Source organism: Archocentrus centrarchus, chromosome 13, assembly GCF_007364275.1.
Source record: "Archocentrus centrarchus isolate MPI-CPG fArcCen1 chromosome 13, fArcCen1, whole genome shotgun sequence".
In the NCBI taxonomy this organism is placed as follows: Eukaryota; Metazoa; Chordata; class Actinopteri; order Cichliformes; family Cichlidae; genus Archocentrus; species Archocentrus centrarchus.
In genome coordinates, this window is record NC_044358.1 from 34,796,235 (window position 1) to 34,937,349 (window position 141,115).

At 40.6% G+C, this 141,115-nt stretch overlaps 1 protein-coding gene across 1 annotated transcript; it reads right to left on the reverse strand.

Moving 5' to 3' along the window:
• Positions 1-2,264: 2,264 nt before the first annotated feature.
• Positions 2,265-82,348, reverse strand: clmpb (CXADR like membrane protein b). Its single transcript, XM_030743905.1, has 7 exons — positions 81,899-82,348; positions 22,630-22,781; positions 15,808-16,012; positions 12,750-12,917; positions 11,293-11,415; positions 10,698-10,839; positions 2,265-8,266 (listed from the first exon to the last, which is right to left on the reverse strand). Exons 1-7 carry the CDS (start codon positions 81,945-81,947, stop codon positions 7,930-7,932), a joined length of 1,176 nt encoding a protein of 391 aa, XP_030599765.1. The 5' UTR covers positions 81,948-82,348; the 3' UTR covers positions 2,265-7,929.
• Between the last annotated feature and the right edge of the window lie 58,767 nt (positions 82,349-141,115).

A 141,115-nucleotide genomic window follows, 5' to 3' on the forward strand; every position in this document is an offset into this window, starting at 1 on the left:
AAAATGTGATCCTCTTTAATATGGATGCTGTGTTTTGAAAAGATGTAAATTTAGCAAGCACTCTGCAGCCAACTACTTAACAAACAGATGTCAGGGAACACACTGGTAATTGTATTATCCCTCACAGTTTGTTCCTGTGCCTTTACCAAGAGTGTTTACTCAGTTATGGGACTTCACCTTTTTTGTATGCATTTTCAAAGCAGAGACAAAGTCACCCTCCATCTCCTTAGCCAGGGGAGATGCATGCACTCCATCTTGGCAGCTCGACAGATCGTCAACATGAGAAGAACTTTTCAGAGGAAAGAGATGAATGTCAGTCAATAAGTGGCTGACAGGTCGATAGATATCACTGACCTTGTTGTCATGTTGAGAGGCAGAAGATGGTTGAGGAAGAAGCAGGAGAAGGAGTCCTCTTACAGATGCTGCCTCCTCAGTGAATGTGATGTTCACATTTGGATCGGCTTAGTTCGTGCAGAATGCACTATTTTCAATATCAAGAACTATAACAGTAAATTTATGTTTAAGAAATTAGTGCATTATGTCACTGATTATGGTGTTCTAAGATTAAACATTAATTCCAGTGCAAGTTGTTCTACAGGTCCATATATCAGGGCCCATCCTGCAGTACATAAGCACTAAGACTCACTGTGTGATACTTTTAGCACAATAACATTTTGCAAAGCCACACTATATGAACAAAAGTATTGGTCCACACCTCTTAATCTTTGAATTCAGGTGTCTTCAGTCCCATTGCTATTAGTGTATAAAATCAAGCACCTAGGTGTACAGTCTGCCTTTAAAAACACCTGTGAAAGAATGGGTCGTTATAAAGGGCATGCTGAATTCTAGTATGTTACTATGATAGGATGCCACCATAGCAACAAGTCTGTTCATGAAATATCTTTCCTTCTCGATGTTCCACAACCGAATGTAAGCAGTATGATTGCAAAAATGGAAGTGTTTAGGAACCACAGCAGCTCAGTCACAAAGTGGCAGACTACATAAAGTTACAGAACGGGGTCGCCGTGTCAAAGTCTCCAATGCTCTACTCACTCAATCACTGCAGAGCTCCAAAACTCCTTTGACATTAACATCAGCACAAGAGCTGTGCTCCAGGAGCTTCATGACACGGGTTTCCGTGGCTCCTTTAGGTGTACTGTAAAGTGCGAGTGGCACTTCACACATTTAAATGGACTCTTCAGCATTCACCTTTTTTCAAAAAAAAACAATGCACTGTTAACATTCACGTTTGCTTATTTGCTCATATTTTTCCCTTCAGCATTGATTTTTCTTACAAGTAAATCAGGGATGAAATGTTGCTGTCATTTATCAAATTATAGTTCCATCGGCCAAATCATGTGAAATGACTAATATGTGAATACATATTTATGGTACCTTACTCAGTAAAGAATATCAAACAAGTTTATATTTCACACTCAATCTCAACACCCCTGGCAAACCAAAATGAGCACAAAAAAAAGGAAAAAAAATCCATTAATAAGCAATGAAAAGGGCAGCATGGTAGCGCAGAGATTAGCGCTGTTGCCTCACAGCAAGAAGGTCCTGGGTTCAAATACACTGTCTGATCAGGCCCTCTCTATGTGGTTTCCATGTTCTCCCTGTGTCTGCATGGGTTCTCTCTGGGTACTCCGCCTTCCTCCCACAGTCCAAAGACATGCATGTTAGGTTAATTGGTGATTCTAAACTGTTGTGAATGGCTCTGTCTCGCTGTGTTAGTCCTGTGACATACTGGTGACCTGTCCAGGGTGTACCCCTCCTTTCGCCCTGTGGCAGCTGGGATGGGCACCGGGGCCCCCTGAACTGGATAAGCAGAAGAAAATGGATGGATGGAGCATGGAAAAGAGGGGAAAAATATAATGTTGTGAAAAAGTATTTGCCCCCTTTCTGATGTCTTTTTTCTTTCTTGTTCTTATTTTTCTTCTTATATTTGGAGAAAATACAAAATGCAGTTTGTAAATGATGATTTCATCTATTAAGGCAAAAAAAGCTATCCAAACCTACCAGACCTTATGTTAAAAAAAAGACAAAAAAAACAAAGACATCAGTCTGGAAAGAGTTGAAAAGCCATTTACTCAGGTTATCTTTGTCTAATATTAGAATTAGTTTGATGATCTAAAACATTTAAGTGCGACAAATATGCAGAAATGGAAGAAATTAAAAAGAAGGAGAAAATCCTTTTTCACAGCACTGTACCTTTTCAGTCTGCCTCATTAACAAGCCAAATCAAGATGCCAGACGACAAATTAAGTTGTCATTGAATATTTTATTTGCAAATGAAAGAGTAATAACTCAGAGATCGTAAAAATATACATTTTTTTTACTTGTGATATTTACATGGATTGTTTTCATCAAACGAACAAACCAAAAAAAAGAAAAAAAAAATTGTATACTGTTTTACAAAACCAAGAAGAAGCCACATTAGAAAAACAAATGACAGTAAAGAAAACAAAGGTGTCTTACATTTCCCTTTAGTAACGCCGTGATGAGCATGTCTCCCCTTGACACTGAAACAATGCAGTCAAGAGAAACAGCCAACCACACAGATCCCACACAGACCGATGATGAGCTTAGCGCACAAAAAAGTGTGAAATACATGGATTTGAATAAAAAAAAAAAACAACCTATGGAAGATAATAAAATAAAGCTTCATAAAATTTGTATGTGGATATATTTACAGGTTTTGATTTTTGTTTATTTTTTAAACCGATTACAGTTATGTTACATCAAAGCAAAGCATTCCCGTTCATCTGCTCAAATTCCTATATAACATGCAGGCATCTTTGCTTTCTTTCCCTCTCGAAGTTGAAGTAAGCCCCAACAGTCTCCTCTTGTAAAAAGTATTAATACATCACATTCCCATATGCTGACATACAGTACAAGGCCAAACCACAAAGTCTGAGCATCACTTTGCCCTGCTCAACAGTTTTAATCAGAACATAATTAACATTTAATTAGAACATAAAACATTGTGGCTACATGAGAGTCATACACCTATCATATAACGCAAGATAACCATTAATGATTTTACTGCACCTTTGAGTGATGATAATAAGACAGTATATAGTACTGATGGATACTGCACTAAAGGATGATAGTGGATGTGCTGCTGACACTCCGAGTTGTTTTAAGACTTTCCTCCTCCACTCTCCCGAACTGACATTGAAGCGCCTTAAAATTCATTTGTTGGAAAGAGCACAAGTTTGTCGGGCCACTAAGCTGCACACACGAGAGGAGAGATGCAACGCGAGGGCTCATAAACTGGGGAATCTGCCACCTGAGACTTGCAGATGCTGGAAAGCAAATCAAAAAGCTTGGAGGAATTTAACAGCTGGAAGACTCGCATCCCATCCTCCACCTCCACTGCTACTTTCATCAGTGGTGGAGGGAATTTCAATGACAAGAGCCTACAGTCCTGGCTGACTATCAATCCTGTTATACCACTCCTAATTCCCAGGACTACACTCGCAGATTCTCAAAAAAATAAGTCTTGAGGCATATGCCATCCAGATTGTTGAGATGCATAGCAGTGTCTGTCTTTCTAAGTGCAAGTGTGTGTGTTTTGTTACGCTAGCTGTTTTCGTATATATATGTGTGTGTGTGTGTGTGTGTGTGTCTGTGTGTGTGTGTGCGTCTGTGTATGTGAGCAGATGCCCTCTGGGTGGATGCACTGTTGTGTGTCCCTTTCTGTGCTGTATTTAGTATCCTGGTTCCATCAGTCAGCCGTAATACCTCCAGACATTCGATCCATCAAATTGATTCTGAAGGAGCAGAAAAAACAAGAAATGTGGTTTGGCTTCTGTTTGTGCAAACTGTGTAAGTGTTTGCAAGAACATGTGTGCCAGTGTGCATGTGCAACTGTGAATGTACATGAAAAACACACATATGTTCTTATGTGCGCCTGATTGTGGCATGTATGTCTGTGTGTGAGTGTGTGTACACACACACACACACACACACGCACAAAACCTTTCCCTGTTTGTGTTATATGTGCCTATGTGTGCACCTTGAGATGCCATCGGTCCACCCAGGGCCAAGTGCATTCTATGTCAAGAGACAGCAAGAGCAAGGAGGGAGTGCACAAGTGGCCTCCAGACCTGATGATAGTTATGAATTATGGACGTGCTTTGTCTCAAGACGCTACCCCCACAAGCAAAAACATGACTGCTGCCTGTGAAGCCAAGTTCAACTGGCATATAAGTCAGTGAAAACTAAAATAAACACTGCCAGTCTGCAGTCATATCAACTTGGATAGGAGTTGCTTTGCCTGGCTGGATCCTTCTCATTCAGTGAATGGCCAACATGGGAATGCGTGGGCGTGGCCCGAGGGCTTGTACCGAATTTACATGCATACACCCACACACTCACGCACATTCACATGCTTGCATGCACGCACACTCAGACGCGCGCGCACACACAGTAGCTTCCCTGGTCAAATATGAATTGCTGTCTGTAGTTAAATATAAAAGGCATTTTTTTTTCCTAAATTTACCTCAGACTAAGTCATGTGTGAAATCCCATGTGTGAAATCAAACCAAGTGTGCTTTTCAGACAGATGCTGGTTTTCTGAACATTTTAGGTTAAGCAATTAAACAAATTCATTTTACCAGAAAAAAAAAAAAAAACATTTGCGTGGAATTCAAATGAATGTTTTAAAAAACTGTATGCAGGGAGAAAAGAGCAATGCATTTTAAACCGGTAAAGGGACCTTCAGCTGTCGTTTGTCCTGAGAGGCAAAGGGGTCAAAAAACATGACTTTTGATATATCTTGTGCAAAGCCAGATTTCGTTGCCCAAACATGCGCCATCAGTCAACTATACATACTGTGCATATATATTTTCCTTTCATATTTTCCCCTTTGTTAAATTTTTGCTCATTTAACGGTTTTCCTCCTTCTTAGCTGAGCTCAGCAGTTTAAAAACATGCCCTCATAAAAATTGGAAATGCTGAACAGTGCCTTTCTGTTTTCTCGTGCCTGAGTTGAGAGTAATACAAAGAGTTTGATGCACTGTCCTCATGGAGATTTCCATCATGACTAGCAAATGTAACGCCACGGAGGCCCGGCATTGTATGGTCGATTTTAAGTATTGACAACTTTCCGAGCTAAAACGCTACATTGGAGCCCGCGCTAGGTAAGCTGACTACGTGTTGCTTCTTCACCGTCGTTACAGGTTGTGCCCCTTCGTCACGTAATGCTGTCCATTATCCCCACCTGTTCATTTATAAGAGGCGTGTGCAACATAACTTTCCTGAGGGCCATATTGAGTTAGATAAACTAAGTAAAGAGCCATATATTGGATGACTTGATTTAACATGGTTAATATTACTAACGTGAAAGAAAAATAACCTGAATGCTATATAGTGATTATATATCTTTTACATATTAATATAAATATCAGTAAATATTCATATGCATTGCATACATTCACATTGAGATTCCTTGGCAGAAGGCAGCATCTTATTGATTTTTTTTTTTTTATGGAGGTTTTTTTTTGTTTTCCTTCGTGGACCATATTAAGATGGTACTGGCTGTGTCTTATTTATTTATTTTTTTATTATCCATCAATTTCACTGCAGGGTTTGCCAAATTACTATAGCACGATTTTAAACCCAACTTATCCTAAATAGATGTTGTTGTACTTTGCCTGCTGTTGAAATGAGTTTGGAAATTTTTCGCATATCACACGTGTTGATATGTGGTCAGTGAGGAAGGTCAAAGGGTCACTAAAATAAAAGAAAAAGAATTACTGTCACAGGATTAATAAACTCTATACCTCTTATGGGAATCTGTCCAGTAGTTATGATGTAATATTTAAACCATGACATGAAGGGGGGGGGGGGGCTTCACATGTTCACACAGCATGTGTATAAAAACACACGGTCTAAATTCACTTTGGGTTTCTCTTTTGACTCTTTTATAAGGGGGAAATCTCCCCGCACATACCCTTATTTATTAAATTAAATGACATCATGTGCGTATACCTATCTGTATGTACAATATAAAACACGACTGATTACAGAATGTACAGTACATTGTCCCGTGGCATGGGATTGCTTTCTCACCAGGGATAATTTACTCTGCTTGGTGCTCCCTAGGCCGCGTGTGTTATTACTAGGGGCAAGTTTGTTTAGGTGTACCTCTCAGTATTTGCTGCTGTTGACCTTCAAAGCTAGATGTGAACAGAGACTTAACCACTGGTGTGCTGAAGATTAGGACAAAGAAAGAAACCATCAAAGGAAAGAGGGATTGCAAAGGCACACTAGGTAGGCTACTTGCCCTTTTTTTTTCAGCTACTTTCAATCAAACTGCACTGGGTACGTCTGAGGACACGACAAACGGGGGACTGGCTGATAAGCACAGTTCAACCAATGACCAAGCAGGACCTGGTGATTGAGCAAAACAACAACCAAGTGCCACACCACTGTTATGGATCCAATGAGAGTACTGACAATGAAAGCACACACACCCTGTACAATAGAAATCTCTAGAATCATACCCCCTGCTCCCTTCATTCAAATTGAACCTCGTGGTCAATTCTTTGTGCCTTAGCTTGGGTATTGATTCAGTACCTTACAGGAAGCTGAAAACAATGGGATCCACCATCTTTGTACAGCACACATTCATGGTGACAAATTTTGGTTTCAGTTCAGAAATGTAGCAGATAAACAAAAGAGTTAAAAAAGCAATAATAATAATAGTAATAATAATAATAACCCATCCTAGGGATTGTGGCACTTCTTAATATGAATGAATGGACACATGGCTGTCTGTCACTCTTTGCAACCTGTTCATAGAGAAGATACACAGAAAAGAAAAACAAGTCCAGCTGGTCTAATAGATGCTTATCCCCATATTTAAAGTATCACTACAAGCCTAATAAATACTATGTAATTATTCAGGGAGAATATTTGGTACCAGAAAAGTTGTCCATAGATGCACACAGGATGCGGTGGGGTGGGGTGATGCGGAGGGTGGGGGCTAATGACTGGGGGTAAGATTGATTTGACTTCACATCAGTGCTACATCCTTGTACCTGAAGTTTCCCCTGCTGATTGGTAAAGCAGATGAGCTGTTTGTGAGGCAGCTGAGTCAGTCTCAGAACTGCTATGGTTTCTCATGGGTTCCTCATGAAAGCACGAAAAGTCCGAGAGCACTGAGGCAGATGATGCACATGCCACGCACCGTGCTGTCCACACGGATGGGCACAGTCGGCCCAGGCCATGGGAAGCAAAGGGGGTTTTGTGGTTTCGGAGCAGGTGCTGGAAGCAGCGAGTCGGAGCTGCAGGGTGACATAAATCAGAGGACCACCCCACACCCCTTCCTCCAAGAGAGAGAGAGAAAAAAAAAAAAAACAGTTGCTGTCATACGCTTTCAGCTTTCATCCTCCTTTTTTTCCACTCTTGCAACCGATGCTCAACAGCAATGTGACTCCGTTGGTAACTGGCTCAGGGTTTACATTTACACTATTATCCAGACTGTTTTCCTCTTCTTTTTTTTCCTACCGTATGCCTAACCCTTGGATTTCATAAATAAATAAAAGCTCTACTTGGGGGGCTTCTTCCACCTCACTACACATGGTGCTTCCCTGTGCCTTCTGAAGCCAAAAGAAGGAACTCAAGAAAATAAGTTCTGCCTTTTAGCCATAAGACACAAACTCAGATCTCTGCTTTTTCTTTTGTTTTGTTGTTTTATGTAATTCAATAGGGGGCAAGCATGTCTTATTTTCCCTTTTTAAATATGCATTCATTAAAAGTACTTTTGGACTTATAGTATTGATTCTTTTATTTACATCCTTTTAACTAGTTGCATTTCTTTGTTTATGGAAGAGTCTTAGTCTTTGGGATGGGGCTGGTGGGCTTGGAAAGGGAAGGGACTCTCACATGGCTGTAAGAAGGGGCTGGCTTTCAGTCCTACACAGTCTGAAAGGCCTTGGTCTGGGCGGGCACCATGAGGGTTGGGGGTGTAGGCCCAGACATGTTCCTGGAGTTGAATTTGGGAGTGGTAGGGGGCTCAGGGGTTTTGGGGGGCACTACTGCAGTGTAGGCTGAAGGAGACTGGGGGAAGCCTGGAGGCTGTCCATTTTCCTTGAGAGCTGCTACAGCAGGTGGACGAGGGCGGTGACCACGCTGGGCACTGTTGTGCACCATGGACTGCGTGGAGGAAGCACCAGAGCGTGAGCTGCCAGAGCGGGATGAGGACAGGGAGTTGGGCTTTACTAGCTTGGCCTTGGGAGCCTCGGCATCCTCCCTGTGGTTAAAAAGACACAGAAAAGACAATGGTGACAAAAGTCTGTTTCATTTTTTATTTATTCAAATCAACTGTATCTGTGTTTGTCTTCTTATCTAAAAATAGATGAGGAGAAATGCACAAACACACAATAAACTGCAAAACAGTACACCACAGAGCCATTCCCTAATACTATTCTAAGGCCTGGGACACACGGGACTAGTATTATGTGGAGGGCTCATGTAATTCATGAGATTCCCCCCAGTCCCTAACTTTTGTGAAACACATTTGCATGAAATACTGAAATCTGTTGAAATCACTTAGTCCCCAGATACATCTGTTCAAGGAAAGAAAAAAGTTTTTGCTCAGAACACAATGAAAACTTTATAATTCTACTTTTGCCTTAGCTTTTAATGACGGGATTAAAAATATTCCAAAGCACTCAGAAGAATAGAAACTGCTGGACAAAAGTACCCTAAAAGAATTTGTCACTGACCCCATCATTAATCACCAACTTTTTGCTGTGATTGGTATTTGGATGGTACTTGAATTATAGAGGAACTTTACAGAAAGTTAGAAATAGAAACCTCTCATCTGTGCACTACTGGCAACACTGCAACTTCTCAGGCACACCAGAGAGGGTCCCATAGCTCTTGGAAGAAGAGAATAAAGTTTTTAAACAGTGGTGGTTGGTTCAAAAGCCATACTCATGAGATCTGCATCACTAGCTGGTGGTCTGGTATAGCACATCAGTGGAAAAACCCAGACTCTTAACATGTTATGAAAACAGAAAAAACACTTCATTACCCCTACATTATTTACTCATTGTGTCCCTCAGCTACGCTGGATTATTCATTGCTACATCAGTAAATATGCACCTACATCAACTCCACTCTGTCACAAAAAAGTTGCTTTTACAAGGTCCACAGAGTCCACCTGTGCATTCAGGTCTTAAAGCAAGGAATAAACACTATTGTGAGATCTCAGCTCCATGTGCACACAGGCACACACTGAAATACAAGGGTGGTTTGAAAAGAAAGCTCTTAAAAGATAATCGATGACAACTACCTTGTAGTTGTTTCCCGTTTTAGACACACACACACACGAGCACAAAAACACACAGGCAGCACGACAGGATGACATCAAGCACATCATGAGACTTGCTTAGCTGTAGCTTAAAAACCGTTTCAGTGGAACTGGTGCTTAAGAGGCAACACATGGAGGTTAACCTGCACCGCTCAACTTCAGTCTATCAAACCAACCTTGTGTTAAGCAGAACGGTCTTACACTCTTATTTCAGAAAAATGTCACAATAACTCTTTTGAATTTATCTATTTTTTTTTTTTCATTATACAAAATGTAGGAAAAAACTGTTACATGGAGATTTAAACATGCAGACTCACATTATATAAGCATTTAACTGAATTTTTAATAGAATATATATGTATATATGTCATAAAAATTGCAAGAGCTAGTCATGAATTAATGTGAGAGCATAATCCTGGGAAGTAGAAGCGCTGACCTGGCCCCAGTTGGCTGAGGTAGGCTTTCAGGACTTCCCCACTCCCAACTCATCATAACTGAACGGTCGATCACATTGAGACACAATGGAAACTCCTTTAGTGTCTTTACTTCCTGGGTCATTGGTCAGATTTTAGTGAAACTTGCACACAGTGATCACCTAATGGGCCTTCACCCAAACTGTGCTCAAAGTCACGCACCCATTTGTCACATTTGTCTCAGTGGATTTTAATTCTCATTAGTTTATGCAAGATAGCCAAACAGTGACAAGAAAACTCATCACTTTCTTTCTTTACTTGACACTCTGTAGTAGCCTGCGAACTGTGATGGATCGTGAGCCAGATGAGCTCGTACATCACTGATGTTCTGCTTTATAAACTGATGTCTCAAACAGACAGTGGGCAAAAGTACTCTGCTGGTGTCATAACTGTAACTGTAATCATGGTAACCAAGGAAATGTTGAAAAGCTTGTTGTAAATCAGTGAAATTTACTTTTTAATGTGCGATTTACATTGTTAAGGGTGTTCTTTTTAAGACCAGAACCATGACCTAGTAGTTTTAGTGCATCTATGTAACCAGTGTCTAAATGTAATCAGATAGGTTGCTGTGTGATATGAAGGGGGTACCTCTTACATTCAAGCACAAATCAAAGGGGCTCCTGATGAAGACTCCAGAGTAGCTATAGCTACCAAATGAATGTAATGGTGGCTTGCTGATTAAGGGTATAATGTATAAATACACAAAACAGTCATCAACATTCAAACACTGAGTAATTACAGCTGGCAACAAATGTTTGAGTTCAACAAAAAGCTAAGAAAACAACAGCCCCACAGAGCCCCACATGTAACAGCGACTGACACATGAACACACAGAAAACCTGCAAAATGGGGAAGAAAAGAAACAATCATGGAAGAAATGATGATTAATGAACCTGATCTCATTTGGGGTCTCCTCCTCCTCGTACTTCTTCTTCTCTTTCTTCCGGAAGACGAGCCAGATGATTAATATCACAATGAGGACACCGAGGGATATTCCCACCACTGCACCCGCAACCATCCCCACATCCCTCACGTCTGTGAATAAGAAAGGAGGAGGTTGCATATTATTCATAGTTTTCCCATGAACTCTTAAATTTACAAACGCTTATCCTCCATGCCCATTTATTGGAAAAACACTCCTTACACAGCATCTGGGTTCAGTTTAAGGCTTGAAAACTGTTCCTGCTGAACTGCTATATGTGCCATTTTCTCTACACATGACCATAACTGTCTTGGGCCTCTGAGGCAGTGTACTACTTTGAGAATGAAACATGGCATGGAGCAGGGGTGGTGACCAGTAGCTAGCAATTTAGGCTTAGTCCAGTTGAAGCACTGGAGGAGAATGAAGAGGGTGATGGAAAGGCAGGCAGGAGAATGAATGTGTTTCCAGCTGCTGTTTAAAATAATAAACATCAATCAGAGTGGCAGTTTGGTGTGAGGTGAATGCTGTTAGGTCAGCTCCATCGCCCTTTTCCTCCCCAAACTCACGCTGCATTGTGACCTCAATGGTGCAGTTTTCCTCTCCCACATCATTGCTTGCAGTGCACCTGTAGACACCTGTGCTGTCCATGGTGAGATTTCTCAGGGTCACAATCTCTGGGTTCTTCAGATCTGAAGAACAAAACAAAAGCAAACACCCCCCCCAATGAATTATTGTGTGTTTAGCATTTTCATGTCAATTGGATAAGCAGAACAAGATTGATGCATGGATGGATGGATGGATGGATGGCTGGATTATATTTGCAGCACATGAAAGACAACTGAAATGCATATCATGGCTGAAGAAAGCGAGAGGTGGAAGAACTCGGAGGCAGAGAGAAAGAAAGACATTGATGAAGTGTTTATCTCAGAGAGAGGCCCAGAGCGATGAAGCCCCACAGTACCATGGGATATTTAGTTGTCCCCACCAATAACAGCCATCTCAGACCTAAAAATAACAACTGCTGAAGCAGTGTATCATTGTCCATTGGAATCTAATTAGATTGAACAGGTGTTGTTTGGTGGATGTCATTAATTTGAAAGGTTTTTAGTTGGACATGTGCAATTACGGAAGCCACTTAAACACTGGAGGGAAAACAGGGATTGGCACCCTGGGGTTGTTTCTCCTGGTCTAGAGAATATGCAATAGAGGAAAGTGCCCTACTATTAGCTTTTCCGTTATAAACCACTCCTGTTACTATTTAGAAGCAGATATGCCTGGTTACGATTCAAGAGGAATGCCAGAATCCACACCATGTGAGTGAAGTATGCCTCAAGGCTACTATGGCGCCAATGCTTCTGTGGTACAGAATATACTCTGAGCTGCCAATCCAGCTCTGCATATTACATTTGATTTTCTTCACTTTACACGCAATCCAAGAAAACACTCACACTGACTTTGTGCATGTAGGTATTCACTTGAGCCAGGCTGACATTTCAATGTCACAGATATATTCATCAGATCACAGTATCAGTGCTTGTGTTTATATAAGTCATCCCAATAGAGTACAACTAGAAATCACAAGGCTGTGTTCTGTTTGATTTTCTGGAAAAAAAAAAAGTAGTACATATTATGTAGTCCTGGGTTTACTGCTCAAATTTGGGGAGAGTGGCAAGCTCAAGGATAATAGAGGCATGAAGAATCAATGGATTAACTGGGATGATCTGAGCCCATCTGAGTGCCCTTGACCAAAGTGTTGCAAGTGTTAATTATTCTACTGAAGCAGCTCAAGGAGCAGCAGTAGACAATATAGCTGGCACCGGCAAATTTAGGTGTCAGTGTTTGCAAATGTATGAATGCGAAGATGGGAGGAGGTGAAGGAAAGATGACGTGCTCAGCAAAACTCTTCCTTGGACAAGCAGCCCATGAAAATCACTAATATGGAAATGAATCTTCGTGGCATTCCTCTGCAGAGGGCTGGAATGGTGAATCAGCATGTAAGTGTAATGGCAATTATTTTTCTTACCTATCAGTGCCAGGTTTGGCAGTTTGCCCAGACTCTTGCCTTTGTCCAGCACTCGCTCCCACTTGTAGCTAATGGGGTCTGAACCATCGCTGGATTTACAGCTCAGCTTGACATCACTGCCCTCTAGAAGCTTGCCATCCATCCAGCACCTCGGCTTGGAGGGCTTGACTGTAAGAACACATAAGAATCAAAAATGTTCGAATCAATATTTGCAATAAACAAGAAAACCTCTTATTGTATTGGAGTCTGAGAGTGTTTAACAAATGTATTAAACCACCTCTCATAAAAACAAGAAAACATCAAATCTGTCAAAAACTTGTTTAAAACTGAAAATTAAACTGTTATTTATTAGGGAAACAACAAAAAAAAATTGGTAACACTGGACTTGACCGAGAAGTCAGCAATTAATTAGGCGTGACATTCAGCCACTAAAACGAATTTTTCCTGTTTAGAAATACAAGTAAATAATGGTAATTTTGCATCTTAATCAAAAAAATAAAAAATAATATGCAGAATATGTAGAAACATAAAATAATTATTCTGGTAATTGTAATGTAACTGTTAATTTAGGTCAGCTGTGGCATAAACCATTCGGTGGTGGTCTAATAATTTTGTTAAGCACTGTATATACAATAAAATAATGAAGTAAAAATAAATATGTTCACCCAAACGATTACCAAATCTTAGGAAATTAATGCTAATATTTTTAATGAGTGCATATTATGTAGTCATTTGTTTGCCAGAGACACACACAGCTATTCTGCAGAAAATTGTAACCTGTGGGAATTATGTGGACTTGGAAGAATATTTCCCATTTCAGTTATAAGAAGCTCAAACAAATACTCTACAGTTCATAAAATCAATCATTTTTTGATGGGTAGGCTGAGACTTTTTATTTTAAATGTTCACGAATACTGAATTACAGTTTGCAACAGATTTTCAGTTTGCATAGCTGAATAAAAAAAATCTATTGAAGTATTGAGTTATTTTATAATGTAAATCTGAGTGAAACTGTCCAGCACCTGTGTTTATGACCCTGGAATAAAACACTACATTAAATGAAATGCAAAGATATAAAATATAGATAATAATATAGCTCGTTAAGTTGCATAAAGTTGAAATATTTTACATACATTGTAAACTTTAATTCAATTGTTCTATCAGTATTTTTTTTATTGGTGCAGTTGTTCATGAGGCATATGTTCAATTACTTTGCCACCACAGTCATTTCTGGCAACATAAATAGAAGAAAAAGCAAAATCATCCCATGGAGAATGGATCGAGTCGACCCCAAGGCCGGCTGTGAATACTTATGGTAATATGTTCTCATGTCAAAGGTTTTGGTCATAGTCCATTAGCTAAAGGCATAATACAGTATAGCTAGAATCTGCTGAGGCCTGCTCTGTTGGATACATGCTGAAAGGCACTGCTACACTTTAAAAGCATGAAAATAGCACACTGTTTTCTCCCTCCCAAGTGGCATATTTTTAGATCGCTGGTGAGCTAAATTTAAATATCTGTTTTGTATTTTTGTCACGCTGACATATTTCCAATGCTGACTTTTGTGTTTGGTTTTGGCTGCTTGTCAGCAAAGTTACGGCAGCAGTAACTATGAAATGCTAACATGCAGTGAATTAATGGTAGCCAGTGCATAAAATCAGATAGCTTATGAGCATTTCTCCCTTTGTTTGTCTTTCTTTTCTCTACACCCTGCAGGGTGTATCCTGCTCACGCACTCAGTAAAGAATATAATGAGAGGAGCTGATCAGGGAGCATTGATGCATTCGTCTGTGCGTCTCTAAGATCCGTCAGGGTCTGTTAGGCCGAACCGCAGAAGGAGCAGTTGGAGTGCATAACCTCAGCTCATAACCCCAATACAAACAAACAGAACACATACACATTTAGAATCTTCACATGCAAATCCACACACTCATCCAGGCATGATTGTGCAAGCTTACACATAAGCACAACCACTGGAGGAGCTCACAAACTCTGGCACAAGCACACACACGCACATGCAAATACATACACTCGCACACTGTCTCATGCCAAGCCAGCTACCAGCTCAGCTGCCAAGCCATTATCTTGGCGTGGGGAGTGAGAGAAAAATGCAAATGTTCGTCTCTCTCAAAATCAAAAGTGTCACTGCGAAGCTGAGGGCAATTTGTAAAATTCGAGGCACTAACTCACTGAAATGTCTTTATGGAAGAGAGAGGGGAGTGAGAGCGAGAGGATTAACAGACTATTCCATTAGAAAACCAATAACCATGGGTTGAACTAATCTCCCATGATGTTTTAATAAATCGGCTGCTTTTTTGACATTGAGAACGATCTCACTCCTCCCGCCGGACTTTGTAGCTGGCTTTTGCAGTATAGCTGCTTCCCATTTTGCTGTCTGTCCTTCATAGTTGTTTAGTTATTTGTGATATGCAGGCAGAAACACATATTGCCACTGAGGTAGTATTGCTTAGCATTTCATAGCCATCTACATAACGGGTATATGAGCAAAACAACAACGTTGTTGTATAAAAACAGACTTTTCTGTATATGCAAGATCTAAGTGCAACTTACACAAATAATATCTTTACGTAGCTCATCTTATTTTTTCAGTGTCATTCTCAGCTACTTAATTGATGACATGATGTGCATCAGACTTAGAGAAAAGCCTCTTCTATTTCCTTATACACAAATACACACAAATACTTTAGAATCTAGCTTGATATTTGCCCATATAATGCAGTCTCTAACTCAATCAATCATTTCTGTGCTCTTCCAAACCTTCTTGCATGTTTCTGGTCTCACCTCATCAACAAACCAATCCAAACGAACCCAAACAGCACGAACAAAATCAAATCACACCGTCTGAATCAAATTGAATCATTAGATCAGTCAGCATGACAGAGGAAATGTGCCAGGCTAATGATCCAGTGATTAGGTCTGTGTGTGTAAAAAGCCGTGTGTGTGTGTGTATGTGTGTGTGTATGAGCATTTTCCACATACAAATGAGTTTCTTCATACAGTAACCCGACGGCATGTGAACGGATGTGTCTACACTTACCCAATACAATGAGGTTGACTTGGCTCCAGTGGTACTTTCCCCCCGTCTTGACTTTACAGTAGTACTCCCCCGAGTCCGTCAGCAGCAGATCACTGATCAGTAAGGAGGCGTCTCCACCCAGGTACTCCCCAGCAAAGGATAGACGGCTGGGCTCGCCATCTATGTTCTCATTGGTATACACCTTGCCCCCAAAGAAGGTAATAATCTAGATGTGGAGAAAAGAATAATCAAGGGTTTATTTGAACATTGTTTATTGTTTTTAGTTCAGACCTTAAGATCTAGGCAGAGACTGTTGTCTGAAATGAAATTCTTGTGCAAGTGAAAAACTTGAAAAGCAGACAGACTGATTCACAATTGCCCTGCTTCTACTTAACTTGATTCTCCCTTTTCTTTAAAATAATTCTCCAGTTTCTTCTTGGACCTGGTACTAACATTTTAACAGCTGGCGATGTCAGTGTTTAACTGATTCATGCAACGAATTCCCCAAATACGATTTTCATGTCTTAACAGCACATTTGGTTCACTTAATTCCTATGTCCCAGCTGTAATACCCTTGATATATTTTACTGGTAGACTGCCATTTACATTTAAAATAACATGGCTCTAATGGTGTTGCATGCTCAGCTAAGACAGATCCACGTAGCCCCTCTCTGGAGGCACAGTCTTGAGAAAAACAGAATACCAGCACTCATGGGTAACATTGTTAACAATCACTTTTTAATTAACACTTGGGAAATAATATTTTACAAATGAATGCATTTGTTGGAATGTCGGAATCCTGCCAGTGTTCATTTAGCTGATTATCTGTGAGTGCTGTTATCTCTTTATAGTCTTTCTACAAGTAAAACTGTCAAATCGACCAAGTCTATTCTGCCGCTCAGATAAAAGATTAAAGTAGCCACAGTGGCACTGATATGATGTCACCACAAAATAGACCACAAAACAAAACTTATGCCTCACAAACAACATAGCACATAGTATCACATAATCCATTTTCAAATGGAATATATGAATGAACTTTGTTGGATTAATGTCTTGCAAGAAGTTACTTTTACAACTTTTATTAAAAAAAAAAAAAAGAAAAAGCCAGTTCTGAGGCCATTATGGTCAGATTATGCCATTTATTCTCTTGGCATCTTAGCAGAGGCCAAGAGCGTAAACGGCCTGTTCTCCAAATACGTATCCAGGGTGGTGTGACACCACATCCTTGCACCTGCTCAGTCTCAGCTGCGGGTGGATTTTGATACGTAGCACCAACTGGCTGTTGAACCTAAGAGCAGACCACAGCCACCTCCCAGAACAAGAAGCAATCACAAATGCAGACTTCCAACAAAAGAGCTGGACAGTACCGGTACCTCGCATGATTCATGCCTATTAGCTTAAGAAGCTTACAGCACTCCAGAGTGCCTGGCAGCACAAATAAGTGGGGTGCTAACAACAGGTACTTATCCAGACTGGATGACACAGGGCAGGACAATCCTGATCGCGAAGGGTTTGTGCCACACAAAGGCACAAATCCGTTAAGCTTCCAACTGATTACCTGCCTCTCTACAACATGGAAGCTCCTCCCAGGTGTCATGGCAACCAAGATGAGTAGGCAGGAGTCAACACACGAGCAAAGCTCAGAGGGGCAATGGAAACAACAACAACATAGCACCAGCTGCTGGTTGATAGAGCAGTGCTCTAAGAGCAGGCAGATCAGCCTGAGCACAACCTGCACTGATTACAAGAAAGTCTACAACTCAGTACCCCCACATGGACGCTGGAGTGCTTGATGCTATATAAAGTTAACAAAACACTGACAACCTTCATCAGGAATTCATTGTGACTGTGGAAGACAACACCAAAGGACAACTCTAATGTTGTCTGCACTGACTGCAGGAAGTACTGTAGAAGCTCAATCTGTGTGTTAACTGGTGACAGGCCCTGCGACCCTTATGTGGGTCCATCCACCCAATGGATGATAGTCTATTTTTCCTCTATAATTTGTTTTTTTTTTTTCATTCTTTGAGTACAACTTTGTCTGCATCACAAAATGACTAAAACAAAAAATAAATATCAGATGACGTGTATCCACTGTACCAGGTAAGTACACAAAACCATGTTTGTGCTAGAGCCTGCAATTGACGCAATCTATTTTTTTCCTTTTTTCCTTTTATTTACCACAATGTTCATTGATGTTTGCAGAGACTGGGTCTTCAAAGGAATAAAAATGAGCTAATTTGAAGTTTCACTGTAGACATGTAGCATCCATAAACCTACATCTGAAAGCTTTCATTTTCTCTTCTCTGCCTCTTTACAGTTTGTCTTTGTTTATTTCAGTCCTTTCCTTGTGTGTCTTTTGCTCTCTCATGCTCTTGCTTCATCTGCGCACACACACACAAACAGAAACAAACACAGCTGTCACAGTGGCCTATTACTCAGGGCAAGTGAGAGCCTGCAGATGGGGACTGCTAAATGCTGGTGCCACAGTGCATCAGTGCCTAAGAAACAGGGGCACCTGCTGTGGTCACAGGTGACGACTGGCCATTTGCACACACACGTATATACCCAGACCTACCCACAAACTAGCCTTCTAAGCAAACATGTAATGCAAACAGAAATGCATTACTGTACCAAAGCCACAGACACAAAGTAACCGGGCACTGCCACCAAAAGTAAGAAGGGCATATTTTAAAGTACCTGACCTCAGGCACACAAATGTTGCCTTCATGAAATCTGAATATTAATTACTCACAGACATGTGAGTGTAAACCAAACCACATTTGTATGTGTATTTATGCTCCTGGTCATATCAGGGTGTCTGTTAGTTTACCGTGCTATTAAAGTGAGGGTCTTTGTTTATTTAGTAAAATACTATGTGCAGGTATTTAAGCTTCTTTGCCTTTTCTAGCTTTAAAGGTAACAAAAAGAAAACAAAACAGAATCAGAACGATGACCCTACTCAGTACATATCACAGAAATATTAGTAGATAGATTATTTGAAGTCTTGAGCCACCTCTCATTTCTTTGTATTTTGCCAGAAAAATGGGAAATAGGTGCATCAGTTTATTAAAACATGCAAACATACATAGAAATGCAGTATATATGGGAAAAACAAAGTTTGTACAATTCTAACAAGCTTTAAAATCAATATTTGGTATGGATATCTTTATTCTTCAACACAGCCTGAACTCTCTTAGGTGGCCTTCTTGCAATGTCTTTAAGTATTCTTCGGGAATAGTTCTCCAGGTTTCTTGAAGGACTTTCAAAGCTTTTCTCTGGATGGTGGCTGCCTGATTCAACACTGCTTCAATAATGTTGAGGTCCTGGCTGTGGAGCGGCAAATCCATGAATTGACTGGCCTTCCATTGTTTGTCTGTGTAGATTCTCAGTCATCCAGGTCATAGTAGTCTCTGGAGCTTGAAAAAGGGCGACTGGACTTCTTTTTGTTTCTTGAAGACGTTTCACCTCTCATCCGAAAGGCTTCTTCAGTTCTCAACCAAATGGTGGAGAGACCCAGGTATTTAAACCCCTGTGGGCGTAGTCCCCTGGAGGTGGTTATGACCCTCTATTGATCATGTGCTTGAACACATGTGCCCAGGTGTGAAGGGGGCGTGGGTCATATTTAATCAGTGGTTTCAGTTGAAACCAATTTAGGACTCCGCTCCATTGTTTCCTGTGGCCTATTGAGGTCACTGGAACAAAGACGTCTCAACCCCCATTCACACCTTTGTTCCAGTGACCTCAATAGGCCACAGGAAACAATGGAGCGGAGTCCTAAATTGGTTTCAACTGAAACCACTGATTAAATATGACCCACGCCCCCTTCACACCTGGGCACATGTGTTCACGCACATGATCAATAGAGGGTCATAACCACCTCCAGGGGACTACGCCCACAGGGGTTTAAATACCTGGGTCTCTCCACCATTTGGTTGAGAACTGAAGAAGCCTTTCGGATGAGAGGTGAAACGTCTTCAAGAAACAAAAAGAAGTCCAGTCGCCTTTTTCAAGCTCCAGAGACTTCCATTGTTTGTTTTTCTGTCCAGGTATGCTTTTACTGGATTATACATGTAAGTGTGTTTGGGATCATTGTCATGCTGAAAAACGAAGCTGTTACCAACCCCATGCTTTCCAGATGGTATTGCATGGTGGATCAAAATCTGCTGGTACTTTTCTGTGTTCATAAATTCCAGCAATTTTGACAAGATCCCAAACACCACTGGCTGAAATGCAGCTGCAAAGCACAACAGAGCCTCCAGCATGATTTACAGAGAGCTGTAGACACAATGGCAGTCTCTCCTGACATCCTCCGTACATGTTGATGACAATTTGAACACACACACACACACACACACACACACACACACACATATATATATATATATATATATATATATATATATATATATATATATATATATATATATATATATATATATATATCCCAATGATCTTTTATATAGTTAAAGGGTTAAAGATCATTAAAGATCATTGGGACAAGATTATACCAACAGTTTAAAAGTTAAATATTTAAGCCATTTGACTTTTAAACTGCTGCCCATAAATAATTTTATAATCAATGAAAATACACAGAGGAAAAAAAAAAGTAGACACAGACACTGTCATTTTACTCTAGTATTGATGAATATATTTATAACCTCTGTGGATGATAATTGTCCTTGTAATAATGCCAGTTCAATATGTTCAGTTTTATATGCTGAAGGGCAGCAATTATGCACTAGAAACAGCAACAACACACAATGCAAACTAACAAATGTGGCACTGTGGCAGGGGCAATATTCCAGGAAAGGAAGACAGTGAAATTAATAACTTCATCTTTAATGAGGATACTATTAACCACCTCTGGTCTTTGCTGAAAGTATCAAAGTATTTTTGAGTAACTTGCATAATTTAAGACCAGCACATTGGGAGAACAATGGGAGAGGGGCAGTTATTTTTCTTTTACAATTCATCTGACTAAATGGAGTTGAATTTTGTGCCCGTCTGTGTCTTTAACACATGTAGCCTGTACATTTGCTAACAGAGGCTAAATGTTGACAAGATGCTCTTTCCATCTCAACACGGCCTTCCAGCAGAACAAAAGAATGATTTATTCATTCAGCTACAGGCATAGTCTCTTTCCTAATCAAATTTTCAAACGTTTGATTTTAATTAATGGCGCCTTCAATGTTATCCTCCCGTTAAATATTCATCGCAATGTGGCAGCCCCAGTCTGAATCATCAAAGCGTAAGGCACCAGTTTTCTCCTTTCTTTCATTTCTAGCCCCGCCGTTTCCCCTCCACACTCTACTATTCGTTCCTTTCTCTGTGCCAACACAAGAGTGCATGAACAAATGGGCTCAGAAGAGAATGGAAATCTCTTCCTTCCAACAGAAAGCTAGTGAGATGTTTTGCTCTCCCTATCTTTCTCTCTCACTCTGTTATCAGATACTGTGCTCAATTTGGGTGAAAAAAAAAAGGCAATTTTTCAAAGACCAGTAAAATAATACCAGAATGTTATCAAAAGGATTTAAAACACAAAACCGAATTAGCCATTTAAAGATTTCAGTTATCCTTCTGGTTCAGGCTGAAAGACACTATGAAGCTAGAATTAGAATATATTACACATGCTGCTAACCACGATTTAAAAATACATACGCGGGGGACTATGTATAAAAAAGGCTGTATGTCCTTCATAGTTAATGTAATACTTTTGTTAAACTACTTGAATCAAAGCTGGAAGTCTGCACTTCAATCAATGTGGATGCGTACGCTGAAAATAAAAAAAGCTTCTGTAAAAATACAGTACAGTGTATTATTTTAAAATGAACAACACATTGCACTGTGGTAATTTTTTACAGACATTTTTCTGTTTTGAAAGTTACCATTTCCAGAAAATGCCCATAAATGTACAAAATAAAACAAAAAATAAAATAATGTAATAATGTACTCTAATGTCATTGCCCCCCAACTTTTGTACATAGTTGTTAGATTGCCTTTGTACCCACAGTGTATTATCATTGCTTCTACCTGACTGCTGATTTTGTCTTCTTATCTGACCTTTTGAGACCTTTTCCCCTCAGTGTTGCCTTCTCTGCTTACCTCTCTGACTGCCTGGTTGTATAAGAGCCCTGATGTGGTTATTAAACAGTGGATTTTGGACTTTATCTTGTTGTTTGGTTCAATTGTCAATTCTGAGTTCTTCTGGGGTACCTGGTTGTTGCAGCTGTAATCTCCAAGTGTCTCTATAATTACATATTTTACAAAGATAACAGGAATTTGTCAGCTTGAAAGTGCTGAAAACTTCATTGGGCCTGCTTTTCATTTCTAGTTGCTATCAGTGTTAGAAATATGAAATATGTCGGTGGACTTGTAGCACGCTTGTTCTTTGTGAATGCCACTAAAAATTGAAGTGCCTAAGTAATTTTGGGGATTGTGTTAATGTGCAACTATTATGGTTCCTGCTGGAAATCAAAGAGCATAAACGCAAATGGAGGAAAGCTAGAGGAACGATAAAATGTTTGTTTATGTGTGAAAAAGGGAAGGAGAAAGGAGAGAAAAAAAGAAGAAAAAATATGTGAGGTACTTAAAGTATATACCTGTACCTCACATGTTGTCATTCTCTTTTTATATATCAAATTCAGTAGTTGTGTTTTAGCCAAAATGTCACTGTCATTGTCATTTCATCCTGGCAAAGGTCAGTCTTGATGTTCCAATAACTTTGTAGCAACTACTAAATATTATCCAAGTCACGGCAGAGCAAGATTACAAGGAACCTTTACCCACTGATATGCTTGTAAACTGTATTAAATGCAGGAGAAAAAAAAGCTATCTTACCACTTTCTGTTTGGAGTTTGGTTTCTGCAGTAGCCACTCAATGTCCAGAGAGCTGGATGATGGGAACTGGTGGTGGCATGGCAAGGTGGCATTGTCCCCAACGACCTTCTTCATTTCTGTCTGTGCCCCCACTGACAGAAGGCTAATTAGAACTGAGGAAGAACAAGAGAGAGATAGGGAAAAAAAATTGAGAGAGAGGTAGAGACATGTCAGATGGGGCCACTAGCTTGATCCAAGCTTGAGGCAACAGACAGATGCTGTGGATAGGAAGTGAAACCACGATGATAGAGGAGACTGGGATAGAAAATGCATCCAGACACCAAAAAGAGAAAGAATGTATGGATTCAGGTTGCAGGGAATGAAGTTTGGTTCAGCAGGTGAATGAAAAGTATTATGATGAGCAAACACAGCTGCAGTTTTGGGAAATTACGGATAAGTAGAGTCCCGATACATCTGACACATGGACAGTTCTGCTGCCTCCCCCCCAAAAACTGAAGAGATACAATTGATGAGTCACTTGCATTGCAAAAAAAAAAAAAATCCCAAATCTTTCCCTGGCCATATTCCTATTAACAGTGAATGTCAGTGTGGAAACTATTTCGAGATTGGACAGACAAAGGAACATACGTACTAAAAACTCCCACAGTTGACTCAGTTAAGAGTGAGGGCTTCGGTAAAAGGTAGCAATTATTGTGAGTGTGTGCACAAGTGAGTGACTTTGGGCACTGGCCAGACTAGCAGGGCCTGTGTCTCAGTGGGGGAGCAGCAAGGCTAATTTATTGGAGGATGCTGGACAGCCTAGAGGGCTTGAGTGGAATTAGCCAGAGGCGTCACAGGGGATGCGGGGAAAGTGAAACTGTAGCTGGTGTTGGCGTGCGTGTGTGTGTGTGTGTGCGTGCGTGTGTGTTGGATTGTGTGTGTCTAGAAGCAGTGGTGCAATGGTGAGATATTTTTCTCTCTCCACCTGGTAGAAAGACTGCAGAGCTCTACTGTGCTTACACGCTCAGATGTGACATATATTTTTGGCTCTGCTATATTCATCTCAACTACCTGCTTTTAATTTAATTGCTGAATGAGCCAATAGCTCCAGGGGAATTTGCTTAAAATTAGTTATCCTGCCTAACAGATGCTCATTTGAAGTGAAATGTTCAGACTGTGTAAATATTGTTACAACTATTCATTATCATGCCCCCTAATAGAAACTTAATATAGCCCCCTGTTTGAAAAGAATAAATAAACATGGTGTGAGACACATATCTGAATGAAAGCTATGCACGTTGACAGGTGTTGTGTCTGTGCTGGAGTGATTCAATCCAGCGATACTGATTGACAGAATGCTTTTGTGTTTAGCAGACACATTCGGATGCCGTCAAATGTTCCACAGGACGCCACGTGAATGCATCAGCGCCTAGTGGGCGCCTGTCCACTTGTGGACTGGTTCACCCTCATAGGCACTAACATCCTATCCCATAAGTGATCTCTGGGCCAATGAAAATGTCAGTTCGGTGATGTGAAACCAGTGAGTCAGTGCTGATGCGGCACACAGAGACAAAGAGTAACCTCGCAGAAACTAATTCTGCTAAAACAGCTTCATCCATACTGCGATGACATCATCTGGTGGATTTCAGCAGCTCTTCAAGTTTTGATCAAGAGGTTGTACACATTGGCGGCAAAGTTAAAACCCCTGATGGCAGAGTGATTAACACTGATCATCGTGGAAGAATGCAGTAGTTCTCCAGAGAAACCATGGGCTCAGGCATTCACAGAGGCAGCACGAAGGGGGACAACACAATTTTAGGCTGGTGGTTTTAATGTTGTGGCTTGTGTATAGATTATTATTAATTTTATTTTTTGAAATGATCATTAATATGATTTTTCTGAAACGTATGCCGCTGTGTGTGTGTTATAATCTTAGCTTCTGTGTTCCATTTTCTGATGGCCAGAGGGGCATGTATATTAGTGGATGTGCGTTCCTCCCTTTGAAACTTTTGGACCTTCCTGTGTTTAGAACGTACAAGCTCCTGTTTAATCACATAAACCAAAGACACTGCTTGTTAGGTTAACTGGTGACTCTAAATTGGCATTTTGGTTATCCGCCACTTTGTTACCCCTTTGATCGACTGGTGACCTCTCCAGGGTGTACTTTGCCTTTTGCCCTATGTCAGTCAGGTTATGCTTCGACCCCCAGCTACCCTGAGTAGGAAAAGGAGTTAAAAAATGCATGGATGAGCGGATGGATAGCAGGTAACCGCCCAAGCCACATTTTATGCAGCCCTGAGCAGAATCACAAAGAGAGGGATAAAACCACAGTCAACACTACTTTTTCCTGCGATGGATACCTGCCAGTCGCTAAAGGGCTTCAGTTTGACACCGGGCTTGTTTTGTGATTCAGTTTGTTTTGCTCTGAGAAGCTGATGCTCTAGAGTGCCATCCAGTGGTAATGAAAGTTCCATACAGTATGAATCCTCAATATGTCTCTATTTTCTGAGTCCCCCACTATAAATTTGAGCTTTGGGCTACTCACTGTCAATTAAATTTAAAGTTTCCAATTGGCATTTGGAGAGGAAGAATGAGGGGGATGGAAAGTACTTTGTGGTCGTTTGAGTGCTTCTGTGTCCCTTTGGCAACCGAGGAGCGATAGGACAAATTGCTGAGGTCCTTCTGCTCTGCTGGCCCACCTGCCCAGTTCAAATCATTAGTCAGCAGAAAAGGATGGGCCACCTCACAGAGAAGCTTCTGCGCCCTAAAGGTATCCCCGTTCATGACTTTTTAATGCAGTGTTCACAGGGGTCATTCATCTTGTTGGCCTCCCTGCTGATATTGCCTTGAATGTCAGAAAAGAGAGTGAGGGCTTTGCAGCATTAGAGAACATTCAAGGAATATTCAGGAAGAGAGTTCAGACCATGTGTGAATGCACAGCTGGTTCGGCTTAATGGTGCAAGTTAATGCTTGATGGTGGTACAGGGTCTGCTGGGAGACCTGTGCCCACTCAGCTCCTCAGGCTAGCCTCTGTAATCAGTGATCCCACAGTCATCAGCAGCCCGGGGCTGAACCCGGCACTGTGTAGCTGGCCTGATAAGAGCTTTGTGTTTCCCTCCTCATCTCCCACCTCATTCTTAACTGCCCACTGCTTCAGCTGTAGGCTCTGTAAATGGAAGAGTTTCCCTGAAAGATAGATAGGGCCTATGTGTGTGAAGAATGAGTGGAATTGCCATCTTTTCCCACACAAAGTATTTTACTTTTCATTAGCTGTCTCTAAACTGACCTTCAAGAAAATGACCTGGGTCAGCTCACTAACTTTGACATTGCTGGCATTAAATATGTTCTTCATCATCCAACAGTGAGGTTTTCAGTTTCATGTATTGTATATACACTGTATTTCTCAGAAAAAAACAAAGCAAGAGCCAAATATTTTTTCCATCTGTGACAGAGAATATATTTCATTTTTAACAGAAAGAATTGGCAGACAAATCAGAGGGGGATGGGGGTTGTTTGGCCGGTATGCAGTCCACGCTACCCACTTTCCCATTTATTTATGGTCTCGCAGAGGGGCTTTTGTGCTGTGGAATGGATGACACAGTGCTCCCAAAATAAGCTTGCCTTGATGTGAGTTTGAGCTTGCATTTGGTTTGGCCTCATTCACCGTGTGCACAGCTGGGGTGGTTGGACTGCAAGACCCCATCATTTGTGTCAACATCAACACATCAACTATGAGACACACCGGAATTAATCTCGATGGCAGATTTGCACACACTATGGAAATTCTGTTTGGCTTTACTATGGGCTCACGACCTTGGGTTTCAATTTGCACTTAGGTGACCCAGAAACAATAAAAAAATATGAGCCATATTACCTTCAGCCTCAGTAACAGTCGTGGTCCCAGTAGCATGTATGCTTTCACGTGTCTTTATGAGATTCCACAGGGCCACGGAAAAGACCATCTAAATAAACATGGTCATCTTCAGGGGGAGATAAATGTGGTAAGGACTTGCGATATGGTTGCTTGTGCCATATCCCAAGGTATATCCTCCATCTCTCTCTCTCTCTCTCTCTCTCTCTCTCTCTATCATTGTGCCTTCTTGTTCCAGCTCTGTTTGGCTCAGCTTCATGCTCCCATTTGTGGCTATAGGTTCAGTCTTCACCCACAGAAAGAAAGGGAAGAAGACGATCATAATTAACAAAAGTGGGAGCTGAGAGAGAGAGAGAGAGAGAGAGAGAGAGAGAGAGTGCGAGACACATTTGACAAAGAGAGCGAGAGGCTTGGGTGAAATATGGAGGAACCAATTTCTATGAAAAGGCCCTAGGGGGAGTTGTGCTCCAGTAAATCCGCCTTACAGAGCCCTGCAATCTCATTATAGTGTAGCCAGTGAGACGGACAGACAGACAAACAAGACAGGCCTGTATCTTTTGCACTGCCCAAAGTCAAGCCCCATATCCCCTCAGTCAGCACATCAGCCTGGCTGGGGCCTTTGCCATGTCCAAAGCTTATGACCTCTGGTACTCAAACACAGCACATCCGAAAGGGGTGGGGGTGGGGGGGACAGTGACAGGACAGAGAAAAATGGGTTGAGGGAGGGGTGGAGGAATGGTGCAATGCTTTGATTTGAGCACTTATGGTAGACTAAATCACTGGTGTGGATGAAGGATTATGCCATCACAAAGGTGATTTTAGACACAGGTTAGCAGATCCACAAAAAAAAAAGAAAGACTGGAGGCACTGCTGTTTATCTTTTTCGACATTTTCCTGCTGTGTGCATTCATGTGTATTTTCTTCATGCTGCTGTATGGAATACATCCACAGACATCTACATTTCATGTAAATGCACAACTACCAGTGTATATAATGTGTCCTTTATGTGGGTACATACTCAGTGACAAAGGCACAGCCACCGCTGCCTATCCACATAACAGAGATGCAAGGGACAATCTTGTGCTGACAGTAAATTGGTGCCTCAGCATCAGTACCTATGATTTGGAATACAGCTCCTTTAGACATATACAAGTCCCATTTGAGTTACATTTACAGGCTCAGTGTAGCAGGCAAAAACAACAATCATCTCCCAGCCCTGCTAATCTCTTCCACAACTGTTTATCTTCTGTCAAATGCAGACTCATCACGGAAATACATTTAAATACCGGGGCAGGAGAAGGAGGAGAGTCTGGGTTATGAACTTCATCAGGCTTTATCCATTTAACTAGCAAACTCTCAAACAGGAAAGAGAAATCCCATTTATCCATCCATACGTGACACAGAGCTACTTTTTTTTAGCTGACTTGGGGGCATCCTGAGAAGAGCACAGAGCATGAGACAACAGAAACACACTCACAGGTCAGCATGTTTCAAAGGCTGTGTCTTCCCCCACCTAAAACACTCCTGTGTGACCTGAACTGGCTATTCAAATGCCAAACATATACAGTATACTGTAAATACTACCAGTGTGGCACAGCTCTAAATATGGGTCACATCTTGCCCTTTTTTTTCTTTCCTGATATTTCTGAGAATTGAGAAATGCCCAAAACATGTTTCAGCAGACAAGAGGGTGCCTCCAGTTATTAGAACAAATGCAAAACCTACAAAAAGAGCCACCCCACATGCTCTGTGAGAGAGTCCTTTACTCATCCAGACACAGCTCCCTCTTTTAGTTATATCCTCTTAAGGAGTAAGTCTCTTTAAATGTTCCAAGTTATCATGCCACATTAAAACATAGGTTTTGCATATGGCAAACTACAGTAGTCTCCTTGTAGTTTCAAGGTCCAACTCATGAATATATTCTGCGCCTGTGGAAATCAAATGGGCTGTTTGGTTTTCCCTGACTGGAGGCTTGCTCTTTGAAGGGATAAAATCCCATAATCCTTTTTGCCTCACACCCAGCAACCATTGCTACCCTCTGCTGACATTGAGGTTTTGTCAGTAACATTTTACAATAAGGTACATAGAGTCATTAACAAGGAACATGGAAGGAGCAAATAAGGCCAATTAGTAATTACTAACCATCAGTTCCAGAATAACACTTTGCTAAGGTATACTGAGAATTGTTACTAGAAGTATGTCAATCCTTCATTATTACCTTACAATTTATCATCATTTTGTGTTCACTTAAAGAAATCAGCACATCCATAAACCCTTGGTAACCCTTGGTACTGTAACATTACTTGGTATCTGACTTTTTAGTAACATTCATACTGAAAATCTGGTTCAAACTCAATGATTTTAGAGTTTGAACCAGATTTCTAGTACTGCAGTACTGCAGAGTTGAAGAATGTTACCATTTGCTTCTTGTGTTGTTGTGAGTGTTTCGTGTTCTCAGATCTCTTTGGTAAAATAGATTTTAATCTCAATGAGACTGCCCATTGAAAAATACATCAATAATCACAGCATCGCTGCATGAGCTTATACCACCACACTATGCAGTTACCATGCAACTGAATATTTAAACCTCTATAATTTGTAGCACTGTTAAATATGATGGCCACTTCATAAATGAGAAAACTGACGCTTTACAGAAAAACTTATAAAAATGAGGGCCATCCTGTTCCTGTTCATCTTTGATGAGTAGTTTCTAAGAAATCAGGCTTGAGCAGTAATGGGTGGGTTTAGGAGGAAATGAATAGAATAATTTGCACAATAATCCCTTGAAGCCGGAGAGGGAGGGCAAATGGGAAAAGAGAAGGAAGACCAAGGGGAAAAGAAAAAGGAGATGAAATACCACTGAGATCTGAATAATGTGGTAAATGCTCACCTTGTGATGCTGTTATTGCTTTCATTAGCATACCTTTCATGGCCTTGTCATTGAAAGGTATGCTGTCATGTCAAGAGATAGCAACGGTTTCCCGCTGATAGATCCCCAAAATAGATCCGAAATTAGTTTCACAACAGGCACTTTTAATTCCCCCAAAGTATTCTGCATTTTCCCTTAGCAAAATAAGGATGAAGAAAAGAAATGGGAAAAAGATAATTACATCATTCCCCAGGGGTCTTTGAGTGTCACTGAAACCTGCTTACACTGCTATACACACTGCGGCATCTGGTGGCACTACCTACACTCTCGGGTGTAGCTGCTCAACTGCGAAGTCTTCCGGTTTTCACTTAAAACAATCCAGAGAGCACGTGTAACCAATTTCCCGAGATACGAGAGCAGATTACATTTAATAGTGATATAACTGATAGAACAACTGTGGGCCTAAGATCAGAAGAACCTGGTTCGTGGAGCCAAGGAATAAAGCAGTAATAATGAGCCGAACACAGAGATGAAATTGAGTAGCAACTCTTATATTGTTACATAATAAAAATAAAATTTGCCATGGCTTACAATCAATTAACTGAAAACCCCAAAACAAAAAAAAGAAAATTGTGCACAAGTCCCACTAGGGATAAAAAAGGAAATTGTCCGTCTGAATCTCTTATGGGAAAGACAGCCCGTGTTGCAGGTGTACTGGGTATGCTGAGTCTATCTGAATGGTCTGTATGTGTATATGTGTGTACTTGACTCTTTCCTTCTCTGGATCTGGGTCTTTCTCCAAAGTCCTTTTAGCTCGCCATCGAATTGGATCGGAGTCTCGCTGGGTCCTCAAGACTGTTTTTCTTGTCCACTCGAAAAAACCTGACCGTTGCTCTGGATTTCAAACGGAGTTTGTTAGCTTCGGCGCATCCACAGCTCCCAACGCGAACGGCAACACCAGCTGCTGTAACTCGTCTCCCTTTGCCGAATCACTCTCTCCTGAACTCGCAGCAAGTAAGCTAATTGCTTCTGGCTTTCTCTTCACTTTATCAACCAAGATGTTCTCCCTTCAGCATGTAGCTACCTTCTCCATTTGCGCCTCGACTTCACCCTACGCTTCTGAGCGTGATTCCTGATTGGCTGCTGAACAGCGTAGGATCGCATACACTGAACGATGCATTCAAGTGCAGTAGGGCATTTGAAATTTAAGCATACACTCCTATTAATTCCATTTTCCTTTCATTAGTCAGTTTTGTCACCTGGGCTACACCCTCCCCTCCTGAACCTATGCACGTCCCTGTGCATGGTAGATGGTTAAATGATGATCACTCGGGGGGACAGAGAAGGGGTATGACCAGGTTCTTTACCATCACCTTCGATATCTTCCCAAGCTTTGGAGAGTCCTTGAAAGAATGACTTCACTGCAGTGATTAAGGGATTACCTAACTCCGGATAGTCGAGCCGTTTTGGTGGTTGACGGTCCCTCTCAGATCTCCTGACAAAATCATTCATATCTGTTTCCTTCTTTTCCTTCTCTTCATCCATCAGGACTGTCCCATCCTCCTCAGATTCTGCACTTTTACTGCCATTCTCCTCAGTACTCGCTGTTATCTTTGCTGGAACTAGAGGTTGCTCACCTTGGATGCTCGGGTATTCAACCTCAGGTAATTCTTCTTGAGTGAAGGCTGTCTTTTCTGCTTGTTCGGTGGATTTAGGTAAGCACTCAGTGTCACTCTGATAAGAGTTAGACTCAGTGAGTATCAGGGGACCATCTGAAGTACTGTTGGACATATCAGGTAAGTTTTGGTCAAGATCGGGTAGATTGTCAATATCAGGCGGGTTGTCAATATCAGGCAGGTTGTCAATATCAGAAATTCTCTTGGCATTCTGAGCGGTTTCTGGACTCTCGACAGGGTGAAGGCCTGGAGGTTCAGCACGCTGTGTATCTTGTACATTAGTCAACAATAGATCAGGTTCCACAGGACTTTCACAAACTGTGGGAACAGGAGACCCTGAATAAATTGGAATTAGTACATCATCTCCTTCATCTGAGGAGTTCTCCTCCTCTACAGCAGGATTAGCACGAGTTCCTGGCTTGCGGGGTACTGGGTTTTGGACAGGCGCACTGCTTTCCTCCATGGGCAGATACCCACATGGGAGTAGTAGATCTCTATGTAGCGTCCTTAAGGGACCATCCCTGTTCTCAGGCTTGACCATGTAAACTGGGAGGGTACCTGCTCTTCTCACCACTACATGCACAGTGGTTTCCCATTTGTCTGACAGCTTATGTTTACCCCGAATGCGGACATTTCTGACCAGCACTCGATCTCCAGCTTCCAAATCTGAGGCTGTTACACGTCTGTCGTACCTTGCTTTGTTCTTATGAGCTATTTTTGCAGCCTGGTCCATAGCTACCTGGTAGCTTTCTTTGAGACGTGACTTGAGGTTTCTCACATACTCGGAGTGAGATGAATGCTGACTCTCGTTTACTGGCAAGTTGAAGGCAAGGTCAACTGGCAGACGAGGTTGGCGGCCAAACATCAATTCATATGGGGTGAAACCAGTTACCTCATTCCTGGTGCAATTATAGGCATGGACAAGAGGTCTTACATGGTCACGCCAACAACACTTATCTTGATTTTGAAGAGTGCCCAACATGTCAAGCAGGGTGCGATTAAATCGCTCCACAGGGTTTCCTCTTGGGTGATATGGAGTTGTCCTAACCTTGTGGATACCGGCGACATGACAAAGTTCCTTGATTGTTCGGGACTCGAAATCTGGCCCCTGGTCACTATGTAGCTTTTCTGGGATACCATAGTGTACCATGAAATTTTCCCACAGACACTTTGCTACTGTGCGGGCCTTTTGGTTGGGTGTTGGGATGGCAACTGCAAATTTGGTGAAGTGATCTGTGATCACAAGTATATCCTTGGTTCCACTTTTGTCAGCTTCCAGGGACAAGAAATCCATGCAGAGGAGTTCAAGGGGTCTGGTTGTGCTAATATTCACCAAGGGTGCCGCTCTTTCAGGTTGTGCTTTCCTCCGCACGCACCTGCCACATGTCCTCACTTTCTTCTCTACATCCACAGCCATCCTTGGCCAATAGAACCTGGTCCTCACAAGATCCATGGTGCGGTCCACTCCCATATGACCCATGTGGTCATGTAGGCTGGTGAGGACTGTGTCTCGAAGCTCTGATGGAAGTACAAGCTGGTAAGTTATCTGAGACCCTACCTGGCGTCGTCTATACAGAACTTTGTTCATAAGCTCAAGACGGGGGAGTTCTCGGAGAAGGAGCGGGAGATCAGGAAGTTGATCCCGCAATGTGGGAGGTGGTGTGCTCCCATGCTCCATCTGGGAAATGACATGTTTTATGCATTCATCAGCCCTTTGCTTATCTGCCAGTTCGGTCTCAGACAGGTGGGGGATGGTTGGCAGGCCACCAAACCGTTCTTCCTGTCCATAGCTGTCGGGTACAGCACTAGGGGACATGGCAAGAGTCTCCACTAAAGCAACGCAGTCTGTCTTCCCCTCTTCCCCATCATCAGGACGGGCACTGTAGATGAGCTGCCTCTCACAAATTGCTCTCACAACTGACTGATCTACTGCATTGATGTTCTTTGGATCAGAGAGGTGATCTTGCGTGAACTGTTGAATGCGCTCTCTTTCTTTTTGAGACCTTAAATCATCTGCCAGTACCCCATGGGGTCTTCGAGATAACCCATCTGCATCTCCATTCTGTTTTCCTGGACGATAGAGGAGTTTGAATGAGAACGTGGATAGCGCTGATAGCCATCGATAACTGGTTGCATCAAGTTTTGCAGAGGTCAGGATGTAAGTCAGTGGATTGCTATCTGTTACAACAGTGAAGTGGTTGCCGTAAAGATAATCACTGAACTTCTCTGTCACCGACCACTTGAGTGCCAAAAATTCCAACTTGTGTGCTGGATATCGACTCTCACTTCGAGACAGCCCTCTGCTTGCATAGCCTATAACTCGAAGCTGGCCCTCTTGTTCCTGATATAACACCGCTCCCAGGCCAGTGGTGCTGGCATCGGTGTGCAATATATAAGGCTTCTGGGGGTCAGCAAAGGCTAATACAGGGGCGGTTGTAAGGCTCTGAATGACTGTCTCGAAAGCCTGCTGGCAACCTGGCGTCCAGCGACTTCCAAAGGGCTCTTTCGGGTTATGGTATTGGTCTCTTCTCTGTGTTATACCTACTGGTTTCCCCCTTGATTTCTTGTGGTAAGGTGGGTAACCAGAGGTCAAATTGTGGAGAGGTTTTACGATGCTAGAGTAACCCTTAACGAACCTCCTGTAGTACCCAGCAAAACCGAGGAAAGATTTTAGTTCTCGCAGGGTCTGGGGAACAGGCCATGATTTAAGGGCTGCTATCTTCTCAGGATCAGTCTGAACCCCATCTCTGGAGACTATATGGCCCAAGTATCTAACTGAGGTCTGAAAGAAGATGCATTTTTCTGGGGATAGCTTCAATCCGAACTCTTTGAGGCGAGTGAGCACCTTCATAAGTCTCTCCTCGTGCTCCTCAAGAGTTTTGGAGAATACTATCACGTCATCCAGGAATACCAGCACGTCCTTCAAATGCATGTCCCCCATGCACCTTTCCATCAATCTCTGGAAGGTGCTGGGAGCATTAGTTACACCCTGGGGCATCCTGTTGAACTCCCAGAATCCGAGGGGACATACAAAGGCTGTCTTTTGTCTGTCTGCTTCTTCGACCTCGATCTGATAGTATCCTGACTTTAGGTCGAGTACAGAGAACCACTGGGAACCACTGAGAGCTGAGAATGTGTCCTCCAGCTTTGGAAGGTTGTATGCGTCTTTTATAGTCTGGAGATTCAGACGTCTGTAGTCAATGCATAGCCGTACTTGGCCATTCTTCTTCCGTACTACCACTATGGGTGACGCAAAGGGTGACTCTGACTCTCTGATTACTCCTGCATCAAGGAGCTCTTGAATGTGCCTTCGGACAGCCTCAATGTCTTGAGGGTGTATTGGTCGGGCACGCAGTTTGAAAGGGGTTTCATCTGTGAGTTTTATGTGGTGTCTCACTTTATCTGTCTGGCCAAAGTCCAGATCATGCTGCGCAAAGACATCAGGCATGCTGTTGAGCTGCCGAGTGATGCGCTCTCTCCATTCAAGTGGGACTGGGGAGTCACCAAAATTGAAATGTAAGGTGGACTCTTGAGATGACTGAGTTTCTGGGGTTCTTTGGAGGGATTCTGATTGCTTGACTATGCAATGTTCTTTTAATAGGATGGTCTGATAAGTGCCAATCTCTGCAATAGTGCTTTTTGCAGGGATGACAATGTCATGGTCTGACTCATTGCTTATGACTACTGGCAACTTATGGGGCCGCAACCGAGGGAAGTCAACTAGACCAGCTCGGACCAGCAGCCCACCTGGCAAGGGGGATGATGATGGGTACTCAATAATAACGGATTTTTCACCTTGGAGGCCATTGGCCAGAGCAACACCCTCCACCACTACTGTTTTACCGGCTGGGATGACTTGAGGGCTCCTGCCTTGCATTCTCACCAACCCCTGCTGGTCATTACTTGCTTGTTTTCGTCTCAGCTCAATAAGTTTGAAAACTACTTTGTAGCCATATGGGAGAGAATGGCGACAGATTACATCAGTCCCTGAGTAAATGTCAAACAATACATCTAACGTGTTTGTGCCTATAATCATGAGGGACTGTGAGGTATCAGGCACAACTAAAGCGAGTGTGGTCACATCTATCGAATCCCCTAAGAAGTCTTTTGGAAAAGTTATGGTAAGCTCAACATAACCAAAATATGGCACCAACTGGCCATTTGCACCTTCCACTTCTAAGAGGTCGTGCAGGGGCTTAATCTCCTGGTCGGAGAGGTATTGCTTGTAAAATGACTCAGGTACAGTTGTAACTTGCGATCCTGAGTCAAGAAGACAGCTAACCTCTTCCCCTTTCACAATCACTTGAGCTGTACTCTTGGTACCAACCAACCGTTTGGGCATTTGGGAGGGTTGGTTCTGCTTTGAATGTGGTAGGCCAGAGCGTGGTTGAGCATTAAGCTCTTCCGCGGATGTAGTCGCCCCACAGCTCTTGACAGAGAGTTTGGATTCACTTGGCATGTCTGAGGGACATTGTTGACTCCCCTCAGTCCCTGTTTGTCCCACAACAGGAACTGTTAACCGTTTAAAGGTGAGGCAGCACCATTTTGTGACTCCCACTTGAGCTGTCTTTCTTTCAACTGCTTCTTCTTCTCTCCTACTAGGATAGGGTTGAGAGGGTCAGTGCAACGTGAGGCAATATGCCCATCTTCACCGCAGTTGAAGCAGTACCAGGGTTTGGGTTTGTATATCTGTTTCTTTTTAGTCTGCCTTTGTGCGTCTGCATCCCCCTCCTCTGGTCTTGACATTCTGCCCTGAGGTTTCCATGGAGATCCCTCATTTTTTTCTTTCTTCTGTGTCATGAATGTAGTTAACTGACTTTGTAAACTGGCCACCTGTTTCCTCAATTCCTCAATGGCATTGTTACTACCCTCATGTTTCTTTTCTGGTTCACAAGCATAGGCACCTTGGAGCTGCAACTGGGCTCTGTGTTTTGTGGTACCCATGTGTTTTTTCATACGACTACTTTTTGCTTGTTGTCGATCTTCTTCAGAGCGAATCAGTAGTAGGAGATCTGAAAACTGGGGGGGATCGGTTTTCTTTTGTTCAAGCTGCAAGGCACTCAGCAGAGCGTCATCCCAACAACCCCTGCAGAATTGTTTTAGGAGATGTTTGTCAACCTCTGTACAGGCAATTCCACCCCTCTTCGCAACGCGGCTTAATGCAGCCTGAAGTCGATGGAGGTAAGTGGATGGTTTCTCACCTGGATCTTGGAGAGTGTTCAAGAATCGGGCAAAAAGTTCCTCCCCATCTTCCACTGTGCCAAAGGCGGAGTCTAGGAGCTGCAGGTAGGCTGCGGGTGATGACTCAGGCCGTAAACCCCTTACTATATCCGCTGCTGGAGGAAGCAGGCTCTCAAGAATCTTTCTGGATATTTGCAAGGGAGGCATACTAGGATCACTTTGGAGTAGTTCAATGTGTGCGCGCCATGTGTCATAATCGGTTTCATTATTAGGTCGGGAAGTTTTCCCGGAGAAAGAGCGAAGCCTCACTTGGGATTGCATGGGTGGAACAACATCTTGACTCCGTACTATATGCTCAACCACGACCTTCTGGATGTCAGGTGGGTTCATATCAGTTAATGAAAGTGGCAGTGTCCTCCCTTTACTAGTGAGGGTGACATGGTCAGTGGCACCTTTGCTGCTTGGTGTGGCATTTAGGAAAATAGTGGGATCTTGTTGCTCTTTAATAGTGGGTGAAGATAGTGTGATGGTCTCAACATGTGTATGGGGAGAATCTTCGGCTACGGGTTGAATGGCTTCAACATCCTCCCCAATCTGGGACATTGTTTGCTTCAACACCTCACTATAGTCTTTGCCACTCAGCTTGGCTAGTTCTTTAAGTTCAGCTAAGTAAGTTTTTGTGACATTACTTCCAACCTGGGCAGCATATACGCTACTGAGTGCACTGATTTCGTACACAACAGTGAGGTCATCATGTGAGGTGTATTTATAAGGTAAGTGAGCCTCTAAACCTTCTATGGCTGAACCACTGGAATATTCAACGATCAGGTTTTGGTGGAACTTAGACAATGAATCATCAACAGAAAAGCATCTCTCAATCTTCCCATAATGTTTCAGAAAGTCGATCACCTGCTCATCTTGGCTGGCCACCTTAGTGACTCCGCTGATAATAACTGCGTTTGGAATTTTGACGCCAGACTTCTGTATGAAATCCATACTGATCACGTCTCAGTATTGCTGCTAAATTCAAATGGCTCCTGGCTGGCTCGCCACTTATGTAACCAATTTCCCGAGATACGAGAGCAGATTACATTTAATAGTGATATAACTGATAGAACAACTGTGGGCCTAAGATCAGAAGAACCTGGTTCGTGGAGCCAAGGAATAAAGCAGTAATAATGAGCCGAACACAGAGATGAAATTGAGTAGCAACTCTTATATTGTTACATAATAAAAATAAAATTTGCCATGGCTTACAATCAATTAACTGAAAACCCCAAAACAAAAAAAAGAAAATTGTGCACAAGTCCCACTAGGGATAAAAAAGGAAATTGTCCGTCTGAATCTCTTATGGGAAAGACAGCCCGTGTTGCAGGTGTACTGGGTATGCTGAGTCTATCTGAATGGTCTGTATGTGTATATGTGTGTACTTGACTCTTTCCTTCTCTGGATCTGGGTCTTTCTCCAAAGTCCTTTTAGCTCGCCATCGAATTGGATCGGAGTCTCGCTGGGTCCTCAAGACTGTTTTTCTTGTCCACTCGAAAAAACCTGACCGTTGCTCTGGATTTCAAACGGAGTTTGTTAGCTTCGGCGCATCCACAGCTCCCAACGCGAACGGCAACACCAGCTGCTGTAACTCGTCTCCCTTTGCCGAATCACTCTCTCCTGAACTCGCAGCAAGTAAGCTAATTGCTTCTGGCTTTCTCTTCACTTTATCAACCAAGATGTTCTCCCTTCAGCATGTAGCTACCTTCTCCATTTGCGCCTCGACTTCACCCTACGCTTCTGAGCGTGATTCCTGATTGGCTGCTGAACAGCGTAGGATCGCATACACTGAACGATGCATTCAAGTGCAGTAGGGCATTTGAAATTTAAGCATACACTCCTATTAATTCCATTTTCCTTTCATTAGTCAGTTTTGTCACCTGGGCTACACACGAGCTTCTTGTTTTCTGAAATCTGAAGTTTCCAGTGCAACATTTTCTTCATTTTCATCCCGAACACCAACGGCTGCTTTTCTGCTTGCTTTTACCGTCCATACATTTTCTACTTTGTCTTTTTTTTTACATGAGAAGATAAACACATATTTTACACGTACTGTATAATCAAAGTTAAAGAGAACACTGAAACTCGACACACTGTTGCAAAAGTCTGACTAATTCTTTCCACATTTCTGTGGCTTTTGTAAGAAGAAAAAAAAAGTGACCAAGTGGAAAGACTGACATGCAGAAGACTCGTACATCAAAACTGTTATTGGCTGGAAGTTCTTCTTTCTTCTTCTTGTTGTTTTTGTTTTTATGAAAAAACCAATTCATCATTTTGGAAAGGACTCTCCACATTCAAAATGTTAATTACAGCAATGCATCTTATTGACTGACTTGTAGAATAATCTACAAAAACCTGGGTGGGATAAAACCATTTACAGGGTTACATTAAGCACACACACACACACACACACACACACACACACACACACACACACACACACACACACACACACACACACACACACACACACACACACACACACACACACACACTTAAAGTCTTCACATTGAACTAAGTCCAAATGTGACAGGGTCTGTTTTGTGCCAGATAACATGCTTCAGTTAAATGGGGCTTGGATGGTGACCTGTCTGTGCAACAACAGACCCTCCCAACATCTGGCAAAGACTAAACAAACCAGCATGTGTGGACATTCACTTTATTCTGCATGAGTGTCTCCTTATATGAGACTGGAGAAAAGCATTGCAGCAAAGAAGAGAGGGAGTTAACGTCTTACAGAAACATATCACCAAGGTGACTGAAGCTGTGTATGGGTATGTGCGAATGTGTGTAAAGGGCACATCTTCCCTACAGCACATGCACGCTGCCTTGAATAAACCTGCTGTCCCCCACTGAGGAAACACATTTTAATGGAGGAGAGTGAGTCCTTTTACATACAGTATAAACTCACCAAAAAAAGAATAAGAAAATACTCTGAAATGAATCTCTCTGCTGTTGCCAAGGATATTTTCCTGGAACTCATTTTCTCTCGCATATGTCTGCGACTGAACAGAAAACAATTGCTTGGTTTCAGAGTGGTAAGTCAGCTATTTGGGATATCAAAAGAAAACAACTGCAAATCCAGTTAGAAAAATTATATTTGTCTCGCAAGAAATCAGATTTGGTTTCACTCTTGCAAACAAAACTTTCTTTCCATTTCTGCACTGAACAGTTCTTCTTATTTCCTCTCTATTCAACAAACTTTCATCTCAGGGCTGAGCCATCCCTTGATCTCAGTGGCATTAAGGATTTTTGTTGGTAGGAGTTTGAGAATAGGAGTGAAAAATATACATCACAGAGCTCTCTAGTGTACGTACAATCACTACAGAATAGACAACTCAGTTGAAGGCTGTTCTTTGCTGACTTCAAGCTCTGTTTGACCCTGCATGCCTGACAGATGGTGCAGTCAGAAACAAGATGAGCTGTATTCATTAAAACACTGTAGAAGACAGGTTCTCCTGCTGCTGATCAACTTAAAGCTTTCCTGTTGAGCATTCAAATGGTATGATATCACCAGCTAAGCACTGCTGGAGTTAGGACAGATGGACTAGTTATGATACAGCCATAAAGCCCGCAGTGCACATATAAACAGCTCCTACAGCTTTTGCTGGCACATCAGGTGACTGCGGGAGCTGTTCTCTGTTCACAAAATGTTCCTCAATTTCCCCAGTTATTTATGTGGTCTAATCTCAATTTGTGGCTGGCAAGCATGTGAATGAACTCCTCTCATATTGTTGGAGTGGCTGGACATGGGCACTGACCTCAGTGGATCAATACTTAATAAGCTTTTGTGCTGCCAAGTCCATTTTGCTGCAATCTGCAATTTTTTTTTATGTCCATTAGGTTGAAAATAGAGCTGACTAGGTGCATGGCCACAAGAAGCGGAGTACATCGTGGTCGCCCAAATGATGGATGCTTCACAATAGTGTGAGACCGATGAAAACTTCAAATACTATCTACCTCATGCACTATAAACTACTGCACCCCTGGCTTTTATTAAATGCAATTCAATACCCCAGCGGTGTTTCAAAGAAGCATTTAACAACTTGTGGGAAGATAATAAAAGCCACAGTGGGCTATATGGTTAGGTTTGCTGGCACGTGACGAACAAGGGGAATAAGGAGAAAACAAGCCTGGAGCTAGTGCTATATTTGGAGCAGCACTAAAGTTTCGCTTTAGAGGCAATATAAGATAGTTCCAATCTGGACATGTAAGTACTACATTTTGGGACCTCATGATCGGGAGTGTGTGTGTGGGGATTCTGGATGCTTCCCTTATTCTTCTCCACCTCCTCTTCCTTGCCTTTCTGCACACACACAGATTTACTTCCATTATTTAGGTCATTGTGATTATTTGTCAGTGTCTGAAGTCCAAGTTCACCTGGGGTTCGATGGCAGAGCCTCCCTCAGCTAATTTACTTCGCTGGATTCACGGGAGAATAGGAACTGTGCACAACAGAGCAGCTCCCATGTTGTACATTTCATCGGCTAATTGAAAACAGACGGGACGCTAACTCCCCCTCTCCATCCGCCCAGCACTAGCGCGCTGCGTCATTGACATATTAGCGCTGTCGCCGGTCCTATGGTATGCATCTGACACATCATTTTTACTTGATTGGTTAAGTGGAAAATAACAAAGCAGGGGACAGCTTCTACACAAATGAAAGGATGATACCAGCCATGCTGTAGCTGGTGCTGCAAAGGACAAAGAGGTAAGCTATCCATCCAAGTCACTGACTAGGAAGGACACGTCAATGGCTGCAATTTCCCCAGAGGTGAGCAGATGCCATGCCTGTTTTGGCAGCTGTATGCTGAAAGGTGTTGACTGGTGGGGTAGCTGACAGAGCCAGAGTGGTGGCTGTATGATGGCCAGGGAGGTCAACAGGGGCTGCAAGGCTTCCAGGAAAGGCCTCACTTAGGCTCATTTAGAAGAACTAATGGACCAACCTACCATCTGTCCTTATGATTAGCTAAGCCCGTTCATGCAGGACGCTAAACGTATTCACCTGCTACAAAGACATACACACACATGTACACACAAATACGCCTACACTGTATATCTATGAGCAACTGAACTGACACAAAGCACACATATGTAGTCTGTTATTTGGTTAAATTTAAAAGTATGTGGAATGCATCTGCATGTAAGAATAATTGTCTTCAGTGGTTTTTTTCGAGTAAAGATTGTGTAAGTCTCAGTCTGGCTCTTAACAGTGATACAGAAACACACACACATGCACACACGCACGCACGCAGTCCTCCAAACAAATATGCTTGCCCTTTGTGCTGCTCAGCACTACTCCCCACCATGTCTCGAAAAGGAATGCCCACGCGGCCACATACGAGGGTGGAGAGAAGATTGAAACCAGATGAATTGAGCTTGGGTACAGCCTGCTCAACAGAGTCATATTTCACTCCCCAAAGCCTGATTAAAACAAGGTGCAGCGCTGGCCGGTGCAGCTTTATTTCTGGATAGGAGAAGGACATTTGCTTGCAGAAACCTTGGGATAGGAAGAAACGTGGGCCGAAGGTCACACCTAAGGTCTCTGATATTGGCTCACAATATCTCAGTAGGGGCTTTCTTGAATAAGCACGGCCAGTTCCTAAACTTCTTCAGATAAAATAAATCCAGAGTCTTTCTTTAAAGATGCATCTGATATGCCTTAAGGGTATTAACACACAACGGATACTGTTGTGTATTAAGTTAGATGCCCAAAATAGGCCACTTGATTAGAATTGTACAGCAAGGGTCATTAACATATCACAAAAGTTAGTTGATGTACAATCCAGTATGCATAACAAACAAATAAAGCCATCATGCTAAATAGACACCTTTTTTTGCTAATATTATTCCAAAATATGAAATCATATTAGAAGTTTAGAAACAATGATATACCTCTTTTTATGTACAATAGCAAAGCCTTTGTTTTGGAAGCTAGATTGAATGATGCCCCCCCCCCCCCCCCCCCCCCCCCAAGATTCTGTGTAATTCTGTGTTTTTATAAAGTATCATTTGAGGCATAAAGGAACAATAGATTTAAAGTCTAGTGTGCATGGTACCAAAACCTCCTGAATACTTACAAGATATGACTGCATTTCCAAGATCTCTGAGGCATAATGTTCATGTTTGTGTCCACAGACATTACAGTCAGTGTTGAGCAATGTTGCATTCTCTGGATGAAAATTCACTTGGAAAGAGGAAAAACAGCCAAACATGCCACATGTTGTTTCCTACTGCCTTTAACAGTTAGCCTGCACACCCAGTGAGTATGCCTTGACAGTCGTGGAGGTCATGTTATTGCACATGTGTTTGGATGGAGAAACAGGGTGTCATTTGCATTCTTTCTGGGTAAATGTGGAGAGCATGACGGTGACAGAATGTGACGGCAAGGAAGTCTGGGTTCCATAGGTATGTATCTGTTTTGTATGTGACACTTACATGTGAGTGTGACTGACTGATTAGCAGCCTGTTTTTGTTGGCCGTCTGCAGCCGCCTCTGCTCAGATAGTGAGGCTGAGTGTGAGAATTTTGTACTCTTTTCCAACGCTGGAAAAGCCTTCCCATGCAGCTGGTCGGCCACACTCACGACTCATTGCCAAACACACTCCCCTCTATCCCCCTGACATTTTAGCTATGTTACTGCTGAGAGAGTTGTGGCTCGCCTCCCTGCCGCCTGCCTGCGCACATGAGTAAATAAAGCCCAGCTCATTTCATTTAGCCATAACGTTTAATCTACATTTACTTGGTCAATGAGAGGTTAATCTCATTACCTTGTGCTAAATGGCATGCTTGGGCATCCTCAGACAAAACGAAGGTTAGACACGAGTTAATTAAAAGAGCAATTAAAAGTAGACAGTAAGTCTCCCTGAATGGCGGTAATATGTTAGTTTCCGTGACACCAGTGCAGTGACGTTAAAAAAAGACTATTCTAATCTCGTCTGTTGCTAATAACAAATCACTTGGTTACTAACAAAGGAGACTAGTAATAGTGCAACAACAGGAAAAAAAATGCTTGCGATTATGTGGTTGAACATGTGCTTCAAACTAACCTTTAGTACCGGCTGTGGTTTACCTACGGTGAGTGGGCTTATTAAAAGTAATCCTCACCACAGCACCCACACACCTATTAAAAATGTTAATCAACTCCAACAGGTTCTTAAAAACTTGACATGCAATTAGTTGAGACTGAATTGCAAAAGGTTTAAATGCCTGTAATTTATTAGGGTAATGCTCTCCAGGAACACCCTGCTGCAATCTGCCTGAAGTCCTTTCAAAATAAAAGATAAAACTAAGAGATTGTGAAGAAAAATTGAGCCCGTTTAGATCATGAATCATATATATATATATATATATATATATATATATATATATATATATATATATATTCTCCCATAAAGTCATTTACATGAACTTTAACCTTTCACTATAATTGTATTATATCATATTTTTAAACATAAAAACTAAATCTAGAAGTCATAAAAGTGAGCCTCTGTTCAGTAATCTATGTAAAACTATTGCATCTAAAAATGTAAACTCCCTCTCTATTTACTAGCAAAAAATATAATAAAGTGTGACCTGATTACCCAAAAGCTACCTCTTAAGAGTCTAATTAAATTATAAACAATTAATTTATATTTTACCCCGTACTGCAATAGCCTATAAACAGCTTCATACAACTGCAAACCATGACACAGGCTTTACATCATGGAGATTTACGTCATCTTGAAATGTGTAATCTTAGTTTAAGAACGCTCCTTCCACGTCATCTCTGTGATTTCCATTAGATGCTGTTCAGTGTTCCTGTCCTGTTAGCATAACTTAAAGTAGGGGAGATGGGGAAATAGCCTGCTAGCTGCCTGCCCTGCGGGTACTACTACCGGCTCCAGCCTTCCTCCAGATGAATCATAAACAAGTCCCTTGGCCTCCGTGACTTAATCCCCTGTGACATCGCCACAGGGAGATGGAAAAAGAGGGAGCGTAAGGAAAAGAAAACACGTCCTGTGCACAAATTTTAAGTGAATTAAACATTAGGATGAATGTGTATGAGGTGTATCTGAGGATATGTCATTGAGGTGAGGTGGTAATTTAACAGATGATAGAATCAGGCTCTGGGGGTGGGGTAAGTGGTGGTGGTTGTTGTTGTTGTGTCTGTGTGTGTGTGTGTGTGTGTGTGTGTGTGTTTGGCGGGGCAAGGACGCTCTGTAATTTTTACTTTATAGAAGCTATAGAAGTCATATCAGGCTTTACCTTCGGGTCCCTCACCCTCTGTTTTTTCTACCATGTTGGTATTGTGCAAATTCATGTCCCACAGTCTCTCATTTGGCCACACAGCTTAAGCTTGGGTAGTCTACAGAGTGTGGCAGCTAAAGCTATAATCAACATCATGCTCCTTTTAGGCATGAGAAAGCATACCCAGGAGGAAGCAATAAATGGATTTATTTTAGGAACCAGAATGTAGAATCTTAGATTGGGCCAGACATGCTAAGTGCTTTGTCCCTTATGCATCAGCCCTTGGGCAGTATTTCCTGCCTAATTAAAAAAAGAACAAGGTGCAGGAGGAAAAGGATGTAGGCAGTGTGCTTTAACAGAAGTGGGAGGGAGCATCTCGGTCTGGTCGTGTATTTTTCTTCTCTAAAAGTTTGGGATATGATTCTCACTTTGCCGGCACTCTGCAGGTTGTGCTGACGTAAGGAGCTTTTGTCTCGAGATTAATGAAAGACGTTTGGCTCTCTGACATTTTGGATCCCACACAAAGGTTAAAAACAGCCTCTGACCAGCGAAAGGTTGAGAGTGTTCTCCTCACACAGGGAAGCAAGTTTTTCATCCTACATTTTCTCTCACATTTTCACATAACAAATACGTTTAAAAAAAAAGTGAAGCTCAGCTGTATTTCAAACAAACTGCATTATCCCCGTGTCTCTCTTGTACTGACAAATTAGATGTCAGTCTGCAAAATGTTAACAAAAAATGTAGTTTGTCTGCCAAGTGTGTGCTTTTGTGTCCATGTGTTACATATTCCAGCAGGGTGAGAACCTGCTGCATGTCTATGACAGGAGAAACCGTCATTAACAGTGCTGGAAATTTGAATAGGTAAGCTGGCAGAGCTATTATTATCTTGAAGCATGATTCACGCTCAGGTGGAAATTACAGCTCCCATCTGTCTGTCTGTGTGGTCAGGTCCCTGACATTTATGTTACAGAAACTTAAAGCCACAGGTTTGAACTTTTAGCCATCCCAGAAGAGCCTGGATGGCTCCAACCTCAAAATCCTCTGGAGGAACTGTTCAGATAAACTCTTATCCTTATCTATTGTGGTGAAACTGCTCAACTGCTCATACTTGACAATGGTTGCGATTAGCATAGAAACTTCATGCATGATTAAGTAAAAAAGGAGGAGGGTAACCTGGCACTGCTTCAGGTTAAAAAAGATAAAGACTGACCCACTGTACAGTATGTGTTTTCATGCACCAGAGGAATTGTACCACTGGCCACACAGCATCACTTTAGTTGTGCTGTGGGTTACGTGGCAAAGATGTCTCAAAACCCAGTTCCCCATCCCTGTGCATCTGGCTGCACATGGGAAATGGAGAAGGATGGCAGCCTTAACGGAGACGATGGCACCATCACCAGCTCCACTGCCCCATCCCCCATCATCATCATCTATTCATCTTATCTCTCAGCATTGCTATATATCAAATGGCATGATGAACACATGCACACAGTCAGTTAATGCTGTAGAAACACACTTTTTTCCCTGTGTGACGCCTGCTCAGTGGAGAGTACATAACGCCTGAGCCATGCATGGCTGGACCAAAGCCAGAACGATGAAAACATTCATCCCTGAGTCCACAACAAGAAACTGTCCAGACGTCTTAGCTTTTCTCTTATGCCACATGCTGGCGCAGTACACCCCTAACTACTAATTCTATCAGAAGACTTAGCAGAGTCTTTGCAAACTCACCACAGGTCAGACCAACGTAATGTCTGTTTCCAAAATAAATCACAAAGCACCAGAAGAAGAACCAAACAGGAGCCTGAGCTACAATGCTGACCCTGAGATCCTGACAGATTCTAGCTTAAACAAAGAGACATGATAAGTAGAATATGTTGTATTACAATATAATAAAAGGAAACTTAATTAGCACCCTGAACCAAAACATTTGTATTGGGAAAGCTCCTATACTGCACTGGAAAACAATGCTGAATTCAATTATCTAAAAAAAAGTGCAATTTTAAGACTAAATATGAGGGGGGAAAAAAATACTTCACAAAAAATGCCTTCTGCAGTGCAGATCCATTTGGAGTAAACATGTGTTTATTTATCCCAATGTAGCCAATCAGGAACATTTTATCTCCCGTTATCCTTGGTGGATTACGTACTAATCTGTTTGCTGAAGGGAAAAAAGAAAGAGAGGGAGTGAAAATGGCTTTTCTCTATCATCTTCTCCACGTTAATATTTCTATTAGGGGTGCCTCGCAATGATGCGATGTGACACTTGTGGCTCTGCATGAGGAGCAAAGCTAATAGGGGACAGAGAGAGAGAGGGAGAGAGAGAGAGGGAGAGCGAGAGAGAGGATTTTACTCCACCTGAGATGTGGCACCACTGTTAGTTCGGGTGCACGCAGTACATCTATGCATAATGCGTGTCTTAAAAGCATTTGTTATGTGCATACACTGTGAGCACATCTGAGCGAGATCTACTTATTATTAATGCAGATGTTCATTTGGGTTAAGATCTGTGCAGAGCCGTACGCTGATTTGGGCTCATTGTGGACGAGTGATGGGATGGAAAGAGGAACACTCCTGGAAGGTTTAATGAACACAATGGTTTAGCCTGAGGTTCGTGTTCAGGAACAAACACAAATGTCCTCTTCTGGAGAATGCAAATTGAATTACAAATTTGAGGAGGCGTATACAAAATCGTGTTATGGCACTTATGTCCATACTGCTTAGGTCATGGATACCTGGCAGTTCATTAGCACATCAGGCCTTAGCACACTCACGTGAGAGAATAATGCTGCCCTCAGCAATGTGCTGCTGACTCCATAGTTTGACTGTCAAGCCTGAGTGTCCTTTATACCTCTAATGCCTTGCTCCTGCCCCTCACTAATGCAAGGGAGGAGGAGTGGGAATAACAGCCATAAGCTGAACACAGCTGGGGGACTCCCTTTCTTTAGCCAATCCAATCTGAATAACTAATGTATTCTTGTCGGCACAGTAACAATATGCATAGACATGTGAAGGTCTACATGTACTGTATGAGCAGCATGCATAAATATGCTTAAATGTTAAACACATGCACCACAAATGCATAAAAGCATAAAACATGCTAGTGTTCTCATTAAGAAAGGTGGTTTAGATGCTGATCATGAGTAGAAGGAGGCCATGTCCCTGCCACCCAATTCCCAAACTACCCTGTACAGTATACTTAGGCCATTTTAACTGCTAAAAGCAAAGAGAAAAATGCCTAATGACATTTGAAAAGCTGCTCATAGAGTTCCCACTGGCAATTTCCCTGCAGAGTAATACATTTTTTTTCACTAAAGAATGCAATAGATTAAAGATAAAGAGTGAATGCCTGCTCTGTACTCGTCTGTTTCCTAATGTCACTGGGTTTTGGCAGGAATTAGCTTTAATGTCACTCTGTTTCCAACACCTGAATGTCACCGATTTTTAATTGGCCAGCTTGTGAAATGGTAGTGTTACTTATGTCTAGAAGCCATGGATGGACCATAAGTGACTATGGCTTCATTGCATTCTGAAAATTTCCACTTACAGCACAGCGCGCACTGTGCCAAATAGTTGTCTGAACACGTGCCATTGCAAATGAGCTGAGCCCCATTTTAAATGGACGGCTCCACTGCTGCATTATTTCAGTAGTACCAGGAATTCTGCACGGTAGAGTTGAAAAGAAGAATAAAGTGAAAGTTTACCTTTTGGTTTTGCAAACATATTTTTTGTGTATTATCACCGCATATAAGAGCATTCTGCCGGGACACTAACACGTGAAGGTGTTTTATAACCCTCCCACTCAATGTAAGTGGTACAATACAAATAACAATGTATGGGGAAAAATATTAACTGCATTGCGTAATGCACTTCATTTTAATACAGAAAAAAAAGTATCAGTCTGTAGAAGCAAATGCAGTACCCTAGGATTTACCCTGAGAGTAAAATATTCAAAGGTCAGAGGTTAAACCAGTCACAGCTGCTCAAAAGTCCTTTGCCTATGGGCTCCTGGGACACATAGAGACTAATCAGATACATATATTCACTCTATGCCTGTCTATTTCTCTCTTGCAAACACACACAAACACACACAGGCATCAATGTCTTTACATTACAAAATTATTGGATGAAACCCACAGCATTTAGTATCGCAACACAGTCTGAACGCTCTGCCATGCCTTTTCTTCTGTTTGACAACTGTGACAGTCGTATGTGACAGGTGTCACTTATGCCAGGCTGATGGCCGAACAATAGCCCCTTGAGCACAGTAAAACCTGAAGCACAAAACACCTAAATGAGTTCCTAGAGTATCATTATTCAAGGTTAGCAGCAGGAAGAGATCTGGCTCATGTGTTTTGAGGGGATGGGTCAGACTTCTTTAAACGAAAAGTCAATTTTCATGATTGTACCTACTGGATTGTTAATGTGTTTAAGGCAGGGGTTGCAGTGTGCTCTCACCGTTTCTTTTATCTTCACAATAAGCTGCCTGTGAATGTAAAACCTCTGTGAATTCCCCGTGCCCCCCTTTAGCTGACTGGAAAACCCATGACACGCAATAGGCCCATCACTGACAAGTACCTAATGATCCCTCTGGCTCAGGCAAACAGTCAAGTTTCCAAACCCCATCTGTATTTCACCGGCCACCCCAAGGAAAATACAATTCCACTGTCAGTGGTTAGAGTTTTGAAATGCAACAGGAATCTAAGGAAAGAGCCAAATGGGAATGAGTTGTGCAAAAGTTAGTGGAATTAAAAAAAACAAAAAACACATGAGGTTTCCACATTCAGGAAACAAAATGAGTTTCTGTAAACAGAACAAAGTGCCTCACAGGAAGCACTTGGAATCAAATAAACATGTCAAGAAAAATACAAAATATTAAAAGAAATAAAAACTGTTGCTATGGTGCTTGTATTTGTAGCTTTGTTTGTATTTCTGTGGAAGTGCTCCCTTTGATTCCAGCGGTCACTGAATTCCTGCCAGCAAAGGTTATTTTACTGTATCCGCTTTCTGTGACTTTACATGGTAATCAGGTAAGTCTGGGGATAAGAATAGCCAGCCCACCAAGACACAGAATGCAGTAAGAAGCACTGAGCTGGACACACTCACATAGTGCGCACAAATGAACAAATATAGGAAAAGGCTAGTAAAAATACAAAAAGATGTCTGTTTCTGTCTCTCTCTCACACTCACAAATGCACACTCATGCTGGCTGACCCTTTGCGTCTACGACCAACAGTGCAGACATTCCTCATTCTGGCTCAGCCTGCGCTTTGTTTGGATTAGCTGAGAGGGAGCAGATCCCTTTTGGTCTCTGTGGCTACACGGCACACGTCAGCCTGCTGCTGGGGTGCACTCGCACAAAAACACACATTCACATGACAAGACATGTACTCAAGTAGTTGCATGCACATGTAGATTCAAATCTGAAAACTCATCCACATGCACATGAGCTGACAGCGGTAAGTAAATTTACTCAAACACGCATTTACAAACACACACTCGCGCACGCACACACTCACGCAGACACACGATACTGGCCAGTCATCTGGCCTTATACAGGCATCGTGGCGACCCATTGCCTTTCATGGGAGCTGACTTCCTGACATCCTGTCCGCAGGCTCTGTGTTCTCTGCAGCCCGACTAGTTCGCAGCAGGAGAGGAGGGGGGCGATGGAGGGATGAGAGAAAACAGAGAGAAAGATGGAGGAAAAAATGCAGATGACTAGCAGAGCCGACGGAAAATGGATGAGATGGACGAGGCAGAAAGCAAGGTACATGAAAAGCAGTGAGAATAGGAATGGGACACAGACAGAGGCAGGGAAAAATAAATTTTAAAAAAGGAACACACAACAGGAGACAGACGGGATGAAGTGCGCTCTCACAGTGTTTAGGTTATAGGTGTTTGGCAGCAGTTTTTTTCCCCTCACAAAGCCTCTGTTCTCAGACTCCAAAACACCTGAGAGACTCCAGCAAGATCCAAGCTGAGTCGAGGCGGCTGGTCTGTCAGCGCAGTCTGTAGAAGAGTTCTCTGTGTGTCATCAGCTTCTCAGCAGCTAAAGTTAATTTCACACTAAGTCCTGTCTTCATTATGAATGGAGTCATCCTTGCACGGAAGAGTACCACTGGCTGACATGTAACATAAAATATCTTGGCACTTATTTTGCATATCAGGCTAATGCAATGTAAGAAAATTTAATTTTACACACGTTCGTTGTGGGGAAAAGATGAAAAGTAGTGGTGCAACCATGCAAAACGTAAAGACTGCTCAGAGTAGTGGTGACATAGAACATGATGGAGCTTACCTGAGAAGGAAAATTTTATATATATATATATATATATATATATATATATATATATATATATATATATATATATATATATATATATATATATATAATGAAAAATGAAAAATTTTTAAATCTTTTTGTAGGATTTGGGCTCTGCTCAGTGCTGTTGAATCTGATGCTAATGGTTCAGGACTGATGACCTTTTCAATGTCTGGACCATGCAGCGGACTTTGTATTTGACACTTGACAGAACATACATTGGCTTTGTCACTGGAATCATTATTATGGCTATTATTGTGACTATTTTCCTGTTTAAACACTTAGCAGTGTTCTTGGCCTTCCAAAGTATTTTATATATGAGTGTGAGGCCAAAATATGATAACACAGATGAGGCAAGCAATGCTGATTACTTTGTAACATCTGCACATGTCAGAGCTCTGGGATGCATTAGTAAATGAACAGTCAGTTCACATTGTCAGTTTTGTTGGTTACTGACAAATGGACTGTATAAAGACCTGGAGTAAAGGGAAAAAAAAATACCATATGTCTGGGGAGGATCTCTGAAATGCCAAAACTTGTGGAGTGGCACTGGTTGGCACTTGTAAAACCCTACCAACAGTTGCAGGTAAAGCAGGGACAAATCATGAACTGGTGTTAAGACGCTGAAACAAATCTGATCTCCGGCTTGCTACTTAAAGAACTTAAAGGATTTGCTGCTTAAGTCCTGTTGCCAGATACCACAGGCTTCACAGGTCTTGTAAAGTTCAGGCCTCACAGAGACTGAGCTGTTTTGGTGGAACACGAAACACAACAGAATATTTGGCAGGAATTGTTTGTATTGTCTTTTCTTGGTATCTTGAATAAAAAATGCCACAGCAAGTTTAGCTTGAAAATTTCTTGACTTTCCAACTAAACCTGCCCCAAAAACTGATTCTTATGATGCAGATGCAGCATTTTTTTTTAAATCTATCAATCTGGTCTCTGTGGAAATGCTGGTATTAAACAATTATTAAACGTCTAATTTCTTATTTCAACAATTTTCTGCATGTTGTGAAAGTAGAACTTCAGATGCATTATGATAATAAATAAACTCCCCTCTAGGGTTAAACTAAAAATACAAAAAATTCAAGCGCAGTACCAACAACCAGAAAAATGCTTCATACCATTAAAATTAAAAAAAAAAAGGGTAGTGCTGTGCTTCTCGGGGGGTACACCACAAAACAAGCTCAACACAGCCAGGCTTTCTTTGACTTAGCTGGCTCGACAGATGCTAAAACCCCAGATGGAGATAACGGGTATCACGATGGTAGTCATCCACTTTCTCGGGCTTTCTGTTTCAGTCTCTGAGCACGCTCAAATAAAAAGGGGTGTTTCGTGGGTCACATGACTCTTCTTCTGCATAAACTCATCCCTGTCAGATGATTATGATAAAATGTAAATGAAAAATCTATAAAGAACATAAAAAATATAACAGTAAAATGCTACATTGTTACGATGAAGACAATAGATCAGTGCTGCGAAAACTTGTTAATCTGGTGTTTTAGCGCACAGACCTGTAAAAGAAACATTTTAATTACATTTACTTATTTTATGACCGAGTGTGCTTTCAATGCTGCTGTTTATTTCTAAGGTTACGGCTTCACGTTAGAGTAACCAGTGAGTGACTTTAAGCTTGCGCAGCTCACTAACAGATTAACCTTGGTTTACCCAAACCCCTCTGGTGACTTGGCATTCTCACCATTCTCGTTTTACTGTTAGCTATAGCCACTAGCAATACCTTAATGCTAACAGCTAATGTGTCTATTGTTTAGTTTCTAATATAAATGTGTGTACTGGCCAGGTTAACATTTGCAATAACTGGTTAATACGTAAATGTCATTGAAACAGGAGCCTCACTGAACTCTAGAAATTCCTCATAAAGTGCTGCTCCTTATTGTGAACACCAACACCAGCTGATGTGCTCAGCTGCTACTCTAGACAGTATAAAGCATGGACCCACCTTTCAAATCAGAAACATGAAGCAAAAGTGCCTTAAATCTGCATTCTATCTGAAAACCTCCAGATTTCAATAGCTGTAGCTGGAAAAAGACTTCCAGAACTTCCAGAATTGACCTCGGTAAACACTTTCCTAATGAGTTTATGGGCTCAGTCACACATTTTGGGTCATACTGAACAAAAAACTAATGGCCGTTATTGATGGGAGGAGCTGTGTGCATGTCCTGCCTATTTTTAGTATTGATTTGTACCTGAGAATTAATTTTTTGGACAACCCTACTCTCCTCATGGAAGCAAAAGACTTGTGGTTAAGCCTCCTTTATTCTTTAATATTCATTAAGAATTAAATTATCTGTAAGCAAATGGGTTAAGGAAGTGGTGTCATGTATGGCGTCCTGTCACGCATGCTGAAGGAAAAGCAGAACCTACTAAATACAAGAATTCTGTACATTCACGTATGAAAGGTAAACGTTTTTTATGAGGTTTGTCTAAAAAAAAAAAAAAAATACAGAAAAAAACAACATTTAGAATTTAGGCTTTTCTGCTTTGCAGTGATAAATCTACAATTATTAGTACCGGCTGTGTCTTAAACAGAACTATAATTTTGGTCCCACTTATGCACAAGATGCAAATATCACAGCATCACTTCTTTGCTGTTCTATTACAAACACTGTATGGTTCCATATCCCTACCTTTTTGCCCCAACAGAATGCTTGAACTGACTGAACCTTAACTTTAGTCTCCAGCACAACTCTGGGGACTCATAACTGACTCATTATAAATGAATGAGACAGGTCAAGGCCACAGTACATATGCACAGCACGACAGGCAAAGTGTAATGGAAGCATTTCTTTTTTTTTTTTTTTTGCCAAGTTACAGGAAATTCACAGTCAAGAATATTGATTTTGGGTTAAACCACAGGGATGTGATTAAAAGCAGCGCATGAACAGCTGGGTGGGTATTTATTCCATTTTGGAAAGACTCCACTCTGTGTGCTCACCCTGAGGAAGGAAAAGCAAAACAGAATCTAGGGTAGTGGCCAAAGTAATGCATATGTACAATGTATGACAGAGAGGCAACTGGTTTTGGGATGACATCCTGTGGCGGAGGTAAGTCAGCAGATAATTTCACACATACAACCTTTTAAAGACAAGCCGTCCATCAATTTAGTAGTGTAACCTGAACATCTGCCAATATCCTCATCTGCCGCTGCCATTAGCTAATACATTCCAATAATTCAGTCATAATTCAAGGCAACAGAACGACCATTATAAAAGCACCCCTGTCTTTAAGTTTCAGGTCATTTTAGTGTGTGCTGGTGGTATACTACATCGCTGGCCAAGCCTTCTAGGAAAATAATGCATGTTCCCATCAGTCATGCTACACTGCAGTACACCGCAACCCCCTCCGCTTCCATGCACCCTCGACCCAATCCATCATTCCCGAGTTAGGTGGCCTCAAGACACCGTCTAGGATCGCTCTCTAAAGGAATGGTGAAAAACAAAAGGGGAAAAGTCAAAAAGGGAGCAAAACAAAAAGACAGAAAGACAAGAGCACAGACGGCATTGAAAGGAGACAGAGCCAGATAGTTTTACTTAGGGTGTGGTGTAAGGCAGACTGCAGGAGGCCATTCCCTAACTGCTTCTTTTTGCGGCCGCTGCTGTGAAACTGCATTTTATGGCTTCCTTGAGATGGAGCTGAAGCAGAGTTTTCCTTTAATTTTCTTCAGGCTTTTCCTTGCTTTAGTCCCTCCTTGGTCCCATTTTGTGCTATTTCCCGAAGAGCTAAATTCACGGCTTGCTGTGACGTCTCCTATTTTGCTGCTGTAGTGCATCGCTTGCTTTCTTGTTTTTTTTTCCCCCCTTTTCTGTGCTCAGTCTCATTTCTTGTTTTATCCTAGCCATCATCTGACACTGTGTTTTTGCATCTCTAGCTTCCCTCTCTTTTTTTGCTTTCTCTTTAGTTCCATTATTAAAACACTATCTCCTGCTCTCTTTTTTTGCTCTTTCAGCTTTTTTTTTTTATCTATCCCCTATTTCCCCTGCACTCTTCTACTGTCTCATTAGCTGACAGCTACAGAGGTACTCCAGTGAGAGGGCCAGATGAAACCCAGAGAGTACTGTGACCTTTGTTTCACATTGGGGCCACTATCAGTGACCATCAACTGCAATGTCTTCTAAGGTGTACACTCACATGCACATGCACGCATGTGCAAACACATCCACTATGTCCTAATAGGCCTCACAAAACACACAAAATCTCGAGCACCCAGACAAAGCACATTCATAGAGCACATCCTGGTGTGTCATGGTCTGAGTGTCTCTCAGCTGGCTTCAGCCTTCAACTAGCTGTTCACCAAGGCTAAAGAGGTGACACACACCCAGCAGAAGGAAATGGCAGCCCCTCCCATTTCTTATTTCTTATATGATCCATTGCATGGCTGAGGGTGGAGGAGGCTATAGGAGCATCCTGAGACCAGAGTCCTTGAGGCATACGCACACGTAAAGAGAGAACAGCACACACAGACACACAAATACACACTCTCACGGGCCTGTAAATAATGTCTATCAACTTGTGTTTTAATCAGCTTCAGGGACGCATGGGTGCTCCATCAGTGTAGTGGTGAGGTGGGTGAAGCATGTCTGCTGACCTGTAAGGTCAGGGAGCACGCACTCTAGTTGACCCCTCAGGCATGATAGTGGCAAGTTAGTAAAATGCTGCACCATAGACTCGAGATGAAACCTAGGCCAGGAAGACTAACAACCTTGAGAACAGACATCTGTCACATGAATGTGGACGGCGGGCACAGGCTTTAATCATTCTCTTCTTTAATTATTGTCTCCACTCGAGGAATTGATGGCAGTCAAAGTACTGTTTGTTAAACCTTAGATACCTGTTATGTAGTTGATCCTGCCCTCTAAGATGAAAGAAACAATCAGCATTAGGTGGGAAACTCAGCTGAGATGATTGCCGGATGTCAATTAAGCAAGGAGCGAGAAGAGCTGCACTCAAGACACCAAGTGCTGATTGCCTTGATTAGCTTCCCTCTTTACACACCCTGAATATAGAAACGTTTTATTCTATAAGGGCAATATTATCAGCGTGTTTCTGTATTTTTTCTTTAGGGTGACAAAGACGCTATGACGAATAAATCATCATTTTGAAAAAGAAAAACAGAGTGTAGAGTGGTAAGAAATGGAAAAAGAAACTAAGCGGTTCGTCAAATGACATCATGAGAAAGCCTCGTGACTTTTGATTGAGACTGGCGATGATGCAGAGGAGAAAGAGGGTTGGGACTAAGAGTAGTTTGCACACAAACATACTGTGCCAAGGAGAAAGCTGCCTTTTACTGTGCCAAGCTTTTTCACATTTTGCTGCATGCTGCAAGGACCAGCTGGGCCATATTATTTGCATGTCCACAAACATCTGGCACTCAACCCAACCAATTGATCCCAGCCCATCAGTGACTGAGAAGCCGAATTTCTCCAGGCCCCTAGCCTCTCATTTGATGTATCTAAGCAGCTTTTGCTAGCTTCTTTGAGGTTAAACACTGACTGGCTTTTTCCTCTTCAGCCCATTTTAACATACCAGCTGAGTGACTAAACCTTATAGCCCCAGTTAGCTTGAAAGATTGTATTTATGAAATGAACCTAAAGCATCACAACTTATTTCAGAGCTTAAATGATCACCTTGAACTAAGTTGAACTTTTCAGTACTATGTTGTAGCTTAACAATTCAACATTTATCTCAAGAGATTACCTATGTACAGTAAAACAGAATGAAGTTTACTAAGAGCGAGTGATTAATAGCAATGGGATATACAGTACAGTAGCTTTGGGAAAAATGATACACAAAATGACATAGACTGCATGCCTAGGGATTTACACTATCATGAAGAGATTCTCATTTCATCTTGGACTGTTAGCAGTTTTATTTGTAATTTGCAAGTTAGCAACTATGCAGAAGAAGGGGAGCCAAGAACCTCTTGCTTTCAGATAACTAACCAGGAACTTAACTATGCAAAGCTTGAACTGGTACACCCCCAGGACCACATGTGGCTTCCTTTCTGCTCTGTGCTGAAGCTAAAGACACAATTCATAACTGTTGGATCAGTTAGAGAAATGACATTTCATAAACTGCTTTTGTACAGATTCAGGAAGGGGAACTGATTCCTCTAGGGACAGGTGTCCAACCACATGAAACGCAATAACCCTCAGCCTCTAATGCTTCTCTTTAGTGGCTTTCTGCAAGATAAAACAGCTTTTCTCTCTCAATAAATCTTCTTACATTGATTAGCCACAACATTAAAACCACTGACACCTTACATTGTTCTGCATACATTGTTGCAGACCCAGCACACTGCCCCATCGTAAGGCTCCTCTGGACCGGCAGCCTCGCCAAATAGAACAAAAAGTGCATTTTGTGTAGCATAAAAACTACTTTTAAAGCATCTTCTGAAACCTGACAAATAGCCCATGGTGCTGATCCCAAAGACACAGCCCTAGCCTACAACCAACAACTTGTGCACGACACCACGTCTGCGCCCACGCCCCAGTGGATCACTACTGGACACAAGAGGAAAAACACAACATTATGCAGCTGGTTTAAAGTTGCGACAGATTAGTGACTCTTAGAGTTTGTTACACTTCTCTGTTTGCAAGCCACGGTAATGTTGTGAGACATGCCAGTGATGCAATGGCTTTTGTAATCTGAGCTTTTGTAAATGGAATCTTGACTGATAAAGCTGCACATGCAGCTGCTCAAATGCACCAGATTTATCCGTTCTGGGGCACCTAATAGTCTCAAACACCCCTCCCTCAACATAAACAAATTCTAGTCAGCTCTGTCTATGACCAGCACGGCAGCGTTAGGGGTGCCAAGTTGAGTTTCAGAGTAATGGGGGAGGTGTCTCTCTTGCTCAAATGGATCATTGCACTCCAACTCACAGGGTGAGGCATGAGATAATTTGTAGGGACAGGCAGAGTCTCAAAGTAGACAGTGATTTAGTTGTTTAGCCACAGACGTAGACAGATGCACTCCAACTTGCCTGATGGGAAAGAGTTAAAAATCTGTCACAACACTACCAAATGGAAAGAAATTCAGAGGGTCTAGTGTATCAGCTAATGGCACTCTTTAAAAAGCCAAACTCTTAGTCATCACTGATTAAAGTACCTGTGATCATTAACCAGCAGCAGGATTCAAGAAAGTACATATTAGACAGACCAAGAGAGGTCAGCCGGGCTGTTAAACAAGCTAATTAACATAAACTCTTAACAGCTCATAAGGATGTGCGGAGAGATAAGGTTTAGCGCTTTAACCATTAAGGCCCTCTATCATTAGTGTGTTGGACTTCCTACTTCCCTGTGCTGCAGCTTCGAAACTGCCACCAAGAGCTCCATCTGGCAAGAGCTATGAGAACAAGAGTGATAAGAATCGGCTCCCACACTGGCCACTACCGACCCTGCTTCATCATTACAAACAGTCACTGGGAAAACAATAAAGTAAATGGGCTGAGAGCATGCTGTCTTGAGTACATAGTTTTTCTCTAATGAAATGCTCCGCAATAATTAATTAATTAAGTGTTAATCATAGTCGATGCACCCATGAGATTTTTAGTGAAACCACTGAGGTGAAGCTCCACCTTTCCTGCTATCATCCAGAGTCAGAGTTAATTAAATATTTAGATTGGTGCAACTCTGACATTTTAGTGTTGATTATTCTCTCTGGTCTTTGGTCCAAATGAGCCTAAATCAGCCAGAGTTCAAAAGGTACGCTTAAGCAAGCTCGCTTTGGAAAAATGAAGCAGATACACAAAAACTCTGGGTGGCGCGCTACAGAGACGAAAAATAGAAGTAGAATACTTTAGAGTTGTTTTTCTTTCGGTCTACCTCTGGAGGAAAAGCTACAGCGCATTAACAATCAGAGACGGCACAGCAAGAACAAACATGGACATTATATGAACTGGAGAAAAACAAAGAAGATAAAAGTTTCTTTTGTATGTGAGCTTTTGCAGATTTCACACTAAGATTCTGGCCTTCCCCACAATGAGTCCAAGTTAAACACACCTCATGCATCCTGCTGCATAATACTTACAGTCTGGAGCCAAGGGAAAAAGATTTAAATAAATGGGAAAAACTAGCGTATCTAGTTTCTGTCCAGTTATTCCACCAAAGTCTTCTATTAAAAGGTGGTTCCTAAGGCTCTCAAAGTAACTCAGACATTATACTTAAATTCTGGCTCTCCCAGAGCTTCATTTTGATTTGGTTTTTTTTTGGTTGTTGTTGTTATTGTTTTATGGATTTGAAAGAGATTAACACTATTGTTTATGGAACATACGGCTCACATTTTATATGTGATGCAGAAAGGCCCCACAGCAAAAAGAGCTCTTCTTGTGTGACCCTGATTTGCACCAATTTCTCCTCATTTCTTCACCTAAAAGCATTTTTGTTATGTAAACATAATTGTTCAGTGTAGGAATAAGACGTTTATGTGAAAGGACGAGCACTTTATGATTCAAATCTTTGGGGGGGGGGGAATGTGGGTGTTTTTGAAGGGAAGACTCTTAGGATCCAGAGCCTATGAAAGCACCAGTGTTATTTAAAATGCAGCACGCCCGTCACCAAAAAATAATAGGGTCTGTGTTTGAAATGCCTATTATGGTGTTTGTTCTGGCTACGGAGAGATCTCATTCTGGCTCAGTCACACCTTAATTTGCAAAGCTGTGGGGGTGATAGACTGAAGGGTTGACGAAGAACACACACACACACATAAAGAAACGATTGTAAGCTTGACTCAGTTAGTGACGGACGGGCTCCAGGTGGTTTTGATTGTGCATTAGGTCTGCTTATTATGACTGACTGAGACTTTCACAATAGGATCTGCTAAAAACTCTTAAACACCTTGGTTTTTCTAACTTGCTGTCTGTTTGTCTCGCCCACATTCACTCTCTTTTTTTCCTTTCATTCTGCCTTTCCCTCTGTTTTTCTTTCTCCTTTCTTTGTCTTTTTTTCTTGCCTCTCCTGCCTCATGTTTGTGATAGACTGTGTGACAGAAATCTGAAACCCATCTCAAACTCCCAGCAGGCTTAATAATTTCTGCCCATTTTAATGTGCATGCTGCAGTTCTGGTTGGGTTTGGGCATTAAATGTTACAATTACAGGGAGCCGCTGTTATTAATGCATCTTTAATTTGCATAATTCAACTTATCACAGTATGTATATTACTGCAGAATGAGTCAGATTTATTAGAAGACAAATTTCCTTTTGTGTTGGTATAAAGTATGAAAATATAATGCATAATGTTTCAATTTTTTTGCTCTTACATCCACTGTACTGATTTACTACAGCAGCTGTTTGGTGGATGAACTTATTTTATCAGCACATTTTCAGTGGTTGGCTTTCTAATGTATGGTCAGAAGGTGTCCATTCTAGCTTCTTCAGCTTCTTCCATAAGGTGCATCATTTTTTTTTTTTTGAAAAAGAGCAATAGTTCTCTAGGCTTTCTGAAGGTCTTCCAAAGTTTTTCTTTCGACATAAGCAAAGAACCAATTTTAAGTTGTATCTTTAGGCACTTTACTAAAAAAAGCAAAAACACATCATTTTTTCCAATTTCTTTTGTCAAACCTATGAAAAAACAGCCATATGCAAAAGTACTGCTGAACAGTATTTTTACACCAACAAACCAACTCCTAGAGAGCTTGCTGACGACCTCGCATATCTCCTAATGTTGTGGATTGTGTCCTTAAAACATCTGAGGGAACTGGTCAAGTCATGTCATTAAAAAATAGGGAAATATTCCAGCAAAGGCCTGACACAGGACCTGAGAGATGCATCTGGCCCTTCAGATGCATCTACTGTTCATTGAAGCTTCATCAGAAATGGTCTCAGTGGAAGGGTGGCTGTCAAGAAGCCATTCTTAAGGAGGGCAAACATGGAGACAATGCTGAGGTGGGCCAAATTACACAAAAACTGAACTGAAAGTCAGCGACAACAGGATAATAATTAATCCAAATTTGAAAGCTTGGGTTCAAATCATTCTCACTGTGCACCAAGGAGGTCAGGAGAAAGGTACAACAGTGAGTGCCTGGAGAGATCTGTAAAACACGGTGGAGGATCTATCATTGCTGCATTTCAACTGGAGTTCTTGGAGATCTTGTCCAAACTGATGGCATTATGAACACAAAGTTCCATTAGATCTTAACCCATCATGCAATATCATCTGGAAAGCATTTGACTGGCAATGGCTTCATTTCTCAGCATAACAATGATCCCAAATACACTACCAGTGCAGTAAAAGCATACCTGGATAGAAAACCCACACAGCGGAACACTATCAGTCATGGATTGTCCTCCCCAGAGCCCAAAACTCAACATTTTTGAAGTAGTGTGGAATCATCCTGACAGAGAATGGAACAAAAGGCAGCCAAGATCCAAAGAAGACCTTTGAATGTCCTTCAAGAAGCCTGAAGAAATATTCCTGAAGACTACTTAAAGAAATGACAAGAAATCGTGCCACAGAGAGTTAAGGATTTGTTGAAAAATAAAGATGATCATAACAAATACTGACTTTCAAGCTCATTAGTCTTATATGAGCTCTATTTTTGCCTTATTTACTTCTTTCCATGTATTTTTACACATGCGTCAATAAATGACTGCACCTATTTCCCATTTTCCTAGCGAAATATAAAGAAATGAGAGATGGCTCAAGACTTCTACACAGCACTGTAAATTTGCCCTGAATCTCCTTTAATATCATCTCCTTGTGCAGCCAGACACTGCTCCCTTCATGTTTGGAATTTTCTGTGTCAAAGAGACCCAACCTTTATGTCAAGGATCATTACTGGTGACTAGAGTTGATCTCCAGAGGCCAGACAGTGTTCAGTAAAAAAAAAAAAAAACCCTCAGTGTTGAAGCCTGAAGCAGCACACTGAAAAATCACATTGAAAAAGTGGGAGTTTTTGGCCCTACTCACTATAATTAGCTTCTGCAATTCCATCCTCTTTCAACACCAACCCAAAATTAAGGGTTGGTGTTTTGACACATTGGGAGATGCGCAATTGCAAGTGGATTTGTAAGTTGCATTACAGGAACAGTGAGAGTGGTGCATTACTGAACAAGGAGATGACCTTGAAGGTCAAGTGCTTGCTCATAGTAGAACATCTGATAGGGCTTTTTTCCCCCCTCTAATTCTGTTTGGTCTTTACCTTACAAAATAAAGTCTCTTGAGGTGATTGTTGTGTATTTGCTGACTTGAATTTAGTCAGCTGAGTTAAATATCTCATACTTAACCATAATTCATCAATCATCTCTACTTACATAATCAAATAATCAAAGCAGAGGTGTAGACTAAAATTTTCTTCTCATTACTTCTGTGACATGTAGAGATACACGCTATATGTCCATCTCTGGTGTAAAAATATATGAAGTCATTTCCAGTGTTTGAGTGCCTACAATTAATAGGAGCTCTCGTTCCATGAGACAGATGATAGGCCAGAAGAGAGTGATCAGATTGGAAGCTAATGGTGATACTAATGTACTAAAAATCACACACACTGATAAATCAATAATCAAATATTCATAAATGCAGACTTACATGATAAAAGCGCGTAATGTATGAAACATTAGCGGCAACATGCAAATACTGGAATAGGGGACATCTGCTGACCTGTGTGTTGAGCTTATAGGCAGAGTTAGTTAAAAACAATAATCCACACATATTCCCTCACCGGCACACGGATGCATTTTAATCACCTTATTTGCATTCTCTGAAGTCAGATATACTTTTGCTCAGGATTTATTACAGGTCCACTGCTGACTGCAAAGGATACAAAGAGCTTTGCCCCTAAAACACACACACTTTTACTCAATTATGCACACCTACTTGTTCTTGCGCAAATCTCTATAGTATAATATCTGTGGAGCATCTGGCCCTGCACGGTGCAGTAGTAAATAACCCATCCCCTTGAAGGGAGGGACCTGCTAATGAAGTCAACTGTATGCCACTGCACTGCGTAACTCAGAGGCTTGCTGGCTGCATGGCGGGACTCCTACACACCAGGGCACTGTGCTTTGCTTCACTACTGCCTCATACTGCAGTGTGACATAGATTGATTCAAGAATATGAGAGATCATGCTGCTTTTAACTTGTGTGCTCTCCTCTCAATTTCACTCTTGCCCCTCATATGGTAGAGATAGCTTTGAATGCTGTGATTAGAAATAGGCTGATAGAACTGTGAATCAGAATGGGACTGCAGATGATGTAGGCAGATAAAAGAATCCTCTCCAGTGTAGGGGCCCTCCTCCTTAATGCGTGCCACGCTATCATCTTGATGTCTTTGTGCTGGAACATTGTTCCCTAGTTTGGAAAATGAGGTAAATCGGATTCAGAAAACAAGTGGATTAATTTAATCACCCCTCGGCTTTGACAATGACCTTCGCTTCTGAGGCATAATAAGGATTAGTTAGAAGTGGAAGGACATATGCCATGCAGAAGAAAAAGATTATAGTTCTCCCATGACAGAATGATTGAAACGTGCTATTCCTTCATGGTGAGAGACTGTGATAAGAGGCCATGGAGCAATGCATCACAAGACTGGGATTTGCAATATTCAGAACAAAACTGTGTGTGATATTTGTACCCTGCACTGTAAAAATACATTCAGTGTAACTTTCTCAGACAGAGATCAGCTTTTAGTGTATTGAAATGTACATAAACACATTGAAGCAAGAAGGGAGAAAGGTTTACGTTTACATTTAGGCTATTGATTTCATGCTGGCTAGCATACATTCTCCATGACTCCAGCCATTATTGCAAGGGAAATGGCATAATATTTCTCATAAACCATGCTACATTATTGATTCCCGCTGAGGAAGGAAGTTATTCTCAGGACTGTATGAAAGATAATACAGGCACGGGGCACTACAGTCAACAAGGTTATATAACTTTATAATAGGTGTTGACCTTTGGCCTGACTTTGAGGAAAGGTGAGGTCAGTTGGGAATATAAAGTCCCCTGGCAAGCTGCTAGAAGCAAATGGAGGAAACAAGATCTTCAATGGAGGAGGACCGATGACAATTGATCTCCAGCCACAGAGCGGGGTGATCAATCACCACCATCACAGCAAGTCCTACCAGAATACTCGCAGTTCTGGAAACTGATCCTTTTGAAAGTAAAAAACAGGTTTGGAGGACAGACAGAGCGGGGACAGTGTGCTGATGTGAGTTCAGTGAAGGACGAGGCTGTCCTCCGCTGTTGTTGTTGTTGGGATCAGGATTTATGCTATTGTTGCTATTGTCAGCTGGAGAGGGGTTATCTATGAAAGGAGGCTTATTGAGAAAAAGCTGTGTGCGAGTGTTTGTGTGCATCTCTTTTGATGTATCAGTAAATCTGTGAATCTACAGTGAATGCGCGTGTGCGTGTGAAGTGTCAGGACACAGGAGGATGGCAGGGGAGTAAACATGCTGCAATTTCTCATCTCCTATTTTTCTCTTTTTTTCCCCTGTCTTCCAGTCTTCCTCTGTTCTTTCCCTTTTTGCCTTTCTCACTTTGTTTATTTATTTATTTTTTATCTCGCTGTGTCTCCCATCCCCTCCTCCAACAACAAGGAATGACATTAAAATGTGGTGGACACAGTTACATAATTGGAGCTGGTAGGTAAGCTATGTCTGCATGCATCCATCTGCTTATCGCTGTCTGCACTAACAGTCTGTGTCTATGTGTTGAGTAGTGATATCTCTCTCTCTCTCTGTGTGTGAATTATTGCTATTTGTTTTCTATCACCCATGTGCAATTTGTTCACAGGTTATCCTAATGCCCTTAGAAAGACTCTATTCTGAAATAGAAAGCATGCACCATAAACCTGAGACATAAACACATGCGTATGCCTGCACCACTCACTCTGTTTTTCAAACTCTTGATGAAAAAGTAGGACTCCATTGTGCATCTGGCCTGCTCCATTGCAGCAACACACACCAATTCAGCTGACAAATATTACCAGCATACAATTTTCTTTTTATCTGCCATGTTTTTTTTCTGTTCAGAAAGACACCTGTCACCCTGAGCGATGGCAGAAAGTTTGGCTAGTGTGTGCTACTGCTCTCCTGCATGAGGAAATCTGTGAAGTGAAGTGGAGATCACTTGCACAAAGCAGCAGTGGCAATGGCATTGTCTCTTCAGAGGCAGGCGTAAACAAATTGATTGGGCTGCTATACTGCAGTTGCTCATGCTGACTCACCCTGTACATTACTAGCAAGAGAGAAACGCTGGGCACAGAGGACCCAGGACACTCTTAAAGTGGTCTCATCTTTCCCTTTCTCTACCCCATTTGCTACCCCTCCTCCACCCTTGCCAAGGTTATCCAGTAGGAGGTGAGAGTGGAAAAGGTAGCTGTGGTGGGGGTAGGGAGAAGAAAAGAAGATGACAGGCCACCTAAAGCAGCTTCACTAAGCAGCCGTGGACATTGCAGGGCCCTTCAACAGAGCACTTCCTCTGATTAGTAATCTGTCCCTGTGGATATGGCATGTAAACCTGACAGTGAGGGAGCGTGTCTGAGACTGTTAGAGGGATTGTTACTGCGCCATCTAAGCGGGCTGTTTGGCTGGAGGGGGGGTAGCGACGTGCGGCAGCTACGCTGGGGGCGGATGCACCATTTTTCTATTCCAAAATGAGCCCAATGTCACCGTGACAGCGCAGAGCTCCTCTGAGGGCATCGCAGGCCAGGGGGGAAAATGATGGATGAGTCGCCAAGCAGCCTCTCCTGCCTCACCACTGTGTACACACATGCACACACACACACACACACACACACATACACAAACTCAAACATGCATTCAAAGTCAGGGATATACATTGACAGTATAGTCACACGATAATGCATACCATGCAAGATGTTCACAAAAAGCCTTCTGCAGATACACACGTTTTCATGCACACACCTGCACAGATACATTATACACACAACAATATGCTTGCACAAGGCCATCTGGGGATACACACACACACACACGCACACGCACGCACGCACGCACGCACGCACGCACACACTCTCAGTGATTTATTTGTGTCCACATGACTTATAATTAATCACCAGGATGTAAACACTCCAGATGCAGATATTTACAGCAGTTATCAGTAACACAAACACACATGCATACCTAGAGCCCACAGCACTGGCTTCATTAAGACTGCGGCCCAGGCTAACACCATAGCATCAATTTCAGATACTCTCTATCTCCTCTCTCCTCTTTTCTACCCTTTATGCCTCTGACCCAGAAGCAGCAGAGCACTGCCATGCAGAGAAGCCTGCAGCATGTGTTCCTTCTGTGACCGAGCAGCGGCCTCCAATAAGGCCCTTAGGTCATCCCGTAGCTATTACCTCCACATCTCACCAAACACACACAGCCAACAATTCACTGCATCGCCAGTTATGAGGGTTAGGAGGATTACATTTAAAAGCAATTACTAAAAGAGCTGATTACCTGCAGAAAATTGTAGCCATAATACGGTAAGGATAGTTAAGTTAAGTTAATTTATGTCAGACTCCTCAGTCTTCAGTTAAATAAGCATCATTTAAATCTACTATTCTACAATACATGAAGAAACCCCACAATTTAGATGCCACAGTTGTACTGAGAAATGCAATAACTCTGTGATCTTATTACTGCATATTTACAGTAACTGCAACAGATTACAGATGTCATCTTTTTGGAATCAGATTACTGTAATTCCATTACATCTAATCAAATACTCTGCCTCAGCCCTGCTGAGCTCACAGAAAGCAGCATCTTTGACAGTCCTCATGCAGATGCAGGCCTACACGGGGCGGTGAAGGAGAAATATGGTCGGCCTCTGGTGAGTAAGGCATGTATAGCTGAGTGGCCATCCATCACAACCCTGCAGCGGGAAGCTATGCAGGCTCTGTCTGCTCAGACCCCTCATCTCATAAGAGGGAGTGGGGACTAGGAAGAGACAGGACAGTAAGAGAAAAGGCTCATAAACATATTCCCTCTGGAAGGGCGAGGGTGCCATGTGAAATCCTCCAACAAGGGGTTAGAGAAAAAAATATCTGGCCTCTTAGATTGATGGACTAAGCTTCTGAGCGTGTAGTGTTTTTCCTGCAGCCCAATACACAGGGGTGTACGGCTATGATTACACATAGTCAAGCCATGGCTGGGAGTGGATGGTGGCTACAGTCCAAATATTAGGATTAATGACCATGCTGGTAAGTCTAGTGAAATATCAGTCATGGTTTTATTGCATTCCAATGCCATACAGGCAAACACTGGCAATGCAGGAGAATGTTTGTCTGCAAAAAAAAAAAAAAAGGCATCTATTTGTTTTTCTGCTCTCTACTCAAATACACTTTAGCAGTGACAGGCATGATAAATAAACAATAAGTGGGATTACTTGAGCTCAACTACAGGTGATGCTAAACAAAAATCAATACACAAAATAATGAGAGCTTGCAAAGCCTATGTTCTGCTGGCCATGCTAATTAATTCAGATAATAATGTGTGCAATAATACATCAAAATGTCCACCCACAAGACAGGGCAGATTAAATACCCTGTTCTAGCCCCAACAGCATAGCCTCTGTTCTCACTTTCACTGAATCTGTTGCAGAATTTTGATTATACATGCGGCTGGTCTGCTGAGAACAGGAGTGAAGTGTGGAAATGAAGGAGATGCTAGAGTGGGTGGTGCTCTAACTGAGTCGCAAGGAAAGCTCAATGCAATAACTTTGGGTAAAACTCAAAAAAGGAGCTGATGTAATGGCATTATGGTTTCCTCAAAGACTCAGCGTAGTACAGTTACCGGATGACGATTAAGTGCTAACCTGCATGTCAATGGAAAAGGTCTCACGATCAGGAACCACAGGGGCGAGTGACAGAACTATTGACATTACCTCAGAAAAACTCTGCCTGGGTCTATCTATCTTAACACAGGACTGTTTGCTTTAGATAAAGGACAGCATAGGAATATACATGAAGCCAAAGGTTAGTCATATCATTTGCCTCAATCTTGTAGCAGCAAGGCTGTTTTAAATTGTCACTCTCACCCATTGGTCCACATACTAAATACAATAAAAGCATAAGAGTTTTTCTTAATGGCTTGTGCTGCAGCCTCATGCGAGTTTAATACTGGGTAAGTGAAACACCATTAAAAAGTCAAACTACAGCATATCCCAAGTATAGATTTTTCCGGTGAGGAAGAAAGAAAGCTTCATGTGCTTTCCGTGTAATTTTGTATATTTTGCAGAAAAGGCACGTAACCTGTTGTGTTCAGTTCCAGCGGTTTCAGCATGCAGCAAACACATGTGGCCAGTTGCCAATGCAGATTGCTGCTTACTGTGCTCTTTTTGTGGTGCCCTTGCCACTATGCATCTTTAGCGTCCTGTAATTGAAAACTGTCACCTCTGTCATTCTTTGGTCCTGCGACTTCAGAGGCACCCGTGTCTCATGCCATGCATGACTAATCTCTCCATATTGATCCAGTCACATGGCAAACGGCAGATATGTTTAACTGAACAGTGAAACCTGCACAAGAAGGCTGAAATCTTTTGCTAAAAGGAGCTATAGGCCTCCCATTTTTCTTTCTGTTGTAACACAGCAAACTGTACAAATGTCTGTGTGCCTTAAGCACGCTCTTGCATGCCCACATAAGTTCTTTGGGAATTTTGCCTGATGTCTTGTGGCAGCCCCATACTGTAGAGGAAGCTTCAGAAGAAAAGCATTGATTTCAAACAAATCTGCTCAGACATCTCCTCTTTCTGGTTCGGTACACCTTTCCGCTGCTAATGAGCATCCATCTTTATTCCCTACCGAGTAAGATGTTCTTTTTTCATGCCTTGTGTCAGGGAATACTGGCGATTCATTACTAGGGAGGAGAGATGGAGGAGGGAAAAAAGGAATATGATGGTTAAGCCTGAGCTTTAAGACAGACAACGACGTCCCTTAATCCCCTCTGAGCAGCCGTAAGCCTTCGGTTATCGCTCGTTAGAATTGTGCATCCCTTAAACACATTAACTTAGGCCCTAGCGCTGGCCCCTTTTGTATGACACAGCAGCTGCTCATAGCAGACAGTCAGTAGGCTAAGAGGGCAGAAACATGCTAATTGCTGTCAAACACATTTGAATGGGTAGCAAGGGTGTTTTTAATGCATGCAGTAGATTTCGCAGCAATCAGCATTATCCTAGACAGTTCTTAAGGCAGCAGCAATTTCGCAGTGCCTCTCAAATATCTCCTAAAGGGAATCAGGTAAGGAGACACACACTGACAGCTTCTCAATCACATGTGTGTGTTCACTGGATTGTATATGTCTTTGTGCCATATGCACACCTGGAATTCTCCTCTGATGACTGCAATGGAAAAATACCTAAATAAGCTTTCACTTAGGATATGCAGAATCATTGTTTCCTTGTACCTCATACCATCATGATGTGCAGAGCTCAGCTTAAAGCGTCAGTTGACCAAATATACATGTACGCACACTGGGGGTACTGTGTGAGCTGTGTAAACAGTGTGTGTACGTGAGCTTATGCAAGAGCCCCAGTCGTCTTGCTAGAAGAACTGTCTGTATGTAGAGCTTAGTTTGCCAGACTTCTGCAGCTGTTAGGCAGTATGAACTCTGTCCCTGATTTTGTATGATTATGCAAACTGACTGATATTAAATTTGTTATAATGTTTAATGGTTTACTGTGATCTTTTCATTTGGAAAGGTGAAATTCCACCACAATGATTATCATACAGGTACAAAAGACAGGCAGAACCTATGTTTCTTCATAGGTCTTTTAATACTAGGATCAGTTCTACATCCTCACTCTACTCCATTATGTACTACAATAAAACTCCAAGCATACCATAAACCAGCCTTGACACTTGTCTATTAGAGGTGTTAGAGGCATTCAGCCTTTTGTTTACCTCCATGAAAAAGCCACACATTACAAGAAACATGACTAATACCAAAGTAGAGCTGGGCATTTGTACAAATGTACCGGCTACAAATGACTGGCTGAGTCGTTGCCTGTTTACGTGTCTTTTTCTGGGAGGGTGGATTGTGTGACTTTTGTAACACTTCATTTTGCAAATTTAGTGGCATACCTGCTTGACAATTCAACTCTCATCCTTCCATTTTGCTTTCTTTGCTTAGATTTGATAGTTGTATAAGTATGTGATCAGCATAATTCCCGACTGCAGTGCCATGAAGACCTGGCAATGGAAGCAACAGTATTAAACTCTCCATTCCTTTAGCCAACACATTTTTGAGCTAACGATCTGCCCTAGAGCCCATCACAGATTATTATTATTTAATAGCCTATGTTACTATGTTCCTTTTGAGGGTGCAAGATGTCCTTTATCTAATTCCTTTATTTTGTTTTTTGTTGTGTTTTGTCCAGCTTAAAACCAAAATAATTCCAAATAGGTGAATTTGTATTTTAATGTTTGCAACGAGCCTGTGTGTGTACCCAAGGGGAGGGGGTTGGGCTGCACATTATATATTTATAGATATCTAATTTAAAAAAAATACTGACAGGATGGAATATTTTAATATGTTGATCAACCTTCTATCAAGGTTTGTTCACTGTAATTGGAACACATTGATCAAACGGGTATCAGAGTATTTTAGAAATATACAGCAGGTATATCTGATTATCTGATTACCAATAGAATATCTTTACTGTTTTTTTTTTTTTAAGTTTTCTGTTTGTGTCTTCAGCTTTACCAAATGAATATCAGGCTCTATGTAAAGTATCATCATGTATTGAGTATTGCAGAGAATCATAGAAATAATCCATAGCTTGATTCCTAAATGGAGCTCTATGTGTTTTTTATGTTATCCCAAAAATAATCAAATTTATGCTGCACAGTTGCTTCCCACCACAGCTTCGCAACAGCTTCCGAGTAGAGCTCAAACATCATTTTCATTTTGTGTTTTTCTTCAATTTCCATTTGCTGCGATTCGGTGCACTTGGATAAACAGGGCCTGATGCTGCCTGTGATCTCCAGCTGTGCTGTGGGTCACACTGACAAGGGAGAACCATAACGAATGGAAGACCACTACAACAAAGGAGGGCTTGTTATATATTCTGACTGCAGCATGGCTAAGACGCTTGGTGTTTGCTGAGACAGCAGATGACTTGCCTTGCTCTCTCGGCCCCTTGCTCAACCAACGCAGGATAGACTTAATTGCCTCATTAGCAAAGGGGCCGGCGAGGAGTCGGCCTCTTCCACATTGTTCAATGTCAAGAGTGCAACCGAGAGGAAAGGTTAATAGAGTAAACAGCATCTCCCTCTCCTAAATGGAAAAAAATGTTTATTTTCTACTATGGCGGGTCAGTGGCCAAAAGCATCATTTCACTCCACTCTGACAGAGTTTTAATTTCATCTTATCTGCGTATTGCACATAGTAACCTTCATTATTCCTAATTTCTGAGTATAACACAGCTTGCTGTAGCTGGGTAGTAACTCCCAAAGCTGCCTTTTTAAAGCTTGGACCCATCTAGAAAGCAGAGTCATCATGCCAACTTTAATTATTTTAAGAGCTTGAATTTGCAAACTCTGCTATTTCCTCCTCCACAGCTTCTTTGGATCCCAGACAGCAAATCAAGCCAAGTGCTAGCACTCTTGATTTCCCTCTTGAAGAAAGACGCAACATAAAAAATATGTCTGATGCTGGGAGAAAAATGTAAAGTCCAAAATAGAAAAAGCTGCATGTTTAAGAATTTTAAGAGAGACATCAACCTTGGAGTAAATTACAACAGTTCAAACACTTAAGAATTTCCTCATACTCATCCAGCAACTACAATAAGACAGTTTCATACAAAATGTAACAGTCTGGGCAACACTGCCAAACCATGACAGGCATCTCGAATGCGGTCCTAAGCCCCTGTCTGTTTCGTAGCAAGAGATGTGGTACTCTGTAAGTTGAGCCTGACAAACTGCATGATGGACCGGGCTTAACAGGGTTGCATTAGAGGAAACTGTAGAATATGGCAAAAAAGTTATTTTGGCTGAATGATCTAGAAGTTATGATTGGATGGTTACTGTGCTGCAGAGAGCTCTGGTGTATATGAGCATGAGTTTGAGAGACTGTCCAGCAGTAACAAACACAAAAACATTTATATCTATGCGAAGCCATATAGTTGCTTTCTTGGTCCTGGAAAAAAATATAGCGCCTGTTAAAATGTAAATATAACTTTTATACTTTAGATACCTTTAGGCTATGGACTCTTCCTCCCTTGCTGCAGGCCAGTTTATGACAGAATATACACACACACACACACACACACACACACACACAAATATGTACAACTAAACATCTGCATGGGCAGTATAGCGTAAAGGCTCCATTTCATCAACAAGTCAAGTCTAACGAGTTGGAAAAAAAGGTAGCGGTGCCATCTGTTCTGAACCACTTTGCCGGGAAAGGGGGGAAAAGAAATGGGAGGGCAAGAGGGGAAAAAAGCTTTTTCTGCGCTGACATCATACAGTACTCTGACCACAGCATGAGTGCCTGCATAAGTTACTTTATCTCAGGCGAAAACAAACTTCTCAACCTTTTGGCCTGAAAAGGCTCTGCGCGCTGAAAAAAACCGACTGCAATGCAATCAGCGGTAGTACATACTTAATTTGTGGACAATGGAGCAACTGATCAATGATATTCAGTTTACAATGTTTTCCCTGTGCTATGAAAGACCAAGTGGCTGGCATTGTGGTTGGATAATGAAATCATCCATCACACAACATCCACTGCAGAAGAACAGGACTGCCAACCCAAGACTGGACCTAAATTATAGCATTTTACAGTTCCTACTGAAGGGCAATTACACAAGGTAAGGTTCTGATGACAAAGGATTTTATTCCTATAAAGAATTAATCAGCAGAATAGCATATTTTAAAAAGCTTTAAAGGTCATTTCCAAACTTTTGTTACAGTCCATAAAGAGATTAAGTCCACTATTTAAACTTACTGCACACTCAACTTTCTTCTTTCCCAGCTGACATAAAACTCTCATAGATCTTTGCTTGACAGATGGCAAAGTTCTGACTTCATACTATCATTCACCAAGGGAGGAAGGGAACCTCCAGATGGTGCTCAGGTCTTGTGCAGGTAACCACTTTGTCTTCCACTTCTCTAATCAATGACCATCAAATTCCCTCTCTCTTCCAAACAGCATTCATCTTTGGGTATTTCCTGGCTGCTCTGTGATGACCAAACACAGGTGAAGATAAATGTCCGAAGGGCAGAAGGGCCTCTGCTGATTAAAGCAATGAACGCTTTAGAGAAGACTGGCAAGCAAAAGAGGAAATGGAGTGAGACAAAGGAGCGTGCAGATTCAAAACACTTAATGGAGTGTCCTGCTTGCCGGGCTACTCCACTGCTTCAAATTGAAAGGAACGGCGAGGCATCTAAATAGAGCGACGTGGAACATTTCCGCCTGTTCATTCAGTCAGAAAAGTGCGAGACAAGGGTGAAAAAATTCACTTAGGCTGCTATTGTTTGGTTTAGTGCAAGTTGCTTTCATTCATTTGTAATCAATTTTTGGAATTGAATTACAGCTGAATCCCACGCAGAGAGAAAGAAAAATCTATATTTTGTGCACTGGTGACACACCGGAATAAATTAATATATATTTTAGAATAGAAAAAACCCTCTGATTTATGTAGATTTATGGAGAGGATTCCCTGTGGTCATAGTCTGGCTGTGTTCTCTTGCTGATTCCCATCTCAGCAGCATGATGCCATTTAAACTTACAAGTTGGAATCTGGACATGATAATCAATAATCACAGCGTGACACGAGGCACCACACACACTAGGTTCTGACAGGTGCACCCCACGACCAATTAAAGTGTGACTGGTAAGAAATGATCAATTATTGGCAGACAGTACACAGGGAATGTAAACCATGCACATGATTTGTCTGCAAGTGAAAACATCTAAGTGTTCAGTCAAGGTCCAGTCGTTTGAATAAGCAGGTTATGTGAAACCAGTAAAATCAGGCGTGGTTATTTTCAGTCATCCCAACAAGCTTCCCGGTGACTTTGGCGACACACGCAGGCTTGACCTCTCCTGTAGTGCAACCAATGTCACCTGTGTGCTGATAATTGGTTATAAATGTTTTATCAGTAGTGTAGCTTTCCTTTCTTTGAGTAATGGATGTAAGCACTATGCCAACCTGCTTGAAAATGAAAGGCAGCTGAGCAATAGGGATTTTGCTTTTTTAGCTGTTTATTTTTCTGCACAGTTGGATTGCGCAGCTGCATAGAAAACAAGAGATATACCTGGTTTCAGAGACAGAGAACACAGATCAAAAGCATGTTCTGCTTAGAGAAGACAAGCATGCCAGCTTTATTCCGCGCTGCCAGTTTTCACTAAGGCAGAAAGCACTTGAAAGCACCACAACAGTGCTGGGAGCTCAGAGATGATAGCATCTCAACCCCCACCACTGATAAACAAATCATTTTAAATGGTGTTTTTGCAAGGTGTGTGAATTTTGATTGCAGCCGAAGAGAACACTTGATTGGCGATAGGCCGCATCCCACTTCTAGTACTGTCAATAGCTGCGAAGAATTAATATCAAGACAGACCTTCAGTGTGGTGAATCAATGGGAGACAGTTCTTTGCTCCACCTCACCAACTGCATCAGCGTTTATCTCAGTTTTGTTCACTCTTTGATCTGCCCGCTGCTTACATAACACAATCACAGACCTTGATTAAAACGTTTATGCTTACAAGCAGCAAATCACTTCAGATTTTCCAAGAAATTATAAAGCTAGTAGCCGAGCTTGCTCCATTTACTTTCACAGTGTGTCATTTATGCAAATAAGGCAGGAATCCACATTGTTTCCATCCATCCTTTTTCTAACACAGTTTCCCGATCAAAATTTCAGTTTACTGAAGTGTTAAACAACCTGTTTTATTTTTGTAGTAACTGATCCTAATTTGGTATTTCTGCAACCTTTCTGCAACCTCACTTTCTGACTTCCAAACCATTTCAAACTGATGGTTGGTCAGAACCTGAAGGTATCCCATTGTAACGGTCTTGATACATATTTAGCATCATTTTCAATAAGTTAATTTAATAGAAACTGTCACCATCATGGGATGTGTAACTTTAATAACCAAGGATGTGTTGGAGGTCATGTGCCTCTCCCATATGTCATCCTTGCTTGTCAAGTGGATTAAAATGATGAGAACATGTGCTCCAACAAAGCAACGGTATTTACTAAATGTGCTGGTTTATATGTTAAATGTTAAATTGTAATTTTTATTTAATGCTACATATGACAAATGAGACACAGCACATAGTGGTATGTATAGTACTGTTCAAGAATCTTGAGCCACCCTTATTACCCTACCCCCAGAGGGGGGAACAGGGTATTGCTTTAGGTACGTTTGTCTGGGTATTTGTTTGTTAACAATATTACAGCATTGGTCTGGTTCGGATCAAATTTGCAGGAAAGATGGCCAGTGATCCCTAGGTCACCTGTTTAAATTTTTTGCCAAAATTGGTTCAGAGTCACAGGTCAGAGGTCAAGTTTTCCTGAAAAGCTTGTGAAGGCGATTACTCGAGAACAATGCGAGGTGGGATGTTCAAATTCACAACATCGATGCATCTACTAAGAAGCTTGGACAGGCTTGAATCTGGAATCTACTAAAAATCTCAGCCGCCTTAATTCATTCTATAATAACGTCAATCACAGAAAGTGACAGTATTCTCAATGGTTTATATTTATAATTTTGCATTTCTTATTCCTACTTCTTACTTAGCCATTTGCTTTTGAATTGAAATGGTGAACAAAGTTACCGAGGCTCATTTGCACCCCATTAACATCTACTGAGACCTGTAATTATGTGTTCTAGAACTTGTACTTCCAGTGAATTTGTGCCACGTAAAGTCTCTGCTGCCAGTAGGTTGAGGGGTAGCACTGGAGGCTCACAGTACTTTTTTTGCTCAGTCATTGAAAGCATCTTTCCATGCTTAATTTTTTTTTTTTAAAGTGAAACTGATCCGATCCAGGTTCTGGATTTGCGGGCTGCTTGAATTTACAGTAACATGGGAAACTCCATTTGCATTCCATTCACATTCATAAAATGAAAGTTATGTCAGTTCAACTTTTTAAACCTTGGAAAATTATGGACATCGACAATAGTACCTGTGTTATCTCAGTGATTCAGTGTTTGGAGAGTGACAAATATGTGAGACAGATAACGGTCAAATCAGCTAAAATGTCTGCTGGGGCGGGGTTCGTTGTGCCCCGCACCACTTTTTTCTTTATATTTTGCTAGAAAAATTTCTTGAAACATGTGCAAACATACATGGAAATACAGTATATAAGGCAAAGGAGAATTTGTACAATTCTAAGGAACTTTGAATATTTGGTAGGACCATGAAATGAGGCTCAATACTTTTGCACAGTAATGTAAAAGAATGTTCAAAAGAGCAAGCCAGGTCATCAACAGATAATGCAGAGAAAGCGCTCCATAAATCTGACTCATAGAATGGAAGACAGTAAAAAAAGGTGGAAAAAAGGTTATGCTGAAAGGTCGTGGGAGCAAGTTTTCTTCTTGCTACTTTATTTCACTACTAACATGATCGTATGAAATATGCATGTTTAACGCTTTGATGCAACAGTGAAATGTTCTATTGTTAATGACGACTGCGGGTTAAGTAAAAAGAAAGGTTAATCTATATGCTTAGGTCAGCTGGTAAGAGAGCTGTGTGAATTGGGGTCAAGTGATGAGGTGAAGGGTTATTTTGTAAGGTGAATGCCATCTTGTGCTCATCTAATAAGACACTTGATCAAAATGAGCTATTGATTTTTTGATTAATCAATCCAGATGCACCCATACCCCAAGGTGACATTTTGTCCAGGCTGTTGTTAAAAAAAAAAAAAAAGGAAAAGAAAGAAGTCCTCAAATACTAGAGGCATTCCTGCTTTTAATACTGTTTCCTGGAAATGATGCGAATACAGAACTAATTTGTGTTGCACAACGCAGGTAAACATAATCTTGCTGTTTGTTTGATTGCAATATGGTCAGGGTGGATACTGGGTATACAGAGGCCAGGCTTTGCATCCTGACGTTTAAGTTTAAATACTAAATACTGTAAACATGCTGCGTCTCATTCTTTAAGTCACTGTTGACTTTTTTGATATGTAACAAAGACCAATCTTTCCCTAACCCTATGTGGTGGGAGTTGCCTTCATGTAACCATATAAAAGATTTATAATGCTTTAGTTGCTACAAGTGGATATTATAAAGGGAGATCAAATGTTTGCAGTAAACAAATAAAGAACATAGCTGGAGCACATTTTCTTCCCAGATGCAAACATTAAAAATAAAAGCACACGCAATACAGGTGGAATTTGTGTCTTGTAAAGTGTGTGTGCTTCTTTTTAATTGCAGGTGGTTCATTTTCTTCCAGTTTGTTAATCAACTGATTAAGCACTAAAACGTAATTTGCAACATTTTCGAAATAAACATTTCCTCCAGCCAGTGGACTTTTAGGCAGATTCCTTTGAAATGTCTCTCATCTCAATCTGATTGTCTTGTCTGTCAGTTAAGTCTTTCCGTTTATTAATACTGCTGTGAAGTTCAGCATGGACTGCACATGTGGCTCTGGTTAATGTGAATGTGAGCTTCTCCAGAACATCTGTCAAAGATTAGCAGTAAAGTGAAATAGGCAGTTCCTGTTCATACGCTCCAAAATAATCTGGGAGTAATTTTCCCAGTGAGGGATGAAAGGGGCATGGTTTGTGTAGGTCAGAAACACTACATAAACCCACCTCTGTCTACACATGTGTATTTTTAATTTCTTTTTTTTTAACAGGATAAGAGAGACGAACGGCACATGCCGAATGACGCCTGGGTGGCTCGGAAATTGTGGGTGTGGCAAAACAAAGACGGAGGAGCCGTCAAACAAAGAAATACTGTGGATGATTTAGGGAAAGCCAGTCCCAACAATACAATCTTTATTTATTTTCCCTTCAGATGTCTTTGATTTCAATGAAAATTCAAACCTGCCTCAATCCTCTAGGAATAAAAACACTTACTGTACAAAGCAGCTACACTTTCACCTACAAACACTCTCATTCAAAGCGTGGCATTCGGTTTGCTGTGACAGAAAAGGAAGACCTTCCAACTAAAAGCACCACAATCAATGAAACATGAAGAACCCCTCAGGTACGAAAAGAGTACGGCTCGTTATTCAGGGAAGCATGCTGTCATTTAAAGGCCATACACATCAGAAGGAAAGTGCTTGGAAGGCAAATCAGTGTTTGCTAATGATATGGTTCAATTGTTTTGAGGACGGCAGGACCTCTGCACTCATCTGTAGGCCTCTTCAGTCACCATTGTTAGAGGTTTTGTATTCCAGAGGGCTCTGCCCTTGATGAGCCAGTCAGATTCGACACTTTTGCCTTGAGTAATACAATCCTCTCTAGATGGATGTCTGTTTACACTTTATTCTGCATGTAAAATAACTGTAGGTTGAAAGGAAGTCATCCAACAACGCTGCAAAATCCACTGCTACATATTTTCCTACCATAGCTGTAGCTACACTTTAGTGCAAGTCCTAATGTACACTCTAAAGAATGGTAACTTTTACACACACTTTGTGTAATAGCACACTCTGTGTTGCCCTTTTGGCAGTCTTTAAATGAAAAGTCAGCTCATTGCACAAACCTGAGAAATACCTTAAACATCATGCAAGTTCCTGCAAAGCAGAGCTTCTAGAGTCACCCCCCCCCCAAAAAAAACAAAAAAAACAAAAACAAATTCCTTTAAAGCTGAGAATATAGATAGGGGATGCCAAATGATAACAGTGACACATAACGTGAGTCAACAGGAGATCAAAACTGAGCCTTAATGTATGGTAACTAGACGTCAAATATCGAAACGTCTCCGGGTTTGCAGGAATGTCAGAAGTCTTTGGCAGGGTGTGTGTGTGTGTGTGGGAGTGTGATTCAGGCACAAACACATCAAGATGTCACTTCATAACCTCTGGCTCAGGAGGCTCCTGTCATCTTCACATTTCAGAGATCCTCTGCCTACCCCGGCAGACATGCTAAATATAGAATGGGGACAGAATTTCTGTTTGGAGCCACTGCTCTCTTTATCTACATCACACACTAGCATACTTGCATAGGCACTGCCATCTTCTCACTGTTATACACATGTGCTGTATGTATGAATGTGGACACACACGCATCAGGATGCATCTCAGCGCTAAGGTCCTGCTGTACTGCAGTGATCATATTGCAGATTTCTTATAGACTGAGGCTCAAACCACCGTGGGAGGGCTGTGGGGGTGGGTGGGTGGGGGCAAGGTGCTAAGGTTTGGATCTCGTATAAAAGCTAATCATACTTTCAAATTACTTTTCTGTCAAGTCACTTAGATTGCATTATTACTTTTTGGACAGTCATTTCACCTTCAAATTCCCCCATTCTGAATCATTTAATCCTGGCACTAGGACAGACATGCAATCAATCACTGGTCTCCATTACCTGGCCGAATCAGCACGTGCACTGCACTCTTACTGAGTTACTTTATTTGTTCAGTTTTATTCGACCTTGTTCTGATTCTTACTTCACATCAGCAGAGTTACCGAAGGGAGCTATTGAACTCTCTGTGGCAATTAATTGTGCTACTTATCTGTAATGTGAACAGTGGATATTACATTTCCAACAGATATTAATTTAAGGATGTCTCTGACTTGCGAGGCCAAATCCAAATTAAAAGAAAAGGAGCCTCTATTAATGACTATTGATCCTCTTTTAGAATAAAACAGCCACTTCCTCCCTTTGCTTGGCCTTTGAGTTGATCTTGAATTAATACAGGCTGTAAATTTAGGGGGAAAATGTCCTTCAGTATGGCACAGCCAAGCAGCCAAGCTTGAAACGCTGCATATATCCTTTTGGTTGAGAAGGGGGGTGGGGTGGGGGTGGGGGGTGGGGTGCTCTTTTGGATGAATGACGGATATTTTGTTCTTGGGTGAGAGACATGTGACCCAGGTTGCAACTGCATTGGACATGCCATCCACTGATATCATTTTCTGCTGCATGAACTGTTTAATATAGTTTTCTTTCCCTTGTCTTAAACATGACAAAGAAGGGAAAATGCCTCACCATGGCAACAACAAGTCATTTAATACTCAAGGCGCAGGCATATGGTTATTTTAAGAAGAGCACAGAACTGCTATTATTTAGGGATAATGTGTAATGTTTTCACCTTGTCTTGAACGAGCTGGTTGCATTATTTAAGATCATCATTACCGGTAAAGCACTGGTATTACAATAATCTACATGCTTAGCTTAAAATAGCCTTCATCATTGCCTAAGATAACAGGATGCTTTTGACCTAAACCTAAGATTCGCTTGTATGCAGTGTCCTCTGCAGAGTCAGCTCCTTTAGTTAAACAGAGGATCAGTGAGCATTACAACGGACCACACTCTGTGGACTTGCTGGTCTACCAATGTAAGCCTTGACAGGTTAGCATATCTATATAATATCTCCATCCTTCAACTAGCAGTTTATCTTGTTCTGGATCTGGAGGGACTAGAATCTCTTCACTGAATGCATCAGGCATTGGACAGGGCATTGCACAGACATATCATCACAATATGTTAGTGACTGAATAATGGGAGCTGAAGATAACAAACTCTCCAGGCATTTACAAGCCTGCAGCACAAACCACATCAAGCATAAGCAAATAACATCAGTTGTATGTCTAAACTAATGGAATAGAAAATGAAAAACAAATGCTGGGCTCTTTTGATTTCTCTCCAGTCTGCAATATGCAATGAGCAGCAAGCTACACATAAACTCCAGAGCGCGACCTTTGGACTCAGACCAGAGCGCATGAGCTGTACGTTCTTGTGCGGCTTATTCCTCATATGGCCACTCTCAACTTTTAATGTGGTGGTGGTGGGGTGGGGTGTGTTCAAACTTTTTCCAACACCCACTCAGAGAAACGTCTGACTTTTCAGTCACTTTCTTTTAAATCTATTGCTTTCGAAACTTGTTTTCCTTACAGTTTCACCGCAGGTGATGAGACAGCAGTGGGGTGCATAACACCTCTTACTGGCAGTCATTTTTAACTCACTGTCTGTCAGTGCTACAGTAACTTCCAGTCAGAGAGGTCACAGTGGAATTAAACATTCCTCATTTAGCTGCGGACTTGGAAACACTTCCAGGCCCCTTACATTACTTTCCTCTAATATTAGTAAAAGTAATAATAGAAGAAGGGTTACTGTTAATACAGTAAATAGCAGTAGTGATAAAATCAAGTTGTGGACATAAATGAAGCTTCTGTTTTTGTAAATGCGAAAGGTCTATCTGTGGTTTATGGTGGTAATAATAACAACAACAGGAATCATGAAGCATTTTCCACTGATGCTTTCCAGTTCCATATCAAACTGAAAAAAAAGCATAATGTGTCCCAACATCCAGGATAGGTAGAATAGAGCTATTTTCTAGCCAAGTGTTTTCTCAGTGGTGACTGAAATTAATTAATTATTTCCCTTTATTTAAATATGACAAAGGGGGTTTTTGTTCATGTGCTGCAGGCCTGCCTTTGAAGAACATGCCAATACAAGCACATGCAGGGTAAATAAATCTTGATAGCAGATTTGAAGGGAGGGGTCAGGTGAACTTTTATCCCCACCGAATTGCTTTAATTTGTCCCATTTTGAGAGCTTCCAGCTGAGAGAAAGCGCACGGTTGACTATTGTGCTTTGCCATTTTTGAAGACGAATTTAAATGCAAATTTAGCAATTTCTCACGCACATATTAAAGTGCCGGGGGTTACTATAAGGAGGAAGAGAAAACAGAAAATAAATATATTCTGACATCATTCTGAATCGAAGCTGTCAGATTTGTAGTTAACGACATATAAAACAATGAAAAGGAATATATATATATATATATATATATATATATATATATATATATATATATATATATATATATATATATATATATATATATATATATATATATAAAAGAGAAAAAAAGAACAAAAATGATTCTAAATGAAATGAAGGACGCCTGTGTCCACATCCAGCAATTTTCAGACGAAAACGTTTCCGCTGCTTTTAATTTAATTAATTCGGTCTTTTAAAGAAATGGAAAGTGACTTACCCAGAAACAAAGAGCGAGAAATTGCAGACATCACGGCTGGAAATCCCATATGTAACGGAGCTGGAAACAATGCGCTCAGACTGCCTTCAAATTCATTCGGCTGACCTAAGCGCAGGCACAACGAAGCGGCACCATCAGCGAATTGAAGACCAAAATCAGAGATAAACAAATCTTCATTGAGCTTATGAGTCCAAGGACATCATATATTGCACACGCCCGACATATCTAAGCCTCCCGAGAAGAAAAAGAAGAAGAAGAACAAGAACAAGAAACGTGGCTCCTTCTCTTCATTGTAATTTTGATCGCAGGCTACTTGGCGTCAGATCAAAGTTCCCTGGCTGTCTGGCTCTGGCGTGGGACGTGTTGTCTCAGAGTCCCCTCTGTCTCCTTCTCAGCAGTCTCTCCCACTATCCTCCTCCGCGGCACAAAATGCCAGAGAGGAGGAGTAGGAGGGCGAATAGGTGGATGATGATGAGGGGATGCTGAAGGATGGAGACCTCTAGAGTCTGAAGTTCTCTTACACATGCTTGGGCGTCTAACAACACACGCTCACCTTGTTGGGTGGCTGGGTGTCGATAGTTAAGTGTAGCAGACAGGAGTGAATCTGTTTAAGTGTCACTGAATGAAAAATCGCGTTATCTGATAAATAGCTATACATAGTCCTACTAAACAGAACTGCATATTAAGTTGAGCATTGGGATTTTTTTTTTTTTTTTACAATGAAACACACAGCATGCGAAAATCACATTAGCATCGTGACAAAACCTTATCATTTTTTTTCTCCGTTTTTTTCTTTAACTTTTTTAGCACTTAAAATGACAGCATTCCGTTATTTATTAATCAGGTACCAATAAAACACTGACCGGCTGGCACTGGAGTGTTAGTTCCACTGAAGAAAAAACTAAAAGGGAGAAGTAATAGAGGGTACTTTTAGGGAACACGAGTGTGAGATAAAACTTAAGTTTGGTGGAATATTTACAACCCATTAATAGCAAGCAAAAATGTTAGAACAGGTATATACCTTCTTACTGTGTAATTACCAGAAGTAACATAATAATTACTAGGTGTCATGTCAAACTTAAAAATAACTATCTTTGATCCACTTTTATCTGTGTTGTTACATTACTCTATGATGTTAGTATCTTTCCACTTCAGATAACACTAAATGCCCTGAAAAGCTGCACACTTATATTAGTTTCCCATGCCAGTATATCTGCCATGGGCTGCTGCAGTGGTGGAAACTCGCATGCATGTGTCATGTCAAATGATGCAATGGTCAAGATGGCATATATATATATATATATGCCATCTTGACCATTGCATTATTTGACATGACACATGCATGCGAGTTTATAGGCATTTATAGATTATAGGGGCTGTAATATGTGTAGCATTTTCCCAAACCTTTTTCCTTGTATTCCCTGTAGCTACAGTGTTTTCCAAAATCTAAATGCCCTGTTCTCTTCTTTTCTTCTACTTTACATAAATTTGAAGACCTAATAAATGGGATGATAGCATATATTTTGTTGATGCTATATCCTATTGATACAAAGCAGTCAAAGTGCAAATTGTTGGCTATATCATATAATGAGATGAATAAATGAATATTTTACAGTATTTGTCTTTTGAGGATTTAGTTTCCCAGGCTAATTTGGTATGTCTTTACAATAGGAAAATGGAAACAGTGCACATTTTAAATCCAAAACAAAAGTTTTCTGACTAGATTATTCAGGCTGCGATGATGCATGGTTATGATTAAAGGAAGTTTAAAGATCCGTCTTGAACCTTGGGGCATATTTGTCCTTGCTTACCATTTTATAATTTGTCCATCATCTGATTATTCCATGCATCTTTGCAAAAAACTGTCATCCCACATCCTGCACTGGCAACAGTTATATGGACAAACAAGAAAATGAGAAAAGCTGCTGTCTGTTGATGGCTGCTCTCAGACTTTGAGACAAATTAATCCCCCTCTTCTGTGTCTCAACAATCAACAGAAATAACAAAAAGGATTTTCACTCGCCTGTGGCCCCTCTCTTCTCTCTCTTTCCCCCTCAAGAGGCCTGCTCTTCAGCACCAGCCTTCCTCCTTTCCTTTCCGTTCCAATAACTAGATAGCTTGAAACTATGTCTCACATGCACAAGTAGACACATGCACACACATAAACTCTTTCTCTTTTTTCTCCTCTCGCTTTCACAACACAGACAAAACGAAGACATGCGCACAGAAAACGACGGATGAGGCTCAACAAACCACATGATTCCAGATGTTGTCAGAGATAGCTAAGACATGGTTAAGTGATGCCTTCATTGTTGTGTTGCCAGTTCCCTTTAGTCTTGCCTTTGATTGCATGGTGTTTCTTTGGATTTTTCCCTGGAATATGAAATGTCACAGTTTCATTACAACCCCCCCCCCCCCCCCCCCCCCCCCCCCCTGGAGGCAGATTGGGGTATGCAGCTGGAATAGAAGAGCTTAGTTATGTATAAACTGATGACAGCACAACATGAGGTATGAGGGCGTATCCTTTGTTGACAGTGGTGATTGTGCAATAGGTTACTCTGTCTTGCATGCAGTGTAAATTGTGCCATGGAAAGCAACCTGTCTGTGTTTGGTAGTTTGGCCTTGGTGCATGATATAGCACCCCAATGCAGATGGCCTCACAGATGGTTGATATTTATACCACAGGGCCTTGAAAAGTCACCAGTGTGGAAACTACTCTTTCTCCCTGATTAGTTTCACATCACCAAGAGCACAGCAATATCTCACTGCACGGAAAACATATGACTAGTTGCGAGATTCATTACGAGACTTTAGCAGAGGGTATGATAGCTATTGTTTTAAAATAACCATAATTTGGTGGGAGGGGGGGGGGTGCTCCTTTTTCAGGTGATGATGATGTTATGTTGGGACTCTCCTGTCTACTTTTCCTTTCAGCACATGAAGATGCAATCCTCCCAAGTGCAATGTCCATGATTTTTTAAATATCTTCCCGACCCAACACGGCTTGCATTTTAGCTGGGAGCACTCCTGACTTATGTATTTAAGTGGATTTGAAATTTAAATTGGAGCAACAAGATGCAACTCGGTCCGCCTGTCAGAGACGGAGCACTTCGCCGAGCGTGTTTCCATCCGCCAGAACAGCTGTATCTTCCTCATCGTGACATCACAGGGACGTGTTACTGTTTTGTTGACGCAAGGACGACACCGTGCAAACACACGCGAAGCACTGCAGGGATGTCAGGTTTTGGCCATGTCTCTCTCTTGACTTAAGGCAAGGAAAGAAGTGGATGGTTAAAAGGATTCTTGAGTAACAATATGGATGAGGATTAAAAAAAAAAAAAAAAACTCTTTTGTTTAGGCCTTCCTATTTTTAGCAACCAATGTGATGCTTTGCCGTTAGTGTTTCACGGCTCACGGAGCCTTTATAATTTAATGAGGGAGAGGGCGGCCCTCTGAGATTTACAGCGAACATCTCAAGGCGACATTGGCCACGCGGCTTATTGATCCAAATTGGATGTTTGTTTATGGTTCAGTAAAGCTCTTTCCCTCCTGCACCGTGCAACCACGCAGGAGCAAGTTGTCTTCTTGAGCCCATAAAATAAATGTAGTCTCCAGCTGTTATTGTAGTCACTCTTTAAACATATAGCACATCATGACATCCAGTTGTGACGTGTTAGGGAGGATGATGAGATTATGTTTGTTTTGCTTCCTTTTTTTTTTTAGCATATGAATCACATGATGTACAGGATAAAATAAGTTTTTTACTACTATGTTTTACATGAAGCCGGTTTGATTATTTAATGAAAATCATTCAGGTATCTGCACGCTTTGCTGTCATTTCAGCAGATCGGTTATACCGTGTGATAAAGCAGAAGCTGCTATTTTCCAGTTTTAGACCACTTTCAGTTCCACATTCCTGTGAGCGCAATGCTTGTCTCCTTGTACTGGAAAGCCCAGTGAGTTCAGAAATGGATGGTCTGTCTCAATTTATTTATGAGCCTTTCTCAGGAAACATGAGGCAGGAAAGGATGTAGTCTAACAACATGTTATTATGCTCTAATTAAAGGCAAGCCTGAACAGAGCCGCATCAAAGAACCTACCATAATACCCAGTTTTATTATAGTGTTGCACATCTTTCAGTCTGCAGTGAGCAGGTAAATGAGAGGAATGAAAGGAAATGACTAAATAAACCAAACACACATGATGGGGGTCATTTGGAAGAATGAAAGAGCGATGACGTTTATTTCAATTTGCTTGACTGAGTTAAAAAAATAAAAATAAAAAATTGTTGCCTGCTCCAGTCCAGGATAAACAGATCAATCATATTTGAATGTAATTTCCACAGCATTGGAAGCTGCATTAGAATTTATTTCCCCCAACACTAACATTTTCCACACCAGCAGCTACAGGAAAATGGTGTATCCTGCTTGTCTCTAGAAATCACCCAAAAGGAGAAAATCAAATAAATTTTTAATTAGAGAAGGTAGTATGAGCTATTTAGACATGGATTTTCATCACAGTAGGGGTATGAATGCACACCCCACTATCACAATCAAGGTGTCGTGTTCTACCAGAGAGCTTTGTGCCTTAATCACTCCCATTTACATGCAGCCCATTGCTGGAATATAAATGTATCATTTTTGTCAGCTAGTGCCGACAAGTTGGCGCCAATAAGTAAACCTAATTTTGGTAAAGCAAGCCGCTTATGAACTCATGATCTACTCATCTATAAAAGTATATCTGCAGAGTATATTAGGTCCTCTGTGTCTCACTTGTTCCCTAAAACTGCCTCCTCTGTTCTTTGAACAACAGTATCCAGTGAGGACATTTTTTTTGGCAGCTAACCTCAAACGAATGAGGCAGTTGTAGTTGAACTTTTCTACTCACAGTCTGACTTCTGTAAAATGATGAAACAGCCTTTATGCTCATTACCAGAACATTTGAGGAGGCCTTGTCACAAGCCAGCAAATTAGCTGATTAGCCTCAGGTTTAAGTGTAAATTGAATGCCTTCTTTGTCATTGATCACTTTGCCTCTTCAGCTTTATTGACACAGGACAGAGCGCTCACAATCCCATTTTCGTTTAGCAAATAAACAAGGCTAGCTTGATTGAGGAATAAGTGGAGGCAGAGGGAGGCAAGTGAAGTGCTGTTTGTTTGATTTGCCTGATTTAGAAGTCCCTCTGTCCTTTCCCACCCTTCTTCAATACCAAACGCAACTATTACCCTCTCTGCCCTCTCTTTGATGAAGAGGTCTTCATCCTGGTCACTGGGGAGTGAGTGATGTGAGCCGTATGGTCGGGAAGAGCCAGCATAAATCAGCAGATGCTTTGCATCATACTGTATGTCAGGTGTGGGTGGGGGCATCCGTCTTCAACATGTCTCCATTCACCAGTAGAGAAAATGACCAAGGTGCTGATAAACATTTAAAAAGTAACACCACAGGGTGCATTTCTAAATTACCTTTGGTCTTAAATAGTATATCCATACCACTGAAAGCAAATTACTTGAGTACTAATATCTAAATCTGCACTCAACAGAAATTAAAACATGGTTCTCTTGTATTATCTTTCAGTATTGAAGGGCAACCAGGCAAATTGACAGCACTATGTGTGTGTTAAAAGGCGAAGGTTTCTGCTGTGATGTCAAGGGGCTTTTGAACAAATCTGCTCCATTTATCTGTTAAACGACTGAAAGGTGCATCACTATCCACTTACATCCTTTCAGCTAGCAGACTCTGCAAGGTCAAATGTGTGGCTGATTTTTTTTTTTTTTTTAAGAGTTAGTTGTGTCAAAAGTATTTATCCTTTAGCTAAGGCCAAAAATACTTTATTTATTTTATAGATCAGAATTAATCTGATATGAAGATCAGGGTGAATGCCCTTAAGTTTTTGGACAATTACATATTTTTTGTAGTTTTGCTACTATGATGGATTTTAAATGTAGCAATCAAGATGTGACTGAAGTGCAGACTTTCAACTTTAATTCAACAGGTTTGACAAAGTGTTGCATTAACTAGTTGGGAAATACAGCAACTTTTATACATAGACCCCATTTTCCAACTGACTGTCAAATAGTTTTTTTTTTTCCATCATTCCTAGACAAATTAAGCTGATAAAAGATTTAGAGTTGATTCCAAGTGTTGGTAGGTCTTCATTGGAACTCTTAAGAGATGCTGATGCAAATGAAAGAAGCTGAAAAAAAAATCGATTCTTTCTTAAAAAGAAGGAATGCACAGGTCAACTCAGCAACACTAGGCATGAAAGAGAAAACAGTTGAAATGGATAAACACAGGCTAATATGGTTTGGTCATGAAAGACCCTTTTGTGACTTCTAGTCAAGCGGAGAACTCTCTGAAGGAGGTAGGTGCATCATTGTCAAAGTCTACAATCAAGAGATGGCTTCATGAATGGAAACAGAGAAGGTTTACTACTGGTTACACTCAAGAACAAGGAGGCCAGTGAGCCAGAAAACACCTTTGGACAGATGAAACTAAGATTAGCCTGCACCAGAATGATGGGAAGATAAAGAAACAGCTCATGATCCAAAGCATACCACATCATCTGTCAAATATGGCAGAGGCAACGCTATGGCATGGACATGCATGGCTCCTAGTGGAACCAGGTCACTAGTGTTTACTGATGAGTGGCATGATGAATTTGGAAGTGTACAGGGCTATACTCTCTTTACGAAACTGAATACAGAGAGACCCCCCAAAAAAGCAGCAACTGAAGGTGTCAGCAGTTAAGTGTTGGCAGAGCATCTCAAAGGAAGAACTCCATGGTGATAGTCATGGGCTCTACACTTCAAGTAGTTCCTGACTGCAAAGGATTTTCAAACAGGTATTCAAAATTTTAGTTATGTCAAAATTATTTTCGTTTGTAAATGGCTGTAATTCCTAAAAAAATAATGCAATACTTTTGTTAAATGTCTTGAATTAAAGCTAAAAGTCTGTACTTAAGTCATGTCTTGATTGTTTCATTTAAAATCCATTATGGTGGCGTAAAGAGGCAAAATTATATTAAAAAATGCTTCACTGTCCAAATACTTTTAGACCTAGTGATCTGACAAAGGTGCACCACTCACTTACAGAAATAATTAGAAATCCTGCATGAAAATTTTCATTTAAAATTACATTTTCTTTTAAATTAAAAATATATTTCGGATGCAGCATGTAGCTGTTCAGTGAGAAGGCTTACAAACTGATTAGCTTGTAGCTAACTTGTACCTAATGAACATAGTTAAACATTTAGCTGCTAAAGAGCAAGATATTTTCTTCAAGAGCTGGTGAAGAAAAGAAAAATACAAAGAGGGAATATTTTACTTAAAATGTATTACATATTTAAACAAGATCCCAAATGAATAATAATGTTATTCTCTGTTACAAGTAAAATACAGAAGGTAAAATAAGGCATCAAATAGACGGGTATTTTAGCAGTTAATGTAAACAGCAAGCACGACATATAAACTGAAATGATTAAGAGAATAAATAACTGCAGTTAGATTTGAACATTTGTAGGTTCGGATACAGCAAAAGTAGTATTTGAATAGCATGAAATATCATATCACATTTAATTTTATGTGAATTAAATTAGACTTTGCTCAATAATCAAGGAAGGACTCTGACTTTTATGCCATTGCAACGTCATACATTTTTTGTGCTTTGAGCTGCTTATTTTACAACATGAAGATAAGGAAAATCTTATTCCAGAGCCCGTCAAACAAATAAATAAAAAAGGGACACATAGAGCCGAAGGATAAAATAAGCTGTGTGATTTTTCTTTTTTTGAACTAGACATAAAAAGATGATGTAGGATTATGTTGTGTGTCTGCTTTAGGGGCTGCCTGAATAACCCCTCAATTGAAAAAAAATCATTTTCTGAAGGAAAAATGGTTGCAAACAATCCCATGCCCCAAGCTGATAACTATTCTAAAGTCCAGGCAATTTTCCAGAGCAACTACAGGCTGAGGCATGACTGATGCAGTGACCAGTGAAGCAAGATCATTTCTTTGACAAGCACTGCTAAGAAAGGAAGACAAGAAATGAAAAATTCAACACAAAGCAATAATATCCTTATCGACCAATGTGGATTTGTGTGCTGTATTGGCTACTTAGCATTCGCGGTATGAAGCCAGTGTTCATGAAGCAGGGACTTAGGAGCATCTGTGAGAGAGGATTTACACACTAATCAATCAATTGATCTATCCATTCATTAGCTGTCCAAACTGGTGTTTGGTTCTGTTTGATTTCTTGACTTCAGCTGTCACAAGAAGCACTTGAATAAGTTTACCCTGTAGCACACAAGTGTTCTTATATTAAATATGCACTGTTGCCTGTTGAGAAGAATTTCAGCACCACAAAAAATGAGGAATGAAAACGGCAGTTAAAAGACGCTTTACAGAAAATCTGCATTTTTAGTTTTTTGGGTTTTTTTTTAATGATGCCGTCTGCAAACAGTATGAATGATTAACATTATCCGACAGCTCACATCAAACATGTTTGTTACAACAACACATGATCAAAAACGGAGCAGCCCCTGCGAGGTTAAAAAAAAAAGTTCATTTCTGGTTATCACTGTTATGGCTGATCTTTTTTCTGGCTGAGCGCACAAGCCTCCATCTCTGTCTTGACCTTTTCAGCTGGGCGCAGCTTTCATTTATCATCAAAGTTTGAAAAAAAAAGAAGAGATATAGATCGTCACGTCTTCTCTGTGATGAAAGTATAGCTGTTAGATTTCACATTTTATCCAAGCCAGCTATTTGGGGAAAATCAAATTACTTCAGTTTAAGGCTTCAAAGTTGCCGCACCATCTTGATTTTTCCACCGTTTTCCTCAGAGACAAGTTTATTCATGGTCTTTCTAATTTGTCCTGATGGAGTCCCTCCCATGAGCACACCTAGTCACAGCTGGAATAGAACATATCATGATGGGAGTAGTTCTATATAAGACTAACAATAGCTGCAGAATGAGGCAGGTGTACCCGCTACTCACATGGGAAGGCCTGCTTGCAGATGAGGGGGAAAGTTCAGAACTGCATGTGTGGTTTCCAATAACACAGGTAATGAATATGGTAATAGAAGCTCTCCTGGCCTCATATGTCAATCATGTTTGAATCAGGTGAAGTGGCACACACTGTGGAAACTATAATGCTTGAGTTGATGCAAACACTCCAGAGACATGAACAGAAGAAACACAATCAAATGCAGCTCCAAGTATGGGAGTCCTCTGGGATGCGTTGCAGCTAGCTCTATATAAAAATAGCTTCCACTATATACAGCATAGAAATACTGAATTGACTACAAAAAGCCTAAAACTCAATGCCCCATACATGCATACTAGAGTGCTTGGCAATGTACAAGGTTAATAGCATGGAACATTCATCAGGAACTCAGTGGGACTGTGGAAGATAAGTTACCCCTCAAGTGCAGAATATACCAAAATAATACACTGTTCTTGCTGTTGTTCGGCAGAGGCCTGAAAACCCTAAGCCAGCTCATCACTAGAGTGGATACGGATATAGATTCAGCGGTGGAGGATCAGCCACCTCCTGTACATGGATGGCATCAATGCCATACATCTTGATGCCAGGTGTGAGAGAGACATTGACTCACTGATCCACCTCACCAGGATCATCAGTGAGGATATTGGGATGTCATTCAGAATTGGTAAGTGTGGCTGAATGATTGCAAAGAGAGAGAAGGTGATTCAATTCAATTTTATTTGTATAGCTCCAAATCACAACAAACTCAAGGCGCTTTGTGTTGTAGGTAAAGACCCTACAATAATACAGAGAACAGAGAAAACCCAACAGTCAATACGACTCCCTACGAGCAAGCACTTGGTGACAGTGGGAAGAAAAAAAACTCCCTTTTAACAGGAAGAAACCTCCAGCAGAACCAGGCTCAGGGAGAGGCAGTCATCTGCCACGACCAGTTGGGGCTGAGGGGAGGGAGACAGGACAAAAGACATACTGTGGAAGAGAGACAGAGATTAATAATATCTAATGATTAAATACAGAGTGAAGTATAAACAGAGTAAATATGAAATGAAACAGTGCATTGTGGGAACCCCTCAGCAGCCTAGGTCTATTGCAGCAACTAACTAAGGGATGGTTCAGAGTTACCTGATCCAGCGCTAACTATAAGCTTTATCATAAAGGAAAGTTTTAAGCCTAATCTTAAAAATAGAGAGGGCGTCTGTCTCCTGAATCCAAGCTGGGAGCTGGTTCCACAGAAGAGGGGCCTGAAAGCTGAAGGCTCTGCCTCCCATTCTACTCTTAAGTATCCTTGAAACCACAAGTAAGCCAGCAGTCTGAGAGCAAAGTGCTCTATTGGGGTGATATGGTACTATAATGTCTTTAAGATAAGATGGGGCCTGATTATTCAAGACCTTGTATGTGAGGAGAAGGAATTGTAATTCTATTCTAGATTTAACAGGGAGCCAATGAAAAGAATCCAATATGGGAGAAATCTGCTCTCTCTTGATCCAGACTGAAGGAGTGGAGCTACCAGAAGGTAGCACCATGGTAAAGATGCACACAGTTTAGCCACAGTCAAATACCTCCAGAAGGTAAGACAGGTGCTGAGAAGCCAGGTGAATGGTAAGAATAAGATTGAAGCCATCAATGCATATGTCCTACCGGTCTTCAGTTGCCTATCTGGAATAAGAGACTGGCCCCAGGAGGAAATAGATGTCACGGGTGACAAAAACGAAAAATCCTCACAATGCACAGAGGTCTTCACCCGAAGTCCAGCACCCTGAGGCTCTATGAACAACAGAAAGAAGGAAGGCGAGGGTTAGTGAGTGTCAGAGCCACAATCCAGGATGAAACATGGATCCTCTGCAAATACATCAGGAAGATGGTCCCCCGAGATGAGCTGCTCCAAGAATGCCTCAGGCAGCGGAAGACAGACAGTGATGAAGAACAGGAAGAGGAACAATCATAGATGACCAAGCCCCTGCATGGGATGTAGCATTGACAGACAGAGAAAAAGGCTGACATCAATAAATCCTACCAGTGGCTAATAAAGGCTGGCTTAAAAGACAGCACAGAGGCTCTGATCATGGTAGTACAAGAACAGGCCCTAAGCACCAGATCCATAGAGGAAGCAGTCTACCACAGCTGGCAGGAACCAAGTTGCAGACTGTGCAATTTTCCAGCACATAATAGTAGAATGTAAGATGCAAGCTAGGGCTGCTTACACTGAGAGGCACCACCATGTGACTGGGTTAGTATTCAGGATAGTATATATCTGTGCCGCATATACGACACTAGAAGTAGACTAGAAGTCCTCGAGTCCCAACAAGAGATGCCACTAAAGGTGGTTGAGAACAGGGTTAAGTTCTTGTAGGACTTCAAATTCCAGACAGACAAGCAGCTGCTGGCCAACCAATCAGACATTTTTTTTTTTTATTTATATAGCGCCAAATCACAACAAACTGTCGCCTCAAAGCGCTTTGTATTGTGGGTAAAGACCCTACAATAATACAGAGAAAACCCAACAGTCAAAACGACCCCCTATGAGCAAGCACTTGGCGACAGTGGAAAGGAAAAACTCCCTTTTAACAGGAAGAAACCTCCAGCAGAACCAGGCTCAGGGAGGGGCAGTCATCTGCCGCGACCGGTTGGGCTGAGGGGAGAGAAAGACATGCTGTGGAAGAGAGCCAGAGATTAATATCAATTAATGATTAAATGCAGAGTGGAGTATAAACAAAGTAAATAAGGTGAATGAGAAACAGTGCATTATGTGAACCCCTCAGCAGACTAGGCCTATAGCAGCATAACTAAGGGATGGTTCAGGGTCACCTGATCCAGCCCTAACTATAAGCTTTATCATAAAGGAAAGTTTTAAGCCTAATCTTAAAAATAGAGAGGGTGTCTGTCTCCCGAATCCAAGCTGGAAGCTTGTTCCACAGAAGAGGCGCCTGAAAGCTGAAGGCTCTGCCTCCCATTCTACTCTTAAGTATCCTAGGAACCACAAGTAAGCAAGCAGTCTGAGAGCGAAGTGCTCTGTTGGGGTGATATGGTACTATGAGGTCTTTGAGATAAGATGGTGCCTGATTATTCAAGACCTTGTATGTGAGGAGAAGTATTTTAAATTCTATTCTAGATTTAACAGGGAGCCAATGAAGAGAAGCCAATATGGGAGAAATATGCTCTCTCTTTCTAGTCCCTGTCAGTACTCTAGCTGCAGCATTTTGGATCAGCTGAAGGCTTTTCAGGAAGCTTTTAGGACAGCCTGATAATAATGAATTACAATAGTCCAGCCTAGAAGTAATAAATGCATGAATGAGCTTTTCAGCATCACTCTGAGAAAGGATGTTTCTAATTTTAGAAATATTGCGCAAATGCAAAAAAGCGGTCCTACATATTCGTTTAATATGTGCATTGAAGGACATATCCTGGTCAAAAATGACTCCAAGATTTCTCACAGTGTTACTGGAGGCCAAAGTAATGCCATCCAGAGTAAGTATCTGGTTAGACACCATGTTTCTAAGATTTGTGGGGCCGAGAACAAGAATTTCAGTTTTATCTGAATTTAGAAGCAGGAAATTAGAGGTCGTCCAGGCCTTAATGTCTTTAAGACATTCCTGCAGTTTAATTAATTGATGTGTGTCATCTGGCTTCATTGATAGGTAAAGCTGAGTATCATCTGCATAACAATGAAAATTGATGCAGTGCTTTCTAATAATACTGCCTAAGGGAAGCATGTATAATGTAAATAAAATTGGTCCTAGCACAGAACCCTGTGGAACTCCATAATTAACCTTAGTGTGTGAAGAAGACTCCCCATTTACATGAACAAATTGGAGTCTATGAGATAAATATGATTCAAACCACTGCAGTGCAGTACCTTTAATACCTATAGCAAGCTCTAATCTCTGTAATAAAATGTTATGGTCAACAGTATCAAAAGCTGCACTGAGGTCCAACAGGACAAGAACAGAGATGAGTCCACTGTCAGAGGCTCTAAGAAGATCATTGGTAACCTTCACTAATGCTGTTTCTGTACTGTGATGAATTCTGAAACCTGACTGAAACTCTTCAAATAAACCGTTCCTCTGCAGATGATCAGTTAGCTGTTTTACAACTACTCTTTCAAGAATCTTTGAGAGAAAAGGAAGGTTGGAGATTGGCCTATAATTAGCTAAGACAGCTGGGTCAAGTGATGGCTTTTTAAGCAGAGGTTTAATTACAGCCACCTTGAAGGTCTGTGGTACATAGCCAACTAATAAAGACTGATTGATCATTTTTAAGATTGAAGCATCAATAATTGGAAAGACTTCTTTGAACAGTCTAGTAGGAATGGGATCTAACAAACATGTTGCTGGTTTGGAGGAAGTAACTATTGAAGTTAACTCTGAAAGATCAACTGGAGCAAAAGAGTCTAAACAAATACCAGCAGTGCTGAAAGCAGCCGAACATGAAGAATAATCTTTGAGATGGTTATGAATAATTTTTTCTCGAATGTCTAAAATTTTATTTGTAAAGAAATCCATGAAGTCACTACTAGTTAACGTGAAAGGAATACTCGGCTCTACAGAGCTCTGACTCTTTGTCAGCCTGGCTACAGTGCTGAAAAGAAACCTGGGGTTGTTCTTATTCTCTTCAATTAATGATGAATAGTAAGATGTCCTAGCTTTACGGAGGGCTTTTTTATAGAGCAACAAACTCTTTTTCCAGGCTAAATGAGCATCTTCTAATTTAGTGAGACGCCATTCCCTCTCCAGCTTTCAGGTTATCTGCTTTAAGCTGTGCGTTTGTGAATTATACCACGGAGTCAGGCACTTCTGATTTGAAGCTTTCCTTTTCAGAGGAGCCACAGTATCCAAAGTTATACGCAGTGAGGATGTAAAACTATTGACGAGATAATCGACCTCACTGGGAGCAGAGTTTAGGTAGCTGCTCTGCACTGTGTTGGCACATGGCACTGAAGAGCATAACAATGAAGGAATTAGATCCTTAAACTTAGTTACAGCACTTTCAGAAAGACTTCTACTGTAATAAAACTTATTCCCCACTGCTGTGTAATCCATTAAAGTAAATGTAAATGTTACTAAGAAATGATCAGACAGGAGGGGGCTTTCAGGGAATACTGTTAAGTCTTCAGTTTCTATGCCATATGTCAGGACAAGATCCAGAGTATGATTAAAGTGGTGGGTGGGCTCCTTTACATTTTGAGAGAAGCCAATTGAATCTAACAATAGATTAAATGCAGTGTTGAGGCTGTCATTCTCAGCATCTACATGGATGTTAAAATCACCCACTATAATTATTTTATCTGAACTGAGCATTAAATCAGATAAAAAGTCTGAGAAATCAGACAGAAACTCTGAGTAAGGACCAGGTGGACGATAGATAATAACAAATAAAACAGGTTTTTGATTTTCCCAATTAGGATGGACAAGACTAAGAGTCAGGCTTTCAAAAGAATGAAAACTTTGTCTGGGTCTTTGATTAATTAATAAGCTGGAATTGAAGATTGCAGCTAATCCTCCTCCTCGACCTGTGCTTCGAGCATTCTGACAGTTACTGTGACTCGGGGGTGTTGATTCATTTAAACTAACATATTCATCCTGCTGTAACCAGGTTTCTGTAAGGCAGAATAAATCAATACGTTGATCAATTATTAAATCATTTACTAATAGGGACTTGGAAGAGAGAGACCTAATGTTTAACAATCCACATTTAATTGTTTTATTCTTTGGTGCAGTTGATGAAGCTGTATTATTTATTGTTTTTGAATTTTTATGCTTAAATAGCTTTTTGCTGATTTTAGCTTTGGTTTTTGGTGGTCTGGGAGCAGGCACCGACTCTATGGGGATGGGGTTTTGGGGGGATGGCAGGAGGAGAGAAGCTGCAGAGAGGCGTGTAAGACTGCAACTCTGCTTCCTGGTCTCAACCCTGGGTAGTCAGTTTTTAGGAGGGTTAATAAATTTGGCCAGATTTCTAGAAATGAGAGCTGCTCCATCCAAAGTGGGATGAATGCCGTCTCTCCTAACAAGACCAGGTTTTCCCCAGAAACTTTGCCAATTATCTATGAAGCCCACGTCATTTTTTGGACACCACTCAAACAGCCAGCGATTCAAGGAGAACATGCGGCTAAACATGTCGCTCCTGGTCTGATTGGGGAGGGGCCCAGAGAAAACTACAGAGTCCGACATTGTTTTTGCAAAGTTACACACCGAGTCAATATTAATTTTAGTGACCTCCGATTGGCGTAACCGGGTGTCATTACTGCCGACGTGAATAACGATCTTACCAAATCTACGATTAGCCTTAGCCAGCAGTTTCAAATTTCCATGAATGTCGCCTGCTCTGGCCCCTGGAAGACATTTGACTATGGTCGCCGGTGTTTCTAGCTTCACGTTTCTCAAAACAGAGTCACCAATAACCAGAGTTTGTTCCTCGGCGGGTGTGCCGCCGAGTGGAGAAAAACGGTTAGAGACGTGAACAGGTTGGTGGTGTACCCGGGGCTTCTGCTTAGGACTACGCTTCCTCCTCACCGTCACCCAGCTGGCCTGTTTTCCCTGCTGCTCGGGATCTGCTGGGGGAGAGCTAACGGCGGCTAAGCTACCATGGTCCGCACCCGCTACAGGGGCCTGGCTAGATGTAGGATTTTCCAGGGTGCGGAGCCGAGTCTCCAGTTCAGAAAGCCTGGCCTCCAGAGCTACAAACAGACTACATTTATTACAAGTACCGTTACTGCTAAAGGAGGCCGAGGAGTAACTAAACATGTGACACCCAGAGCAGGAAAGTGCAGGAGAGACAGGAGAAGAAGCCATGCTGGTAGTGAGTCGGCTAAGGGCTAAGCTACTAGCTGAGCTAAGCTAGCGAATTTCTAAAAACAAATAAAGTGAGTAATGTGAATACAGGTGATTCAGCAAGGAGTATGCTATTTAAAGTAGGTGAAGATTACACTAAAATATGTTATTATCCAGATAAATCGAGTTATACAGATATAACAGCTAACAGACAGCAAAACACTGTGCTCCGAAACAGGAACAGGAAGTGATACAATACCGCAGTGAGAGCCAAGGGCTTACTGAGCAGGCAGTGGTGGTGACATAGTGGTGGTTGACAAGGAACAAAAGACCGTAGTTGTGATAGATGTGGCAGTCCCAGCAGAAAGCAACATCAGGAAGAAGGCGCATGAAAAAACTGAGAAGTACCATGGTCAGAAGCAAGTTGCCACTGGAGCACCTAATGCTCCAGTGATAACAGAAGAGTTAGGCGCTGTAACCCTGAAATTGGAAGAGTGGGTCCAGCAACGTCCAGACAAAGCTACAGAGGTCTCTGTCCCAAATTGTGCAGTCCTAGGAACAGCTAAGATACTGTGCAGAACCCACAAACTCCCAGGCCTCTCGTAGGGGACCAGAACTTGAGAATCACACACATTTTCTTAACACACTTGGGGCCCTTTAGTACCAACTGAGAATTAAACAGCCTATCTGAGCATTTTCCTTGACCATGTCCATGGCCGCTATGACCACATTGTACCCATATTGTTATGGATACTTCCAGCAGGATGGCAACTGTTTTTTTTTAATATGAAAATGAGTTCACTGTACTCAGATGGCCTCCATAGTCGCCACATTTCAATCCAATTGAGCACCTTTGGTATGTGGTGAAACAGGAGATTTACATCTACTTGAATAAGCCAGCAAATCTACAGCAACTGTGTGATGCTATGAAATCAATATGAGTCAAAATCTTTGAGAACTGTTTCCAGCACCTTGGTGAATCTATGCCACGAAGAATTAACACATTACTGAAGACAAAAAAAAGTTCCAACCTGACAAGTGGCCAGTGTCTGTAAATGTATGTGAATAAATGAATATGCTCTAATAACTGCTAACCAGTCTTACACCTTACCACCCTTGTGGTAAGGTATTGCTGCAAAAAAGAAAAAAAAATACTAAAATTGTAGTTGCCCTGTGTCAGATACAGTTTCAGTTTTGTGCAATATAGTGTAGCAGAGTTACAGCATGATGTTGTCTTGCATCAGCCCTGTGTGTGTGAGATGCTGTGTGCTTGAAACTGCTGTTTACTTACCACTGAAATACTGCTTGCAACACGTTCTCACGTGTAATGAGCTCGGACACTGAACTGGGGTTTTATAAGAAACAAATTACAACCTAGCATGCAGCTGTCACTTTACTTTAGTCAGAAGGGCCACCCACTAAATATCACCTAGCTCATTACTGTACCAAGCTTTCTGGCTGCTGGGAAAAAAAAAAAATCTATACAGAGATTTTTCCCATAAGGACACCCTGCGATGTTAAAAAAGAAAATATTCTGGCATGGATTCAGTCTGCATTTTGGGTTGGAGCTGCCAACAGTCTGAATATGCTGATTTACAATTAAAAACGTTCATCTGCAATTAAAAGTGTCAGGACAAAGGCAACGATTTCTCTTTAAAATCTGGAAAGTCAGTGTTACTGAATCTACACTAACAAGATAAGGTTAAACTAGGTATTTTTTGTACACAACATGCCCTGTAGGGATAGTTGCCATTTATGCATGACTGAACTGGTCTGCACCACGCAGGGTCAGCTGCTGCACTTTTGGGAGAGTACAGCTGTATTTAATGCTTCTAACACAAGTGTTCATTTAATAAACTGCAGAAGGAACTTAAGTAAATTAAAAGCCAAATGCTTTTCAGGTTCGCTTCAGTGGGTGAGTTCCCTTGCACCACAATCCACTTTGATCGTGCTCCAGTACTGCGAGCACTTGCTGCTGTTCCACTGCAAACACAAGTTATGGATCTTGACTCACATAACACTGACTGATTTGTGGCCTCAGAAAATGAATTTGCTGGGTTGATGCCAGCTGCACAGCCTCTCTGTCTTCTCATTCTGTCACTTCCTGTCTCATTTTCCATCTACAGAGTTCCATAATCATCATTTTCCCTTTCTCTGCTCTGTCTCTTTCGGTGAGCACTTTGGCTGCTATTGTAATAGCCAAGGCTGACGCTATAGCCCTTCGTTCTGTAGACACAGGACATCATAATATGCATTTTGACTTCAAACTTCTGGCTGATCCTTAAATGAGACACCAGCTACGTCTTCTTCAGGAGTCAAATTAAATTTGGAGCACAGCACATGGGACCGTGCATGAAGTCTAGGTTGTGGCCAAGATTTTAAATACAGAACCAGAAAATAATGCGGTCTGCGTGGGCTCATGTTCTGCGTGCAGTAGCCTTGATAACACTGTTAACTTCAACATAAAACTCGTGCCATGCCATGGAAATACAAATACGAAAGCACCATATGGCTTCTATGATTCTACCTGCACCAAAAATAACTCCCCGAACAGTTAAATCGTGCCCCCCCCCCCAACACACACACACACACACACACACACACACACACACACACACACACACACACACACACACACACACACACACACACACACACACACACACACAGATGAATGGGTAGAATGATTATCTCTTAGTCTAGAGTGGCAGCTCACAAATTGGATATTTTTAGAGAATGATACAATCACAGTGTCATATTACTTTCATTTCTTTGTCTCTTTTAAAAAGTGCCCCCGAAACAGTATGATCAAAGCAATCAGGAGATTATCTACCCTGATGATATTTAAAGTGGTTGATAACATTGTGCTCCGCATCTCTGACAAAAGCAGTTGAGAGACAGAAGGGGAGATTTTTTTTTTTCTTTTTTCACTCTATCACCTGCGATCTCGATTGGCAGGAGAGAAAGGGATAGTTAGAGGTCAAAGCAAAAAGCTCGAGCAAAAAAGGAAGGATTTTGTACCGTTAGGATGGAGGGAAGGAAATGATCGTCAAACAAAACTGAGGAGGCAAATGTTTGAGTAGAGCGTGTGAGAGCGAGAGAGACTGAGCACACATATGAGGGAGGCAGAGAGGAAAGGAGAGCTGCTTCTGTTGTTGCTCTCAGCTTGTGGTGCTTGCATAGTAGAAGAGGAGGAGTTCTCCTGCCTGCATTAGCACTGCAATGTCAGCCAGGACTAGTGTCGGATACTGAATGTATGAATGGATTTTTGCAAAGCTTGAGCAAGGAACTATTTATGGAGTTCATTAATTTGCTTTTGGCTAAGTAGAATTCCAAGACACGAGATAACTTTTCTAAAAATACCACACATAAGTCTCTGATACCCTTTTTTTTTTTTTCTTCTTTTTTTGGTCTTTGGCCTGCTTCTGTGTCTATTCATTTGTTTTTATGCAAGGGCATGACACCCCATGATTTATCTCTTAATTGCTATGGAGGTGGGCAGGGCATGGAGGTGAAGGAGGGTGCAATGGACTGATGCCCAACCAGCACACACAGAAGAGGGAGAGAAAAGAAGGATCAACACTAAGCACCAGCTGTTAAAAATAGCTACCCTCCATGACATTTTTCTATACCTTGCAGCAGTTCATCTCCTAATAATAGCAAATATACACACATAGCTCAGGGCAACTGCAAACAGAGATGGGAGAGGCAGACCAGCATGCCCAGAGGTGGGATGCATTAGGTTAAAGTAATGCTTTTGGAAGACAAGCTTATTCCTCAGAATAAAACTGCTTAATTCACCCAGTCCCTTAGCCATGTTTAATGAGTTCAAACATACAAAAAGCGTACACGGGAGGAGATTGGAAGACAAAGATGGCATGAGGATGTATTTGTTTGCTTTTCTGAAGCTGGATAGAATATTAATGCCTAGGAAACACTATGAGGCCTTTGAAGGAAAGCCTCAGATCCCCAGGTCATTCAGTCGGCATACAATGATTCTAATTTCATTCTTTTCAAAGTATCACTCCGCAAACATCATGGTCAAGTACACAAGGCCACGTTAGTGTAGTCCAACAAATGACTGATGCTTCACTCCACAAGAGTAATACTAAATAGGTATTTGAAATTCATTAAATACTTCCCTTACTTTAGATAAGCCCACACAAACCAGAACCAATTAACTTGCAGATCACTCTTGCACTGTGCACACTATAATGCATTTGCACAGATTTTACATATTTGGCCACTGCGGTGGAATATCCTCTGTCGCTTGCTGTTTGTCATTGGTGAATACACAGTATGTGTTTTCCACTCGCATGCCACGCAACCAGGGAAAATATCAGAACGTTACATGGAAATGGAGTCGTGCTTTAAGAAACACTTTTTTTTCTTTCTTTTTTTTAAAATTATTTTTCTTTTTACTCCGGTCGAACCTGAGGTATTGCCAAGTGAAACTGAGATCTTGATTGCCTGCTAGCCTAAGCTTGGTGCTGAATGTACAATCATAATTCAAATTTATAAGATTGTTAGAGAATAAAGTAAAGTAAGTGATTTAGAATCAAATAAAGAGTGTGTGTGTAACACAGGAATGATTTACATGCATTGTACTAAGGAAATTGCGAAATCCTTGAGCTGAGGGTAAAATGCCTAGGGATACGTAGGAGCAGAGGGGAAAAAACAAGCTGAAAATAGTCTTAAATGGAACAAAAATAAATGGAAAGTACCTAACAGGCCCATGTATTAATGAGAAATGAAGTAATGTCTGGGTTAAACACTCCAAAAGGATATCAGCAATGGGGTGATAACTGTCATGATGATGTTTAGAAAATAGGCTGTGTTTTAGAATTAAGATATATAAAGAGGATGCACAGGAGCAACAGTCGAGAATTTTAGGAGCAACTGATCTGCGGAGAGGACATGCCCAAACCCTTCGTGGAAATTGATTCGACTTCTGAACAGTTCTGCCGAGTGTTCTCTCTGCCTAGCAGTAAAGTTGGACGTACCCTTGCTGTGGATTTCCATCTGTTGGACTTTGTTCCGCGACACAGTGGATTTCTGAGGAGCAGCAAGGATTGAGAAAAGGGACAGTTAACAGTATGCTCATTGAACTGAGAGTGGCTTTCGCTGTGATTCAGGAAACAAATTACTCAAAGTGTGACAGAAAAAAACAAAACACAACAAAACAAACAAAGAAAAAACCTTCTGTGTCATAAAGTATGGAGGAGCTCGGGCTCCTTCACCGCCCAAGTGGGGGGTGGGGAGGGTGGCATCATTCAGATGAGATTCAGAAGGAAATTGAAAACAGTCTTCTGCAATATGATTTCTAATTTACTCTTTGCCTTGGCAATTTAAAAGCGATACTGTTTCAGAATAAAACATTTGAAACTACAAATTGTATGTGCAGCGCAACATGGGTGCTGTTGTTAACAAGATACGGGCCACACATCTCCCTCCATGAAAATGTGTGTACGCAGAAGGAAGACAGCACATTTAACAGAACAGAATGACAATGTGCATATGTTACCCTGAGCCTCTATGAACCAAACTATGTAACTAAGTGTTCCATATAACACATTTTCTCAGTGCGCTGTTGCGAGATCATTTTGGGGGCGCAACGTTAGGCTAATAAAAATAAACAGGAATCTTTTGTGGAGTTCTTACCTTTATTTGCTGCCGTATTACAAAAGCCAAGCTATTTATATTAGAGTGATTTCAGTCAATTCAAAAAAGTACAAGTTGACAATGTATATCTACTGTATATCACCCCAAAAATATTTGCTGCGAGTTCCTTATTTAATAGATGTAAAGTTGCATAAAAACATAACATGTGCAAGAGCCGTCGTCACAACAGAAAGCAAATTTTATATTGGTGTGTTTTCGCACACAAACAGAGCTGCAATTAAATTTTTCCCTTCTCAAATATCTATGATGATTCCTCTACAAAGACTGAACAGAGGCTTTTTAAATCCCAAATGGTTGTGTCATAATCCTGTAAATTCGGGAGTCTAATTGGATTTTTTGAAAGGCCCAGAATAGTGGCAGAATATTAAATACTAGCTCTGTCAAATTCTGTAATGGAAAAAGGGGTCAAGTGGAAAAGCCATCAATGACACCCACGCCCACTGCGGCCTTGAAGTAATTTAACCCAGTGCCAAAAAGCGGTCAGTCACCAGAGCCGAACTCTAATGGCTAAAAGTTAAACTGCGGAACAAATATGAGAAGTAAGCCTTTCAACATCCAAATATAGACACTGAGGATGGTAACACAGAACTAAAGAACTAATTAAAGCCAGTGTGTGTGACGCACAAGTGCTCTGCAAGCACACGAGTCAGCTGCTTGCTCTTCAATATTATGAGAATGACGGCGTTGAGACGCAGCATCTTCAAGCACTATCTGTCTCATTCCACATCACAACAGACCCCAACGACGCTTCTGTCCATGTTCTTGAAATAACTTGCATCTGAGGAGGAAGTAAAGAGAAAAGACAGCAACAGGACTAACAAAGTACACTAGTTCTCCAAGCTGTCCTTTTAAAAAATGCAAATCGAGCCTGGCTGAATTTATTGTGGCTCAGACACTGGCTAAAGGGGCTGATGTTTAAAAATAACACCTTGTGAGTCGTGACCCAAATTTGCCTCAAAAATAACTCCCTGGAAGACCAGAAGTGAACGGTGGAACATGGGAGTCAGAAACCAAATCTCATTTGCATTTCAGTCACTCTCCCGGATGCTGCCAGCATTATTTATTGATAACATTTTGAAACAAGAAAAAAATGCGCAAGTTGGGAAGAATTGAGATCTCAGATGTTTTGGTAATTGGCTAAATCTGCACTCTAATTTGTAAGACTGTTATTAAAGAGATCAGAAAAGATGATCTTTCTTATATTTTTAAAGCATAATCAAAGACAATTTTATACTATCATTTCAAAGTGTAGAAAGCTTGCTTGAGGGACCTTTGTGATAGTCTTAGATAACAGGCACACACAGTGTCCACATTTGTCAGGTTTCTACAGTAGCTTGACCTTTCCTCCCCTTAGGCATTATCATCAAGCTGTTTCCATGACATCTGAGTTACTTGGAGCATTTTCATTTAATTAGAGCCTGAACCTGGTCCAGAGCCTTTTTCCTCCTATGCATATTTCAGACACATCAGCGGAGGCAATAGCTCTGGGTACCAAGTGATTACCTCCCTGTCATTTCTTTTAATTGCTCCTAATGCCATTTAACTGCTAATGGTTGTCATACTTGGAGAGAGCTCAAAATTCAAAGGTGTTTATGGTGAGGAACATTAATTTTCCACTTGATAAATACTTCCCTGCAAGAAAATCCTGACAGGTGAGGAATTGGAAGTCTATGTGCCATAATCACTCCTCCTTGTGCACACTAATGAATGCAGGGCTTGATCCATTTCCCAATCTGCTCTCTGTAATGAAAAGAAGAGGAGGCCTTCCCCCGAAGCACTTCCTTATAAGCCAGGTTAACACGCACACAAGCACATGCCACCCCTGTGACTTTCAGATTGGATATGCTGTTAAATTATTCACCACTCTCTATCTACGCAAATGCCCCCTAAACAAGCTCCCGTATAGTTTGGTCTGATATGTTATTTGCATTTAAAGTGCAGGCAGTACTTCAAGAGGTGGGTGGTTGGAGTTGGGTCAGACAGAGGTTTGTGCAGCGTACAGGTGGTTCAGAAGCAATAGATCGTTTAGAAATGAGAACACTGTGTGTTTAAATCACTCATTGTGGGCTTCTGAATATCAAATCATTTATTTTTTTTTAAAATGAAGCCAGGATGAAATTCATTCTTCTTGTCAAAAGAGCAGAGTTATGATGTCTTGCTGTATGAACAGTTTTAGCATGTATTGTATTTTCCACTTTGTAGACGAATTCTTATATTGCGGCAGGGAGTGGAGGTCTTTTCACACACTATTACACCAGCGCTCAAAACAACAAAACTAACAACAAAAGCAGCAAAGGCCCGCCCTGCCAAACTCTGCAGGCACAATATCTGCAGCCTGTCATAAGACGAGCGATGAATTCACTGGTTTCTGGTACCTGAACAAATCGCTGAAAAGAGGCTATCGCTGAGATGAGCACTATCTCCAGTGTGCAGTACCACCAGTCACGCACTGAGCCAAGTTTGGGATTTCAGTACCCAAGTCACGTGCTTTTTCCAAGAGCTGTCAGCACAACATACTTGAGTGTGTGCAAACGCTTTGTGTGGCAAAGAGGTCAAAGGTAACTATGGAGACTTGCCGAAACATTAAAAAAAAAAAAAAAAAAAGATCAACTTATATTTAATTCAGTAAGATTTTTTTAATATTCTGGTAATAAATGATGGATACTTAGTAATATGTGATAAGTGAAACAAACATCGCAGAGAAAGATCTGTGCCATGTGCTTCACATTTACATTTACAATTAAAAAGCAAATTTTAAGAAAAAGAAAAAAATATTTAAGTGAAGAGAAACACTTAAGTCACATTTGTAAAACATTAAAAAATGTGAAAATCACGGCAAAATCATTTTGGAAAAGCGCAAAAATAATTTCACATCTCAATTATCCCCACATAAAAAGAGAGCGTGAACTTATAAAAATAGCTGCATTTGGGGGACATCTGAGATTATCTGGAAGCTTTTTCCAGCTGAGTGCAGCATAACTGCATTTCTGGTCTGGACTGTGGGCTCTACTAGCTGACTTGAATCCATGGATCTATGGTCCCAACCTGGTTTATTGCAACATATTGTGGACCTAAACCATTCTGTTGTTTATATACTAGAAATAGAAACACATTTCTAACTCACTGAAAACCTGTGTAAGGGTTATTAAAATATGCTCTGCAACCAAGTCCAGCAGTAGAATATGAGCTTTTTTCATCAAATCCAGTCCAGAGATGATTGCTGTGATTATAAAGCACAAATGAGCTTCTGTTGGTCTGAAACCCTGCTGCTTTAGGACCAACGGAGAGTGATGAACACCATCATTAATGGGATTTAGTTAGGACTTTATTTCTAAACATCCAAATTTTTGAATTAAAGTTGCAAGAGATCATATTATGACTATAAATTAAAATATAAGAGGAAATTTATTTTAAAAAATCACTTAGGCATTATTTAGGAAGCTGAATCTCTCGCTGTTTTATTGTGCTCTGGAGCTTATGAAGGCAGTTGTGTTTGATATTAAAATATATCCAAATAGCCTCACCCACATGACTTTGCCTGGGGTTATGAGCCAGTGTTGATATCGTGTATGCATAATTGCACTTATTGAATTCTTATTTTTGTTCTTTATGGGATGGTTCTGGAAATCCTGTGAGTCAGTCCTGTGGCTGATCATCACAGGAACTTCCTGACCTGAGTTCTGCGCTGTGGGATCTCTGTCACTGCTCCACTGTCTATTTTCTTTCTCTTCAACTCGTATTTCATCCCCCAACAGTGTTCAACCTATCAAACTGTACCAACCTCTACATGCTCAGTTTACACTCCACTGAGCCGATGTCATCATTCCTACATATCTTGCCAGGTAGAACTGGCCTCCTTTTCTCCTTCCTGTTGTTCAACTGCTAAAAATAAAGCTCCCTTTTGCGAAGCTGCCATGAGGCTCCAGTCTGGTCCTCCACAGGGCATAAAACTTCACTTCCTAACAAACTGACTTCACTTTCAAGATTCAGGGGCAAACCTGGGTGCCTGATAGTGCAGTTTATACCTGAACAATCAGATTAAGAAGGTGTATTAACAAAGAAGCAGAAACATTTTTTCTTTTAAATCAAAGACTATTACGTATAGTGCATCAAACATTCTGAAGATTTGCGAAAAAACAACAAAAAATCTCTCATTAACTTGATTTTTGGACTTTTTCACTGGATCTAAATTTTGCTTTTCTATTTACGGTATACCAAGCATGCACCTGCAGAAAATCAAATCAAACAAGTGGCTTTCTTCAGTCTGTAGGTCTCTGCCTTCATATGCAGCCAGCATAAAAGTGCTTGTTGTAAAACAAGCCCCAAATTCCTTAAAAGTAGGCAGATTTAACATTACAGATTACTGAGTCCCATCCTAATTTCCAATGAACCAAAAATACCATATTAGTAAAAAAAAAAAAAAATTCCCAGTTATATCAACCATGCTGAGATTTGTTTTCAAATGTAAAGGAAAAAAAAAAAGTACTTGAAAAAAGTCTAGAAAAACATGTCAATTTTAAAATCTTTACTTATTTTAGTACAATGTATGGACTTTGGGTGTACATGGTCACAGTTGTTGCTGTGTAATATAAATCATGTTTCATGCTGAAATCGGGCTTAGTGCTCAGTGAGCTTGATCCAGAGAAGATAGTGCCACCTTAGCCTTTATCCTCTTACTGTACAAGTCTAGCCTAAGCTTTCACTGCAATGTAAAAAATCTAGGATAACACATTTCAAGTCATTCCCCCCTTAGGGATGGTCTTTGTTAGCGCTTATGGAAACTACACTGTAAACCTGTAAGTTGAATCTACTTAAAAAACCAAGGTAACTCGTTGCCTTAATTTTTTAAAGTAATGAAACAGTTTATTTAACTCAGCCTGTTAAGTAAGCACTACACCATTTCCAATTGAACTAAATTGTATGTTCTAATTGACCAAACTTATCTTTTATAGTTCATGAAAAAATAAAATATCTTTTGATCAATCAATCCCCCTATCCTTTTCATGGTTGTGTGGGGGTGGTGGGGGCTGGAGCCTATCCCAGCTGACAAGGCAGTAAGATGCAGGGTGCACCCCACCTTGCCCACAACCATTCACACCTGTGGGCAATTTAGAGAGAGAGAGACCAATGAACCTAATCCCAGTAACTGCATGTCTTCAGATTGTGGGAGGAAACCCGTACAGACACAGGGAGAACATACAAACTCCACACAGCAAGAGTCCCAAGCTAAGGTGGAATTGAACCCAGACTATCAGATAGCTATTCTAGCTGTGAGGCAGCAGTGCTAACCACCACGCTACCATGCTGCCCAGTAACGCAGATATTTTTTACAGTGTTGAACTGTGTCTGTTTAAATTTGGTAAATAAACATGATAAAACTCAGTCCTGCTGAATGCTGGTACATTAACATTTACAAATAACGTTTGTCCATGGAACAATAAAAAACTATACGAGAGAGCGTTGTGAACAAAAACACCAAATGTCTACTATTCCGAACAGCGAGAGGCCTGGGACAAGCCAGAATTGAACCCAGACCTTCCAGATGGCATTCTACCTGTGAGGTAGCACTGCTAACCATCACACCACCATGCAGCTGCGTATTAACCCAGTCTGTTAAAACTGGTATAAACTAGATTTTTAGCAGGTGCAAAACATGATGATATTAAATTGTTTGAACTCAAACACATGATTACAATAAGATAGACCATCAAAAAGTACAGTCTACTCAGCATTAACAAGTAATGTTCACATTCTAGGCAATTTTAAGTAATATGAACTCAATATTTTTAAGTGGAATCAAAATCTGGGTTTACAGTGTAGTTCATAAAATACATAAGATTGTTGCCGTGAGTGACAACTCTGCAGGCCACGCTTCAGTCTTTTCTTTAACCCAAAGTGCACGCACCGTAAATGAGTCACACATTTTTACACTATGACAGCAACTTTGTAAAACTTCTTAAGACTTTCTCTGTCTAACAGGCACAATTACAGCTCAAAGTGTGCTGAGTGGAAGAGAACTGACAACAAAGGGGCACAGGATCTATCCACACTTGAAGGCTTAAAAGCTAAAAACAGAAAAGAGAGCAAACAGGGATGTTTTTCCCTTGGAATTTATAAAGTAATTCACATGGACATAAATGCATCTTGTTCTTTGATCTTTCACCTATTGGAGAAAAAAAAAGAAGCTTTTTAAAAGGCAGAGCTGTCTAGATTGCCTCATATACGCAAAAAATAAATAAATAAATAAAAATGAAGACAAGTTTGAGTGGATCTGACTGCGTTGATTGTTTAATGGGACATAAGCCAGGAACTTACGAGAAAAATGCTGCGTTTGAGATGTTTTTAATAATGCATTGATGCACTAAGCTGAAGGCCAGATGGCTTTCTCTTTTTGCTGTGTCTTTCTGAATAGAACAAAATGCGGAATGATACAGCAGCTGAATTAGTCAGTTGAATTAAAAGGAAAAAAAAAAGGTCATAATGCTTAGTCAGTAGAATTATGACTTCAGGAGGAATATTTGATTAACTGTCCCCCTGTTGACATGCTGCTGACATTAGAGGGAAAAAAAAAAAGTCCAACAGCACTTTGTCTTTTCAGCATGTTCCCTGTGCGAGTTAGTAATGCTCCGTGCAATGTCCAGTTTTTTCTGTTCCATGAGGTGATACAATAGAAATAGAATTTCACACTTTTTTCAAGACTAAATATTGAAATAATATGCATTACTGTGTTTCAAAATGGCACATTTTCTTATCTGTGGCAAGGTTTCTTCAGAAATGAAGCCTCAAGGAAGTCAAAATCAAAACGCTATTAATTTATTGCCGTTTTGCGCGTTGACCCCGTTTTTCAGCAGGTAATATGTGAGAATGTCTTTGTTCAGCATTTCCTGCACTGTATAGGAGCTGTTTCCTTATGGAAATGCTGCATTTTAAAGTCTAGACATTTCAGTCTCTTTCAAAACAAGCACGTGTGCCGGTCGTTGTTAACCTTGATCACTGGACAAGTTCACCGGTGAGCAAGCAGAGAGCGAGTCTCTATTTCTACACAGATGGGACAGGACAGATGGAGATTTTACCAGGGCGGCAAATGTCCTTGGGCACTGAAGAATTTAAGTCTTATGGAAGGAAATGTAGGTAAGTGCCCAACATTAGCCAAATGACAAATCCTAATAAACCCAATAAAAGTACTGGTTTCATTCCACAAACATTCAGTATTAGTCAGTGTCTAGCCTTTCAAATGAAAGTGTTAGATCTGAAAGCCAATGCTACCATCACTGCAACATACTTGACAAATGTGACGGCCTTGGGTTGAAAAAATGCACGAAACAAAAAAAAAAAAAACGTGTCACCTCACGGAAAGTCAAACATGTGCTTTTTATTATTAGAATTAGAACACTTATTTAGTAAATTGTTGTTAACTTGCCCCATGCCCTTTGCCTGCTGCCAGATGGTCAGCATTGCATGGTGTTGGAACATCTCACCAAAAAACTGCAGCTGAAAACAAGCCAGCTGGCTAACATTGACATATGGAGCAGTAGCTCCTTGTAAATAAATAAAATGAATAAATAATACATGCATTATTTAGATGTGAAATGATTTAGAGCAATTTAGTATTAGTTTATGTGAACAATTAGTGTCTACAATGCCAATAAAATACATCTATATGATACGGATGTAAAAAAAAAATAATAATACACTAACTCAAATTAACCTTGTTTTTTTTTTTTTAAGTTGAGCCTCACAAGCTGAACTGGTGATGGTATCAACATTTTTTTTTCATTTACATGCAGGTGTATTTCTTCAAACAATCCCACATTCTTATGTAACAAATAACAGAATCCTTTGTGAAAGTCTTCATCACCAGTGATTAGCAATGAGCTTTGACTTTGGCTGCAAGATCTTAGAGGGCCATGAGGTCAAGTGTGCTAAACCTTAAGAGCACACCTCATTGGTCCTCCGCTTCTTATCTTTCTTCACTCAAAAGCTGATTGTCTTCATCGTTTTCGGTTTCTACAGAGAAACCTTTTCCTCTCAAGGTCTTTCCAAGCGGTTTTTCCATTTCTGGCTTGGCAGATATATTGGGACCTCTGAGCAACTGCAGGACAGCCAAACCAAATCCCTTTGCCATTACCGGTGCAGTAAATGAAACATGACGGAAACAGGGCCTGCAGTTTTCAGATTTGATGGTTCGACATTTTCTTTCTTTGTATTCCAAAAATGTAACTGACATGTGAAGATGAGCCTTTCATCTTTATAAATCAATACGCCAAAAGAGAATACTCTCAGCAACGTTGTGACATAGTTACTGCTATTATTATAGGCTTTTCTTTTATTGATTTCCTCAAGATAGCCACACAAGCTTGTCCCCTAGTGATGCTTCCCACCTACAAAACACTCAACATCCTATGTGTGGATGCAGAACTAGAATAAAGCAGCATTGATTTTTTTTTTCACCACCTTGATTTTAAAGGACAGTGGAAGGTGAATCTATTGCCCTGAAGAATCTGCTTTAATGGAAATGCAGAGAGATGCTTTGTCTTCTGGCAGGTGTCACTCAAAGGGGACCTTTTGTTCTTGTGATTTCAGGGAAACACTGAGTATTTTATGGAAAAGTCAAACTTTGTTATAATTAGTCTGTGAAAGGGGGGTGGGCTAACAAGCTTAGAGACTCAATTTGTTTATATGCTCCTCAGGCTAATTTCTCAGCTGGAGTACTGTTTACTTAGTGCATACAATTACTGAACATATTAGTGTGCCCACTGGCCAATGTCATTAGGGTCGTATGTTATATAACATCTTAGAACCGGAAACTCTATATCTATTAATGATAATAAATCACACATATTAAAACATAGGTAGAAAAAGCTAATTTACTGAATTCTTTCTGCTGCATTAATAACATCAAAAATTAAATGCTAAACAAAAGAAAACTGCAATGTATGCTGCAGAACCTGGACGCGGACACACCTTAAATGGCACATGACTGCAGTAAGGTGAGCAATGAATCACAGCGGTTAATCGCCGCTCTCTATTAGCCAATGTGTCAAATCAAAAAATGGTTCCCGCAGGTGTAGTTATTGTAATTAGTTTGCTCAAAGCAACTGGAGGAAAGAGCCGGCACATTTGCCAGCGGGAGGTAAGAGTGAGCGAGAGGAAAAGAGATAGGAGTTGGCTTCAAAGTGTGAAAGGAAAAAAAAAAAAAAAACTGGATAGGCAAAGACAATGAAAAAGTGCCACCATTTATATAAGTACGAGAACCCAGAGACAAGCACGTCAGTGAAACTGACCCAGAGGTATTATGGTTCATTGAACATATTCTCATCCCTCTGTCAACATGGTACTACCAATTCGTGAAGGATGATTCTTGCTAGCTGTGGCTGCGCTTTTATGGTGAGAGTGGAAGAGAACCCCGTGACCTTTGAAGTACAGCAAGGTTTGCCTCAATTAGCGCCATATTAGGGAGAGTGGGCTAGCTTTACAGTCCAAGTGGATGAGCACTTTAATTACACCTAAGGAAGATAAATATATTTCTTTATGACTTTCTTAAGAGGGGGACCTTGGCTGGGAAGCCCTTACTGCTCATTAACACTGCAATAGTCTTAGCTCCCACCTTTAACTACAAAAGACTGAGATGCAGTCAGTGGCTTTTAGCAGCCGTTTAAGGCGATTCACATTTCTTTTCACACAGCTTGCTTAAAATACAAATGTATCACCAAAATACAGGTTACACCTAGCTGAATGTAACTGTGTACATCTGCTTGAGGACTGTGCAAATTTGAGGTACCGTATTTTCCGGAGTATAAGTCGCACTTTTTTTCATAGTTTGGCTGGGGGTGCGACCTATACTCCGGAGCGACGTATATGTGACATTTATAACACATGAACCAAAATACTCCAGCCACTTGACATCTCCGTGAACCGGAGCTTTAAGGCAGTCTTGCGTAACCTGTGGGCGCAGTGGATGATGGACGGAGAGCACAGCTTAACGGCAACTGGGAGAATGCGCCACCCAACTTTCCTGGAAGTCATTGGATGGATCAAGAAAACATGGGCTTCAGTGACAACCAAACCATCCTGTTGGGATTCAGAAAGGCTGGAATAATTGGAACTGCAGCTGACGACGAGTCTGACTAACGCGACACAGAAGAGGAAGCGGCGCTTCGTCTACGGAGTGTACGGAATTGTTTAGAAGTGACACAGAGGATGAAGAATTCAATGGATTGATGGTTTGGTTAACTTGTTAGTATGTTCTTTATGCTATGGTTATCTGAATAACTTAATGTTACGTTAACATACCGAACACGTGTTCGTTGTGCGTCATGTAGCTGAATGTGCTACGTTAGCATAACGTAGGTGTAACCGTGTTCGTCCTGTTCTTTAATCCATTATTATTTTAAATTGCCGTTCAAGATGGAATTTCTGCTCTGGGTCTCGGATTCTAGCAACCCCCCCCCCAAAAAAAAGTGCGACGTATAGTCCGGTGCGACCTATATATGTTTTTTTCTTCTTTATTATGCATTTTTTGGCTGGTGCGACCTATACTCCGGAGCGACGTATAGTCCGAAAAATACGGTACTTGACTTGAAGGCTGCTTAAACTTAACATTTGTCTGACCGCTTTAAGGTAGTCGTTATTTCAGAAAAAAAAAAGATTTTTGGATACAAAATTATGAACATACTTTTTGATGAATTTGATGTTTGTAATAATATACAAGTACAAAATAGAAAAGATGCGGGGCTACGTGCTGTGGCGACCCCTTGTGGCAGGGGAGCAGGAAAAAGTAGCTTTCTAGGAGGAAATGGAAAAAGAATCTGAATATAAATCCATTATGAAAAACATCACAAATCATAGCAGAATACAAAATTGTTGACATCAGTGCAAGACCTATAATAAGCTAATCAAACTAATGACATAATAGTATAATAATAACTGCGTACATTTTTCTGTTACTTTTAATACTTTAAATATAGTTTTACTTAAGCGTAAGTTCCCATTTTTAATAGTAGATTTTTACTTGTAACAGTACTTTTATAGATATTAATTAGTAGATTTATGTAAGTAAACACTGTGAATGTAATCTATAATACTGGTCTTCATGCAAGACAGAATTCACAATAAGGGGTCCTGCTGTCGTCTCTTGAGACGTGGACACTTATGAGCAGCTGATAGATTTAAAAGGGTCACCTTGGCTTGGAGGCTGTCACCTCTCTGCTGGTCTGCTTGTCTTCCTTTTTCCTGAAGCAGCAGTTCTCAGAGTATGAGTGATTATATGTGTGAGAAAGTGTGTGTAGCATTTATTATCAAACACCTTCCTGCAATCCCTTTCAAAATCTCACTTCAAACTGCTCCATGTTTTATTGATAGATATTCACTTCAGTCCAGTGGAGAATTTATCTTTGGGTTTGGCTTTGCAAAAAGAATAATTTGCACATTCAACTGAGTGAAACAAAAGGTTAATTGATGTACAGGATGCAGAGACGGTAAACAGTATGCAAATGAACTTGATAGAAATGGATTCTCCAGCGAGTAAGGGTTAACTAAATTTTCTCTTATGACTTAATACAGCTCTCTGTGGCATTAATCTACATCAGTACATCAGATAGCCAGATGGCAGTGAGTCATTGTGGGAACAGATAATTGACAGGCAGAAAAGCTTTTAAGACAGACAGAGAGAGGGGGTAGAAACAGAGGCAACACACACGCTGAAATTCTGCTAGACACCACCATGACCTCAGCATCTACAGCACTTGAGCACCAAGTTTTCAAACCTGTTTATTTTGGAGTTTATTTTCATTCAACATTTTCTAAATTTAACACTTTCATTATTTTATTTTTTGATATCAGCTGAATTTACAGCAATAAAATTAGCTATTAGCTAACGTTGGCTAGGATATCAACTACTTCAGCAGGGCTCATGGTATGCTCATAAAATAGACCTTATGTATCTCATTACATCACTGCGCAAATTAAGGGATTTTTCGTCTATTTTTCTTGTTATAAATTTTGAGGCTGCATTTAGAATTCATCCTCACAGCTGCTCCCACTTGCAGATGACTACTAATCATAAGAACTGCTATCCAACCCACTCCTGACTAACTCCCAGATCTTCATGGGTTTGTTTCTAGGAGTGTGTAGATTTTGACACCTTTTATTTGTTTGTAAAAAAAACTTTGTGTATTGTGAAAAAAAAAGGGGTTAAAAGGGTTTGAGGTTTTTCTTCTCTACCACATATACTGTTTTATTTTAAATTGCTAGGCTATAGCTTTATCTTTATTTATTTATTTTGCTACAGGGTTCTGATTTGAAACATATAAAAACTAATGTAACACAACATCATTTAATTTCACAGACAAACTTAAAGCGACATAAAAATCTTTATTTGGATCACTGATAAACAACTTTACCCGGCCTGTGTTTTAGTCAGTATCAAACACACAGCATGTAAGAGTATTTATGAAAACAATAAATAATGATGATGTACAGGTGCTGCCAGGCTTCATTTTGCATCTGAAAAAGAAATAAATGCAAAATGAGCTGGATTGACAATAATAATAAGAATGATAATAATAATGTACAAAAGTATGTCATCAGTATGCATCACATGATCATTTGTTTTAAAAAATATTCCTAATTAAAATTACCATTTGGCCTGACGCTTGGGCCTGGGTGTTTTTTTTGTAAATGTATTACTGTGCCTTTTTATGATTTCAAGAACAAATTTGACTGTAGCACCAAACTGTGATATTTTGACCAGAATGTAGCCAGTTACTCTGAGCACCTTCTTTTCACTTTTGAGAAGATCAAAACAAGCAACAGGGTATCTGCGCCCTGCGGACCAGCAGTTATTTGATTCTTTCATTTGAAAAGGAGCTAAAAGAAACTTTGGCTCAATGTGAAATCGCTTCATTGTTGAAGACCAAGCCCTGTCATCTTTAAAGTTCTGCTGTCTTAGACTGTACTTTTAAAAAAAGCATCAATGATTTCTTTTTAACCAACTGTTGTCTTTAACTAAGGGGAATGGGGAATTTCTCAGGTGATGTTTCAGTTATAAAGTCAGACACATGTTTATCCTGAGTCATTCTGAACACTTAACTCCTTCAGATATTTGGCTTGATCACTACTTGGTACCCCCCAAAATGTATTTTGGACAACCCTATAAGTTATTGCACACATTATGATTCATAGACCCACCTAAAATGCTCACATGGCTTATCTGACACACATCAATTCTGCTATAAACAGAATGCTGTTTAAGCTGCTTTCAAACGTCTGCCCTTGCTGTTTCCTTGGCAAGCTACTTTCCAACCTGTCTCCACCCAAGTTCCCACTTTTGAGGCTGTCTCTGAATGAATGTCATATTTGTTGGTATTAATACATGCTCTGCTCTGTACCTGAGGAGTGGCAGTTGAGGTGGGGGTTTGCCTCCGGTCATGCCTTAGGCTTTCTATGTATGTACATCGAAGAGCAGGAAGGCGTGCTTTTCCTGCCTTAGGCTTTTCATGTTTTCACACTGGAGAGCAGGGAGGTCCCACAACAGAGCCATACCACCAAATATGAATTACTACACAAATAATAATAATAATAATAATAATCCAGTGTGTTGGAGTTGCTTTGTGCTAGAATTGCTTCAACATTTCTCAGCCCACGTTGCCAGTTAACCATTTAGACTGCTGTACTTTTGTACTTATCACTGTTAACTGGGACAACCCACCAATCTTGCCATTATGGAGATGCTCTGGCTGAGACTCACGACAATAACAATGAGTCATCACAATGTTATGACTCACTGTTGTATGTTAAATGGTAAATAAATGCCTTTAACCATTTAGCAAAACACACACTGCACACTCACATCCTCACAAACAATCATTGTTATTGGACAAACAGCTTGATTATTATTGTCTGGGTGATGTCATACTCAGTCTTATTAACTATAAATTATTCACTTCTATTCATGCAATATACGGGATTGAATAGCAGATAAAACAGTGCCGTATTGCAGAGCTGTGGTGGTTGTGAAGCATCACCTGCTGTCAAAATAGAAGACCTCTGGTGTGTTACTGCATGTTCTGTCCCACCCACTTATTCAGCATTTCAGCACAGTCTTCTCTATAAATAATTGAAAAATGAGTAAAGCAAATTCACAAACAAAAATGGAGAGAATGATTTTCCAAAGGGACCGGGTAATCCCTGGACATCTGTTGGTGAGCCATCCGCAGAGATAGGCCTGTGGAGAAGAAAGTATGTCTGTTTTTTGGCCTTTGCCTTGCTTGTGATGATCATGAGCAATATCCTGCGTGGAACAGTAGGAGCTGGTTGGACTAATGGCAGGGAAAGCAGTTTCAGAGTACAAGGAGATCCTTCAGACATGGACAGTGTCGTGATTCTGTTTAATACAAAACCTTTCCTTTTAGAAATGTGAATTAAGGAAAAGGGAATTTTTTTTTTTTCAAAGGCAGCCAGACTTTGTCTTTTTTTGCTTTCACACACGCACACACAAGCACACATTAAATAAACACAGGCAGAGGAGAAAAGGCTGAGAGAATACAGAGAAGTAAGAGACCTGTGCTTTTTTCTTTTTTTTTTTACACATCAGTGTTCTTTTGCACATTGTGACACTGGACTCTGTTTACATGGCAAGTAAAGAGACTGAAACCAACACTTCAAATCCAGACCAGAAGACAGGAAATCTTCTGTTTACACTCAAGTCATTTCCACTTAGTGGGAATGTTTAAGTATGGCTGCACTGTTATATTGTATCACATGGACAGTTTAGTCCGAGCAAGCCAGGTGAATTTCTGTTCCTCTTCATTTGCAGGAAGCAGACATAAACAAGAGGAAGGTAGGGTGGTAAGCGATTTGAAAACTCAGAAATGGTGACACTAGGACACCCCCATAAACATTCAGAGTCTTGAGGAACTTTGGCAATCTGATCCACTCGCATGAAATGTTCTTTTTTGTTTGTTTGTTTTTTAACAACATCGGTAACCCCAGCTTCAGAAATGAGTGAGTCATCCACAGACCGTGCATTTTTTATGGAAGGTGTGTCTTTAATTACTCTTTTGACCATCCAACTTTATCCCTAGTCGAGGTCAGCAGCACTCCCTCCTGAGTCGACTGATGGTTTACCAGAATCTCTTTAAAGTACAACTGGAAGTCTTGGAACAAGGAAAATTACATTTTTTGACATATAAAATCTACCATTAAGTGTAATTAAGGCTTACACCACTTAACTACAGCAGGCATATTGCATAGTTTTGTAGCAAACTGTTTCCCATTTGTTAATTTGAAGCGGCGGCTACTGTTGTTGTGATGATCACTTTCAAAAGATATCTTGGTTCAGAGTGAAAAAAAAAACTGCCATTTTATTAAAGTAGGTCAAATCATTCTACATAATAATCTCACTTCCAGGTTGTGCTGCACATTTCTGCATTTTGTGTTAAATGGAATAAAAACAGCTATTTGTATGAGAGGATGCTATACAGTAGTATTCAATGAGATTTATATGCTGGAGTCTAGATGATGATAACGAATATGTGGAACACGTCCCTGACGTGACTGTAAAATAAGAAGCCTTTCATTTGTTTTGCTGAAGCACATGCCACTTTGCCACTTTGTGCCGCTTTGATTGAATTTTTTTTTTTAAGAAATTTCAGAGTCATCTCATGCACATCAGATGTGGTTCAGTAGCATTGGGCTGGTGAAGTTGCGAGGCAGCAGATGAGATTGCTGATGCTGGCAGGATATCAGGGAGCCCGTTATTTGAGTGAGTTCCAGCATAAATTAATGCAAATGTAGGTGTCCACAGAAGAAGCTGCATCTGCATCACACAGCTGGTTCAGCTTTGCTACCTGCCCAGGTACAGAGTATTCCCTTTTTTTTTCTGAATCGTGCAGGAAAATCATAGTCTGTTTAGAATATTATTTACAAGTGATGGTAGATTTAACAAACCTTTCTTCTTAGCGTGTTCTTTTCTTCTGTTCTGTATTTTTGAAGCAATTGTGTTTATATCTGAACTCTATTTTTCAGGTCAAGGCTGCAATTAGGCCAGTTAGGTCATGGCATCAAACAAACAAAAACACAAGCCTAGCAACACACTCTGGACAGCAATTTAAAGCCAGCATCATAGTAATTGGGTTAGACACTCACATTGGACAAGGCCCACAGATCACGCCTTGTTACTCCAGATTCCGTTTTCTGATTGGATTCCTGCCCTTTTTACATTTAGTGAGAGGCATCAGTGAAGATAAGGAGAACATCAGTGGTTTCCCTTTACAGTCTCACTTTAGCTCAGGGGGAAGCCACTCAAGGGTCACATAATGGTACCCAACTTCTTTGCCACCCACCTACACTAATCATTTAGGGAAAATGGGGACTCCAGCCTTTTAACACCCACATAAGTGTAGCTCACAGCTAAAGTGCACTTGTGAACCGCCGCCATTACAGATAACCATTTATTAAATGTACATTTGGAATCAAATGTTTTCAGTAATCAACAAAAGGAAAAAGGAGCACAAAAGTGGACTGTGTCACACAGTCCACTTTTGTGGACTGTGTGACACAGTCCACAAAAGTGCTCCTGTTGGTATTAAGGGGTTAACCCTCACCTGAATGACTGACTTAGGCTAAATATAACCTTATTATATCCATTGTGACCCTCAAGATTTTTTACGACTGGTTTCTTCTCACAAAGCTTCATGTTATTCACTTTTTGGCGGTCTCATGTGTACTAAAGTGCACAGACAAGGAGCTGCTAAGAGTCCTTTGCAGGCAAACAGTTCCGTCATTGGATCCTCACCTCTCACCATCTGTCCCACAGCCTCTGAGGGATGGCTGGAGGAGTGTTTGAGACAATGTGTCCAGGATCTTCAGGATTTTGTCAGGATGGGGATTTGGGAGACACAGAATGCACACTTGTCAACAAAGGTGCCACCCATCATCATTTTACATGAAATACAATATGATAGGTGCACGGCCTCATATTGGCTGGATTTCCCTGAGTGGGTGCTGTTTGAGGTGAGTGTCCAGACGGTTACTAACTCTTGTCTGCCACTAGCTCTACCTAGAGGCACGCTTGGTGAGATGGGCCATCAAGAAAAAAAAAAAAAAAAGAGGAAGTTAAGAAAAGAATCTAGGCGAAAATCTGCAAATGCCCTCCCCTGCAGCACTAAGTATCTTGAATTTTCACATTATTAACTCTAGTCTAAGTCTAGTAACTGACAACCTGTCTTTTTGGATTGTCCGACCATGAATTATTAATGGACACAGTAGTTCCCTTGAGCTCTTTTAAATGTTTATATTTCTTGGAGTCATACATAATCAAATGGCAGTGGTGACAAAAATGTGTAGAAATTCACAACATGAGGGATGAGCAGACAATGTCATTTGTTTTTTATGCCCTCTGACTTTCTGTTCTGTGTGTGTGTGTGTTTATATATTTATGTGTCTGGCCCATTAGACGGGCACTGACAGGATCAGTGGTGTCCATAAGGCCTGTGAATGAGCTCTCTATTTTCACTGTTGATTTTCTGGGACTGGCTAGCATGCAGTTGTCACTTATTACACAGAAGTCTACCCAGTAGAGCATGTCTGGCTGACTCCAGAAGATCAACTTGTCATTTCTCTCAAAATGGAGAATGAGAAGAAAAAGACAGGGGAAGGGGTTTGGGGGAAAGTGGAAGAGGAAGAGGAAGAAAATAGAATATGCTATGTCTCACTCAGCTGTACAGTAGTTGGACTATATCCCCCCAAACATGAATAATGTTCCTAATGTTAAGCTAGAGGCATAAGCACAAACTCAGGATTTATCTCCATATGTGAGAGTAGAGACCGTGTAAAGACTGGATGCAACAGAGCTATAGTGACAGAACAGTGCTGCATATATACTGATAAAGCATAACATTGTAACTGTCAAACTGTGAAAACTTCTGCTTTTATGGAGGTGCTCACATTTGCTGATGATAGGTTAATCAAGTGCATTTGATTAGCAGCACCTCTCCAATGGAAGCAGAACGGGTGTGCTTAGTTTTTTTCACACACTGCTTCTGCATTTTGTTTAACTTTCATTAAGTAAATAACAACACAGTGTAATATGTCATGTTTATAGGTCATCTGAGGTTGTAGTTAAATAATTTTAAGACCTGCTAAGAACCACATAATTTTTAACATGTCTCGATACATAAAACCTCCGAATTTAAAGAATTTATAGTTCCTTTTTCCATGACTGTGCATAACTGATTTAATCAGAATTGATATCAATGTAATCCGTCTTTTTAGTCTTGGAAACAGATATGAAGATTGAAAGAACACCACAAGCGAGTCATATGTCATAGCCATCATCAACGACCCTGCCTCAAGGTGCAAGCTTAGGAAATCACAATGCTGACTAATGTTCTGACTCAGCACTGAAGTCTAATGTAAAGGGCAAATGCCATATTACAACTGTGAATTACTTGTTACTCAGTTGATCAGGCTATGAACTAATGATATTACAAGGGGATTATTGAGAGATGGATTCATTTTTTATATTGCAATATCCCAAGGCACAATTACATCATTTTAAGGTCACCAATGAAAATTCATTTTTTCTACCTTGCCAAAAATTCCATTGTGTTTGTTGTATGCTGGAAGGCATATCAGGAGCAAAACAAGCCCTCATTGTGCCTGAGCATTTTTACCTTGGATCTCCAGTGTACCACAGTTTCAAAAACACTGACAATCAAGGATTAATAGAAGAATAAACCTAATCAAGTAACCCAGCATGAAGAAAATTGATTTGTAGCCCCTGTAACCCTCACAGTTCATGGCTATTATTTTATGCTAAATTCTGAAAAAACAAAAGAAAAAAAAACAAAAACAAAATGCTGAAATCATATCCATGTGATGTTATATCATGTATCCATTTATGTTATTGTCAGCTTCAGTTTATCTGTCGTCGTATCATTTTAGGTAGTACACTGAAATGATATGATGTCAGATTTCAACATTTCAGCTAGTACACTCTGCCTCGCTCCCAGCAAATGTAAATATGATCAGTGTAATTCAGTTCAATTCAATTTTATTTATATAGCACCAAATCATGACAAACAGTCACCTCAAGGCATATTATACTGTAAAGTAAACACCCTACAGTAATTACAGAGAAAACTCACCAGTCAAAACCACCCCTATGAACAAGCACTTGGCAACAGTGGGAAGGAAAAACTCCCTTTTAACAGGAAGAAACCTCCAGCAGAACCAGGACTGGGTCATTTGCAGTGACTGGTTGGGGCCGAGGAGAGAGAGACAGGACAAAAGACACGCTGTGGAAGAGAGACAGAGATTAATAATATCTAATGATTAAATACGGAGTGGTATATAACAGAGTAAAAAGAGGTGAATGATAAGAAACACTGATTATGTGAACCCCCAGCAGTCTAGCTCTATAGCAGCATAACTAAGGGATGGTTCAGGGTCACCTGATCCAGCCCTAACTATAAGCTTGATGAAAAAGATAAGTTTTAGAATAGAATAGAATAGAATGCCTTTTATTGTCATTATACAGGATGTACAATGAGATAGGAGATTTAAGCATGATCTTAAAAAATAGAGAGGGTGTCTGTCTCTTAAATCCAAATTGGGAGCTGGTTCACAGAAAAGGGGCCTGAAAGCTGAAGGCTCTGCCACCCATTCTACTCTTAAGTATCCTAGGAACCACAAGTAAGCGAGCAGTCTGAGAGTGAAGTGCTCTATTGGGGTGATACAGTCCTAAGAGGTGTTTAAGATACAATGGTGTCTGATTATTCAAGACTTTGTATGTGAGGACTGTTTCTGTCTGTTTTTAATATTAGAAATAATATTAGAAACAGACAGACATCATCTGCATAACAAACATCATCTGCATAACAATGAAAATGTATGCAATGCTATGTAATAATACTGCCTAAGGGAAGCATGTACTGTATAGTGTAAATAAAATTGGTCCTGGCACAGAACCCTGTGGAACTCCATAATTAACCTTAGTGTGTGAAGAAGACTCCCACTTTACATGAACAAATTGGAGTCTGTTTGATAAATATGATTCAAACCACTGCAGTGCAGTACCTTCAATACCTATGGCATTCTATAATTTCTGTAATAAAAAAATTATGGTCAACAGTATCAAAAGCTGCAGTGAGGTCTAACAGGACAAGAACAGAGATGAGTCCACTGTCAGAGGCAATAAGAAGATCATTTGTAACCTTCACTAATGCTGTTTCTGTACTGTGATGAATCTGAAACCTGACTGAAACTCTTCAAATAAACCGTTCCTCTGCAGATGATCAGTTAGCTGTTGGCATGGAAGAGTATAATAATAGAGGAATCACATCTTTAAGCTTAGTTACAGCACTTTCAGAAAAACCTCTACTGTAATAAAACTTATTCCACAATGCTGTGTGATCCATTAAAGTAAATGTAAATGTTATTAAGAAATGATCAGACAGGTGGGGGTTTTCAGGGAAGATTGCTAAGTCTTCAGTTTCTACACCATATATCAAAACAAGATCCAGGGTGTGGTTAAAGTGGTGGGTGGGCTCATTTATATTTTGAGAGAAGCCAACTGAATCTAATAATAGATTAAATACAGTGTTGAGGCTGTCATTTTCAGCATCTACATGGATGTTAAAATCACCCACTATCATTATTTTATTTATTAAATCAGATAAAAAGTCTGAGAAATCAGTAAGGACCAAGTGGACAATAGATAATAAATTAAACAGGTTTTTGAATTTTCCAATTAGGGTGGACAAGGCTAAGAGTCAGAGTTTCAAAAGAATTAAAACTGCAGGATTGCTGCTGCTGCTACTCCTCCTCCTTGATCTGTGCTTTGAGGACATTTAGCATGGCTCTGGGGTGATGATTCATTTAAACTAACATGTTCATAATGTTGTAACCATAGGCAGACTAAATCAATATGTTGATCAATTATTAAATCATTTACTAACAGGGATTTAGAAAAAAAATAGACCTAACGCTTTTAATAATCCACATTTTTTTTTAAAAATTTTAAAAAATCCACATTTAACTACTTTATTAGTACAGTACTTTTTAGTACAGTTTTTTTAGTATTAGTATTTTTTTTAGTATTAGTATGTAAAATACTTTACAGTACTTTTCTTACTGCACACACTGCTGCTTTGGCTGTAGCAACTGTGTTAAAACAATGTCAGGGAGTATGTATTAATTTAGTTCAATTTTATACAGCAGATTGCATGTAGCCTGTAATTGCATTTATTACTCTGGAGTTATGAAGACAACACAAGCTTTCTTTAACATGCAACAAATTTTCTGATTCCACTCCCTCTGCTGTACCCTGCCCCTCTTGCTAGCTTCATTGTCTCAGTCTTGCTGATGCTTGATATGTTTTCTGTCAGGTTATTCCTCTACCTCTTTAAATGTTAACACAAATGCAAATCAATATATTCCTAACGTATTTTCAGTATTGTGCACTCATATTTGCCAATTAGCCTCAACAACAGGTAATTCTGTATGTATGTATGTAAATATGTATGGTTTGGGTCTGAATTTTTGTCTTTATGTATTTTTGTTTGTTTGTTTCTCAGAGTGGTTTGACTCTAGATTGTTGACACTTCCTCCAACAGTCTTTGTTTAAGCAAGCCCTTTATGCAATGATCAAAATGATCAGTCTGCAAATGGATTGATTTATCCGTGGAGGTGCTGTCCTCCCTCTGCAGCATCACCATTTACCTCACTTGCATCAATCATGCTTATGTCCCATAATGCAATCAAAAGCTTAATGGCAAACACAGCCCAGTGGCACAATGCTGATGCAAGACATTTTTCTTGCTGGCATAAGTGGGCACGTAAATAAATGAGTTAGGGTAATCAAGGAATAGAGACGGTTGTAGCTCTGGGAGCGTGTGCATGTGTGTGTGTGTGTGTGTGTGTGTGTGTGTGTGTGTGTGTGTGTGTGTGTGTGTGTGTGTGTGTGTGTGTGTGTGTGTGTGTGTGCTTGTGCAACTATCTACAACGTCAGCCAATTATTGATCACATTCACAGTTGCAAGACCGTGTTGGGCAACCTGCTGGCTAGCTTGACAGGCATCCTTGTCAGCCTAATTCTTCTTGCACTGCTTGTTTTACCTTCTTTTCTCTTCCTCACCAGGGTGCAGTACTCTCGAGGGTTGTTCATGTGACAGGTGTCCCAGTTGATAGGGAAAGCACAAAGACAAAGCTAAAATGGGAAGTAACCTGCTTCTGGCTCCTTCTGTAATATGTCACCAGTGTGCAGTGAGCAATGTACAAATAATTGAGCAAATAAACAAACACTATATTTGAAAGCAACAGAATTATTATGTGACTGAACTGTGGTCAAGGGTTGGGTGTGAGGAATCCTTAAAATAGCAAGATGAGCAGCACTTTGGCACAGTGAAGGTGAGGTAATCACTATTCAGAAAGCAAAGGCTCTTTATTATAAGGATACACTGCAATGATGCAAGGCAGTCATGCGTGAAATTGAAGAACTGACATACTGTTTTCATCTCCTTTTTTTATTTGTCAGCTTTGCACAGTTCAGTAACAACTTGAGGCAGTCACTCACTCAAATCGAGTGACACTGTGTTGTTGTTTTCCTTTTACTCTCATGCTCGAGTCATTCCTTATCATCGCACCGAATGGGGCAGCTGATTGAAGAATATTTTAGCGACACCTAAAAACTCTTGCGTCTGCTTTTGGATGGTTGAATCTCTGTGACTGAGTGAGAGAGACCTTCCTTTGACATGCTACAATAATATGTCCAGAAGAATGGGTGATAAGGGGTTTTTTGGGAAGGGACTGTCAGCAAAAATGAATCTCAGCAGGACACAACACTGGCAACGGTTCAGTGGTTCACAACATCCTGGCAGTTATTCACAATGACAACTTTTCAAGTACTGCTTTGCGTGATTTTTCCCATAAAATAATGTATTTGTCTAGCCAAAAAAATAAATAAATAAATAAAAACTCTACCTGGGTTATGAAGGGTGACTGTGTTCCACACTTGTGTCAAAATATTCTTCTTGTTATATTCATTTGGACATCAATGTCTCAGTTCATACAATTCAAATTAGTGTCTACATGTATACATAAAATGTTATGAAAACACCATTTACTACTGTAAATACTAAATAATAATTCACAGTATTCTCTGTGAAAAGTGCTTGATTCTCTGATGCTACATACTTATTACCTATTATAGACATGAAGGCTGCTAGCTCCTAAACATTCGGATTAGCCAACCTTTTAAGTAAATGATTCTGTAAAGATTCAAATGTTGTTGAAATAGCAAGTTCTTAGTTGCAGTTGGTATTATTCTGTATGTTACACTTTTAAGAATGAAGTGCAACTCTCCACTCGTTTGAGTGCATGTCAAGTTTAGTGACCTAATTAATAAGAGTCAGTTACTTTGTTCACAAAACTTGTAGAAAAGTTTCTTGCTCAGTCTGCAACAGGCCTTTCATGTCATCAATAGAGTGATTTTGGCAGAGATGCACAGCAGATTTTATTGATTTGACAGACTCCAGCCTGAAGCATGTGTTTGAAGTCCTTTCTACTGACCTGCAGTGTTTACTCTCTGCTACTGTAAGGGCATTTTACTGACAAAATACATTCTGTATCTGGCAAAAAAGAACACCTGCCTGGCATGTTGCATGGATTCACTATTTTGTTGAAAATTTCAATAAATAAATAAATGTAAATTATTATATTATATTATATTATATTATATTATATTATATTATATTATATTATATTATATTATATTATATTATATTATATTATATTATATAGTGTGAATGTGAGTGTGAATGGTCATCTGTCTCTCTGTGTTAGCCCTGAAACAGATTGCTGAACTATCCAGGGTGTACCCTGCCTCTATGGCAGGTGGGATAGGCTCCAGCTCCCCTGCGACCCTGAATTGGATAAGCAGAAGAAGATGGATGGATGGGTGGATGGATGGATGAAGGGATGATATTCAGGAGTTAAAGTGGGATTAAGCAACAGGTGAAAGAATGACTTAGAAATAATTAATTATTTAGTGTGGTCTAGTCATTTTTCTGTACAGGTTGTGATCAGCTAGCCTGTGCTACTACTCTGATATTAACTGCTCTTTATGGATTTAGCCAACTGAATTCAACAAAAAGCAGATGTTATATGAGCTCTCATGACTGATTTCCAACCCGTAGACAGTATAAAGTGTCATGATCTAGGGCTGGTCAGATTCTCTCCCCCTTTTCACTCTCCCTCTTGCGTCCTTCCTCTCTTTTAACACAGGTGGAGCTACGCAGGTCCCTCACTGAGCTGCACCTGCTGGCAGAAGCTGTTGATTTCCTGCTCGTCAGCTGACACACCTGTTCCTTAATAGTTCATTACCTACCATTATTTAAGGACCAGCTCTAGCTCTCATTCTTTGCCAGACTGTTGTGGTGGTCATCAGGCTCTCTGATGCTAGCCGCAGTTCCTTGTGTGATTCGTTTGCCAAAGTCACTTCTTTCTGCTTCTTAGGAACTTTCCTTGGCAGCTGAAGAACTCTTTCCCTGTGGAAGTTTCTTCACAATCCTGAGCTGGTCTGTTCCTGCAAAAGAGAAAATTTTGCTTTCACTTAGGGTTAGGGTTAGGGTTATCTTCTTACCCCCTGGGAAACTCTGGCCAGCTGCTCTCTCAGCTGCCAGCTTCACCTGGAAGTCCAAGTAAGAATCCTATTCAATCCAGATTTCTAAGTCTTCAGTATTGCACTGGCAGAAAGGATTGACCTACTTCTCCTCTCTGACAGAAGTCTCCTCCTCCTGCTCTGTAAACTGAAGCTCTCCTGTGGCTCTCCCAGTTGCGAATTCCTGTTGTTTATTCCTGAACTACAGTAAAATAAAGCTTTAAAAACTGCACACTGTTTGTGTTAAAGTGTTTCAGACTCCACTGCTTTAATTACCTTCATTGGTTATGACAGAAGTTAGCAGAAAATGTAGACTTTAGTAAGTGAATCTAATTAACAGAATAGCAGTAAATTTAATTTAATATCTGCTACCCTTGATGTAACCTAACATTGACCACGAACACCACAGCCTGCTCTGCACCAGTCCAACAGAGTGCACCACTGTAAACTTCATTGCAGTACTTTTTTTTTGATAATACAAAATTAGTATACATTTTATTTCAGAAGACATTTATGTAAATCATTTCAGCTATCACGAAGCCTTTAAGAAGCAATGCCTCATTTGAAAACTCTAAAATGAATTAGGACATTACAAGTAAGCTCTAAATTTCACTTTTCTACTACAATTTCACTTGCTGAACAGTCCTTACCTTTGAAAATAAGCTTCTATCTCCTCCTGTCTTTCTTACATCTTTCTTACATTTCTCTCAATCTTTTGTCCTCTTCCTAGGACATATGGCAACTGTAAATTATCTAGCAGACACTGTGTGTTTGGCAATGTTTGTTGAGCTCTTTGAAAGCTTGAATTTGAAATTACCTGCCACCAAAAAATTACTCCCTTCATGCTAGCTACTCTTCTGTAGTGTTAACTTCCAAAGTACGAAAAAAATGAATGTGTTTGTGGTGTAACCAAGCAAGTGTTTCCATGCCATCACTGGATGCAATGCCAGGCTGCAGCACACCAAAAATCAACTCATTCAACATAATATGCATTAATTGACTATCAGATTTAAATCAGATTTAAATCCTCATAATATGATGATTAGTTTCCTTACAATGTTGAGTTTGTAAGTCCTGTCTGATCAGTGAGAGCAAAATGACTTTTTAATCTTTAATATAAATAAATACAAGCAATGAAGTAGAAACTATTTTAAGCTAAAGAAATGTCTAAAAACAGTCAGTGCTGAACATCACTGGGTTTGTAGGAAAATTAGGTGCCACCCACACATAAACTGCAGTCACCTACAGTTACATATACCTTATAAAGACAATTAAAAAAAAAAAAGTATATAAAAGTATTCCTCAGTTAGCTGTCACTGATGCATGTCACTTGTCATATATCCATAATTACTATCAGTTGGTGAATTTTAATTACAACCTTTTTTAAAGATGAATATTATTCCTTGCAGTGAAGCTGTATGCAGCATGTACTATATGGTCTTAATAAACCTCCCTGTTTTACAAACTTTCTGAAATTCCCATCTGAATATTAAAATTTTGTGCTCAAACTATTTTGTGTGAACCTTTTTGTCCTGCCAGTCCTACTTTCATTGTGCACACATTATTCATAATGCGAATATTATGCTTGTTATATTCACAATAGACATTTGAAGGGTAATCCCCCCCTTCAAATTGCTCATGATTATAATAATCTAAAGTCATTAAGTGCTTTACTATAAAAGTAGGACTAGTTTTCTTATTTTATTCCTCCTCTTTTTGTCTCTTTCTTTTCTGTCAGACTTTCACAATCTTCCTCCTTCCACTCTGACATATCCCACCAGGCCTCCTGTCCCTACACTGCACTTTCTACAATGCATTTGACCAGCTTTCAAAAAGCATGTTCTTTCCCCTAGCAAAGTCTTTTCTTCTGTATCTTGCCCTGAATTCCACCTTCCATTAAAACACAGATCCCCAAGGCATATCATTAGATATTTTAGATGTTCTTCCACTTTTATATATAAATAAACTAGTTTATGACTAACAAGTACAAAATGGGGCATTTTGTTCTCAGTGGGACATGGAAAGTATTGATCTAAACAGCAGTGCTACAGAAGAGTAATGGATAAGTTCAATATAATATTTTCTTCATGTTACTAGTGTATGTGTGCCTCTAGCCAGTTTTGGCAGCGAGGGATCAGAACTGCAGGGCCTCACTCTTTTGGCTGCAAGCCAAACCACAATGTACCGGATCCTTGTGTTCCTACAGCAGTTGGTTGGCTGGACTCATTCTTAGAGATACTATGAGAAGTTCAGTCATTTAGAAGGTGCTCAGAGTAGAGGTGCTGCTCCTTCAAATCAAAACACCCAGTACTAATATCTTCCAGGCATTTGGGATGCCTTGGTTTATGCTGCTACCTTGCAACCTGGAACTGGATGGATGGATGGATGGATGGATGGATGGATGGATGGATGGAAGGAAGGATTGTAACACAGGATACAATATTCACATTTAGTGGATGTAATCACCTTCCAAGACTATAACTACAAGCTTTTTATTATTATTATTAATCAACCACCCCATAAATGGGATGGTTTTCACTAGAATTACTGAGTAAAGTTGAGATGGTAAATAAGCTCATGTGCTACACATTACTTACATGCGCTGCTGACCTTTCAAAGGCTAGAGTGGCACAATTAGTAAGGCAATACAAAATATCAACGATGTCTGATGATAAAAGCCACAGAGTGGTTCCCGATTTCTCCCAGCAGGGTGGTGATGAGCGCATTCTTACAGTTATCTGAAACTTATCTGACATTCAACAGAAATTTGTCCTGTCTGTATGTGGGCCTGGATTTTGAGCTGTCTGCTTTCATGAACAGGAACAAAGGTGGCAGCCGGATAGGCAGTTATTATTTATGGCTGTCATCATTTTTTGTGTGTGTGTGTGTGTGTGTGGGGGGGGGGGGGGGGGGGGGGGGGGGGGCAAGTGTGGAAATAGGGTTGGAGAGCTGAGTCAAAATTCTACTGTTTTTCTTTTTTCTCAAACAGCGGTGAATTGGACGTCAGTAAAGACGCCCAGACCAAATCAAATCTGAAACATGCATCAGTTTCAGAAATGGCACAAACTGGCATTAGAATTACGGCGCACTTGAGCAAATGTTACAAAACAATAAAAAATAACAAGCTCAGTACACAGCAGCGCAAATGAGCACTGCACCTTTCAACTTATCACCAATCCCACAGCTGCTAAAAAAGTTACACATTTTTGTAAGTGGCCTAATTTGCTTCTTTAACATCTGTATAAAAGGATGCAGTCACTGCCCATAAAACCATAATGACACAATTTTTGCATAATGTTTAAAAGTGAAACTCTGGCCCTGATGTTTGCGTGCATGTGTGTTTTGAGGCTTTTTAGTTTAAATGAAAGAGAAATGATTCATTCATTATTCCCTGTAATTATTTTTAAAGCAGCAGCCGCAGCACCAGCACCACGGAAGTAGTCTAAATTAAAATCTGTTTGTGGTGTTGTAATGTAGAGATTAAGCCCATCATTCCTAAGATCCCAGTAAAAAAAAAAAAAAAAAAAAACCTTGCAGACATTTTACAGACAGAACTAAAGGATATTTAAAATAAAATTAAAAAAGAAAGGAAACAGCAGGGACCAGTAAAATCCTTGCCACCCAACCACAGCCATGGTGTTGGGTGCATTGGCAATCTCTGATGGTGTAATAGTGGAGAAAGACTGTGGGTAATACTGCATTTCGATTTAGTCAGAGGTGGAAAATGGGTGTGTGGAATATGAAAAAAGCCCTAACACTGTTATCGTTGACTGTCTGTGTGTGTGAGATGCGATGTGACAGCTGAGCAGAGCTGTGAGGGCAGAGATGAATTCACAAATGGTAGCCCCAGGGACCTGTGGGTTAGGGGGGAAGGTGGTGGGAAGGGGCGAGTGGGTAACGGTGCATGCTGGGGAGAGTAAGAGAGAGGGCTGGGAGGTTATCAAGGGCTACCGAGGGTAAACTGCAGTGTGGTCAGGCTCCAAATGCAATGCAGAAACAATTCACTATTTCGGATTTATTCTCTTCAGATGAGACAAACATGAGGAAAGCATTGTGTATGTTGAGTTATGTGAAGCCCTCATGGCCTGAAGTGACTTTCAAGGTAAAGAGCAAGGTTATTATTTGTGATGAGCACAGTTTAGAATTTTTTTTTTTCTGTTAAAGAATTAGATGAAAATTTGATGCCATTCTGACATCAAATGTGAAACTACACCTGGCATCTGGTCAGCTTAACTTAGTAAAAAGTATGGGAGAGCTCGCCTGCCCTTTGTTTTAATCCGGAGTGATTTTTTTTGGAGTCTCCAGTGGGTGCCTGAAAACACCACTGTGACCCCAATATACTCCATTAAGTCATTCCTCTCAGCCAAGAAATGCTCATGTCAGTTAATTGGATGATGGCTGTAGCTGAATATTCAACAGGCACACACAATATGAGAGTGGAATTGAGCTTCTCCTCTAACCACTAGCTTTATTGTATTATTATTATATAAAGTGTTAATTATTCTATTCTTGAAAAATATATTATATTACATTATTATTATTATTAGTGTTTTGATGATGGTGGTGTTCAGCTGGGCCAAAGTATATGATCCTCATCATTTTCATACTCATTAAACCTTTCAGCATGCCTCTTGCCCCATGCGGGGGGGGGGGGGCTGAAAGAGGCCATTCTGTATTCTATATAAGAAGATTGAAAATGTGCACATGTAGTCTGTTTTAAGTCAGCAGCACATGCTCATTCCATTTGCTAACACACACAGCCATTTTATGATCCTCACGTACTAATAGAAAGTCATATCTTATCCCCTTTTGTCATCCCCATGATTCATAAAGTCTTGCAGTTTATCCACAGGGAATCCCTCAGAACGTGTGTGTCAAATAACGTCCTCAGTGTGCCAGTATGCACTTTGTACTCTTCAGACACATAATGACCTTTCAATAATTCAGCTCCTTGTCTTTCATGGTTATGAGCTCTCTAGAGCAGCCACTGTCACACTGATTGTTACTGAACTGTAGTTTAAGGTATATTCACGGCACATGTGGAGCAGAAAGTGTTTGCGATGTCCTTTTTAAAACATAGTTTTACACATTTCAACTATTTGTCACCACCTCACATCTCTAACACAACTAGCACAACTGAAACCTGTTGCTGCTGGCAATTTTTTGCTTAATATATATTATATACTGTAGATTTATAGCCTAAAAATCTTCACAACCATGCTGTGCATGGTTCCTTGTCCAGAAAAAAAAAGAAAAAAGAAATCTGCTTTTGTCCTTGTCCTGCAAGAGAAATAAACTCAATAAATAATTAAACACATCAATAAATGTCATAAGAAAAAAAAAAATCCCTGGAGTACAGTGAGCCTGGATCAAGTCTGATGACACTGAATCCCAAATTTCAACTAAATTGTGTAAGAAGCTTCAACGGAAGCGTCTTTCTATTCAGACAGAGTTTGGCTCCGTTTTGATTAATTAACTCATATGCTTATCTTTTGCTATATGGATGTGTGCGCCTATCAGTGTCCTTATATCTCTGAATTTTGATGGAATGTTTATGTGTTTTGTCTATGTGCATATATTTATGCTTTTTTTTCATTTATTAGTAGTTTGCACACTTTTGCCTGCAGCGGGATTTTGCTTGTGGCTATGCAGCCGACTCGTATTTCAGGTAGATACACTTTTCACCCTCAGAAGAATGTCCTCGGAGGAGGTCTTGTTTCAGCAAAAATTCTCACCATGTCTTACTGTAAAAAGTGAAGGGGTGCTTGCTGCACTGGTGTACTTCCATGCATAAGGAAGAGATGGCAGCATTAGGGAAGCTTTAAAAATATATCCACAAAAGGCTTTTCATTTATTCAGCTCTGCAGGCATCTAAGGTCTTGAATACATTAATGAAGCAAGTGCTTTAACTTGCTACAATGATAAAATATAAATATAAATTAGAAAAAAGTATTCATTTTTGCACAGAATAATTTTGTAGATCACAAAATATCGTTTTTGTATAAACTACTTAACTTTTAGATTTAAAAATGGATTTTATAAAAGTTTACATATTTTTGAAATCAAAATGTGGAATTGTTAAAAAAAAAAAAGTGGGAATTTGAGACTAACATGCAATATTAATCTATTGGATTCCAACAAATATTTTTACCTAGTTATATTTTCAATTTAAATAAAATAAAAATAAAACACAACACAAATATCATTGGGACAATTTGTGATTGTTTTCATCCCTGGAAAACAGAGAATCACTCTTGATGAGCGGGAAAACAGCGACTCATTTCAAGTGAAATCACTTTAAATTCTGTATTTATCTTTAAAGGAAGACAGCATCACTGTGAACAAACTTCCTGTTTCTATGATAACCACGCCATCCCATCATCAGGCCAGCTACTACAGTAATGATGTCACAGCTTTGCAACATGAAGCTAAATAAAAGATAACCTGGATGAATGAATAGACATAATGAAACAAACATGAAACAGCTCATTGGGGCAGAACATTAACGAGACACTGTTTGGTGAGTTGATGTGGCTGAGAAGACTAGTTAGGATTACCTAAATGCAGTATTTTAAGAAAAAAACATACACACACTGTAGAAGTGCCACAGATTTAGATGATATAATGCACCCCAGTCTGACACACATACCAAACCCCTGCTTTTTTAAGCCTCTGAAAATTGCCATGTTCTATATTCACAGCTTGTTATCTCAGATAATGTATAACAAAAGAAAAGAGAAGGAGAGGAGAGGAGAGGAGAGGGGAGATAGTAATAATGCCTTCACTGCCATATACTATACATATATGGATGCGCACCTAATGAAATGGACAGCACAGAGGACATGCTGCTGATATAGTGGTAATTACCAGCTGCTGCCACTGCAATACTTACACTGCCTCAGCCACATGCTCACAGCCCTGAGCATTACTTAGGCAGTGCTCAGGGCAACTCTTCAATCAACACTCGTCTCCCTGTCTGTCACTGCTCTTGTCAGTGTCTGCCATGGTTTGTGGTTGTTTATCATTCTTTGCAGACGCTTCCATCAGATTGTCATTCACTCTTCACCTGTGCCGAGTAACACTACAGCTAATAGGTTCATTTTAATTATGAAGGCCTAACATTTATTAGGTATGGGAAAAGGTTTGTGGTGTTTTAGCTCTTTATTATGAATAGATTTCTATACTGTGCTTGATATGGCAATACAGCGTGTGCTCCAAACTTTTAAAACCTGAAACAGAAAAATCTGCATCAGTGGGTGTATATTATGAGCTGATGAGCACCCACTCTGTGTAGTGCCCTGAAAGTGGCCGGAGTCAACAAAAGCAAATTCAGACATGCATATTTTTACTCAGATGTTCATTAGCCATTTGATTGCTTGCTCCTAAAGGAAGAATTCTCATTACAGTGAAACAGGTCTCCCATTGTCATAAAACTGCCAAACAGCCTAACCTACACCATTAAAAATTTGTTAAACCCATAAACAATGACCATAATAATATACATGCATGTGCATGGTTATCTGCTGGATCTTACTACACTTTAAAGCCTGTGCATTAAAGTCAGAAGTGAAATAGTTTGGAGTAATGATGCCACGTAAAGAAAGGTGCAATCCATTACTTACTGGATGCACCAAAGATCTAATGGGGGGGGGGGGGGGGGTGTAAGCATTAATATAAAAATCTCATGCATTAAAATCCCGAATTGCAGCGACTATAGTATGTGGGATGAAATGCTTGGACAACTCAAGTGATTGCACCTACATAATAGTCAGTCGGTCAATCCCACTCACTGTTTCAAACCCAACAGACGGCTCATTAAGTGAAGAAACATGTTTGAACAACAAACAATTATAAACAGAACCTAGCACTGTGAGTGGAACTGCAACACCTGCAGAGACCCTTAAAGCTAATTTGGGAGAAATCCTTTGAGTGAGACATTAACTCAGCACAAATGCTATGAAAAAACTCAATTAACATTTAACCAAGTGATGAAATACAACAATACAAACAAGTGCGCCTCTGGGCACAATGAAAATAAGCCCTCATTAGCCAGATGGAAATTATTAAAATAAGATAATAAGAAGACCTCCCCCAGTGCACGGCTGTGTGGGGGTGAAAAAGCTAAATATGTTGCTTTTATTTACCACAGATGAACATTTATGGCGAATATTCATAAGAAGAAAAACACTGTTTAGCTCACGAGTAAATTCCAATTTGAGAATGTAAACAACCTACAAACTTGTTACATTCCACTTACTTTATTTCTCTACTTCAGCGCTATTTCAGGTGATCCTTTCAGTTTGGAAAAGAATATTTACACTGACCTGCTAATTAATACTTAAGTCTACATGTTTTACAGTTACTTAGTCATTGGGCAGCTATGTGGACAGCTACACTGATTTCAGTGTTTCTGGTCTTTGACTTAGACAGCTTGCTTATCTTGTCTCTGCATCATAATGGAATTAAAGCATTAGAAGCAGAAGTGCTGCTACAAGAGCGGAAATTGCCCCAACTTTTTTTTCTTTTCCAATGTCCCCCATTAATAAAGTTATATATCATTATAAAGACTGCTTATTCTGCTGCTGCCGGTCTTGCGTTGCACTGTAGTCGCCTCAAGCCATCTTCTTGACACATATTCCTGACCCCACTGATGAATAAAGGATCGCTTTGGGATCTGTCCTCCGTCATTCAATTCTCCTCACTCTACTTGCCATCTCCCTGAATCTGTTGAATTTGAATTTCAGCCTGTACCAGTCGGTTATATATTCTTCACCCTCCACAACCTCACAGTTGAGGACTTTCCTCAGACTCTGTAAAGTATGATAAAGAAAACAATAAATCTAATGTTTTTGTAATCTCCTGCAACATGATGTACCTGCAGTGTTGTGAGACAGCTCTGCAGCTACATGAGAGCCACATGCATGCAAGGCTGCATTTGATTTATGGAACACCATCAACCCACATATCCACTACTATTATTGTACTCAACAGCATTTTTTTCCCCCTGCACTTGCTGCATGGATTGATTGCATAATTTATTTACTTTGTGACAGATTTTAAATAGGAAGCATGACACCACGGAGTAACCTTCGTGTTTCATCCGAGCACAGCCGCGAGGCTGTCACTCTGAAGAAAGCAAAGTCTGAAAATGCTAATTTCATTTCATTTCACTTACCCACACGAGGGTCGCAGTTAGCTGTTTTCATTTTTTTCAGTATTTTCATTTTTGCATTAATCTAGCATCAGGATGAGTTGGTTAATAGGTTCCCGATCATAAACTGGGTAAGATGCATGCTTGTGCTTAAATTCCATGGCTTGTGAAGGCACGCTCATTGAATTACACACACAGGGAAATGAATGGCTAAGATATCAAGCCTTTTGAGGGATTTTTAGCTGAAGTAATGCAATAAGTGTGCTGGTAGGAATTCAGTGTCTTTATTAAGAACCTTTCAGCAGTATGAACGCACAGTTGCTTTTGTGGGGATTGAATTTATGATTGTATAATTCAGTCTCTCAAATAACTAGGTCACCCCTTTGCCCATATTACAACGTGACGTTCTTATAATTAGTCCCCATGCTAGACTGTGCATATGTGGAATATGAGCAGTGCCATCAGTCCATTTTCTATTGTTAGGTATTTCATCAACATTATCTGCTAGTTAATGTATGAACCTTTGCTTTTTGTTGCCAGAGGCCCAGAGCAGAGAATATAAAATTAATATTTCATAGTGCTCCAAACCTGTCAGACAAATTTATGTGGACATTCCGTCAATAAATGGCTGAAAGATTGATGGAATGTGATGTCCCCGGGTGGAGCATGAAGCAGCTGGTGGGAGTGTTGATACTGTTTTACTGTTAGTTATTTCTTTTAATCTATGGGGCAGCCAGCTAATGCAGTGCTGCACGTGTCAGAGTGGTGATAGAAGAAAAGCACAATGTCCCACTTTGCCGTGTATCACAGTGTGTGTAACATCACAACTGCACATTACTGTGTTTAATCGGTAAAGCACAAGTATTCAAACTGGGTTCCATGAAACAAGCTGTTTTTGTATACAGGATTAGTAATCTCCTATTGTAAAGAGATGATGAGGTGATTTTAATGCTGTGGACGACAGGTGAATGCAGAGGGTTTGCAGTTAAATTGTGTCTCTTGTGTTTTAATAACCTAATTTAGAAGATCACTTTCTACTATCAAACAATTTAGGGAAGATTTCACGCACACAAACTTTGAAAAGGATTTATGCATAGCTCTGTAACTCAGTCCTATAATTAAGATGTACAAGGGCTATATTTTCAAAGATTAATGAGCAGAAATTACCATGAGCTCTCTGTGCTTCTGTGACATTTGTCTTCTACCTGCAGGTCCTGGGGCATGTGCCCAGAGGGTTGCCCCGAGGGCCACGATCATCCATGGAATCAGAATGGACACTCGAAATGACCAGTTACAGAAAAGGCAAAGATCTAAAAGCCAGCCAGGAAAATGTCTTTTTAATTAGTGTTAAAAAAAATAGAAGAAAAAGGAAATATAAATTATTTTTGCACTTGGAATACATACAAATAATTGTTACACAGTTATTAAAACAATTTGAGTACATATACTAAAGGAACGTTGCATTTTCTGGCTATTTTTAATTTTGAGAACCCCATGTGACCGTTTGAATCAATATTGCAAGTGTCGACTATACGGGCATCTGTTACAGAGACATGAAGAGTCATGCATATTTACAAAAACACTCTCACACAATACCTGCCCCTCATTTCTTTTCATCATTTAGTCATCATTATCAATTAACTGAATGCCAATGCAAATGCTGTATGTTTTTGCACAGAGAAACCCACAAGCCGAGAACAGAAGGACTGCATAATATTAGTAGTGACAATGACAGATCCAAACCCCTGGAACAGCCTTCAATGGATTTGACATGGTCCCATCTTGCCAGATCTGTCAAACTCCTCTTGAACTTTTCTTTCTATTATTTTGTGGTGAAGAACACAGTACAGCCTAGAGCAGCTCCTGCATGGGTTTGAAGTAATGTGCTTTACCCTGACAGTGATGATAAAGGGCCTGGGATTCTTTCTTTTTTTTTTGGTGGTGGTGGTGGGGGGGCAACAACACAGGTCTCCAGAGAGCTTTCTGTGAATATGAAGGTTAGCTCCACAGTTTTATGCCAATATAAGGCTGGCATTTGCTTCAAGTGCTCCACAAAGCCACAGCAAGCAATTAATGAACACCCCGAGCATTGCACTGAAAAGAATTGACCTTCCTTTGCTCTCTGTAACCATTCACGAAGCTTATCCATGAAATGACAAGACTAAATTAAATTTTATTTCATTTGCATCATTGGCTTCATGGAGGGTGGCAATTTGAGCCCAAGCTTTGGGTAGTTAAACAACCTCTTAACTGTGTGACAGTTGCACATGGTTTATACAGTCTATATTCAGCATTTTTTTTTTCAAATCCATATAAATATACAAGAATTATGCCAGCCCCACTACAGTGGAACTAAGATGGCAATCTTGAGTGCCATTAGATAAAACAGAATTCCTGTTTGAGAACAGCTGTGTTATCTTGTCTAAATGGAGGAATCTCCTTATGAATTCAAAGCAGTATAATTTCTTCAATATGCGGACATTACAGATGGTGGTCTGACTGACTGCTGGTTTCTTTATCCAGTGAGCGCAACTCCTTCACCAAAATTACATCAGTGACAAGAACCAGATTGTTCGCCTGAACTCAAGTGCGAATTAGAGAAAGAGTTTTAATCTGGCAGTTTTGCATGTAAAACAAACATTTGCATCAGAAGGAGTCGGCGTAGCATCCTCTGATCAGCTGATTACCATAGTGATGAGAGTCTTCAAAGGGGAAACTTTCTTCTTCGGGGGTTGAACTCTGAGTTATAGGTTATAAGCCGCAATATTGACTGTCTCTGAGGGAATGTTCTGCTCAGCAGCAGGAATATGGGACACTCCACTGTTGATTATAATGAAGTGGAAAAAAAAGGCAAAAGCCTACTTTGGGAAGAGGGGGGAAAAAGAAGCAGTCTCTTTCTGACAGAGCTCATTATCCTCTCTGAAGGTGTTCGAGGCTTTAAAAAGCAGCAGCAGCAGCAGAGAGGAGAAGAGCGGGGAGGAGTTGGAGATGGAATATCCAGAAAGGTTGGATATTTGTGATGAAATTAACAGTGGTGATCCAATTCTTAATTATTCCACATTTATTCCACATCCCTAGCTAATAAATGTCCTACATATGGCACACCTTCAGCAAAGGGAATTATTCTGCTCCTCAACAGGCAGGCTTCAGGGTGACCCTTGCTATATGAAATGTGCTGACACATCACTTCTTGGAACAGTTAGAGGGAAAGAGGTAATGATAGGATTGGTGTTGAGTGATTAGTGGATCCAAATGAAATGTCGTCCTTTTCCCCCTTTATTGAAACAGAAGGGGGGTTTTTTTGCACTTAATAATATACTGTAAGTTAATATTAGTCATCAGACACCCTGAGGGGAACTGAAGAATAAGTGGGTGTTTTTTTTAAATAAAGTAATGGAAATGGAAAAAGAATTTTGGATGCCCTTCCGCAGCCTATTTTTATAGTGTGGGTTTCATGCCAGACATCTCTTTTTTTTCCTGATACTGTTTCTCAGCACTGCAGCACTGTAGCAAAGGGATGGATCTCACTTAATGTGCGCCTATTTGAGAGAGCGAGAGAGAGAGGGAGAGGGAGAGAGAGAGAGAGAGAGAGAGAGAGGGAGAGAGAGAGAGTCCACGAGTGGGGAGTCACAGAAATGAAAATGAAGTCGCAGCATGTCAGGGCAGCAGCAACATGCAGCACTGATATTGCGATAACAAGCATGTTGCAAAAAAGAGAGAAAGTTGTGAAGCAACAAAGCGGCTTGGACACCCCTCCAATGATTTTTGAATCCATTTGTTTTAGAAGGCTGCTGAAATGGGGTGGCATGCTGCCCAGGAATCAGCTCTCCTCTGCTTGTGGTGTAACAGGGAGAGTCCGATGCAGCTCTTCAAGTAAGGACAGCACATGCACCTGAAAACCTGCACCTAAATTTTGAAATAAACCTGCAGAAATGAATTGATTAAATAATGCTTAACTTG

Coding starts and splice junctions, on each gene's coding strand:
- clmpb (XM_030743905.1), bottom strand. CDS start 81,947: ATGGGATTTCCAGCCGTGATGTCTGCAATTTCTCGCTCTTTGTTTCTG. Junction 16,013..22,629: donor CAAACTCCAAACAGAAAGTG/GTAAGATAGCTT, acceptor CTCCACATCTAG/ATTATTACCTTCTTTGGGGG. Junction 10,840..11,292: donor CATTGAGGTCACAATGCAGC/GTGAGTTTGGGG, acceptor TCTTATTCACAG/ACGTGAGGGATGTGGGGATG.